Source organism: Nuphar pumila, chromosome 4 (assembly GCF_984573655.1).
Source record: "Nuphar pumila chromosome 4, dmNupPumi1.hap1.1, whole genome shotgun sequence".
Lineage (NCBI taxonomy): Eukaryota > Viridiplantae > Streptophyta > Magnoliopsida > Nymphaeales > Nymphaeaceae > Nuphar > Nuphar pumila.
In genome coordinates this window covers 142,827,866-142,936,791 of record NC_143252.1, presented here as the reverse complement: position 1 = coordinate 142,936,791, position 108,926 = coordinate 142,827,866, and the positions used below count along the sequence as shown (strand labels likewise).

At 37.9% G+C, this 108,926-nt stretch overlaps 3 protein-coding genes across 5 annotated transcripts; 1 reads left to right on the top strand and 2 right to left on the bottom strand.

The window, feature by feature from the left end:
- The first annotated feature begins 16,282 nt into the window (after positions 1 to 16,282).
- LOC149841423 (bZIP transcription factor TRAB1-like) lies at positions 16,283 to 21,464 on the top strand. The gene is made up of 4 exons (XM_090003824.1): positions 16,283 to 17,560; positions 18,335 to 18,406; positions 18,539 to 18,568; positions 20,907 to 21,464. The coding sequence occupies exons 1-4, from the start codon at positions 16,283 to 16,285 to the stop codon at positions 20,979 to 20,981; spliced, it is 1,455 nt and encodes a 484-aa protein (XP_089859950.1). The 3' UTR covers positions 20,982 to 21,464.
- A 1,323-nt stretch (positions 21,465 to 22,787) lies between these two features.
- LOC149841422 (THO complex subunit 5A-like) lies at positions 22,788 to 48,223 on the bottom strand. Its single transcript, XM_090003823.1, is given in 9 exon segments — positions 22,788 to 23,261; positions 23,383 to 23,544; positions 23,628 to 24,018; positions 24,020 to 24,208; positions 24,579 to 24,838; positions 24,953 to 25,290; positions 25,360 to 25,696; positions 47,007 to 47,294; positions 48,004 to 48,223. Coding segments are annotated over 9 exon segments (2,430 nt in total). The 5' UTR covers positions 48,208 to 48,223; the 3' UTR covers positions 22,788 to 23,000.
- Positions 48,224 to 64,854: 16,631 nt separating this feature from the next.
- On the bottom strand, positions 64,855 to 83,937 carry LOC149841421 (uncharacterized). 3 transcript variants are annotated; one of them, XR_016431441.1, is made up of 7 exons: positions 83,221 to 83,937; positions 82,914 to 83,129; positions 82,653 to 82,834; positions 75,398 to 75,533; positions 74,006 to 74,095; positions 65,596 to 65,691; positions 65,398 to 65,514 (listed from the first exon to the last, which is right to left on the bottom strand). XR_016431441.1 is itself a non-coding variant. In XM_090003822.1 (5 exons), the coding sequence occupies exons 1-5, from the start codon at positions 76,795 to 76,797 to the stop codon at positions 64,878 to 64,880; spliced, it is 639 nt and encodes a 212-aa protein (XP_089859948.1). In that variant the 5' UTR covers positions 76,798 to 76,819; the 3' UTR covers positions 64,855 to 64,877. The 3 variants fall into 3 exon arrangements, 1 of the variants encoding a protein (XP_089859948.1); XM_090003822.1 differs by lacking the exons at positions 74,006 to 74,095; positions 82,653 to 82,834; positions 82,914 to 83,129; positions 83,221 to 83,937 and adding exons at positions 64,855 to 64,883; positions 76,514 to 76,819 and having other exon boundaries at positions 65,391 to 65,514; positions 65,603 to 65,691; XR_016431442.1 differs by lacking the exons at positions 65,398 to 65,514; positions 65,596 to 65,691; positions 74,006 to 74,095; positions 75,398 to 75,533; positions 82,653 to 82,834 and having other exon boundaries at positions 83,089 to 83,129; positions 83,226 to 83,937.
- Positions 83,938 to 108,926: the final 24,989 nt, after the last annotated feature.

Below are 108,926 nucleotides of genomic sequence, written 5' to 3'. Positions count from 1 at the left end.
TATGAGGGAGGGGTTTGGCCCCTCCCCCGTTCCTTCTTTGTTTTCAATCAGTCGACAGAGGGTGGAGCCCCCTGTCCTTGGTTCTTTCAGTCGGTAGAAGGCGGAGCCCCTTCACCCCCTGTCTACTTTGTTTCTCCAGCCGGCAGGGGCTCTGCCTCCCTGTTGTTGTCTTTTTTTGTCGGGTGGAAAGGGAGAAGCCCCTACCTAAGTGGTTCTTCTACCGATAGAGGGAGGGGGCTCTACCCCTTGTCGTGTTCTCCTTTCGTCAGGCAGGGTGGGGCAAAACTCCCTGCCTGTGTCTTTGTCTTTGGTCGACAGTCTTTGTCTTTGGTCGACAGTCTTTGTCATTGAAGGTGCGTAGCAGATCAAAATACGCGATGTTTAATGCTAAGCATCACAAGCGGCTTAAAATGTCATGCAAAAAGAAAGAAGAAAAATGCAAATGCATGCAAATCGGGTAAATACCCATGGTGAATAAGTGATGCAAGCACATCACATGTTATTTACTTTCTTGGATGCAACACTTTTCTGCTCACATACTCACTTAGTTGTGGATATCTAGTATTGTTTTGTTGGAGTTTGGAGATCATATTGAGAATGATTTGAATGTATGGGAATAGAAGTGCTCTTATTTATGTAGTTCGGATTTCATGCTAGGCATGGTAGTAGTTAGTGGGATATTAGAGTGTGTTTGTTACAGGTGCATGTTTGACATTGTTGTGATATAAATTATTTGAATGTATTGCAATGTTTGACATGACTATCCATGCTTGCATGAAGTTATTTTTTATTTGATTATGCATTTCATGTGAAATTGTATAATGAAAATATGCTTAAAATGAATGTATCGTGTTTATGAATGTGATTTCATCTTTCTAAATATCCTTTTGATGTATGTAAATATGATGTGATGGTGTAACACACGAAAATATTGATTTATCAATGCATGCATAATAGTTCATGGAATTACATATCATGTTGCATTAGATGCATACTTAGCATGTACATGCACAATTCATGCATAGTTATAAAACTGATTCATGTCCATGTTGCATTAGATGCATACTTAGCATGTACATGCACAGTTCATGCATAGTTATAAAACTGATTCATGTAGGACCTTTAAATCTTTATATTTCATGCATATGTCATGTTCATGCTAAGATCAAGAGTTATGTAACTGATCCAAATAACATTTTTATTTATTAGAATATGGTTCATGGAGGTCACTGTGGTCGAGCACCTAGTGGTCGAGGACCAAGTGGAGGTCGTGGGACAACATTAGGTAGATGTCTTTGTGTTATATTTAAATATAGGCATTCATTATGTTTTTGCTTATATATTGATATAAAAATTGTTACTTGTTAATCATCTTTATAGGATCACAGCTCAGTGATAGTCAGTCTCAGCATTCATCTTCATGTAATGCTTCGATAGGTATATCATTTAAATAATTATATACTTGATTAGTTTAAATATACATTGTGTGAATTTCTAACTCATTGTTATGTAGATAATGTTTCGCCTGCACATGACCCACCTACACCAGCTACTTATACACATCACGAGACAATGTCGGATGCAGGGTCTTCTTAGTCTGACACACGATGACTCATTCAAATAGTGTATATCGATAGTCGATTGTTAATGTGTACCAATTCATGTGCAGCGCGAGGTTCGAGCTACAAGAAGTAATACGAGAAATTAGAAAGTCACTAGTTCAGCATCTTCAAAGATTTATCGCTCAATGAAAAGATTACCTGAAGGAGGTGTTAGACAGATTATGGTCTTCATTCATGGTATACAATCGTTTATAATAGCTAATATGTTTTATATTTAATTTTTTATTATAGTCATGTATACTAACTTTTTGAAATTATTTGTAGGCTTCTAATCGCTTCACGACTGCGAAGGAGGAGCAGAACTCGAGGCTAGTGTGGCAGAAGGTGGTTGTCAGTCGATTTATTGACATGCTGCACAATATGAAGATTGTAGTAATAAAAGCAGCTGGTGGGATAGATGATCCACTACAGTGGAAGGGTCATAACCCTTCTACTATCAGGTCAGATTATTGGGATGCAATGTGATACAAGTGGGCAGGCCATGAATTTTGAAACCGCTCAACAAAGGCTGCACAAAACCGAGTGAAGATGCCTGATGTCCATCTACACACAGGTGGTTCTAGGACTTTTGGGAGCCACAAGAAGAAAATGGTAACTCATCAATATATATATATATATATATATATATATATATATTGTCAAAATTATAAGTATTTCTGTATACTTTTTAATTGTTTTTTTAATCATTTAACCTTGTAAGAAGCCAAAAAAGGAGGCATTGTACCTTACAAGAATGTGTTTGTTGAAACACATAAACGTAAAAGCATGGGAGAGTTCATATCAGAGAAGGCGAGAGCGATAACGGTATGTATTTATTGTATTAATAAATATTGTAATATACAAGTTACCATGAATTACATTATCATAAATGTCATAATTCTTAATTATTAATTCATACTGTAATCATTACTTTGTAGGAGACATACGAGCAGCAGATGGTAGAGCAATATGGCGACGACTCCACTCAACATCCGCCTTTTGATCCTAGAGCATGGATGACTTCAACCGGTGAACCCAAAAAGGGTCGTGTGTTCGAGTTTGAGAGTAATATGAACACGACACCAGTCATTGCCTTATGCAATTAGGGCTCTCAGAGTTCTTCCGTCAGTATCAACTCCCACCGTCCTATTGACCCTGCTATTTCTTGGGATGATGTCCGCAAGCTTCTTCAGGACACAATGCGTGACTTTTTACATGAAGTCATTCACAACCTTATCCATAATGAGTTGTGCAACTTTTTTGGGGACAGAAGAACTTCGTTTGTATTCAACATGAGCTCTGGTGCCCGTCAGGTATAAAGTTTCATGTCGTTAGATTTCAAGCTAATACATGCATGATTGAATACATATATATATATGATTGAATCACTATTAATTTTTTGACACCTTTAGAACACATATATGCATGATTAAATCACTATACAATTTTTATGACAGCCTTAGAACACATATATGCATGATTGAATCACTATGAACTTTTTTGACAACCTTATAACACATATATGCATGATTGAATCACTATAACATTTTTATGACACCCTTAGAATACATATAAGCATGATTTCATCACTATGAAAATTTTTTGACAACCTTAGAACACATATAAGCATGATTTCATCACTATAAAATTTTTTGACTGCCTTATAACACATATATGCATGATTGAATCACTATATAAGTTTTTTGACAACCTTAGAACACATATAAGCATGATTTCATCACTGTAAAATTTTTTGACTGCCTTATAACACATATATGCATGATTTCATCACTATGAAATTTTTTGACAACCTTAGAACACATATAAGCATGATTTCATCACTATAAAATTTTTTGACTGCCTTATAACACATATATGTATGATTTCATCACTATATAATTTTTATGACAGTCTTAGAACACATATATGAATGATTGAATCACTATGAATTTTTTTGACAACCTTACAACACATATATGCATGATTGAATCACTATAAAATTTTTATGACACCCTTAGAACACATATAAGCATGATTTCATCACTATGAATTTTTTTTGACACACTTAAAACACATATAAGCATGATTTTATCACTATGAAATTTTTTGACTGCCTTATAACACATATATGCATGATTGAATCACTATGAAAGTTTTTTGACAACCTTAGAACACATATAAGCATGATTTCATTACTATAAAATTTTTTGACTGCCTTATAACACATATATGCATGATTTCATCACTATAAATTTTTTGACTGCCTTATAACACATATGTGTTTGATTTCATCACTATGAAATTTTTTGACAACCTTAGAACACATATAAGCATGATTTCATCACTATGAATTTTTTTTGACAACCTTATAACACATATAAGCATGATTTGAGCACTATAAAAAAATTTTGACAACCTTAGAATACATATAAGCATGATTTTATCACTATGAAATTTTTTGACTGCCTTATAACACATATATGCATGATTTCATCACTATAAAATTTTTTGAACAACCTTAGAACACATATAAGCAGATTTCATCACTACGAAATTCTTTGACTGCCTTATAACACATATATGCATGATTGAATCACTATGAAAGTTTTTCACATATATTTTATATTTTGCATAAATATATTTGTGAAATTCCACTTACAACTTACCACTAAATTTATAAATATCATAGTTGTTTGCATATACTTCTCGAAATCACATAAATTTATTTGTGAAACTACTCTCACCTCTTACCACCAAATTGACAAATATCTTACTTATTCACATATATGACATAATATCGCACAAATTTATAACATTGTTCTATTTCATGAAACTCTACTACATTCGCATATACTACATATTCTCGCATAACATAATTTGTGAATCACCTTATATCGTAAATATTGTACTTAACTATTTGCGAAATCATGACACATGCAATATTGCTTATTTATTGAGAAATATTTTCTTGAATCATATATAAACCCGTTGTGGTCTTCAACCTGATTATTTTTGTATAATCTAGGGTTTTTTTGTCTTTTATACCCAACCAGTGGTCCCCAACCTGCTTTCTTTTCTGCAACTATTTTCATCAAATATTTTCAACAACTATTTATGACGACTATTTTTTGCTACTATTCGTCGAAGGCATTTCATCGTTGAACCATCGATGACGTATTTTTTAATAAGCATAGTGTTCCATTTTATTTAACGATCGAATCAAACATTGTTACATTTTGTTTAACGTCTAAATCAAACATTGTTTCATTTTTTTAACGGCTGAATCAAACACTATTTACTTTTATTATTTTTTTTAAGAAAAAATATGTTGTTTATATTTTACAATGCTTGTTTAATATTTCTTATATTGTTATTGTAGGAAAATTTGAATATGTATATTAATACAATATGACCAACAAGAAGAAGATTGTGTAGAAGGGGAACACACCCACATCATCTAAAATTTCTCAAGCACAACAACAAAAGCCAGCGAAGAACAATGAACTAGGTCATTCTGATAATTTGGAAGCACGACTTAGTGTGCATAAGTGGGTAGAGAGGGATCCACATCCATGGCCAAAAATATGGGTGACATGTTTTTCACAAAAAAATGCACCATCGATAATTGCATACAACTTCGTTCAAACAGTGAGCTAAAAAAAACCATGAATTATCGTATAGTGAACAGCTACAAATTTCAAAGTGGCCCGTATCTAAGGCAAAATATGCAGAAAGAGTTAAGCAGTTTGTAGGCACAATCTTGTCTTCAATCCTGAAAGCATCTAAGGAAAGAGAGGGTGACTCAGTGGTTGGCTATGAGGTTGTTACTAACCTCAATGCCCAAAAAATGAAGTTGGAGATACGACCATCTATAGTGGCAGTGATGAGAGGGCAGAAGAAGTACCTGACCAAGGGGCTAAGGTTAATGTGAACCCCCATCAGAAAGTAGATGTAAGTGAGGGTCATGTGGTTGGGTAAGATGCGAACACCACTCAAGAGTTTGATGTTATAACACTCGCTTTTAGAGAAAGAAAAAAAATCAGATCTGAGTTGGATCTAGATCCATACCCAAAACCCCCGTGCTCTTCTATTTAAGCACGGGGGGAGGCTCTCCTTTTACACAAAAGGATTCCCCCATCGTTTCTCTCTCCTTAACCCCCTGATATCCTCTCCTCTCTCCCTTTTTTTTTTCGACCACCTATCGTCGACGACCACTCATCAAAGACACCCCCCCACCCCACCCCCCCAGGTGTGTGTCTCCATTTCTCCTCCCTTCTCTCCCTGCACTCTCTCTCCCTCTCTATTTTCTCTGTGAAGGGCACCGGTAGGAGGGTGTTGACCTCCTGCCTTGCCCTCCCTCTTTCCTCTTGGTTTTCTCTGTAAAGGACGTCAGCTTGGTCTGTCCTCCCTGTGAGGGTGCCGACAGGAGGTTATCGAACTCATGCCTTCCTTCTCTCTGTCTCTCTCGATTTTCCTTGTGAGGGTGACGACAGGAGGTCACCGACCTCCCGCCTCACACTCTCTCTTTGTGCCATTTTGCAAGGGAGGGATACTGCCCCTCTCTGCTCCCTTGTCCTCTTTGTTCCTTTTAGCAGGGGAGGGGCGCCCTCTCCCTGCTCTCCTTCTCGTTTAGCAAGGAAGGGGTGCAACCCCCCTCCTTGCTCACTCTCTCGCTCTCTCTGTTTTTGTTTAGCAGGTGAGGGGTACCACCCCTCCCTGCTCATTTTTTTTCTTTCTCTAAAAGCAAGTGTTACATATGTTGCTCTGACGAAGAGGTCAAAGCAGAGAAGACGATTCAGTGCTCATAGACAGGTAAAAATTCACTGCAATTGATTAATTTTATTGATTAAATTGAGATATATATTGCTACTATACAAGAATATAATTGATTAGATTGTCATGTATATGTGCAAATTATAAAAAATCATTATAATTGATTGATTTTATTGATTAAATTGAGATATATATTGTTATTACTACTATACATGAATGCAATTGATTAGTTTGTCATATACGTGTGCAAAATATAAAAATTTATTGTAATTGACTGATTTCTTTTATTAAATTGATATATATATATATTGCTATTATACATAAATGTAATTGATTAGTTTGTCATGTTCGTGTGCAAAATTTAAAAATTCATTGTAATTGACTAATTTCATTGATTAAATTAAGATATATATTGTTATTGCTACTATATATGAATGCAATTGATTAGTTTGTCATGTACGTGTACAAAATATAAAAATTTATTATAATTGACTATTTTTATTATATATATATATATATTGCTACTATACATGAATGCAATTGATTAGTTTGTCATGTATGTATGCAAAATATAGAAATTCATTGAAATTGACTGATTTGAGTAAAATTAATTTAGATTGCAGGATTCTCAACCAATTGATTTAGTAGAGTCAACATCCTGCACAAACCGATTCTACTAGAACCAAGCACACCAATGGTTTTTAACACTAACATGAGAAGCAAAAGAATTGTTGGATCGAATAAATTTTTGCTTGGAGATCACACCATGAAACATCATTCACCCTCCCTTAGAGGCCGTTATGTAGTTTTGAAATTCGGCAACCAACATACTCTGGTTCAGAGATCTTGAGATGACCATCACGTTGGAGGACGTGGCATGAATAGGCGAATTGAAGTGTCATGGGGAGCTAGTTAGTTGATAGTGGTAGGGTAATTTTAAGTAGTTGTATGATATTTATTTGCAAGAAGATAATGATGTATTTAAAGTAGATAAGATCACGTTTTCATGGTTTAGGAGCAATTATGATATCAATAAGGCGAGGAGGATGAAGACAAAACTACCATGTATTGGAAGGAAGGACGGTAGTAGGATGGATAAGACGGTGAGAGCATTCTTGTTATACTTTTTTGGCTCATAGTTATTCATTGATATTGGTGGAAAGTCGGTTCATGCATCATATGTCAAACTGTTAGAAGACCTGAATCACATTGATCAATATGTATGAAGACCAGTCGCACTTGCATATATGTATGAAAGTTTGAGTAGCACGAGGAGCAAAAGAAATAACCTTGTCAGGATGTTGTTGTTGTTGGAGGTATTTATTCTTTCATTATACTTAAACTTTTGATTTATAGTTATTCTTATACTTACATGCAGTATTTTGATAGATATTATATATTAACCCTTGTTAATCATTGTTATATAGGTTGGATATGGGAGCACATATCTATTGAAAGACCTCAAATGAGTGATGTTGCTTATGAATTTTCATGTGCCACACAATATGGAGTTGGTCATGCAATGAAGAGGAACGTGATTAAAGATTAGTGGGTCTTCGCATGTTTCGTGCTAATTGTGTTGCATCACTTTGTAGACTAACTAGGCAAACATAAGTATTGTTATTGATATTTTGTATATTTTTTAAATAAATGCATATTTGTAGGCCTAACCATAAAGAAAATATAGGTAAACTGGTGCTCCTATGAAGGCACGTTGGAAGACGAGGAGAATGCCGATGTAGTTGTGGGGGTGAAAGACATCACCAGAAAGGACATTTGGATGCACAACATGAATGAAGTTGAGCACCAAATGGCTAGCCGAGTCATTCAGCAGCTTGAGTTTGTTTATCAACCAACCAGTCACTCTTGTCCAGTTAGCAAATTTTTATCGCATGTCACGAAGGATCGGACGAAGGATTACCCTCTGGTATTCCTCTCCAAACTTCAAGACTGGCATGAGGGCATTAAAGACATGGACTTGTCATAGATGAAACGTGCCACCAATGAAAATTTTGTAGTTGCTCAATATATTACATGTTCTTCAATGACAAAGATCAGGGAGAGAAGCAGAAAAAGATTGTAAGTGGATCAAAGGGAGAGTTGACTCTTGAACTTGAAGAAATTTGCATGCTAAAGAATATGGTATGAACTCAAAAAGATATAATATGTACTTAAGTTGGCGTTCTGGAGAACACAAATAAGATCATCGAAGAGCTACGATCGCAACAATCACATCATCATCAACCATAGAAATTCATTTGATTATTGTTTTTTTTATTTTTTTGTATATATTCGAACATCAATATTGTAACTCATTGATTTGTATATAATGTCATTTGAATGTTTCTATGAATGAATTTTTATATAAAGTCATATGTTTGTCATTCATTTATATATAATATCATTTAAATGTTTCTATGAATGAATTTTTATATAAAGTCATTTGTTTTTCAATCATTTATATATAATTTCATTGATTGAATGTTTAAATGATTTGAATATAAAACTAAGTTCACTCTTGAATGTTTAAATGATTTGAATATAAAACTAAAACCATTATTGAATGTTTAAACTGAAACAATTGTTAAATGTTTAAATAATTTGAATGTTCAAATTGAAAGTCATTGTTAAATGATTTGTATACAACATCATTGTTTATATATTTATATATATTTAAATAATTTGAATGTTTAAATAATTTGAATGTCTATTTGCTTACATCCATTGTTATTTGGGTTGTTATATGCGAAAATTCACAGCGTGTTTATATATATGATTCAAGAAATTCACAAAAATAAGAAATTTTGCATATTTATCATAATTTCGTAAATATGTAAGTACGATGTGTGTGATATCTGGAGATTCACATATAACTTCACGTGAGAGCATTCAATATACGTGAAAAAGTAAGCTATTCGCAAAATTAATGACAAATATATTTATGTAAAATATGAAATATATATGAAATAGTTGAATATTTATGATTTTGGTGGTTTCAGTTTTACCAAGATTTCGTAAATAAATTTATGCAAGTTCATAAGGTCTAAATTCGCATAAAAAAACCTATGATTCTGGATTTAAGTGGGTGTTGGACATATTCGATGGGCGATACAATTTTATCGCAAAAAATGCATAAAATCACAATTGTGAAGGGTAAAAGTATCTTAACGATGTTGGATATTTGCAATGTTGGATATCGAAAGAATATCGAAAATTGCAGGATTTTTAGGGAATCACATCAAATTACTCATACAGTACAATTTTTTTTTTTGCCATGAGGTCACTTGGGATAAATGAAAAGCTTGCTTTTTCGTATGAAATTGAGCTTTCTTGATATTAAAAAATATATATAGAACTTACTTTTAAAAATTATAATTTTATTGTAAAACCTACGTATGTAATGAGTATTCTGAAAAAAGTTGTAAACATGTATTTATTTACTTAAGGATGCATTTGGAAGAAAGAAATGGTAGAGAAAGTGCAAGTCATAAAAGAAAAGTGGCAACCTTATTTGTTCCAAATGATAGAAAAAAATTTAAAAGAAAAAAAATCATTTTACCCTCATTTTGACAACTTTTCATCTTAGAAATAGAGAATTTTTTCCTATTAAAAGTTTTCAGTTTTAGGAGTAGCCCTTGCCCTAATCAAAGCACTCTAACATTTTTCCAACCTGATTTTCTCGTCAAAGAGACAAAAAAATATGTTTTATGAAAAAAGTCTCATATAAAAACTCCTCATAAGCAAAATTTCCTTTTGTTATGAGATTTTTTCTCACTTTTAAATTTTAACTATGCACTAAAAGCAAAACTGCAAAATAGTGAATGTGTTGGCCCTTAGAATTCCTGTGTAACTGCCCAAACTTCTTCAGCATTGTCTTTCACATTTCTCTCAACCAAACGCTGCTTATGAGTTATGGCTATCAAAGGCAGGGCTAATGTGTAGGGGTGTCAACCAGTTGGGTTTGGTTCGGACCCGATGAAATCAGACCCAAACCTCATTTGAGATGATGGTACAGGGTTTGGACCCAAGTCTAGTCCGACTCACTATACAAGAAACTATAACTGAATCTTATAAGGATTACATGAACCAGACCAAGATCATACCCAGTAAAATATTTTTTTTATCATTTTTACATTGAAAATTGCAGATCTTAATCGAAACTTAGGTCCAGCTTGGGTCTAGTATAAAATTTCACAAGCCATACCTGACTCCATATATTTATGGGACCCTTAGAGTCCGACCCCGGATTCTAATAGGGCCTGACCTTATAGGGTTTGGTACGGTTCAAACCTTACCCATTAACACCCCTACTAAAAGGTGACATTTATTGAGTAATGACCTGGCCTTTAATATATTGAAGCAGTGGTGTAAGGGAGCACATGAGGTGAGGTAGGCATGTATTATGAGATGAAGGCACTAGCAATTTTTGTGGCAAAAACAAAAAGGAGTGTGCCTGTCATTTAGTTTAACAATTACTTCATTCACTTACGCATCTAAATGAGGTTGACATGCCATTTGGCATCATTTAATTATCTGCAGCTGAACCATAGCCGTTGGCTTTTTCTACCAAAAGACTTTAATGAGCCCGTGACAGCAGCAATCCAGACTAATAAAAGAAGTTGGGAAATTTTCATTTAAGCATAATTTTTTGTTTTTAAATTAAAAAAAATAAGACTGCATCTTCTGAATTTCAGCGATAAATCTAGGTTCAAGAGATCCATTTGGATTTAACTTTTTAGTTTAGGTTTTATTTGAGTTTTTATTTAGATTTAGGTCTTAATTATGTAATGGATTTATCTCAGACCCAAATTAGGATTAGAGTTTCTTATGTCCCCGATAAATGCTCATTCTTGGGATTTTCTAGTTCAGATTGATTGTGATCTTCATTTTCTTTTTCCCAAACCCTAACTCGTTTTTTTTTTTTTATTGATTTTTCTTTACAATTGTTATTTCCATTTATGTAATTGAAATTTTAATTTTCTTTAACATAATTTTCAAGTTTTCGCATCCTCGGATTGAGGGTGCATCATAAGTAAAGGGGTGTCAACGGATCAAGATTGGTTCAGACCCAAGTGGAACCAGACATGGCCCTGATTTTTGGGTAATGGTATCGGGTCTGAAGCCGGGTATAATCAGACCCATCATAAGAGAAACCATACCCCCAGACCCAATAAGAACTACATGAACCAGACCCAGGCCATACTGGATAAAATAATATTTTTTATAATTTTTACATTTACAAATTATGGGTCTTGATCAGAACTCAGGTTGAGCCCGAGTCTAGTATAAATTTTCACAAATTATACCCGGCTCCATGTATTAATCGGATCTTCGGGTCTGGACCTGGGTCTTAATTGGGTCTTCTTATTTATCAACATGACCGGACCCTAACAAACATTATTTTTTTGTTTTGTTTTTTTTAGTTCTTTATATAGCTTTTTTGAGTTGAAAAATACTCTTTTTTCCTCGGAGAAAAGAGAAGGATAGGTATTTTAATTGTTTATATTCTAATTGCCTCAATTTAACTAAGATTCAGCTAATGTTCTACTGCATGAGTAGATCTCTTTTTTATAGTTTTCAGAAAAACAAAGACCCATATCAAAAAAAAAATTAAAAATGTGATGACCATTTATAAGATTAAGAGCAAAAGGTTGGCCTCTCAATAGGGTCAACCAATAAGTTATCCTTTTGTTGTCACCATTTTTTCTACTCATTCACTGTCACATCTACTTTTTAAGTTAATTGATTTTGGCTCCACCACCTCATGCTAAATATTGAAAAGAAAAATCGTAATAATGTGCGCTTGTTTCCACAGGAAATGAGATGCAAAAGAAATTGATTGCATGACTTAAGGAGAATAATGCTTCACTGCCATATGTACACTTTGATCTAACTTTTAAAAGTCTTGCTTTTGTCTTTAATGTTAATACCCTGCATCTGCATCTCCCACACACTGCACAAATGGACAATAGACAGTTGTGTGCTTGGCTTTCAGCCACTCCTCCCAATTAAATACCAAATAATGCATACTGTAATGCTAGCTTCTAAATATTCAAGTTTGTGAATTTGTCGACAGTTCGACTGTTAGCATACGTACACGCATGGGCACCTTTGTTTTGTTTTGGTGCCCATACTCTTTGGGCCTGGTGTCAGTCAGTTTTTTTTTTTTTTGGACCAATAGCATCAGTTAAGACACATAGTTTGGTCCCCGTGATCATGCATACATTAATACAGTTTTGTTTTTTCATGAATATACACATCATCATCATGAAGGCTTTTTCCAACTTTTTTAACCATTTTCCACAAGTAGATAGGTCAGGCTTTCCATTACTAGGAGTAAAGATCCCAAAATACCATCTTCTTGGTTATTCCTCATTATTTGCTATAGCATATTGGTTTTGGCTTCCTCGTCTGAGTGCCCACATCGATTGCCATCTTTTTTTTATATTTATACTTAGAAACAGCTCCAAGATCAGATACTTAGTCGCGCTGGTTCTTCCTGTCTTACTTACTATCAGTATCCTGGCGGTGTAAAACTCTATGAGCTTGCCTCTTGCCCTTCTATTGTCGTGATTCTGCTTGGGCAATGGGTGATGCCTAGGGATACACAACTGGCCTGGGCTCTCTTCGAGCTCAACTCATCTAGTAAATGAGCCAAGCTTATACAAAGCTTTGAGGCTTGGCCAAGCAAATGAGTCGAGCTTGATTGCCCTACTAAGCTCGATAGGTTCAATAAGGCTCGGCTTCATTTCTCGAGCCTCGTGCCAATCTCATCTCTCTCTCTCTCTCTCTCTCTCTCTCTCTCTCTCTCTCTCTCTCTCTCTCTCTCTCTCTCTCTCTCTCTCTCCATGAGCCAAACCTGAACATTAGTGGTTCAGTTTTGGGTCGAGCCTGTACACCAGTTTACTTGAGCAAGCCGAGCTTAAACATGCCAAGCTCAACTTGTGTGCATCCCTTGTGACGCCCATGAGATTTGAATAGACTGCCTGACTAGTGGCCTAAGCCCCATCCCACTAAGACAAATTCCTTTGGGGCAATTGCTATTCTCTTGCTTTTTATTATGTCATTGACATGCTCTAGCTTTGTTTATGTTTAGGGGCCTATGTTTCGCAGTCAAATGCCAAATCTTGGAATAGGATATCTCAACTCCAGGATTCAAGAGCCTTGGGATTTGCCAACATCAGCTACTGTTTGGGAGCTTGTATTTGGCAAGTGGGGGGAGTTGGCATCTTCTTGCCAACTATCAGCTTCCAAATGACCAATATAAAGTAAAAGAGAATTGAGAAGGAAATAACAAGAGAGATGGTGAAGTGCTCATGTTGGAGTTGCCAACTACAATGGTTCTAATGGGGGATGCGCTTGCCTCGCAGGAGTACTTAGTGCCCATTACCTTGTGTTGGAACGTTGCAAGTTCGAACCCCAAATGTATGGTTGTATAACTGGTAAGGGTCTTAACCACAGCTTTCTCTCGAGAAAAACCTACAATCCATAAAGGTTAAAATTTTGATTTGGAAGATGAAAGGTATTTGGAGCTGCCAAATCCCATCCCATCTCCTGAGGTTTGTTATATCCAACCTCCTAAACACGGACGGGAGTTGGGGATCGCATGAATTCCCTCCTACACACACCAACTACAAGCTTCCAAACGGATAATTAAGTGCAGGACTGCATTTGAGTTGCCTAGTTTGCCTCTGTGTCACTTATCTGATTGCTTTAATAAGGCGGGCAAATGCTGTAAAAACCTTGACTACATTTTTATTTTTATTGAGGTTTATACCATAAGGAGGGTGTTATGAAAGAAGAACAAGAACAATTTGTTGCATCAGACTAACCTGTGCTATGTATTCTCGAGAAAAGGAACTTAAAAGCCACTAAATAGATTGTCATGTACTTGGTTGTAGGGGGTTTGCTTTGGTTATGATGCCCCACATGCTGCTGTCCCCACCTTGTCTTCTTCACCACATCACCTGAAAAGCAAAACGACAAAAAAGAAATAATAAATATACAAAGTTTGCCATCTACAATTTTCAAGGCACTTATTTAATTTTTGTGAAGATGCCCCTCCTTCACACTTTAATATCAACAATTGCCACTATATATATATATACACACGTTTATGTGTGTTTATTTTGGTACAAATTAGCATTCTAGATTTAATATGACTTGACTCTTGTATTACGTTTTTTAACAAAAAAATATTTTTTATGAGGAAGAAAAAATTGATGCTTTTGGATCATAAAAAAAGCTACGTCAGATTCCAGCAATCCAATTATTACTTTCCACTAAACAAAACATAGATCGCATCTATGGTATTTGATGTGAAAGAAAACACTCAAACAAAGAAGTTTCACCCCATTTGCTATGTGACATGTCCTTTTGACATGCAAAGGACTGTAACAAATGTTTACGATATATATTATTATAAAAAATAGAAAAACATTAAAAATAAAACAGTGTGATCTAAGAATTGCAAAATATAAGAATTTTTTTTTAAAAATTAAATGTTCAGTTTTTTATAGGTGTTTGAAAATACCTAAATAATTTCACAATTTTTTCAAAATATCACATATAGATGAACTAGAGTTTAGATCTCTTATCCCAAAGTCCCAGCCACCCCCAAAATTCAAAAAACCGAAAAAGATTGGTAATTGTGAAAACGAACATGGATATGGAGGCAAAAGACAAGGAAAAGACAAGCTTTCCAGTAATTTACTTGGGCGGTGTAAAGTGAGGCATGTCCACGAGAGTGACATAGACGGTTTAAGAAAGTGGACACTATGCCAGAAGTGATTGGTTGCCCATCACATCAAAGCATCAGAACCATCTGGTTGGTACACGTTAGGCTGGCCGGCTGGGTATCCATAATTAGTTGTCGGTTTGTGGATCAATGGGAGATCTTATAAAGTGGGGGAGCACACCCCAATCTCTCTCTCTCTCTTAGTGTGCTCTTTGAGGGAGTTGAGGACTTCTTTGGTTGTTCTCCTTGCTCGTTTGACTTCTCTCTCTCTCTCTCTCTCTCAGTGTGCTCTTTGAGGGAGTTGAGGACTTTGGTTGTTCTTGCTCGTTTGACTTAAACATCTCTCTCTCAGTGTGCTCCTTGAAAGAGTTGAGGAATTCTTTGGTTGTTCTCCTTGCTCGTTTGACTTAAACATCTCTCTCTCTCTCTCTCTCAGAGTGAAGGAATTCTGAGATTTGCTTCTTGCTCGTTTAGATTGGAGTTCTGTTAGTGGATATTGGACTACTTCGAGTGGAGGAAAATGGTGAACTGAATCAGTACTGGTGTTTCTTTTTCTCTCATTTTGGGTTTTCAGGATTGATGGGTGCTCAGTTTTGCTGGATCAATGGTGGAGTGTTGAAGTGTTTTGAGTCGTGTTAGGCTTTTCTCTTAGTTGCTGGTTTGGGATTTCGGGATTTTTTGAGAATTATTTCGTTTTTCTTTTTGGGGGTTTTCTCTTTTTCTGCTTGGTTCAGTTCTGTGTTTGTTAGGTGCTGGGATTGGAAGGGATCGTTATTGGTGATTGGAGATTGCAACAATAGAGGTTCGACTATATTGCGTGCAATTAGGATTCGCTTTATTTGGTGTTTTTTTCTTCTCGGCGAAGATTGAAGATGGTCTTGTGAGCAAAGTAGATACAGTGGGTTGGTGATAAAGTTGGGTTCTTTACAATTCTTGGTATGGTGTTTGAAGCTACAATCGATCTTTGTGTATGTTTTAAGTTGGGGACTTGATCTATGTCTAATTGAGGAGCAAATGTTGTGCTTGATCTCGTTCCATAAAGTATAATCTTGGTTATCCGATGTGCTAGGAGAATTCAGTATTGTTTGGATTAAATAAGGATCTACGTAGCGTTCTTGGAAGCTTAGATTTGTTCAAAAATACAGAAAAGATCAGAGCTGCTATTTCTAACATGGATTCCAATTTGAACTTCAAGAATGTGCTCTCGCAGGCAGGGGATGAGAATGGTTCTCGATCCGGAGATGCCAGGACATGGACTTATCCTTTGGTCCACCAATCGTCAATTTATTCTCTGACTCTGGATGAGTTTCAGAGTGGCCTTGGGAAGGATTTCGGATCAATGAATATGGATGAGTTTTTGAAGAATTTGTGGTTTGCAGAAGAGACTCAGGGGCCCAGTGCTCCACCGGATACAACGGAAGCAAATTCAGGGAATTTAGCCAGGCAATTCAGTTTGCAGAGGCAAGGTTCCCTGACACTGCCCCGGACGTTGAGCTTGAAGACAGTGGATGAAGTTTTCAGGGACATGATCAAAGGAAGCACAGAGCAGGCCAGCAATGTTAGCTCTTCGTTGCCACAGAGGCAGCCGACTCTTGGAGAGATGACTTTGGAGGAGTTTCTGGTCAGGGCAGGGGTTGTGAGGGAAGATACCCAATCCATTGGTATGGCCAGCAATGGACTTTTCTGTGGTAATTATGGGAGCCACACAGTTGGGAATGGCAACGCCCAAGTTCGGTCTGATGTTGGCCTAGTTCTCGGGTCTGGCCAGCCAAATCAGACTAATGGGAATTTATCAAGCATGCCATATCAAGAAATTATTGATCCATCTGCTAATAACGTTGTCACTCTTGAAGGAATAAGATCTCAGCCACAGAAACAGCCTCAGCTGCAGCAGCCAGTTTCATGGCTCAATAACCAGTTCCCTCTAGTTCAACAGTCCAAACAGCAAGAACATCAGATATTTCAGAAGCAACCCCCAATTGCTTATGCATCACCAGTTCAAGTAGCCAACAATGCTGACTTGAAGAGTCCAAGTATAGGAAGTGGTCTGTCATTGTCTCACATGGGTGGTGTTGCAGGAAATGGTACTCAAGTTGGATCTGCGGGGCTTTTTGGGATTGCGGATTCAAAAGCAGGCATTGGAGTGGTTTCTCCTGCATCCAATGGCTTCATGAGAGGTGGTATTCAAGGGGGAGTTGGAATGAGTGTGACTAGACTAGGAGCTTCAACAATTGCAATAAAAACTGCATCTCATGCAAACCCACTCTCTTCTGATATCTTGAATAAAAGTGATGGTGATAATTCCTCAGTATCCCCAGTTCCTTATGCCTTTAACGGAGATCTAAGGAGAAGAAGAGGTGGCGGACCACTGGAGAGAGTTGTTGAGAGGAGACAGAGGCGTATGATAAAGAACAGAGAATCAGCAGCAAGATCACGAGCTCGCAAGCAGGTAATTTCTAAACAAGTTTACATGTTTTCTTACTTACTCTGAACTTTATGTGCTTTTGGTAGTTATGGCGTTATGTCCTCTTTCTGTTCTATTTCTGGTTTGTTTTCTTCTCTGTCTTGTTTGTGTGATGTTTTAGTGATTTTTGCCTTTTCTGAGATTATGAAAACTTTGTGTTGGCTATGTCATCTAATACAGTCAGATACACCTTGTTTTCAATGAAGGTGTTTCTAGTTACATTACCTTTCAAGTTCTACTGTTATATTGGTTAGTCTTGAAAACATGAATTACTGGTCAGTCGTTGCCCTTTTTATTATCATACAGAGTCGAGGCTTCTAGCTTGTTAATAATGAAATCAAATCTAGGGATCACCGCATGTGATGTTATGAGAACCTCCAAAATTATGATACTAAAAGAAGCATTTGTAGTGTTGTAAACCTAAATTTGATAAAACATATGGTAAGGAAAAGAAGCAACGTCTGGGTGTTTTTCTTGCTCAGAAGGATTGGAAACTGAGTGTGACTTGATTGGATTAACCTTCTTATTTTCTCTGAAATGCTTACTGTTTTCTGTTTCATCTTGTCAATGCACATTTGGATTGTGCTGTATACATCTACCATCCATGCATGTTTAATTGAAGATATAAACTTATTTACCAAAATTTGGTTTAATGATGTTGCTGCTCTTTAATCTATGCATTGAAATACTCCACATGATTTTATTTCATATGTTGCTGGATATCATTTGTCATTCTTATTAAAACTAAACTTCTTGTAGGCTTATACCATGGAATTGGAAGATGAAGTAGCAAAACTCAAAGAAGAGAACACGAAATTGCAGAAGCAGCAGGTACCTTTTCTGCATGTTTTGGAACTAAAGCAAAATAGATAAAGCAATCAATTTTGGTATTTATCCAAATTTGCAATTTAGAGTTTCCAACTTGTGCTCAAGCTTTAAGTAACAAAAAGTTACTTGTTGCAGGCAGAAATAACAGAAATGGAAACGGCTCAGGTATGACTAGAGAGTGGATTATGTAAATAATTACTGTTACCATTGTTGCTCTCTTTTAGCTTGCTGTTTCAAGGTTCCTCTTTAAAGTGTGTAATAATTAAATGTGGCTAGTCTATAAGCAAGTTTCAAATGTCTGTTTTGCAACAGTTCGTCAGAAAATCAGCGGATAATATTAGTTGCTTTTGTTTTTATTTGTGATCTTTAGTATATCTTTCAGTAATATCTTTTGCCCTTAATCTGACAGTACAGTGCCTAGCTGCACTGTTTTCTTTTAAGATCATTTAAGAACATCTGTATAATTGGTGTTGGGAACTTCTGGTTATAATGCTGAGTGATGAGAAGGCTGGCTACCTTGTGCACATTTGCTGGAAATTCTTGTAGGCCTAGCTATTTTGATCATGAATATGTCCAATTCACTGGATTCTGTGTCAATTTGACATGGATATGGGTATGGGATGCAATGTGAAAGTACTTGGGCACTTCATGTTCTTATACTAGGAGATCAGAATGAAAATACATGGGTGCATAATAATATATACACAGATAGTATAGTTATCCATCCCATTTCATATATATATATATATATTGAATATTTTTCTGCGTTATTTAGAAGATTTTCTAGGGATATGGAGTTGGATGGGTTGCCCACCCTTCTTAGCATCTGAAGGGATCTAGACATCTGAATATAAAATACTCTATGGAGGTTTCTGGAATTAAGATGTTGGAGGTGAGATCAGATCTCTGTTCCTGGATAATAAAAATCACATTTTTCTAACCTTCCTACAACTACGTATCGAACATGCCAAGGCCTTTCTAAGGAAAGCAATTGACTTTGAAAATTAGAAAGGAAAACCCCAGATTAACAGAAGGATAATTGAGGTATAGTTGAACTAAACATCTGAAAAATGGTGGAACATTGAAAGTTTTATGTTGATTTTCATGGCATTTTCCTGTTATCTGATCACAGGAAAAGGCCAAAAGGCTGTGTGTGTGTGTGTGTGTGTGTGGGGGGGGGGGGGGGGGGGGGGGGGCTTGAGGCATTAAAATTGGACATAATGTCCACGGTAAGTGACAGGCTATGTCACATGGGTGCGGGTGCGGGGATGCGGCACTTTAAAAAACCTTGGGTGCGGCGGGGCAAAAATGTAAAAAATATATATATATATATATATATATATATATATATATATATATATATATATATATATATATAAAATTTTGAAGTTTTAATAGTTAACATTGCATGCAATATATCAAATTAACGATTCTACAATTTTATTCTACATCACAAAAACTAACACCGCAATTAAATCAACCTAAATATCAATCAAATAAGTAAAGCAGAAAAGAACCTGCGCTCCCTGTTGGCAGGGGAGGGGCCGAGCCCCTCCCTACGCTCTCTGTGTGCAGGGGAGGGGTCGAGCCCCCTCCTTGTCTTCCCTCTTTGTGCAGAGGAGGGGCCTAGCCCCCTCCCTACACCCTCTGTTGGTAGGGGAGGGGCTGAGCCCCCTCCCTGCGCTCTCTATGTGCAGGGGAGGGGCCGAGCCCCCTCCCTGTCCTCCCTCTTTGTGCAAGGGAGGGGTCGAGCCCCCTCCCTACACTCTCTGTTGGCAAGGGAAGGGCCGAGCCCCCTCCCTGTGCCCTCTTTGTGCAGGGGAGGGGTCGAGCCCCCTCCCTGCGCTCCCTATTGGCAGGGGAGGGGCCGAGCCCCCTCCCTGCACTCTCTGTTGGCAGGGGAGGGGCTGAGCCTCCTCCCTGCGCCCTCTTTGTGCAGGGGAGGGGTCGAAGAGGAGAGCAGAGGAAGTCGGGGGCATACCTGGAGCGGTCGGCGGAGAGGAGGAGGTGGCGTTGGGCTCCCCTGAGAGACGTCGGGAGGAGAGGAGGCGAGCAAGAGAGCAGAGGAGCGCGGGAGAGGAGAGGATTAGGGCAAAAAAAATTTGCCCTAATCCTCTCTTCGCAGCCCGTTTCATCGGGCAAAAACAATTTTAAGTCCAAAAAATTGGACCAAAATGACCCTGGTGTTGACCACACCCAAGGTCGGGTTGACTGCATCGGGTGCCGCACCCGCGTTGTGTCGCGTCGACGCAGGTGCGGCACCCGGTTTGCCGAGTCCCTGTGACATAGGTGACAGGGCATCTTTATATGTAAATGCCTAGTTGAAAACTTCAAATTGCCAGTCTAATATTCACTCCTAATTTGTCTTTACATATAGGGACCTGTGGTGTTCAATCTTGTGTAATCAATGATGCTGCTTCTAAGAATTCATACTATTTCCTAGTGTTTTTTTTACCTTCTATCTCTGGTGGTTACTAACAAGTCCATGTGTGCTCCTTCACAGGTTATAGAGAAGCTGAACCAGCAGACAGCACAAAAAAAAAGATGCTTGAGGAGGACACGCACGGGCCCCTGGTAAATGTACTATAGGAGTGAATAACATTGTTGTAAGTTAGGAAGGGAGCTGTAAATATGATTAGAGAGGAGTTGGAAACAGGTAGCCTATAAATTAAGAATAGGGAGAAGTTCTGTTATGTTAACTTCAGTATTCTTTTTTTTTTCTCTTTTGTTCTTGATGCCCTTCAGTTGTTTTTGTCATCAGAGATGGAGAAGCCAAACTAGTGCATCAAAGTAGCTGGTTTTGTTGACTGTCTGTATGCATTTGTCTGCATAATCACGGTTGAAGATCACAGGGAACCGTGAATTCTTGTAAACTATTGTTGAGTGTTTTTTGCTATTTTCTGTTGTCATTCATGAGAGGATATTCTCACTATTGCTCATGGCTCATCATCTTCTAAGCTATTTGCAAAGTTAAACTGGTCTAACCAGATTCTCAAGCATGATAAACATATTCAAATTGGATTTCCAGTTCATCATGTGAAGCAAGCATGCACCCTTGTGCTAGCCTCTCTCTCTCTCTCTCTGTATGTGTACGTGTGTGTGTGTGCGCATGTTCACGTGCCTGCATCCCAGTGGAATCAAAGGCATGACAACGTATTCCTAAACCTTACAAAAGTAGGATCCAAAGAATTTATTCTCACGACTTTCTTCCAAGTCTTTACCATGTGTTCTTGTAATGAAATTATAATTTTTTGTAGACATTTATAAATTATAACTCTTTGTTTTTTCCCAAGTGTGGTACTTGGCAGTTGCAAATTTTCAACTTGTAAAGGGTTGCCGTTTTACATAAGCAACAGTTCATTTGCAAGCTCTCTCTCTCTCTCTCTCTCTCTCTCCAAGCCTCTCTTCATATGGAGCAGATCCAGTGATTGGGCCCAGAGTAATTTGGTACTACCAACGCACAGAAACATAGAAACTTGCTGTGCTTGTAGCAATTTTCTGTGTTTTGGGCACAAATACTTTATAAATTAATCAGGTCGATCGCCTAAACAAGACTCCTCTCCATAACGCCTTTTATACCTCTCAATGATATAAAGTATAAATAACGAATCCAAGATAATGTTTTTTTTTAATTCAAAGAGAAGCATTTATGATAAAAAGGTTTAAATCATAGTTACCGGAAGCTTCTCGTTACATGGGGAAGCTCACGAAAGTAGAAAACTTCATGCTTCCCTAAAAGGAAGGGAAGCTTTGGGGAAACCCACTTTTGAAATATGGAAAACTCTATTATCTTTAGTGAGAAGCTCGTTTCCTCTTCGTTTCTCAAATCGATCGTCTTTCGCTCTCTCAACATTTCCCTCCCGTTTGTTATTTCTCACTCGCTTCCTCTTCACTTCATACGTTTTTCATATTAAAAATAATATTTTTTTATTACAAGCTTGTATGTTGGTTTTATACTCGTGTTAAAGTCATTTCTAATTTACTTTAGCTTGTGCTTCATATTACTTTGTGTGTTTCATTTTCATGCACTTACATAATCGCTTCACAATCTCTTCTCACTTTCCCGCTTCATACTACTTTTTAACACACCTTCCCCATTTCCACTTCCTGCATCCCTTGTATCCATTTTCACTAAATGATAACTATGGTTTAAATGCCTTTTCACTGAAACCACCAGAAACAATACAAAGGCATGACTATTCTATTTCAATGTTCTGCTTGTTCACATCTCTTCACTCACATTTAGTAGGTTTAAAATCCATGGCTACTGCAACAAATCAGATTAGCTAACATATTCAGAAGCTTAAAGCCTATGACTGGTGAATGTCCATCCTGCAATGCACATAAAACATCTAGCAAAGCTAATGCACGAGAATGGCTGACCCACAGAAGCACCAAGAGCAGACATCAAATTCACAAACAGAAGATACCCCTAGAACTCTCCCAAGCCTTGTGAAATACCTGGATACAGAATTATGGGGGCACACAATCAGGATAATACAGCTCAAGAGAATTAGGACAAATACTTCAGCATGTGAAGCTCATCCCCCAGCTAGCAGGATAAGAAAATAACAGAAGTATGTGTCAAGTCTGAGAACTAGCAAGGATAGCCAGCAACACATCCTCTGTCCTTCCAGAAAACCATCCTCCGCCGGTCTCTTCCTCTGAAGTACCTCGATAGGATCACACCATCAGCAGGTTTACATAATCCAACATCTACTACAGAAGTACCCTTCCCGACCAGCAATGGTGACTGATCCATCAAAAAATCAAACAGCATTGCGAGGCAATTTACTTGGTGTGCCAGAATGTGATTTTGGTGATCCTCAGGCAGCATCTTTAGAATGTGCAGATTGACCTGTGTGATCAGGATTACTAGATGAAAACCAAAAGCTAATCCCTCTAGCAGAAGTAAATCACAAAATAACAGAAAAACAAAAAAAAAAAGCTTGGGCACCACAGATTTCATTGTTGCTCACCTCAGCCTCAAGAGCTTTAAGTTCATTAAACCATTCAAAGGCGAAGTTTTCACTTGACAAGGGATGAGCTTGAGATGCACCAGGATCACATCCAGGTTTAGCATCAAACGGATTCAAAGAGAAAAGTGGGGGCCTGAGAGGATACTCCATACTGATCTTGACCTGGAAAATGAATAAGTTGAGATCACCACAATCACAGAGAACCAATAGAAAGAAACAGAAACTGGGAAAGTAAGTATAGGTACCTTAGCTTCCAAATTTATGTTTTTTTCATCATTGGCTACACCCCTAGTCAAGACCAGACGGAACTCTCTCACAGCATAGTCCTTCCATAATTTCTTGACAACCTTAGAGCTGGTTGCTGCCATTTCCATTTCAGGTTCATTGTACGTAGGTTCATCATCCTCACTCCCACTTTCAAATGAAAGTTCTGAATGACCACCCATTTCTCTTATTTTCCAGCTGTTTGGGGTAATGTTTTTCGAGATTAAACTCAGGTATTTAGCATGATCATCATTAGAACTCTTAGAGGGTGGAGGCTTGTTAACATCCGGAACAGTTGAAGACTGTGTAACAGATGGCAGCTCCCCATCTTCCCTAGCATTCTCAACTTCATCCTTCAGAAGCTGGGCATGCATCTACACCAAGATCAAAGGGTTTTGGAGCTTCAACTTCACCATCGGCAGAAATAGAAGAAACCTGATCAATAATGGTTCCTACAGGTGACCAACTTTCCAAATGGCATACAGAATTATGTAAAGCCCATGGGACATTTCTGTATTTCAATTCTCGCAATCTAAGTTTCTGCAATGAGTCAAGATGCTCCCTGTATGCCATCCAAACTTTCAACTTAAGCTACCAGCATTAAAAGTTTGACAGATAAGCATGGACGCCAAACAGAATGTAAAACTCAAATGGTGGTCCCAGCAAAGGAGAGGAAGGAAGAAACGCCCTAATGTTGAAAACAGAAACATCATGGAGGATTTAGAATGCTCATGCAACAAGAGAGCTCAAAAGAAAAAAGGCTTGTCTTTAACCAATCAAGAACAGCAAATGGTAAGATGGACATGAACATATTAAGAATCATCCCATGAGATAAAGCAAACATATCTTCATGTAAAAAGTACATGGATCAACACACGCTAGAGACCTTAACTTCTAGCAACAATCTCAGAAATCACAAAGCAGTGACTCGCGCAAGAGCCAATTGAGACTTCATGCGAGAGCGGATCCTCTCTAAAATAGTTTGCACTCGATGCTGCTGACGATACTGAGAAAGACCGGACAGAATGGCTGCATTTTTTGAATGATCGTCACTAGAAGTTATAGAATCAATAAGCAGAGGTGACACCTCAGGCAGAAAATCTATTCCAGCTAGGTGCTGTGTCCACTTAAATGGGCGTGATGCTTTCTTTTGATTTAGTATGATGGATTTATCAGCAACAAGCTTGGCAGCCTGCAAAACAAATTCAAGAATTACCAGCAAGTAATTGACAAAGTAAACTATGCATTTTTTCCCCTTCATAGGAACACAAAGAGTTAACAGGAAGACATGCACAAAATCAAGTACCTGATGTGGAAGCTCGATACCAGTATCATCTGGAAATAGATTGCACAATATGTTATCCTCACGACCTTCTTGTGACCCCTCAATTCCAACAAAAACAACATTCAACTTTTGCAAGTATTCAAACCTCAGTGTTACAAGCTTTCCAGGTTTCGCATCTGAAACCTCATCATCAAAAATATGAAGAATAACATGAAGTGGATGACATAGATGAATTCCAGTACTGTCTAGATTGTCCTTGGGATGGACTTTTTTGGGTCTCTTTCTCCTTCTCTGGCCATCATCATCCTCTTCACCTGCATCATCCTCCAACCTGATATCCTCTGTATTTCCACCACTACCTGAGACACAAAGAGAAAATCAGAATGCTAGCATACCTAGTTGAAATTCTGTGTATACAAGACATATACCAGTATCTTTGTTCGCCTGTCGACGTGCAATAACTTGAGCATCCTTCAGGCTTCCTACAATCTCCAAGTCAATGTTGTCTCCAAAGGCCTCCTTTTGTGCCAAGAACTGTGAATAAACCACATACAAAGGAGGTGGAAGCAACTCAGCCGAATGGTGCTGCTTTAGTTTCTTGGTGTGAGAAATGCCTAGCTGTTGTTGCACTGGCAATGATGCTTTCTTGAGAGATTTCAAATGTGAAGGAAGACTTGTAAGGAACTTCTTGCGGGTTGCAATGACCTCTTGAAGACTCTTCTTGCGACGTTCAAGTTCCTCACGCTGTTTGCAGAGCCCCTTTCGCTAATACACAGCCCAGACAACAAAAACAGAAAATTCAGTTTTACAGCTATTATGTGCTTTTCCTCAGAATATACTCCTGTGGAACTGAGAAAACATATCTGATGTTATGTTCATAACCCATATTATTTACAGAAGACATAGAGTCTACAAAGCTCAGGTGAAGCAGGTTAGTGATCGAGCTAAAGCATTACAGTAACAATAATGCTAGTGATTTAGATTCACAATTTGCTAAAGAAACTACAAAATAAATTCTTGCAAAAACTAACAAAGGATTTGTGACAACGCCCTAGACCTACGTCCTTAGTTGTCAAAAGCACTAGTCGACGCACAAGCGGAAGACCCCTAAAAGGACTAGGCAGGACTAGTCCGCCTAGGTAGGACCAAAAACATAAAACATGAAGAAAATCAGAAATATTACAATAAATAGTTAAATTTAGGAACATATGCTTGTAACTATTAATGAAGTATAAGTATGCAATTCAATGAAACATATCGCAAAATTGCATAACTTTGAGCATAAAACATATATAAAGGAAAAGTGGTAGCTGCCTACCACTTTTCAAGCCTACTGCAAGTGAATGTGTGTTTTCGACACTTGGATCAAGATTTTTCGATAAAAAAACATGATATTTTAAGCCTTGAATACTTAAGAAAAATCTTAGACTTTGTATGTTGGAATAGAACAATCCAAGAATTGATTCTTACAAAATTAAGCATAAACATGGAAACCTTCAAAAGCCTGGTAGGCTCGCGGTAGGCCAAAAAAGTGGTAGGCAGCTCTCTCTCTCTCTCTCTCTCTCTCTCTCTCTCTCTCTCTCTCTCTCTCTCTATATATATATATATATATATATATATATATATATATATATATATGAAAAACACAGGCATACATGTAAAGAACAAAAATAAAACAAAAGGAAAAAAAAGAAAAGGGGGAAAAGAAATAAAAAGAATAAGAGGAGGTAGCAGAGGACTGGAGGGGTGAAAGGAAAAGAAAGAAGAAGAAAATAAGAAATAAAAAAAGGGAAAGGAGAAGGAAAAAACGAAAGAAAGATGAAGAAAAAGGAAAGGGCATGCAGCGTGAGGAAGAAAAAAAAAAGACAACTGCGTCCCGAAGGCCTAGGCGGTGCCCTGAGCCTAGCCTGCCTAGGCGCTGCTTTTGACAACTTCCTGCACAAATGGGAGTATGTTAAAGAATGTCATATTACATGTATTTGTGCTACCCTCGTATATGTGTACATATGTTATTGTTGAGGGGCATTTATATAACATATCATTAGAGGCTATAGTCAACTAGTTTTGTTCTCTTGTGTAACTAAGGGGGGTCAACCCCCTTTATGTTGTAACCTCTCATTCTTTTGAAGTTAATGAAACCCTATTGCTTTGTGTTCTTCTCTATTGCCTCTCTCTTTTCTTCTGCTGCAACAAACATGGTATTAGAGCCATGTTCTTGCTCGTGAGGAGGCTGAGAGCTTAATTCTGGAGAAGGAGCACAGCCATCATCGACTGTTCATTGCTGACATCAGCAGTGGCTGTAAGGTCAACCAGTTTTTCATCATATGAGGTAGGGTTTCACTCAATCTTGATTTTAGAAGCATTTCCAATAAAGATTTGTGGCCATTGGAGATATATCAGATTTTTGGTGGATTTTTGAAGAATTTCTGGATATTGACGTCTGCAGTGACTAGATTTGCATATTTGGCATATTCTGATTTTGTAAATGGTTGTTATTGTTAAATAATATGTAATCTCCTAGTCTAACTAGGAAATATTTCTTTCTTTTTAGTCTAACTAGAATAGAACTAGAATAGGATTTTTCTTTTTTGTTTTTTCACTTTTTTAGCCTTTTTTACTAAGTCAACATTTGACTAGTCAAAAAGTGAGAGTCATTGGGAGCTCAACGACTCTCCGTTTCCCCTCTCTCAAAGTGTTATAAATAAGGGGTCTTCCCCCTCCTACAATGTATGATTTCAAGGGGTATTTTCCCATTCAAATAATGATATTTTTTCTCTTGTTTTTGTATACCTTTTTTTTTGGGTATTGTGTAGGAACCTTTGTGGTTAATGTGAATGATTTTTTTTGGTATTTTGGTTGAAGCTACTTGAAGCTTTGTTTGGTGATGATCTAAGAACTCATTTTCTTACATGGTATCGTTATCAAGCTAAGTTTATTTTCAGTGCATCGGGAAACATGCCATTCAAATTTTGGAAAAAAAGTGAAATTCTTTTCAAAATCGTGATCGTGTGAAGAGCTTGGAAGAAGACTCGTACTCATTATTGGTGGTGGAGAAATTACTATCCTCTCTTTTCTCTCTTCTTTTCTATCTCTCTCTTTCTCGCTTTATTCTTTTTCTATCCAAACCTTTTAAAATGGATGACAATAATAATGTCACCATTAAACCCATCAAACTTAATGATTCTAACTATGTTACATGGGTTTCAATAACGAAGCACCTCATATGGGGAAAGGGGTCGTGGGGATTAGTTGATGGAACCGATTTGGAACCTAAACTAATTCTTACAAAGGTAGAAAGAGAGAAAGACTCTTACAAAGGTTGAGAAAAACAAAGTCATTACCACTTACGAAAAAAGTAAAAAGAATGGAGAATGGGACATGCCAAGATTATGTCTTGGCTTATAAGTAGTGTCGACGTCAAAAAATGTTCAAGTCTTGCAAAATTTGAACATGCTAATGATGCATGGGATTATCTTAGGAGAATGTATTCTCTTAAAGACATTGCACATATGTACAATTTGCACGATAATATTAGAAATATGGTTCAAAGAGACAAGAGTATTAGAGAATACTACAATAGCTTATCCGAATTATGAAAAGAGTTGGCCCTTCTTGAACCAAAGTGGCATTATTCTCAAGATATAGAACTCCGTCAAAACTAAATAAATACGGAGCATTTCTTTCAATTTATTAGTGGGTTAAGATCGGAATTTGAATCAACAAAATACATTATTCTTCATCGATGAAAGGTTTCTTCCATAGAAGACACAATAGAAGAATTAAGTATGGAAGAGAATAGGCTTAAAAAGAGAATTTTCAAGAGTAATGATGACTTGGTCCTAGCCGTATCTAGACCAAGAAATCATGTTCGTACATACAAACCTCTTACACTATAGGAGGACAAATGATGAGAGGCAAGAGAATGAAAGGAAAGTCATTTGTTATTATTGCCGAGAACCAAGACATGTAAAGACTTATTGCCCAAAATTGAAGAAACCCTATGAGAAAAAGGTTGCTTTTGTCGAATCTCCATAATAATCAAGTGACACATCCATGGAAAGCATGTCCTTAACGCAATTAGTGAAAGCACTTCAACCACTACTCAAAGGAGCATCTTCATCTACTGAAGTCGCAGTCTCCTCCGTCGGCATTTTCGATCCCGGTAAATCTCTTTGGCTTCTTGACTCAAGTGCTTCTTTTCATATGATCTCAAACATAGATATGTTATTCGAATGTCATAACTCAAATGGGTAGAATGTTTTTATCGCTGATGGAACATCTCTTGAAATCAAAGAAATAAAAAAATTTAAAAATATTTCTCAAAACATAAAAAAAATATTTCACAAATTAGATATATTCATAAATTTAATTTAAATCTTCTATCTGTCTCCCAATTATCTGACCATGGGTATAATGTTTTATTTTCCTCTCATGGTTGTCGAGTGCAGGATCACCAGTCAGAAAAGCTGATTGGGAAAGGCGATAGAGAATGAGGCTTGTATTTATGAATTTTTTGAAAATACCCAAAAACACATTATGTTGTAATATTTAGAAAATGGACTTGGATCTATGGCACAAGAGACTAGGTCATCCTAGTGCATCCAAGATCTGATTCTTTCCAAAGATGATTTTTTTTTTATTTTGAAACATTTACATGTGAAAAATGTATTCTTGGAAAAATGAAGAAATTAACTTTTCAAAAAAAAACTTTTGTCTCTTCTCGACCACTTGAATTAGTACATTCGGATGTATGGGGATCCACACCTGTTATCTCAAAAGATGGTTTCATATATTATGTAATTTTTGTAGATGACTTAACAAGACATACTTGGATTTATTTTCTTAAACATAAATCTGAAGTTTTCTCACAATTTCAAATATTTTATAATCTAGTCAAAAATCAATTTAAAAATGACATTTCAATCCTTCGCACCGACTCAGGGAGAGAGTTTTTATCAAAAAAGTTTAAAGATTATTTGAACCTATATGGTATTACACATCAAAGATCATGTTCTTACACTCCTCAGCAAAACGGTTTAACAAAAAGAAAACATAGCCATATTATAGAAACAACTAGAATTTTACTCATTACACATCAAGTATCAAAAACTTTTTAGGTCGATGCGATTTATCTTATTAACAGGATGTCAGCCTCTCCACTAAACAATATCTCTCATGTTGAAAAACTTTTCAAGCAAATTCCATATTATTCTAGATTAAGGGGTTTTTGGTGTAAATGTTTTGTTTTTAATGATAAAAATGACAAACTCTCTCCTTGTGCTATTCATTGTATCTTCTTAGGATATTCAAGTCGTCAAAAATGCTATAGATATTTTGACATTAAAACTAAAAAGTTACATGTATCGAGGAATGTATCCTTCTTAAAAAAGGAAAGCTTTTTTTAAAGTGAGAACTCTAAAGAAATAGATGAGTATTCTTTTCTGTTGGACTTAGTTCCAAAGATTAATGAAGGTGATACTGATGAAAGTCAACAAGATCAAAATGACGTGATAAGCACAGAACCATTTAGTGCTCATCAAGATTATATTCAATATTCTAGGCGGGGTAATCTAGAAAAACCATGCGCTCTAAAAAAATATACTAAAGAACAAGAACAAATATCAACTAAAAAGTCATCTAGAGTGTCTAAAGTTTCTGAAAAAATTGTGTCCAATGAGTCTTTTTCACGGAAGTATCAAGCTTATATTGCCCTGATACACTCCTACGTAGAGCCTTCTAACTATGCAGCAGCAAAGGAACAGTCTGAATGGGTCGAAGCAATGACAGCAGAATTAAAAGCCTTGGAAAAGGCAAATACCTAGCTATCCAAGAAATTCCACCAGGCAAAAAGCCTATAGGTTGTCGACTATGTCACAGGGATTCGGCTAGCAGGGTGCCGCACCCGCGTCGACGCGGGTGCGGGTGCGGGTGCGGCACCGGGTGCGGTCAACCCGATCCTGGGTGCGTTGACCGCACCCAGGATCATTTAGGTCCTTTTTTTTTTTAAATTTGCCCTATGAAATGGGCTGCGAATTTTTTTTAAAAAAAATTCTGCTGACAACAGCTGTCTGTCAAGGTTGACAGTTGATGTCTGTCAGGGCTGACAGCTGCTGTCTGTCAGGGCTGCGAATTTTGTTTTAAAAAAATTTTGCTGACAGCAGCTGTCAGCAGAAAAACCTGGGGGGAAACAGCGATTTTTTTTTTTTAAAAAAAAGTCTGCTGATAGCAGCTGTCTGTCAGCTGCTGACAGCAGCTGTCTGTCAGCTGACTTCAACTGCTGTCTATCAGCTGCTGTCAGCAGAAAAATCTGGGAGGAAACAGCGCCCCCCTTTATATATATATATATATATATATATATATATATATATATATATATATATATATATATATATATATATATATATATATATATATATATATATTACATTTTTGCCCCTGCCGCACCCCCGCACTCGGGTTTTTTGAAAGTGCCGAATCCCCGCGCCCGCACCCATGTGACATAGGTTGTCGATGAATGTACAAAGTTAAAACCAAAAGTGACACCAGAGATTTAAAGCCCGATTAGTTGCCAAAGGTTATTACCAAGAGTATGGAATATAATATGAAGAGACCTTTGCTCCAATCGCTAGAATTACCACAATTAAGATCTTAACAACCCTTGTCTCTGTAAAGAAATGGCATATATATCAAATGGATGTTAAAAATGCATTTCTCAATAGAAGCTTAGCCGAAGAAGTGTATATGAAACCACCACCTGACATTAATATTCTCAAAGAGAAAGCTCTTCGTTTAAATAAGGCTTTACATGGGCTTAAGCAAGCCCCAAAAGCTGGATGTGATAAATTTAGTCAAGTTATACTTGATTTTGGTTCTCAATCTTGTCCTACTGACATAGCTTTGTTTGTTAAGAATTTTGATGCAGGTATTATTATTATTATTCTCTATATAGACGACATGATCATCACTGAAAGTGATAAACAAGGAGTTAACATTAAAAAAATTCTCAAAACACACTTTAAAACGAGTGATTTGGGATTTTTAAAATTCTTTCTTGACATAGAAGTTGCTTATTCCTTTAGAGGTTATTTGCTAACTCAATCTAAATTTGCTTTAGATATTGTTGACAGGTCTGGTATCTCAAATGGAAGACAGGTCGACACTTCCGAAGTTGTAAATATCAAAATGAAGATTGACGATGGAGAACCACTTAAAAATCCAACACCTTAAAGACAACTTGTCGGAGCACTGTCTTATCTTTTCATTATAATACATGACATTGTGCAGGTAGTTTACACAGCAAGCCAATTTCAACATGCTCCTACTACTGTCCATATGGGAGCTATTTTATGTATTATTAGATATATTAAAACTTTAATTTTTTGAGGATTTTTCTTATTTGCTTCTTCCTCCATAGATCTAACCACTTGTGCTGATGCAGATTGAAGAAGGGATCCCAATGATCGACACTAAACTACTGATGTTTGTGTGTTTTTAGGTGAGTCATTGATTTCTTGGAGGTGCAAGAAGCAACAAAGCCTCTCTCTCATCAACTGAAGCCGAGTACAAAGCTACAGCGACAACCACTACGAAAATAGTTTGGCTAAGGCGCTTGCTTCATGAGTGTTGAGTGTACAGGAGTTTCACGACTATGCTGCGACAACAAAAGCTTTATTTACATTGCCAACAACCGGACATTTCACGAACGAACCAAACATATTGATATGGATTGTCACTATGTACGAGAGAAATTTCTACATGGCGCCATTGATCTTCCCTATGTCTCCTCAGAATATCAACTGGCAGATTTCTTTAACAAACCACTCATTGCCCCTCGCTTTCACTTTCTCGTAGACAAACTTTTGATTATTCAATCGTAAGTTTGAGGGGGAGTGTTAAATAATATGTAATCTCTTAGTCTAACTAGAAAATATTTCTTTCTTTTTGGTCTAACTAGAATAGAACTAGAATAGGATTTTTTTTTTACTTTTTTAGCCTTTTTGACCAAGTCAACATTTGACTAGTCAAAAAGTGAGAGAGTCGTTGGGAGCGGCTTCCCCTTTCCCCTCTCAAAGTGTTATAAATAAGGTGTCTTCCCCTTCCTACAATGTATGATTTCAAGGGGTATTTTCCCATTCAATTAAAGATATTTTTTCTCTTGTTTTGGTATACAATTTTTCGGGTATTGTGTATGAACCTTTTTGGTTCATGTGAATGATCTTTTTTGGTATTTTGGTTGAAGCTACTTGAAGCTTTGTTTGGTGATGATTCTTTTCTCCGTGAAGAATGTTTTGGAAGCAGGCTGGATTTGAGTTTTAGCAGTCTAGTGAAGATTTGGTGAAGTTTTTGGGTATCTAATAGAGGCATATTTTCAGTCTATATAGGTTATCGGGTAGACTGATTTTGTGGGTTTCTGCCTCAGTTTGATTCTGATTACTGTTTGTGCTGCTCTTGGGTTGTTTTCAAGCATATTTGGTGATTCGATAGTGCTGTTTTTCACAACATTGAGGTTAGTGTTATTGGCTGGTCTGATTTTTGTTGAAGATTCATTTCATATCATACTTGTGTATTGTTGATTGGACTGTTAGTGTTCTCTCCATATTTGGTGTGCTCGCTTTTGTTGGTATAGTTGTTGTTTTGTGCAGCTTTTTTGTCATTGTAGTTTGAGGGTTGTGGTAGTATGGAGAAGGGCCCGTAAAGTTAGATGAGACCAACTATTTATTTTGATCTGATTTTATGATAGCACTTATTTGATGAAAAGGGCTTGGGATGGTACCTTGATGGTACTAGTGTAAGGCCTAAGGAGGGTGATCCTAATCATGATAAATTGATGAGGGAGTGAAAGATGACTAATGCAAAATTAAAATCTTGGATTCTTTGGTATGTGGAGCAGAAAATAGCATTGAACATTTCAACGTTTCAAGAATCCAAGGATGCATGGGCCTACTTGAAGCAAGTATATATGCAAGAAAATTGGGAAGACATTATCAACTAATGCAGGAAATAAGTCTGTTCAGGACTTTTATTTGAAAATGCAACTGTGGGATTCTCTTGCTTTGATTGAAAATGACAAGAAATATGACAAATGCAAGAACTGCAAGGCATGTATGGAGGTTGAAAATCAATCCAAAGAAACTGTTAGGTTGATAGAATTTCTCATAGGTCTAAGTTCTGAATATGATAATGTGAGAAGTGTCAATATTCACAAGAAATTTCTGCCTCCAATTACTTCGGATCTCTCTAAGATTATTGCAGAGGCCAAAATGAAATCTCTTCAGTCTTACCCAGCTGGAGATACTGTAATGGTGGTTACCAAGCAGGTAGATGGATATGGTGGGGGCAGGAGTGGAGCACCTAAATTTGACATGAGTGGAGTTAGGTGCCATTACTGTAAGGAGTTGGATCACATAAAAAAGGCCTGTCCAACATTAAGAAAGAAGAACGTGAGAATGGAAGAGAATGAAATTGTATCTAGCACAGTGAACAGTGATAAGAATCCAAGAAAGAAAAGAATATACGTGTCTTCTTCTGCTTTGGATGTACAACCATTTGCTCACTCCAGGCTAGACCAACTACAACAAATCCAGAAGCTTTTCTCCTTGCCCACTTCTTCAATCGTTGCTTCTCCCTCAGGTATAGGGGTGGACATCGAGCCCGCCCGATTACAGGCCCGACAAACCCAGATGCTCCAAGGAGCCGCCGAGAGCCCGACCCAATTATCATCGGGTCGAGTTTTCACTTTTCACAGCGATTTCCATGACCTGACAATAAGCCCAAAAAATCTGATAATCCCGAACGAACCCGATATGAGAGAGAGAGAGAGAGATTCTAGCTGCCATTTTATTCACCATCACCATCTCTTCTCGCAATCGATCCACCAGCCACCACCCACACTACCCACCTTCCCGCGATCAACCCACCCCTTGCACAGCTCCATTGTGTACTGTACACACACACACACAGACAGAGAGAGAGAGAGCTCACAACCTCCACTCCTCTATTGTGAAGAGTGAACCCACAACCTCCATTGCTCTACCGTGGAGAGAGAGAGAAATTCTTGCTGCCATTTTATTCACCACCATTGTCCCTTCCTGCAGTGGATCCACTGGCCACCACCCCCACTACCCACCTTCCCGCGGTCGACCCCACCCCTTGCACAGCTCCAATGCATACCATGCAGAGAGAGAGAGACCATGACCTCCACTGCTCTACCATAAAGAGAGAGCCCACGACCTCCATTGCACTACCGTGAAGAGAGAGGAACAATGAAGGTAACAAAAAAAAACTAAAAAAATGAGAGGGAAGGGGAGACACCCAACATGTTGTAGTTGTCATGTCAATCATGACAGTTGTCGATCAGGTCAGGCCCATGGTTGTACGTAGTGTACTGTATTGTACGATGTGGTACGATACGTATCGTTAGTTTTGTGTTTTGTGATACGATACACACTTGTATCGCAATACGACTGTATCGTATCTGTATCGAGTGTATCGCACGATACACCCATGTATCGTACAGTATCGATACAGTGTTGGTGCACTTAAAAAGGCCAAAAGTCGTATTTTTTTCGTTTTGGGTTTAAAATGCCTCTTGAGGGCGAGTTCTCCATATGTCTAGAGTCCGTTAGAAGGAAACTCATGCACCCTAAGTTCCGTAAGATTGATTTGGGGGCTAATTCGTATACGAGAGAGGGATTTTGTGATTTTATCAAGACTGAATTTCCACCATTTTTTCACTCAAGTGGGTGAAGGTACAAAATCTCTATTATTTTCTTCTTATTGAGTGTTTTTGGGGAAATGCATGTTTGGTGCTTCTTGTTTTTTGCTTCCTATTAAGTTTTTCAATTGGTTTTGTTGTATTTTACATCATTCGATGTCATCTTCACGTTCATGTCATATCAGAGAAGATCCTTCATGGCAATACTGTAGAAACATTGATGATGTACCAAGACTAGGGTTACCGTTGAATTTGAGATGTTTGTTTTGTGGTGCTATTATTAGAGGTGGGTTGCATAGATTTAAGCAACATATTGTAGGTCAAGATCAAAATGTGAGTCCATGTGATTCTCCATCTATTCCTGCAACTTTTTGTGATAATGTTATTGATGAAATAAAAGAAATTTGAAGAAGAAGAATTTTGCTAAAATGCAAAGATGAAAGATTTCCAACCATTGTTCCACATTTTGAAGATAATAATGATAATGACCCACTTGCCAAAAAATTTTGCCCAACATAAAAATATCATCGAGAGACAGTTGGATGAAGAACTGAGGAAATACTATCCTGATGTTTGACAAATATGCTCTAGAAGATAGTTTAGTTTCAGGATCTTTATAGTTTAGAACTTTAGAACTTTAGAGATGAAGATTGGCATGTAAAACATTGGTTAAATGTAATGTTTTTAATTATCATGAACTCTTGTTGGTTAAGTGTAATGTTTTTAGTTATCATGAACTCTTATTAGTTAAATGTAAAGTTTTAATTGTGTTTAAAATTTAAATTATGTAGTTTTTTATTTACACTGTCAGTTATCAATTGCATGGTTTGTTATTAATTTAAATTATGTAGTTTCCTTTATATGTAAATTTATGGTTGTATTTTATGCAATTCATTATTGTTTTATGTGATATGATTTTTTTATAATTTATGCTAATTTTTTCTAGATTTTTTGGAATACTTTGCCCCTGACGAATACAGGTAACGGTACGATACTTACAATCTTTTTGCCCCTTTTCTTTGAAATTTGAATGAGGACTCCATTTAAGGGTATTGATTTTAAAGTCTTTTGAGTTTTTTTTTAATGGGATAGTAAGGGCCCGAGTCGAGCCAGGACCCCTACCCAAGCCCAACCCGATAAGTTGTTAAGTTGGGCCATGCCTAATGTTATTAGGGTGAGCTCCTTAAATTTGGGCCTGAGACGGGCCGGGTACCCGAAGCCCGACGGGCCGGGTACCCGAAGCCCGACGGGCCGGGCAGACCAACCCGATGTCTAGCCCTACTTGGGTACCTCTGGTTATGCCGTTGCAGGTATTCCTAGTATTAGTTTAGGTTGGTTAATAGATTCAAGAGTGTAATGTCATATGATTGCTAACGAGTCTATATTAACCAATTGTAAACCATGTTGTTGTGCATTTCGCACCGCAGATAGCTTTCTCATGAATGTCTCCAAAGTATGTTTTGTTAATTTTGATTCAAATCCTAACAAAAATTTGAATATGCCCAAGGCTTTTGTAGTTTCTTCACTTGCTATGAACTTGATTTTTGCTGGCCAAATTACTCAGTACAATTGTAATGTTGTCTCTACTCTTGACCATTGCTTTGTGTAGGGTCGATCGTCAAGGAGGACGATTGGGATTGGGCATAGACGAGGCCACCTATATTTTCTTAGCCAGTTGGACCAGAAATCTAAGGATGTAGCCAAGCATGATGTTGGTGCGGCAATTTTGGAGTCTTTTATTTTGTGGCACCAGCGGTTGGGTCATGTATCTAGTTCTAGGCTGAAGTACATTTTAAGTAATAGTTATACATATAGTGTCTCAGATGATGTCAAGTGTTGTGAGAGTTGTAGATTATCAAAAGGTCATGCTCAAGATTGTCAAGCTAAGAAGCGAAAACGAGAAACAATACAGGAAGCGAAAACGATAACTAACGAATAAAAAAGATATTTATATAAGAATTGAATGGGAATTGAAATGGAATGTCAATAAAAACTAAAATAAAAAAATAACTATTCTTAAATTTCATGAATTTTTAGTGTAAAAATTAATTTTTATCAAAATCTAAAAATTATGACTATCAATTTAGAAAAAGCACATAAAAAGTGAGTGAAAAGCATTAGAGAAAGCACATAAAAAACATAAAAAGAAGTGCAAGAGAACATGTAAGGAGCATGGACGAAGTGTGTGGAAAGCATAGGAGAAACTTAGGAGAATCAAGATTTCCATCAAGTTTCAGAAGCGAGGAGTATTGCGATTTCGAAGTAGGTTTCCGAGAAGTGCGCTTTTCACCCATCTAAGAAGCTTCTGAAAACTTTGGTCATGCTCTTCCTTTCCGTCTTAGAGTAGTGTCCTTTTGAGATTGTTTACTTTGATATTTAGGGTCCATCTCTTATGATGTCAAAAAGAGGATTCATGTATTTTGTGATATTTATTGATGATTTTATTAAATATACATGGATACATTTTATGAAATATCAAAGTGAATTGTTTGATATTTTTAAGAAATTGTGTGTATATTAAGACATAATTAGCAACTAAAGTAAAAACACTTTGCTCGGATTCAAGGGGAGAATATGTGGGGCTCAATATGTAGCAACATAATTAGCAACTATATATATACATATATATATATATATAATGATTTTTTTTTTAGTTTTTTGCCCTAAAATGGACAAAAATGAACTCTATCAAAGTTGACTGAGTCCAAAATGTGGACGGATTCAGCCCCGGTGCGTTGACCAAGTCTGACACTTGGTTGACCGTGTCTGCTCTGTGTTCGAAGCCGCACCCGTGTCGGGGCTTGTCGACGCGGGTGCGTCGACCCTCTAGCCGAGTCTGTGTGACATAGACCCGCACCCATGCAAGTGCGACACTTGGACACGACTTCCTTTGTGTCAGGTGAAGTCAACCACACTGAGGTTCATTTCTGTCTAAAAGTAAATTCAGTTAACCCTAACCAAGTCCAGTTTTATCTATATTATATATAAATACATAAATGCACACATACATGCATTGTTAACTTAAAATTGTTAAAAATTATATATACATACCCTCCCCGCACCCTTGCACAAAAGTGTTTTTAAAGTGCCGCATCGCCGCATTCGCACCCGCATCCGCACCCACACCTATGTGACACGGGCAGAAAGACTATAAATGCTTTGATCGTTTAGGTAAGAGAGTGTGAACCTCTAGACATGTATGTTGTATTAGTCTACATTTTCCTTCTATGTACCTTTTCGAGAAGATTCAGAGAGAGAGAAGGAGAAATATCAGATCACCTACAATAGAATGTAATGAAATATGCGGAAAAGCAAAGAGTGCACAAAGCACTTACAACATCTACTAATGAACAAACAAAGAGGGGCTAATACCCAAACCCACAAGAGACAACACCACATAAAAATATAAATGCCTCTTATTGAAAGAGAGAGAGCTCTCAAGAGTGAAAAATACAAGAGGGGAGCACCCCTATTTATACACAAGAGAAGGAGAGGGAGAGGGCCAAGAGGCCTTAAAAGGAGAGCCACCTAGGGGGCTCCCCATGTAGTCGTTGGGAGCCCCCAACGGTCACTAATGTGATCGTTGGAGGCCCCATCGACTACATGGTGGGGCCCCTTTTGAGTGAGCAAAAAACAAAAAATAAAAAATACATTTTACAAAAAATAAAGAGAAAAATAAACTAAGAAAAACAAGTACCCCTATCGGGTACTTGTGAAATGACAGAAATACCCCTATCGGGTATTATATATATATATATATATATATATATATGAATTACATATATTTTAACACCCTCCCTCAAGCTTTACGGGGATATAACCGAAAGCTTGTTAAGGAGAAACAAAAACCGAGGAGCCGCAAGAGCCTTAGTGAAGAAGTCTGCCAACTGGTACTCTGATGTGACATAAGGTAGTGCTATAGTTCCTCTTAGGTATTCATCCCGAACGTAATGGCAGTCCATCTCAATATGTTTAGTACGCTCATGGAAGGTGTGATTGCTTGCAATATAGATTGCGCTTTTGTTGTCACAACACATCTTCGAAGGAGTAGAGATGACAATGCCCATATCACTGAGGAGGCTTCTTAGCCACACAAGTTCCATGGTTGTAGTGGCCATAGCACGATATTCTGCTTCCGTCGAGGACAATGATACTTTGTGTTGCTTCTTGCATCTCCACGAAATCATAGAGTCACCTAAGAAAACACAAAAACCGGTAGTTGAGACACGGTCATTGGGATTTCCTCCCCAATCTGCATCAGTATAAGCAATTAAATCAAGTGACGAGGCAGAAGAAAGAAAAACTCCCTTAATTATGGTATTTTTGATATATCTGACAATCCTTAAGACTGCACTCATGTGCACGGTTGTAGGTGCATGTTGAAACTGACTGACAGAGTGGACAGCATGAGCAATGTCTGGCCGTGTGATGGATAGGTAGGTTAGAGACCCAACAAGTTGCCGATAGGGAGTAGGATCCTCGAGAGGTGTTCCATCTTCCAACCTTAATTTTGCATTGATGACTTCTGGGGTTTCTGTCTTCTTGTCATCGGAGACACCCGATTTGGAACAGATGTCAGCAGCAAGTTTCATCTGAGAGAGAATGTACCCTCGAGGAGAGTACGTCACTTCAATTCCTAAAAAATATCTTAAGAAACCAAGGTCAGACATATCAAAATTTTCTTTCAAAACCTTTTTAATATCATTAATGCCTTGCTCATCACTTCCTGTGATGATCATATCATCAACATAAAGTAGTAAAATAACTACAGAAGACCCTGCACTTTTCACAAACAAAGCAGTGTCAGTATAACATGAACGAAAATTCAAACTTGTCATTACATTACTAAATCTATCATGCCAAGCCTTTGGAGCTTGTTTTAAACCATATAATGCCTTTTTAAGTTTAAGAATTTTATTTTTACCAATACATACTCCTGGTGGGGGATCCATGTAAACTTCTTCATTTAATTCGCCATTTAGAAATGCATTCTTAACATCAAGTTGATAGATAGGCCATTTCTTTACAGACGCAATAGCAATAAGAGTCCTAACACTAGTCATTCTAGCAACAGGTGCGAAGGTTTCTTTATAATCTATACCATATTCCTGAGCACATCCTTTAGCAACTAATCGTGCTTTATAACGTTCTAATGAACCATCACTCTTGGTTTTAATTTTGAAGACCCATCTACATCCTATTGATTTCTTTCCAGTGGGTAACGAAGTTATTTCCCAAGTTTTTGCTTTTTCAAGGGCACTAAGCTCTAAGTTCATGGCTTCAACCCATTGGGGAATATTTTTGGCCTCATTATAGTGTGAAGGTTCATGAAATGAATGTAATGCAATTAGACATGCTCTATATCTAGGAGTTAGGGACTCATAGGAAACAAACCTATTTGGAGGATTGGAGATCCGACTGGATCTCCTTAAAGATGTTTCTTCAATGTCGGATCCTTGAGAGTATTTTTCTAAGGCACTTATTTGAGTTTGTTGACCACGCCTAACATATGTTTGGATTGGTCTATTATTCTCATCTACAGCATTATCAAGAGGGATTTCCTCTAGTTCATTCAAAGACTCATTAGAGATTTCCTCTTCTTGAGGAGTCTCATCTTCTTGAGATAGAAGATCAAATAAAAAAGTATATTCACTTTCGTCAATATCTTTAGTTTTCACAAAACCATTTTCATTTTCCAAAAATGTTACATCTTTGGATACATAGAGTTTGTTATTTTTCAAGTCAAAACATCTAAAACCCTTTTGATTTTCTCCATAACCCAAGAAAACACATTCAATAGCTTTAGGAGATAATTTGTCCCGTTTATGAGTAAGGACAAAACATTTACATCCAAAAACTCTTAATCTATTGAAGTCAGGTGTTCTTTCAAATAGATTTTCGTATGGAGATGTATTTTGTAAGGATGAAGATATCATTCTATTTATTAAATAAGTTGAGGTTAAGGCCGCTTCGGCCCAAAAATTCTTTGGAATTTCTTTGGAAATAAGGAGTGTCCTAGTGGTTTCCATGATATGTCTATGCTTTCTTTCGGCCAAGCCGTTTTGTTGAGGAGTCCTAGGACACGATCTTTGATGACAAATCTCATTTACTTCTAAATAGTTTTGAAATTCATTTGATAAATATTCTCCACCCGAATCGGATCTAAGAGTAGAGATATTACTTGAAAATTGATTTTTAACTATCATATGGAATTTTTTAAAAAACTCAAAGACTTCGGATTTTAAATTGAGAAAGTAGATCCATACATACCTAGTATAGTCATCGATGAAAGTGACATAATAGGAGTACCCTCCTTTAGACATGACGGGGGAAGGACCCCAAACGTCCGAATGGACTAACTCAAAAGGTCTTTTGGATACAAAAGTCCGGTTTGGAAAAGGAGTAGATTTCATTTTGCCAAAAATACAATTCTTGCAAACAAAATGTTTCTCATTACAAAATTTCTTTCCAAATGGAAAGGAGTACATTTTTGAGAAACTTGGATGTCCAAGTCTTTGATGCCAAATATCAATATTTTTATCTTGGACATGGTTACAAAAAGAGTTAATGGGGAGTTTCAAGTTGCTCATGTAATAGAGATCTCCCCTTCTATGGCCTTGCCCAATCAGCTTCCCGGACCGGAGATCCTGTATAGAGCAATCCTTAGTTGAGAAGGAGATTTTACATCCATGATCGCATATTTGAGCAACAGAGAGGAGATTTAAATTAAGTTGAGGTACAACTCTCACGTTTGGCACAAAGAAGTCTTTTGAAAAGTTTAAGGTTCCAAGACTTTTAACTTGTAAAGATGTACCATCGGCAGTTGAAACATAGGAGTTTTTAAAATTATTACATAAATCGGAAAGCTCATTTTCAAGGGGGGTCATATGGAAGGAAGCTCCAGAGTCAAGGATCCAAGACGACATACCTGGAGGAGATGAGGAAGCTACGGCGGCACCCGAAGTTGATGGAATCTTGAGTAGAGTTTGTAGTGCCTCCGATAGTTGAGCAAGAGAAAAAGAGTCCGTTCCTTTGATTGCTTCCTCTTTCTTTTGAGTAGCTTCTTCAACGGAAGCAACTTTATTTTTTGGTGCTTCATTCAACTTAGGGCAATTAGGTCTTATATGACCCGGTTCTTGACAATGATGGCAAATGGCTTTTCTATAGTTGTCATTATAGTTATTTTGTCTTCCAAAATGTGGAGGTTTGTAGGTTTTCATATGGTTGCCGGGTTTGGATACGGCCAAGACATCATTTCCTCCTTTAATCATGCCAAGACGGGTTTCTTCTTGGCATATTTCGGCAATGGCATCTTCCAAGGGAAGAGGCTTTGATCTATGTAGGAGGGAGGATCTAACTTGTTCATATTCGGGCCTAAGCCCATGTAAAAATTGGAAAAAATGTTCTTTTTCCATTTGTTCTCTCCTTAATTCCACATCTATACTAGAAACCCATTTTGGTTCTAGTAAGGATAGCTCATCCCATAGAGGGCCAAGAGTGCTAAAATAATCCCTAACACTCATTTCTCCTTGCTTGATAGTCCGGATTTTTTCTTGAAGAAAGAATTGACGAGCAAGGTCTTTTTGTGTAAACATACCTTTCATGAAGAACCATGCTTCATTTGCCATCCTAAATTTGGCAATGTTGGCGCAAATCTTGAGCTCCACATTATTCATGAACCAAGCAAGAATCTTGGCATGCTTACTCTCCCAATCTTCTATTTTAGATTGGTGATCTTCAATGGCCTTTATGCGGGCATCTCCTTCAAGAGCTTTTTCTTGATCGCCTTCCATCTTAGTTAGTTGGAGTTGTGGTTCCGGAATGGTGCCCATAACGTATCCCCAAAGCTTTTTCCCTTTGAGGTTGTTTTCCATGGCGGCGGCCCACATCATGTAGTTGGAACCATTGAGCTTGAAGGAGAGATCAATCTTTTGTTCTCCTTCCATAACAACCACTTACAAGAGAATATCAAGGAGAGAGAAACAAAAAACAAATATAGCTACACCACTAGCTATATTAAAAAGAAGAGCATACACAAGGCTCTGATACCATGTAATGAAATATGCGAAAAAGCAAAGAGTGCACAAAGCACTTACAACATCTATTAATGAACAAACAAAGAGGGGCTAATACCCAAACCCACAAGAGACAACACCACATAAAAATATAAATGTCTCTTATTGAAAGAGAGAGAGCTCTCAAGAGTGAAAAATACAAGAGGGGAGCACCCCTATTTATACACAAGAGAAGGAGAGGGAGAGGGCCAAGAGGCCTTAAAAGGAGAGCCACCTAGGGGGCTCCCCATGTAGTCGTTGGGAGCCCCCAACGGTCACTAATGTGACCGTTGGAGGCCCCATCGACTACATGGTGGGGCCCCTTTTGAGTGAGCAAAAAACAAAAAATAAAAAATACATTTTACAAAAAATAAAGAGAAAAATAAACTAAGAAAAACAAGTACCCCTATCGGGTACTTGTGAAATGACAGAAATACCCCTATCGGGTATTATATATATATATATATATATAAATATATATATATATGAATTACATATATTTTAACATAGAAGACTATTAAATACACCTTCTCAGTATTTCCTTGAGTAGCATGATCAGGAAGGTGAATCTCAGCCAGAGCAAAGACCCAATGTTCCACACGTCGATCAAGCACATGTACCTTGTTCCATTCCTCAAGTACGAAGAAGTTCTCGACCTTTTATTCCTCCTACTCGTTTTATCTCTTATGAATCCTTTTATGCTACTAAGATGGTTTAATAGAAAGATACAAGGTTTGACTTGTGACAAAGGGATATAGTCAGCAGTATGGAATAGATTTTGCTGAGACATTTGCTCTAATTGCACATAAGACTATCACTACCACCTTGTTAGCAATGGCAGCTGTCAAGAGGTGGGACTTGTGACAATGAAATTTGAAGAATGTGTTCCTAAATGGTGAATTAGAAAAAGTATACATGGAGTTGCCTCATGGAGTGGTTGATAAAGAGGGTAGAGTGTGTAAGTTGAAGAGAGCTTTGTATGGGTTGAAGCAAGCTTCAAGAGTTTGGTTTGACAAATTTAGTATTGTGATTATAAAGTTTAGATTCAAGCAAAACTTTCATGATCTTGCACTATTTGTTGCATCCTCTAATCAAGGACAAGGTATACTTCTACTATACGTGGATGATAATATGGGACTTGTGATAATGAAATTTGAAGAATGTGTTCCTAAATGGTGAATTAGAAAAAGTATACATGGAGTTGCCTCATGGAGTGGTTGATAAAGAGGGTAGAGTGTATAAGTTGAAGAGAGTTTTGTATGGGTTGAAGCAAGCTTCAAGAGTTTGGTTTGACAAATTTAGTATTGTGATTATAAAGTTGAGATTCAAGCAAAGCTTTCATGATCTTGCACTATTTGTTGCATCCTCTAATCAAGGACAATGTATACTTCTACTATATATGGATGATAATATGATAAGGAGACGACAAGGTTATGATTGAGAATGTGAAATCTCAGTTGGCAAAAAACTTTGAAATGAAAGACTTAGGCAAGCTAAAGTATTTCCTAGGACTAGAAGTTGTGTACTCTCATAGAGGCTACTTTTTAACTCAACACAAGCATGCAACTGATTTGATTAGCAAAGCAAGACTAGTTGAAGATAAGAAACATGTGGATACTCATATGGAAGTCAATTGTATGTTAAAACATTATGATGGGGAGCTTCTTAATGAACCTACATTGTATAGGCAATTGGTAGGGAGTTTGATTTACTTGACCATCTTAAGGTCGGATATCACTTTTGATGTGCATGTTGCGAGTTGGTTCATGAGTGCTCCCAAATCTTCTCACTTGGCAACTGTGTTGAGGATTATTAGATACATCAAAACACCATGCACTATGCACTATTCTTTTTTGCTTCCTTTGTGTTAGCTAAAAGCATATTGTGATACAAAATCTGGAGAAGTATCTCAGGATCAACATTCCACTATTGAGTTTTGTATATTTTTGGTGGACTCCTTGATATCATGGAAGAGGCAACTGTGTTGAGGATTATTAGATACATCAAAACACCATGCACTATGCACTATTCTTTTTTGCTTCCTTTGTGTTAGAGCTAAAAGCATATTGTGATACAGAATCTGGAGAAGTGTCTCAGGATCAACATTCTACTATTGGGTTTTGTATATTTTTGGTGGACTCCTTGATATCATGGAAGAGCAAAAGGCAGACAGAGTTGTTTTGTCCACAGCAAAAACAGAGTATTGTGCCATGGCCTAGGTCACAACATAGATTATATGGTTGAGATGGTTATTGCAGGATATGGGTGTCACTGTTCAAGGCGCCACTACCTTGGATTATGACAATCAGAGTGTTATTCATATAGCTAAAAATCCAAAGTTTCATGAGAGCCCTAAGCACACTGAGATAGATTGTCACTTTACTCGTCGGGCCTACTTGGAAAGGATTATAGGGCTTTGTCTTACATTTGGACAGCTACTCGGATAGCATATTGTTTCACCAAGTATTTACCCCTGAAGGCATTCCAATCATTTCTTTTCAAACTTGGAATGATTGTGTTATCATCATGCCAAGTTTGAGGGGGGGTGTTAAAGAATGTCATATTACATGTATTTGTTCAAATGTCATATCTGTGTACATATGCTTAGTATTGACGGGCATTTATGTAACTTATCATTAGAGGCTATAGTCAACTAGTTTTGTCCTCTTGTGTAACTAAGGGGGTCAACCCCCTCTATGTTGTAACCTCTCATTCTTTTGAAGCTAATGAAACCCTATTGCTTTGTGTTCTTCTCCATTGCCTCTCTCTTTTATTCTGCTGCAACAAACAAGTTATTTTCTAAAAAAATCCTCACAATGGGAGACGAGATACTTAGGAATCTGGAAATTAATGCAGAAATAAATCCATCCATGAAGAAGGGAATTGAGGAAATCCTCTGACATTCATAAACGTATAACCAGATGATGTAGAAGCTTCAAATCAAACACCTATATCCAATCAACTCGATAGAGTAGTTCATTGTGGATTGAATTCACCTCAATTCTCAAAACAGTAGCTGGTTTTCCAATAGCACTTATAAAAATTTGAAACCTTATCAACGTTGTTCATTCACTAGCAATAGCAGGATTGTTTATGCATTAAAGTCTTACATGAAGGACCAGCAGGAAATAGGCACATGCACAAGTCTAGAACAATAGAATAAATTGGGAACACTGAAATACAAATTAAGATATAGCAAACGCAAATGCAGAAATACCACCTGACCAACTTGAAGCTAAGACAATGTTGAAGATATTGATAGCATCTGATATTTTTAGCAATTAAAAAGAAGTGGCAGAGATAATACCTGAAAAAGCTCAAAATCCAGCCTCCTTAGCATCAATTCATGTGCATTTCCATTTGATTGGTTCCCCTTAATTTCCTCAGCTGCATTTCTGTAAAATTCCTCTTCAGACACCAAAGTTATATCCGGATGCTTTGACTTGAAATCTTTGCAAGCTTTGATGGCTTTCATGTAATGATTTTTCTCATACATGAAATTGTGCAGTTGTAAAGTGGCAAAGTCCACCGGTGCCTTTGCGCTTTCTGTTTCTGATTTCACACGGTCCTCTTCGAGAAGAATTGTGCGATTCGCCTAAAAGAACAAACAAAAATACAGCACACATTCTAAGCAGCCTAACGGCATGGGATTTTGACAATGCATTCCTTTTCACATGCATTGAGTTAAACAGAAGCAAATCTACAGAAACATGCAAAAACATTCATTATATGGAGCAAGACATTCCGTGCTCTCGACATAATCAAACGGAAACAGCAGGAAGCACACTAGTAACTAATCCCAACCCCCTCGTCCATACTTCTTTGCCCCCCAAATCTCCACTGGAACGTGAACCAGAAAGTACACGGCCCCTAGCGAGCATTCTTTCATTGCCCAATACCAAAAGAAGAGCGTGTCATTCATTTTTCTTGTCGCAATATTTGCTACGACATTTTACCGTAAATCTTTTCCAACTTCTCCGCATTCTTCAAGTAACTTATGTCTTTCCCAGAACCCTCTTTCTCCTTGTCGTTCAACCTCCTTCCACGATCCCTTCCATCCCCATTTCCCCCTTCAACTCCATCAAACAAAACTACGCACCAACTAAAATTTTCATAAATCAGCAATAAATGAACCATAACCAATCAGAAAAAAAATACCCTAGATATCATCCGATAAAGCTCAAGCTCTACTCAAACTCAAAACCCTAGAAATCAAGCAAAGAGACGAAAGAAAAGGGAAAAAAACAAACCCTAGAAAGAGAAAAACAAAGGGAGGAAGAAAAAAAAAACTAGATTGGGGGTACCTGGCGAAGATTGATGAAGTGGAGGGAGATCTGAGTGACGAGCTCTCTGAGCTCGGATTTGGGGCGGCCTTCCTTCTTGATGAAGATCATCCTGGCGACGATCTCCTCCATCGATATCCTCGTATCCTCCAACAGTTCGTACGCGTTCCTCTTTCTCTCCTCCTCTTCCGCCATCGCCACCACCACCAGCTCTCCCTCCTCCATCCCTTCTAACTCGCGCTCTCTCAACTCTCAAACAGGCTGGGCTTATTTATTGTGGTCGCGAGCGGTCCGGTGCGGATCGAGCCCAGGTCCGTCCAAGCCCGGTTGAGTCCTGATCTGAAACGGGTCGGAGTTTGTCACAATGATTCGGGGACTGAGGACGCGGGATTCCGTAGGTTCGAAAATCTTTTCAAAAACGGAACACGAGGTAGAACTTTTTTAATTTTAAATCAATAAAAACTACTTTTAAATATTTTAACATTAAAAATGGTTTTTTATTGAAATAAAATTAATATATAATAAATTATTATTTAATCATTATTAAAATAATGTTGAATGTGTCAGTGTCTGAGTCAGCGTGACCAACCGTGTCCGCTCATGCCACCATGGCGTATCCCTGTGACATAAGTTGGAGTTGGTCCCTCTCTCGGGTCTAATTGTTCCTGACAAATCCATATGATCCTTGGCTTAGGTAAGGAATGTAAACAACTAATGATGGCTAAACAGATTTGAATTCAGATTGGAAAAGCTTATACCAGCTTTTTTACATGTAAATGGATTCAGATATCCATCAAAACTAAGATATTTTTAAGATAGGATAGCAAAAAAAATAAAAACCATATCTGGGTCCGATTATAATGGGTTATAGTTTTGGCTTATCAAATGCAACTAAAAGGCCCAAGGGGTTGGCATAGTGGGGTGGGGCCTTAGCTGCTAGACCCCTCTGCGCAGCCAATGCACAGCGTAGGCTTAGGGGACAACGTCTTCGTGCCAAATGCAGTTTCTTCGAGTTATAAATTCAAAAAAAAATGCAACTAAACATAATCAAATTTGGTCGGGCATCTCATCGGATAAAATCTGATTCATTGAAATCCCCAAGGTTAGGAATTTGAATGGTTTGAAACTTGGTCGACATTGAAAAGATATCGTGGAACCTGAGTCCATTTGTAGTTGGACAGACAGCCAGGTCTAGAAATGATGGCACAATGAGTTGTAGATCTGAACACTATGAAATATCCAAATTCAATGAAGACCCGAAACCCAATTTTGATTGGGATACCTGACTCTAGGGCTGTCAAGACCTTCACCAGATCTAGGTGAATCTGGACCTAGATCCAATTACGAGGCATTGGTATCGGATCTAGACCTGAGTCTAGCTGGATCATATATTGTGGTACCGGTCGATGATAGCAGTAGTGATTTTGTAATTAGCAAATACGGACGATATTTTGAAAATATGGTGATACGATATTTTCAAAAGCCTACATACTCTGAAAAAACATGACATGTTGAGAAATATTACCTATTTTAAAAGTATCAAGTTTTTTTATCATGATATTAATGGGATAGAAACAACTTTGTATTTTATAATTTAATAAAATAAAGAGATCTAGTTGAGTAAGAAAAGATCAACTTAATTAAAAAAGGTTTATTTAATATTATTAAAGATAACAAAAAAGGTTTAAAAGCTGGAAAACTATAAAAAGAGAAATGTTTTGTCCTAATTTGAAAAGCTTGATACCTGTTTCGGTGATTCACAAAATGCAAGACAAGGGGAAAAGTTATTCAAACTTTTATTTTATTTCTTTTTACCTTTTATCAATTTTTTTATATGGAGGAACCCTCACCGATAACCGGGTCATTTAATGGGCCCGCCTCCCTACGAGGTAAAACTGTAGGTTGAGGACACGACCACCCAGCCTTTCATGCCCCAACCGTGATAAAGCAACATCAGGCCTCATACGCCAGCGAGATTTGATTCCAGTTTGAGAGCCTGATCATAGGCTAGGCAGAAGCAACAACTAATAAATGTAAAAGATTTGTCCAAAAAAAAGTAATCATTTTTTTTTTAAATGAGAGATTTACCTAATGGATCGCCCCAACAGAACGATATTTCAAAAGGGGATATTTAAAACCTTTTTTTATAGGTTCTTTTTTTAATATTTGAAACAATATTTTAGGAATTGTTCTTTCAACGATTTTCTTGAAAAACTGCCGAATCAGTTTTCTTTTTATTTTTTATTTTTTATGATAATCATAACATTTAGCAACAACTTGATTGTGTAGGGATTAAATGCATATTTTAGAAATTGATTAGATCCTATGAGTCATCATCTACTTTATTTTTATATTCTCATCCATATTTCTTTTTTATTGAATTTATGATACATTTAAATTTTTTAAAATAAAATTTTTCAAAAGGAATCTTACTCTTCTTACCTTCCTTTTTTTTTTTAACTTCGACCGAGGGAAGTTGCCCCTCGCATCTCGCAGTCAAGGATTGATTCTCATGAGTGCCACCCCTATGCTCAAGCCAACGCATAGCATAGGCCCAGGGATCCTAGCCTCAAAGTTTTATATTACTGGCACGATGATCGTAGGTATGCCAGGCTAAGCTAGTGCCACCAAGACTGCGAGATGCGATTTTTTTGGGTTATAAATTAAAAGAAAAAGATCAGGAAAAGTTGAAATGAAAAATAATTGTAGTATATGGGTAATTTGACGTGTTTCCTCAAAAATCATATATTTACATCATGTTCAAAATCGTAAATAGCCAACATTAGAATGTCTCTTTTACTCTTAGCATACACACAACTGATAAAATTTGCACAATATATCGCTCCGCTCATAGAGTGTTGCATACGCACACCTAAAATGTGGTTTGCACATTTTCTTTTGCGAACTTCACGAAGTTCACATAAAATTATATGTGAACCGGTGTGACAAATATCGCGAGACTTATGAAAATCTCGCGATAATATCACAGGAAATTGCCTGAAAGTTTAAAACGGCAATTTCTCGTGAGATTTTCAAAATCTCGCAAGATTTATGAAAAAACATAAATATCGCTAATTAAATGTGATATTTACATTTTAAATGGCTATTTATAACAAAAAAAACATGTATTTTTATTTTTAAATCATTTTTATCAATATTTTTTTATAAAAAATCAATTTTAATTAATTTTTAATTATCAAGATTTTGTAAAAAATGCGAGATATATGAAAAAAATTCAATTTCTTGCAAGTTTTTAAAAAATGAGAATTTTCCATTTAAAACGTGTTTATCACTATGATGTGAACTTTTTGTTAAATTTAAACAAAATGAGAAATTTTACAAAACAGCTATCTTTGTTGTTTGCATATTTAGGAAGAACAGTCTATCTTCTAGATAATGTTTCTCCCTAACTGCTGATCATATAAAGATGATCTTGATGACGGTGAAAAACTAAAGTCTTATTCTGTCACTTTTTTTGCAAAATTTCAGTAAAATAATATAGACAAAACATACACAATCCTAAAAATACATAGCAAAACTCATAAATGAAAACATTAAAAGAGGTTTTTGGTTCTGAATCAAAACATAAAAATTATAGGTCTGCCTTAACTTTCCATCAACTATATATGTAATTCTTCTGCACCTGCAAATAAAATTTGTCACATCTGAAATTAACTGATAGTCTATGTGGCCATAAACCGCATAGATCGGTCTCATCCACGAACAAGGGCCCGTTCGTGGATGAACCTGGACCTTTTTCTAAAACCGTTTTTCAAAAAGCATCCTTATCAAAATCCTTGGTCCACCGAGATCCTCTCCCAGCTGCCGCAACTGCTCGCCGAGCCTGAGGGAATCCAAGAGAAAAAGCAGCCTATAAAGAGGCGTGCTCGGCATACAAAAAATACAGACTTGAAATTGAAGCTCTCTTGAAGCAAACCTCAGAAAAGCCTTTCATCTTTACGTTTTCTTCTTCTGTTGTGTTTTTCCTCTTTGTTAATCTTGCAGGCTGCGATTGAGAGATTCCTCCCTCATCAAGGACCAACAGTGGTATCAGAGCCAGGCTAGGTCCCAAATCACAGCCTGCAGCCTGAAGCAGTTGATCTCTCCTCCGGTTCCCACACATCAGTGTCTGCAAAACCAAGCAAGATTTTTTCCTTTTGGGTTAAAAGGATTTTTTTTTAAAAGGGTTGTGTGTGCGAAATAGCACACCAAAGCTTATCTGAAAACTGCTCAAGTCCCTGTTAGGACCTCGACATACAGAGGCCATTCTTTGCAAATAAGCTTGTATATGTTTCATTCTATGTCACGCTGGTGCGGGTGCGGGTGCGGGCGCAGGTGCGGGTGCGGGGGTGCGGCAAGGGCAAAAATGTAATATATATATATATATATATATATATATATATATATATATATATATATATATATATATATATATATATATATATATATATAAGGGGGTCGGGGAATAGGCGGGTTTTTTTTCAAATTTTGCAGTTGTCAGCAGCTGACAGACAGCTGTTGCAGCTGACAGAACAGCTGCTGCAGCTGACAGACTGTCAGCATATTTTTTTTTTTAAAAAGAAATCGAAGCCCATTTGGCTAATTTTTTTTTTAAAAAAAATGGACCTTAATGATCCTGGGTGCGGTCAACACACCCAAGATTGGGTTGACCGCACCCGGTGCCCCACCCGCGTCGAGTCGCGTCGACGCGGGTGCGGCACCCTCCTAGCCGAATCCCTGTGATATAGGTTTCATTTGAAATTCGAAAACTAACATACTTACCTGCAAACTTAGCTGAATGTTAGACATAAAATATATATACATATATATTCTGTCGGCATAATATATTCAGGTCGACGCTGTTTTTTTAGCATCACCTTGAAATCCTACCCTTTTTTGTTCCTCTCTAAACGACCGGTTGGAAGACAACCACCGGCGTATCTGTCAATAAAACACCACCAAAGACCGACTGAAAGACAACCATCGGCATCCTGAGCCTTAACCCAAAACCGGGAAGCTCGTTAAAAAGAAAAAAAATAATAAATCACAACACAGAGAAACCCAGACAGACGGAAAACAACGTTTTTACCGAAGGCCTCTAGGGTTGGGGCTCAGAACCTAGTAGCTTGCAATCGGATCTACAAACCCAAACCTCCTTTGAGCAGGAGTGTCGCCGGAAAAATCTTTGGCAGACCAGTACCTCTGAGAAACCGAGAGAAGAAAGAGGGAAAAACATCAAAACGCTCAAAAAATAGTAGCCTGCATCCGGATCTACAAACCCAAGCCTCCAGTAAGTCAGAGTGTCACCGAGATTGGCCGGAAAGACCACCGGCAGCGCTGCCGCCCTGAAGTCGGTCGAGAGAGGAGAGAGAACCAACAAAAGAAAACTAAAAAAAACTCAAAAAGGGTTTTTTACACCCTGAAACTTTCAGATATTTTTAAAAAACGGGTTAAAGTTTAAAAACTTTTATCCCGCAGTCTTTTCTTTTCAGAAATTGCAAAAAACGGTTTGCGTATTTTGGAATTTCATAAACTATTTTAATTTTTACAAAATTTACTTTTGAGTACCCAGGTCTTTCTGAAAATCACAGAAAGAGGTTTGTTCGAAAAAAAAAAAAAAAAAAAAAAAAGGAGGCATTTTTGTTTATCACTAAAGATGGTGCATTCTTTATTTTTAAGGTTCTGAATTTGTGAATTAACTCACTCTTTATTTTTGTGTCTCCTTTTTCTTTTGCCTGAATTTGCTGAACTTGTCAAAACCAGTCTTAAGAAAATAGTCAGTCGAGTGTGCGCTTCTGAACTAGTCAAAACTGACAAATTGAGTGGAACAAACTTTGCCACCTGGAAAAGGCATATACCCTTACCTTAGAAGGTCTAGAGTACGTCCTAAATGCCCATGTATCTAAGCTTGAAGAATCCCCAGCTAAGGACGAAAAAGACAAATATGAAAAGTTTTTTAAGGATGACTTAATGGCTAGGACTATCATGCTTACCTACATGGATGACGACCTAATTAGGGTGTTTGAAGATTACACCTCAGCAAAAGATATGATGGAAGCAATTGCTGTAAAATGACACATCTGAGGTTCACATCCAGCTACTGTTAGAGCAATATAACTCATATAGAATAAAAGAAAATGAGAGTGTAGTGGACCATGTCAATAGGATGTTAGTCATGGCAAAAGACCTAGCCATAGCCGGGAATGTTATTTCAGACCGTATGCAAGTATCCACTATCCTGAACAACCTTCCACCTTCCTGGAAGATGGTAACTACTGCCCTTAGGTTAAACTCCAAAAATCCTAACCTAACTGAGTTGCCCCTGCAGTTAGCTATAGAACAAGAACACATGAACAAAGAGAAAAAATATGAGTTGTTGATTGCTCAAGAGACACCAACTAGTAGTTGAGTACCTTTTAAAACCAATAACTTTAAGAAAAAAGGTAATGGCAAGTTCAACAAAAGGCAGGGCTCAGGTTTTTGCAAACCCCAAAGGAACAACGGCTCCCAAGTCAAGTGCTTCAAGTGTGAAAAATTGGGTCACATCCAGAGAAACGCAGAACCAAGATTTCAAACACCAAGACTTATGGGAATAATCAATACAACAACGACAACCATAAGAAAAGTGACAACAAAGAGGTTGTTTGTGTTGTGTCAGAATGCCACTTTGCGAATGAGGAGCTTTCAAGGTGGTGGGTAGACTCAAGAGCTACTTGTCACATAGCCAAGACTACCGATGGGGATGTGGATCTAAAAGAGCCGAAACCTGGTGAACATAAAGTCTATATGGGAAACAACTCCTATTGCGATGTACTATGAATTGGATCCTATAGATTGAACATTGGTGGAACAAGTGTCTTGTTTAATGATGTTCTGTATGTACCTTCTATGAGAAGGAATCTAGTATCTGTGTCAGCCCTCACTGGAAAAGGGTTTGAGGTCAGGTTTGTCCCTGACAAAGTCATTGTGGGTTTGAGGGCAAGTATGTAAAAGAACACAGCATGTTCAAATTATGTGACAATAAAGAAACTTTTTATGTCAATATTGATTGTGCCTTTAGTGTTGATATAAGTACATGGCATAAAAGATTAGGTCACATAAGTACTAAAAAGATGAAGAAAATGGCCCAATAAGGCATTATTCCTGCTTTTGATGAGTCTCACTTTGAAAAATGTGAGTCTTGTATATATGGAAAGATGGCAAGAAAACTCTTTTCATCAAATGTTGTGCGAGCTGATGAACTATTAGAAATAATTCATACAGACATTTGTGGACCATTCAGGGTCCAAACTCACAGTGGTATGTTATATTGTATAACATTCATTGATGATTTCTCGAGGTATGGATACTTATATCTTATCAGACAAAAATCTGAAGCACTCGAGAAATTCAAAATATATAAAAGTGAAGTTGAAAGACAACTTGGAAGAAACATAAAGAAAATAAGGTCAGATAGAGGCGGTGAATACACCTCTAATGAATTATGTGAGTTTTGTAAAGATCTTGGCATTGACAGGCAAAGAACCATGCCAAAGAACACCTCAACAAAATGGTGTTGCATAAAGATGTAACAAAACACTCTTGAACATGGTCAGATCCATGTTGGCAGGTGCACAGTTACCCAAAGTATTTTGGGGAGAAGTTGTGAGTACAGCTATGTATACAATGAACTGTGTGCCCTGCAAAGTTGTCTCAACCACACCTTATGAAAGATGGACTGGTATGAAACGAGACTTAGCCCATCTCAAAAGATAGGGATCTGTAGTACATGCTAAGATTCTAGATCCTACTATGGATAAACTGGATAATAGATAGATCTGCTATATGCATTTTTATTGGTTATCCTAAATGATCAAAAGGCTATAGGTCATATCATCAAAGGTTGAGATTGATCGAGAGTAGAGACGTAGAGTTCCTTGAAGAACTAAATAATGAATCCAGTGATCAAGGTGATGACTTGTTTGATTTACTGGATGATGATGAGCAGTTAGGCAATGAACCAACTGCAGAACAGAACAGTTTGGTAATGAACCAACTGTGGAACAGTCAGGCAATGAACCTATTGATTCTGATCCCTCTACTTCTCAAAGATTGAGTGGTCATAAAAGGTCTAGAGCTCCTCCATCTTATTTAGATGATTATTATGTATTTTTGTCTGAAGAGCTATGTTATTCAGTGGACCTGGATGAAATAACTGATAACTTGACATATTCTGATGCAATAAAATCACATGAAGCATCAGAATGGAAGAAAGCTATGGATGAGAAAATAGAATCTATTGAAAAGAAGGCCTGGGAATTGACCGATCTTCCTGAAGGGAGAAAACCTGTTGGATGCAAGTGGGTTATAAAGAAAAAAGACAAATATGATGGAACAATGAAAAAATTTAAGGCTAGACTGGTGGCTAAAGGTTTCTCCCAAAAAGAGGGAATTGATTACACTAAAACCTATTCACCAATGGCCAAGTTTGCATCCATAAGGATAATTTTATCCATAGCGGCTTTCTTCGATCTTGATGTATGATAGATGGATGTAAAAACTGAAAAAAACCATTTATATGGTTCAGCCAGAGGGTTATGTCACAGATAGTGACAAAGCATACAAGTTGAAAAAATCCTTGTACAGACTTAAACAGTCACCAAGACAGCGGTATTTGGCTTTTCATAATGCAATAACCTATGTCACACGGACTCGGCTAAGGAGGCGCCGCACCCGAGTCGACACGCCCCGACACGGGTGCGGCTTCGAACTCAACTCGGATTCGATCAACGCCGAGTCGGACTCAGTCAACGAATCGAGGCCGAGTCCGTCCACTTTTTGGACTCGGTCAACTTTGACCGAGTCTATTTTTGTCCATTTTTTAGGACAAAAAATGTATAAAAACTAAAAAAATTATCTTTTATATATTTTTTTAAAAATATATATACTTTTAGAAAGAAAGAATGTGCTCTACACAATCTTTACCCAGACTGCACAGACTGTGCTCTGCACAGTCTTTACCAAGACTGTGTCTTTACCAGACTGTGTTGAGCACAGTCTTTACCAAGACTGCCTTTACCAGACTGTGCTACAGTCTTTACCAGACTATGTTCAGTACAGTCTTGGTCTTAGATATATTTTTTAAAATATATATATAGATATATTTTTTAAATATATATATATATACCCGTGTCCCCGTGTCCAAGTTTTTTGAAATTGAGTCGCACCCGCACCCATGTGACAGGCAATAACCAAAATTGGGTATGTAGCCAATCAGTTAGATCATTGTGTTTATGTTTGGAAAAGTGAGAGTCACTTTTGCATTCCGCCGTTATACGTAAATGATATATTATTAATCGAGAATAATAATGAAATGATAGTCAATTTAAAAAGTTGGTTGTATACTAACTTTGAAATGAAAGATATGGGTCAAGCCTCATATATTCTAGGCATTAAAATTACCCGAGACAGAAAATCAAGAATTCTCAACTTAAATGAAGAAAGATACATTGACCATATCTTAAAGAAATATAGAATGCATGACTCAAAACCCACTGGTGCTCCTATTGCTAAAGGAGTAAATCTGAGTAAAAGTGACCGCCCATCAGAAGGCCAACAAAAACTGGATGTGCCATATGCTCAAGCTGTAGGAAGCTTAATGTATCTTATGTTGTGTACAAGACCGGATATAAACTTTGTTGTTAGTCTTGTACGTAGATACCAAAGTAATCCTGGTTGGCCTCACTAAAAATCAGTAAAAAAGAATATTCTGATACTTAAAAGGTTTCAAAGGCTTACAATTAAGTTTTCAAGCTGACAACCTTGATTTAATTGGATATTTTGATGCTGACTTTGCAGGATGCAAAGATGACAGCAAATCTACCTCTGGCTACATCTTCCTCTTTGAAGGAGGAGTTGTTGCATGGTCCTGTAAGAAACAGGGTTGTGTGGCTAGGTCCATAAGTGATTTAAAGTTAAATCTAGAAGTTGAACCTGTACAATTATTTTGTGATAATCAGGCTACCATTTCCTTAATGAAAAGTGGAGCTGATAGCTAAAAGAGCAAGCATATAATGGTAAAATACCATTACATACATGACATGATTGGGCAAAATGAGATAATTGTTGATTATCTACCGACATCAGATATGATAGTTGATCCTCTTACAAAAGGAATCCATGAGGATCTATTTTCAAAACATGTTGCTTATATGGGTTTAAGATATTTATGATTATGATGAAAATCCTTAAAAAGGAAAAACCATAATCTCCAAGGAAAAACCCACAAAAGTGGGAGCAAGCCCAACAGCTTTATGGCCAAGTGGGAGTTGATAGTCTATGTGGCCATAAACCGCATAGATCGGTCTCATCCACGAACAAGGGCCCGTTCGTGGATGAACCTGGACCTTTTTCTAAAACTGTTTTTCTAAAAGCATCCTTATCAAAATCCTTGGTCCATCGAGATCCTCTCCCAGCTGGCACAACTGCTCGTCGAGCCTGAGGGAATCCAAGAAAGAAAGCAGCCTATAAAGAGGCATGCTCGGCATACAAAAAATACGGACTTGAAATTAAAGCTCTCTTGAAGCAAACCTCAGAAAAGCCTTTCATCTTTTCTTTTTCTTTTTCCGCTGTGTTTTTTCTCTTTGCTGATCTTGCAATCTGCGATTGAGAGATTCCTCCTTCATCAAGGACCAACATTAACATGCATCCAAACTCGCCAGAACTTAAAGCAATTCAAGAATCAAATAGATAAAGAACACAGAATCTTACACAATTCAGCAAGCATGTGTAGGTAAGAAACAGTTTTAGTTTAAGATAGTGACTAAACATATTTAGACAAATACACCCATAGGTTCTTAGGTCAGATCAGTTGGAATCTGACTTCTCATACTTAGAGGCGAGTGGGGATTTCCCAAGTTATAGCCAGATTCAAAATGAAATCTGATGGAATCCAGCCCCTCAGATACTTAAAAACATTTCAAGATGAGAGGGCCCAATTACATCAGACATGGGCTTCAATTGTTGGATTCAGTTGTTGCATATCAACCTGAGATGAACGGCATCAAAGGTAGACGAGGGACTTTTCTGTCATACAGACCTGGATCTATCTATATCTGATCCAAGTCCAATAAATTTACAGGCTGTCACCTGGGTACGGGTGTGGGTGTGGCAATTCCAATGGCTAATATATATATATATATATATATATATATATATATATATATATATATATCACATAAATACAAAACAAATTAAAAAATAACTGAATATAATCTAAATATATATGCTATATCTAAAATACATATTATATACTAAAAATACGAAGTTATTGTTGCAGGCAAGGTGAGAAGCGCAAAGCACAAGGTAGAGAGAGAGAGAGAGAGAGAGAGAGAGAGAGACGGATGGAGAATAATAGAACTTCTTCTTCAATTAGGGCTAATCTCTATATTAAATAGAGAGAGTCCAAGGAACAAAATTACACCCAGGTCCCTCATTAAAGAATAAGATTCAAATAACCTCTAGTTTAGAAAAACTTATTTACTAAAAACCTTTTACTAAAAACATCTTAGTCTCAACACTCCCCCTCAAGCTGGAGCATAGATATCAATCATGCTCAGCTTGTCACAACACTTTGAGAAATTTGGTCTCGCCAGGGCTTTGGTAAAAACATCAGCTACTTGATCTTCGGAAGATACATGATCTGTGCAGATATACCCAGCCTGAACCAAGTCGCGAACATAGTGACAGTCAACTTCAATATGTTTAGTCCTTTCATGAAACACTGGATTGTTGGCAATATATGTAGCAGCCCTATTGTCACACATCATCAATATAGGTAGGGATACTTTCTCCTGAAGCTCGGTCAAGACTGACTTTACACACATAATCTCAGCTGCAGTCTGGGCCATTGCTCGGTATTCAGATTCAGCACTCGACCTGGCTACAACGGTTTGTTTCTTACTCCTCCAGGTAACAAGATTTCCTCCCACAAACACACAAAATCTAGATGTTGACTTCCTATCTTCAACAGATCCTGCATAATCTGCGTCAGTTTAAGCAACAACGTCCAAAGATGGATTTCGTTTAAACAACAGACCTTTACCAGGAGATGCATTTAAGTACCGAATAACCATCATAGCTGCATCCCAGTGAACTTTTGTAGGTTTGTCCATGAACTGACTGATTTTACTCACAGCTAATGAAATGTCAGGTCTAGTAACAGTCACATATAGTAACTTACCCACCAAGGATCTAAAGTTGGCACTGTCTACATACTCAGACTTTTCATCGAACATGTGAGTTTTGGGATCCATTGGAATATTAGCTGGCTTGGCTCCTAGCATTCCAGTCTCTTTTAATAAGTCCAACACATACTTTCTTTGAGACAACACTAAGCCCTATTTGTTTCTTGCAACTTCGATACCCAGAAAATATCGAAGGTGACCAAGAACTTTAGTAACAAAGTGTTTCTGAAGATGATCTTTTGTGGCAGAAATATCTTGGGCATTGCTCCCTGTTAATATGATGTCATCGACATATACCACCATAACAACAATTTCAGCACTGGTTTTCTTGATGAACAAGGAGTGATCTGAAGCTGACCTGACAAAGCCAAAACTAGACATTACCTCAAATAATTTGTGAAACCATGCCCTTGGACTCTACTTCAGGCCATAAATAGCCTTCTTCAACTTGCACACCTTCTTACACTCCCCTGAACCTCGAAGCCTGGGGGTTGTTGCATGTAGACAGTTTCATGCAAATCCCCATACAAGAAGGCATTCTTGACATCCAACTGAAACAAGGGTCATCCATGGTGCACAGCAACAGAAAGAACAAGACGAATCGTGCCAAGTCGAGCAACTGGGGAGAAAGTTTCAAAAAAGTCAACAGCATAAGTATGAGTATACCCTTTTGCAACCAACCGTGCTTTGTACCGTTCAATTGACCCATCCGAGTTATATTTAATGGTATATACCCATTTGCAGCCGACAATATCTGCATCAGTTGGAGGATCCACCAAATCCCAAGTATCCCTGAAACATAGGGCATACATCTCATCCTTCATAGCCTGCATCCATTTGGGGTCGAATAGAGCCTGACTTTGATGAAGCGGAACAGAGGAGGCAGACAAAGCCGAGATAAACTTCCTCATAGAAGCCCCAAGATTAACTTCAGAAACAAACTGAGAAATGGGATGAAGGGTGCACTATCTTTTCCCTTTTCGCAGAGCAATAGGAAGATCCTCATCAATAGCAGAAACTTCAGTATGCTCAGTGATACTTGCCTCAGGAGAAGAAGATAATGGGGGCATGAAGGTAGGTGGTAACCTGTGAGTATACACTATAGGAGGGTTTCTGTATCGAGACTCCCCAGAGGATGGAGCCACAGGCTTTGGAGTGAACGACTCTAAAGGAAAAGGGGGAATTGGCAGAGGAAAAACATCACCCTGACTCTCTTGTAACCTTGGAGTAGTACTCGAAAAATAAGGACTAGACTCAAAGAAGGTAACATCCGCACTGACATACTCTTTATGAGATATAGGGTCATAGCAACGATATCCTTTTTGGTTTTTAAGATACCCAAGGAAAACACATTTAATAGACTGCGCAGCAAGTTTATCTCGATCAGGACCCAGCTTATGCACAAAACACACACATCCAAAAACTTCAGGGGGGATAGGAAAGAGAGGAGCCTCTGGATGGAGAATTTGAATTGGGATCTGGTCTTCTGCAAAACTGGACGGCATGCGATTTATAAGAAACTCGGTTGTCAAAACCGCATCGCCCCAGTATGTAGCAGGCATATTGGATTGAATCATAAGGCACCGAGCAACATTAAGGATTTGTCTATGTTTCCTCTCAGCCACCCCATTTTGCTGGGAGGTATGGGGACATGTAAATTGAGGTTGAATCCCATTACCAGAGTAGAATTGAAGTAAGTCTTTGGATTTGAACTCAAGAGCATTATCGGTGCGAACAATTTTAACACATATGTCAAATTGAGTTTTTATCTCTGCAATTAAAGATTTAAGAATGACAGAACCTTGAGACCGATCTTTTAACAGGAACACCCACGATAGTCTCGAGAAGTCATCAACAATAACTAGATAATAACGACATTGAGACCTATTCGGAATCCTACTCGGACCCCACACATCTACATGAAGAAGATTAAACAATCCTTGACTTGATGGATTCTGACTGGAGGGAAAAGAGCTTCAACAATGTTTTCCCAATTGACATGTTTCACACTGAAAAGAAACTGAGGGAGGAATATGAGGAATGACACGACGAAGTTTTGTCACTGGAAGGTGACCCAAACGATGATGCCACATTGGAGGACTTAAGGATGATGTAACAGCAGAGTGGGCCGAAACCTCTGGTTGGTGAAGGTAATACAGACCACCTTCCTCATAGCCACCACCAATCCTTCTCCCCGTCAGCAAGTCCTGAAAGGTGCATCCCATAGGATCAAAAATCACTCTACAATTCAACTCTTTTGTCATTCGACTAACTGATAATAAATTCTGTGGAAACGAAGGAGCATGAAGAACATGTGACAATTGAAGAGTAGGGGTAATAGACATGTTTCTCTGCCCTACAATTGGGGAAGAGCTACCATCAGCAAGACGTACCCCTTTCTGACCTGTCACAGGTTTTAAACTCAAAAAATTGCTCGAGTTTCCGCACAAGTGACCAGAGGCTCCAGAATCAATGACCCACCTACCACCTTGAGCAGATAGGTCATCACCTGCCGAGCACACAACCTCCGCAACAAAAGACTTTGAATTGGATGATAGTAAAGCAAGGAGCTTGTCATATTCAGCCCTGCTAAGAGTTACACAATCATTGGAGGAATCTGCATCTGATTTAATCACTTGAGCCATAATATAAACTAATGGGCTTGATTCACAAAATGCAGGAACAACCACACACGCATACCCACAATCAACAAGCCTGACTGTATCAAGTTTTGACTTCACCAATGAAATCTGAAAAACACGACCTTCGACTGTTCAGATCCAAACTCCAAATATAATTTTAAAGAAACTTGACCAAAACCTTTCACCTCAACCAAGGATGACTATAGGCTGTAAATCAAGATCACACATCCAACACGACTTAGAGTGTGTTATCATCACACATTCGCCACTACTACAACCAGTAGCAGCACCCAACACACGACTTAGAGTGTGATACCACAGTGCCCAACACAGAATCCCACTTGAAAAGACACGATTCCCACAAACAGAATTTTTTTTTTCAACACATCAGGGAATCACGCGACATCTGCTCCCAGCCATATACATAATGCCTGATGAATCAAAAAGATCACTACACAGCACCCAGCTGCTTGCTAAATAGAATCTGAGCACAGCCAACAATAACATAAAAAAAAAATTTAACTCACGACATCTGCTCCCAGCCATATACCTCATGACAGCAAAAAAAAAATCAATTTCGCGACTTCTGCACAACACTTGTACTTATCAACATAGATAAAGGTATTCACGACAGCTGCGTATTTATCAACCAGCCAAAAGGAATTCACGACGGCAACTCCCAGCAATATAAACCACGACAGCCAAAAATAATATCAGTTTCACGACTCCCAGCAATATAAATCACGACAACCAAGAGAGAAATAGGTTTCACGACAGCTGCGTATTTATCAACATAAATAAAGGAATTCACGACAGCATCTCCGAGCAATATAAATCACGACAGCCAAGAGAGAAATCAGTTTCACGACAGTTGCGTATTTATCAACATAAATAAAGTAATTCACGACAGCATCTCCCAGCAATATAAATCTCGACAGCCAAGAGAGAGATCAGTTTCACGACTTTTGCTCAGAACTCTTACTTATCAACATGTATATAGATATCCACCATAAACAATAGATCTGATTACAGATCTGAGTCATGACATTTGTCAGATCTCAGATCTGTTATCAGATATGTATTACTTAATTCAAAACACAAACCGATCACACCTTTTTCCGTAATCACTCGAACTTGGCGCAAGGCACGAGCTCACGCTCCCAAGGACGATGGCTTTGATACCATGTTGCAGGCAAGGTGAGAAGCGCAGAGCACAAGGTAGAGAGAGAGAGAAAGAGGAAGAGAGAGAGACGGCTGGAGAATAATAGAACTTCTTCTTCAATTAGGGCTAATCTCTGTATTAAATAGAGAGAGTCCAAGGAACAAAATTACACCCAGGTCCCTCATTAAAGAATAAGATTCAAATAACCTCTAGTTTTGAAAAACTTATTTACTAAAAACATCTTAGTCTCAACAGTTATAAACTGAAAATACAATTATAAATTAAATACAAACTTGTATGTAGAGAGGGTAAAATGATGGGTCTGGGTGTCGACACGGGGATACACGTGTCGACAAGGGTACAGAGGATAAAGTGGAGTATCTGGGTACCATAGTTTACAGCCTTACGCATGCAAAAACATGATTAAAAATTAAGCTTCAAATGTAATCCAGTTATAGGATTCAAGCATCCCACCAAAACAAATATAAAAACCACCAATCTTATTATTTTCTAACTTCTAATATTTTTATTCTTCTTTGTATTTGATGATACAATAAGTATGTTGCAACAAAAGCGTATCTCAGATCCTCATAATACAATTTTTAACACATCGAGAAAAACAAAACATTTTCAATTCATCATGATGTGAAATGTAATACTTGTATCATAGTTATTTTGTGCTATCCTCTTATCCATTTCTTGAGGGGCACTTTTGTATTTCTGCTATAGGGGGCCCAAGTCAATCATTCTTGTTCTCTAGTGTAACCATGAAGTGACGCCCCTTTATGGTGTATTCTCTTCTCCTTTTTGGCTTAATGAAGTTTCTTCTTCGCCTCTTCTTGTGCTCTCTTCTTCCTCTTATGCACGCTAACCCTAATACATGAGACTTTCTCAAACAAGAAAATCCAGAAAATGAGATTTGTGGCTACACATCATCTGTGTGTGTGTGTGTGTGTGTGTGTGGGGGGGGGGGGGGGGGGGGGGGGGTGCAGGTTAAAATATTTGCAACAATTAGCCTTTTTCCTTTTTGTGTTTTTGTTAAACCTAATCTCATATATGTGATCTGTGCACTCCCTTTACTAGGAATCGGCTTTTGGATCACCAGAATCTAATGTGTATAGGTTTTCCCGGTGATCCAAAAATCGACAGCCATAAATGTGCCAATTTTTCCTGACTCAAAAAACCATTTTTTTCATCGAAGAAAAATGATCCAAGGGTTGATTCACGCTAAATCGACCTTGTTGAACACATCTACGAGGTTAGATTGAGTCAAAACGACTTGAATCATGAGATTCCAACTAGATTGTAAGTAAGAAATGATTGTAGCATATATATAGGGGGGGGGGGGGGGGGGGGAGGGAGAGAGAGAAGATATAGTACCTCTAAAGTCCATGGAGGATTGATTAACAATGATAGTTCCGCCAACTGATTTAGGTCCACATTTCGTGGTAGGAACATGACAATCCTGGAAGCAATCATCCTTGCAATGTTGAAGAGAAAATATCTGGTGATATAAATGTCAGGATGATTAGAAAAAAAATTTAAGTCCATCCAATCTAAGAAACAGATATGCTAGAATTCAGACCTGTCACGGGGGCTTCAGCATGGTTCTGATGTCGTATGTTTCAACCTTAGAATAGTCAGGACCTCCCCATGGAGGAGACAAGAAAACAACATCTGCCTGCATATATTAAGAAGACACAAAGTTATGTATATAAAAAGCACCTAAAAGCTTCATGTTATCCTAGAAATCAACCCATACATTGTAATAACCTAAATTTTTAGGCTTTTATTTAAAAATATTGTGGTATATATTTCATAATAATGTGATTTGGGCCCGGGATCCAAGTCGCGGATCCGGGACCCATAAAGGGGTCTTTATATATGTATTTATCTCGTAAAACATATATGTACTTACATAAGTGCAAAAAATTTTAATTAGGCAATTTATTCAAGAGATAACTACGTATGTAATGTATATATGGGCTTGGGATCCACATTTCGGATCCAATACCCAGATAGGATCCATATGGATATAGGTAAAATACCCTATATATTCGTATACATGATTAAATATATATAAAAATATATATTATATGAGTATTTTTAGGGGATCCACGATTGGATCCATTTGGATCCAATCCGTGGATCCATACCAAGTGGGAGGCAAGGGTCCGGTCGGGTTTGGATCCTGAGCCGCAGGTCGCAGACCCGGACCCGGCTCTCTCGTTAAAAGAAAAAAAAATTTAATTTAAAAGCAAGAAGCTCTTGGACCCGGGTCGGACCCGACCCGAATCCGTAACCTGATAGGGTTTTTAAAACCCTATATCGGGCTGCAGTTGTTTTAAAAGAGGGATTTTATGTTAAGGGGCATATGAAGGCACGATAAAATGAAAACCCCTGCAAAGGGATATCGCAAAGGGGGAAGAGGGCTGGAGCGCGCCACTGGGAGGGCAGTGTGCTCCTGCCTCTTCAAATGGGGGTCTCGCCCCTCTTCCTCCCCACCTCTGCTCTCTTCTTTCTTCCTCTCTCTCTCTCTCGTCTCCCTCTGCGCAAGCCATCGACGCTGCCCTGGAGTTCGTTGGAGTCTCTCTCGTCGGCACCCTTGCAATGTGTGACTGGATCGACACCGCCGGCCCTGCCGAGCCCTTCACCTCCTCTCGTTGTAGCAGCAACCACCTCGCCGGAAAAAGGTAGGGGTTACTGTTTCTTTTCTTGTTTTGGTGTGTCTGGTGTCCAAGCATTGATGGGGTTACGGTCAGGCTCTAAATCGATTGAAAGAAAAGGAGGTTTTCGAATAATGAAAGGGGGATTTTGGGGTTTATTAAATCTATATGGGTTCGGGGTTTTCAGATTTATGCTACGGGGTGGAGTTTAATGGCTATCGGGAACCCCAAATTGGCAGAATGGGGATTTTGGCTACTATGAAAACCCAAATGATATTGGGGTTTTTGAAAAACGACGAGGGGTTCCGATTCATGAGTTTTCAGATTTATGCTAATAGGGTTGTACTCCTCTTAACCCCAAATACCCGAGTTGGGGGTTTCTGATTTTCGGACAGTGGTGTTAGGAACAAACCACATTGGGGGTTTGTGTTGCCGTGAATCCCCAAACCAAAATTTAGGGGTATCAGCTGCTATGAACCCAAATAAAGAAAAAAAAATGTCTACAGGATTTTCAATAGACTGTTTACATAATACGTCCAATGAAAAACAAAAATTTATATTAGTTTCTGTGTACATCAGTTTCAATTGAAAAAAAAAATGACACTTGGTCTCTGCATGTTATTTTCACTTTTTACTTCCTGTGCGAGTCACAAAATAGAAATTTGTGTTGTTGGGGTTCACATGGGCAAATTCTTTCGCAAGTAGATACTAAGACAAAAATCATGGACTGAGTGTTTGAGCAGAATACACTTCGGTGAAGTCCACGAGCAAGGCTTACGTTTTTGCATTTTACCTTAACTCTGAAAATGTTTGTATTTGGCATCCATGTATAAGTGGTTCTATATCTCAAATCCATACCTGCCTGAGAGTGTATTTCTTTTCCTATTTAATCCATCATTGAAATGGTCGACAACACTTAGAATATGATAAATGATAGATTCTGTTTTTTTTTATTGCTATGATCTATGGAATCAAAATCTGCATATTCTGATGAGTCTGTCCTAGAGTTTTCTTTTCATAAAGACATGCCTTAGCAGACGGGTTTTGTTTCTTCTTTCATATTATATCTGCTATGCGGACTCACTACACCCGATATGCTCAAAGGCCATAACCTCTAACTGATAGTAGGATTTTGGTGATTTTTGGTAGGGATAGAAATAAATGGGTACTTCATAAGTTAGTCATGATTTGGAAAATTTCATTTTTGTGTTGAATGTGTGGGGATTTTGATTGACAAATTTTTCTATGACATAAACATTCTAGAATTTTAACTCCGCCTGTGTATAACTGTTTAGTTATACACTGCCGGTCCCAAGCCCGGATAAAGGAGGAGGGTTGCGGTAGGCCTGTGACAGCCAGCATAAAAACTGTGATATCCTATGAAAATGAACCAATATGAGAATTTCGTTGGGGCGTTCCCTACCGAGCGACGTGTTGTACTCTCTAGGCCCGGAGGCAGTGATAAATGGGCAAGGGTTGCTAGGTCGTCGCCTAGAAGCGACGCGTCACACCGGCGCCCGAGTGTGGTGTCAAATAGGCAAGGGTTCCCTCACTTTGTTGGACGGGTGGGGGTAAAGAAATTAGTCCAAGACCATAAAATTAGGTTAGCCACTTGGAACATAGGGTCTTTAACTGGTAAGTTGGTAGAGTTAGTAGATGTTATGTGTAGGAGAAAGATTGATATTTTATGTCTTCAAGAGACCAAATGGGTAGGTGAGAAAGCTAAAGTGATAGAACCTTGGGGATATAAGATTTGGTATACATGAATAAATAGGAATAGGAATGGAGTAGGGATTGTTATGAGTCCAGTTTATAGATAATGTAGTTGAGGTCCGTAGGAAGGATGATAGAATTTTACTTATTAAATTAGTATTAGGTACGGATATTATTAATATTATTAGTGTTTATGCACCTCAAGTAGGTTTAGATGATTCCATTAAGCATCAATTTTGGGAAGATTTAGATGGAGTAGTACAAGGGATATCTTATGGAGAAAAGCTTTTCATCGGCGGTGACCTTAATGGACATGTAGGCATTAGTAGGGATGGATTTGAGAGTATCCATGGAGGCTATGGTATAGGAGAAAGAAATGAAAGTGGAGAAAGGATTTTAGATTTTTGTTTGTTCTATGATATGATCTTAGCAAACACTTGGTTTAGGAAGAGGGAGTCTCACCTAGTAACATTTAAAAGTAGGGTTAATACGAGTCAGATAGATTTTTTCCTACTTACAAAGAGAGATAGGGGTTGTTGCATCGATTGTAAGGTTATACCGGAAGAAAGTGTAGCTACACAACATAGAGTCTTAATTTTAGATCTTAGAATTAGACAACGCCGCCAAAGGGATAGACATAGGATAGATCCTAGAATTAAGTGGTGGTCACTGAAAGGAGCTAAACAAGGAATGTTTGTAGAGCAGGTAGTTAAGGAAGTTGATTGGTGTCTCGAGGAGGATTCAGAATCAATGTGGAATAAGATAGCGGGTGGCATGAGAAAAGTGGCTAAGGAGGTATTGGGTGAGTCTAAAGGCGGTGCACCACTAGGTAAGGATACATCATGGTGGAACGAGGATGTCAAATTAGCTATTAAGGTTAAAAGAGAGTGTTATAGAAATCTAAGTAAGAGTCATGATAATGAGAATTTGGAGAAGTATATGATAGCAAAGAAGGAAGCTAAAAAAGTTGTTCGAAACGGGAGGGCTAAGGTATATAAAGAGGTTTATGACAAGTTGGATACCAAAGAAGGCGAGAAGGATATTTATAGGCTTGCAAAGATGAGAGATAGGAAATCGAGGGATTTGGGTATGGTTAGATGTATCAAAGATGAAACGCAAAGGGTTTTAGTCAAAGATGAGGAGATTAAGGAGAGATGGAAAGATTATTTTGAAAAGCTATTTAATGATAGTCATGCTCAAGATCTTGGAGACTTCTCCATTCCTTTTCATGAGATAAATCGTGACTTCATGCGCAAGATTCAAAAGAAAAAAATTGCAGAGGGTTTGAAGAAAATGAAATCAAGAAGGGCAGTTGGCCCAGATGGTATACCTATCGAGGCTTGGAAATGCTTGGCAGAGAAAGGTTTAGAATGGTTGACAAATCTTTTTAACTTGATTTGGCGAACAAATAAGATGCCTAATGAGTGGAGGAAGAGTACTTTGGTGCCTTTATATAAGAATAAGGGTGATATACAAGATTGCACAAACTATCGTGGTATAAAACTCATGAGTCATACTATGAAACTTTGGGAGAGGGTGATTGAGTCTAGGTTGAGAAAGGTTGTCACGATATCGGAGAATCAATTTGGTTTTATGCCTGGAAGATCAACTATGGAAGCTATACATCTTCTTAGACAACTTATTAAAAGATATAGAGAGAGGAACAAAGATTTGCATATGATTTTTATTGATTTAGAGAAGGCATACGATAGAGTACCTAGGGACGTTCTCTGGTGGACAATGATGAAGAAAGGTGTTTCTCTCAAGTACATTAGTATAATTAAAGATATATATGAAGGAGTAGTAACCAATGTCCGCACTTGTGGAGGGGTGACAACCAATTTTCCGATAACGGTTGGGTTACATCAAGGATCTGCATTAAGCCCTTTCCTATTTGCTATAGTGATGGATGAGCTTACGAGATCAATTCAAGAAAATGTGCCGCGATGTATGTTGTTTGCTGATGATATTGTTTTGATTGATGAGTCTAGAGTTGGGGTTAATGCTAAGTTAGAATTATGGAGACAGACATTGGAAGCTAGAGGTTTTAAGTTGAATAAGAGTAAGACTGAATATATGGAATGTCGGTTTAGTAAGCAACGAAGTAGTGATGGGAGTGTAGTGAAGCTTGGTGAGCAAGAAATACCGGTGAATGATTATTTCAAATATTTGGGATCCATCATTCAAAAGTATGGAGAAATTGATGGAGATGTAAATCATAGGATAAAGGTTGGGTGGATGAAATGGAAAAGTGCAACTGGAGTGTTGTGCGATCGTAGAATGCCATTGCGGTTGAAGGAAAAGTTTTATAGGACGACTATTAGACCCGCTTTACTATATGGTACGGAATGTTGGGCTGCCAAGAGACATCATATTCAAAAAATGAGTGTAGCTGAGATGCGGATGCTTAGATGGAAGTGTGGAAATACAATAAAAGATAAGATTCGGAACGAGGAGATACGTAAGAAGGTAGGTGTTGCACCCATTGAAAATAAGATGCGAGAGAATCGTTTACGGTGGTTTGGACATATTCAGCGAAGGCCTAATGATGCTCCAGTTAGAAGGTTGGAGAAATGGGAAAATAGATTAGTTAAAAGAGGTCGGGGTAGGCCTAGGAAGACTTGGATGGAGATGATCCGAAAGGATATGAATGCTTTGAACCTCACCGAGGACATGACATTGGATAGAAATGATTGGAGAAAAAGGATTCATGTGGAAGACCCAAAATGAATTTCTTTTTTGGTTCATATCGCTGACCCCAATTGTTTTGGGATGAAGGCGTAGTTGTTGTTGTTTGTTTGTATAAACATTCTAGAATTTTGATTGAACCACTACAACCGTGAATGGCTTAAGATATACAATGTCAGATGCCTAACTAGAATTAAAAGATTTAATGCAAATGACAGAATTGCATGTGTAATGAAAATCAGCAAATTACTATGCTTGTTTTACAAAAAAAAAAACTTAAATGGTAAATGAGCAAGTTAATTACTGCTATTCCCTCCCGCTGAGTGGGTGCCTAGGAAATCTTGCCTAATGGGCAATATTCATTGAATACCCGATGCGGGTACTTGGGTCGTTAACTTGGGTGCAAGGGAAATAAAGCTATCGAGAAACTTTCGGTTTTTGGCACAGGTCAGTGTCTAAGCATGTATAGGACATACATAAGTTAATTCAATGTTAACAAATTTATGTTGATAACTCTAGCGGTTATTATATACATACATTTGAGCTTGTGAATATTTAATGGCACGTATTAGCATGCTTTATAGTTTGTATCATGTGAGGCATTTGGTGCATGTTAACATATTATTGCAAAGTTGGTTTTGGAAAGTGTATACATGAAATCAATGCGTGAAATCAATGTGTGTTTAGCATGTCAAATCATGCATAAATGTTCTCATGTACTTGTGAATTATGGACGAATGCATGTGTGTTAAGTAGTTACATGAAAGCACTTGCACATGAATGGTGAACACTTGCATATGACTGTGGAAGCTCACGCACATTGTTAAAATGGTATGGATGAATGTGCATTTGGAATCATGTTGGTATTATTGCATATGTTGCAAGTTGTTATGATTTTTGCATATGATGCATCGATGATCTAAATGAATCATCGTTGGGCCTGAAGAGCCTTGGGCTTTGGGTTGCTCTTTCTTCAATTGTTTAAATGCATCGCAAAAATCACATTTTATCTTTATTGCACTGTTCTATGTGTTTCCACGGACGAGAGTCACGTGATGTTTCTCGCAAGAGAGGATGCGGGTTTTCACTTTACTTTTGCATATGGTGTTGCAAACTTAAAGAATGGACTTAAATAAAAATATAATAAATAAGAACAGTGTAATATACATTCTGGGATATCTCATCTGGAGTATGAGAATCTTAGATATGCGGTTTGGGGAAAACCGTGAGGATACAAAAACTCTGTGTGTGTTGTTGCCCCTGAACCCGATATTGAGGTTCTTCTCCTGGTCACGGTTTTAGGGAGAGTCCGCCACTTTTCCTGGGGGTGGTGTGTTTTGACACAGCTGTTGTTGTTTTGGTATACCAATAGAGTGGTGTCAGTGGATGCTATTTTTCCTAGTGTATCCGACTTTGGATGTTGTTTTCCAAGGTTCCGATGGATGGTGATGTTTCCTGATATCGGTCGAGGGCTAAGTTTGGAACCCGGTAATAAAATACAAATTGTGTGTTAAGTTACCCCGGGAACCTTACTTGACCTCGGGGATTGTACCCGTTTGGTGTATCCGCGGGTAACGATAATTAAAAAAAAAAGGAACTTAAATTATATGCATTTAATAGGGCATGCATATGGAAAGATGGAACTTAAATGAAAGATAACAAAAGAAATCATGCATTTCACATAATCATGCATTTTCCTATTATACATTAGAACATGTATATGTTATCTGTTTCCTTAATTGTTACATGTTTGGTGGATGCATGATGTTTAACTGTCAATGCATGTTAAATGTCTTGTTGTACTAAAATGATGCATCATGGTATGGTTTAATGTTTTTTTATGCATAATGGATGTACCTTGTGGTATGAATGCGTACCTGAATTATGAATTGTCATAATTGCATTTCTCTGAATCATTGTATGAATTTGTATCTGTGATTATGGGATATTCAAATGATTGCTTTTGATGAAACTTGTCAGATTGCTTCTCATAAATTATTGACTGTTGTAGAATAGTTCTTTACTTATTCTTGTATGGGTTGAAAATCACATTCGGCACCCACACCATATACTTGACACATAATACACCTGCAAGAAAAATTACAGTAATTCCTACTTAGACAGTTGTAGTCTGATTCCTATAAATTTCAGGTGAAGAATCGGAGTTAGGAACGGCTGCGGGATGAGGCTTCGATCGAGATTTTGGATTTACTGTTCCAAGAATAGTGTGAGGACTCTGATCTTAATTTTCATTGATCTTGAAATGAAAAGAATGTTTTGGTCTTGCTCCACCTGTAATGTTCTGGAATGCTTAGCCCTATGGTATGATTCGTTTCCGCTGTATTAAAAAAAATCCTCAAAAAAATCTGGGTTAAGTTTTCGGGGCGTTACATACATAAAGGTCATTCCAGTACGTAATTGAAATGAATAACACGATAAACAACAGATGGCTGCTACTTTTATGGCCCCTCAAAGCAACTTCAAGGCATTATCTATTCAAAGTATTGTCTTTTATACATCTAACCCACTTCAAAAGTATTGTTTTTATCCATCTTGAGCAACCCTTGGCTTGGTTTGGTTCTGTTTGATACTTAAATAGATACACCACAAATATAAAAGACTACATAATATTTTACTTATTAAGATACACCACAAGTATAAAAGACTACATAATATTTTACTTATTAACCCTGCAGGCCAGAGAGGAAAACAAATTCCTATACCATGATGGTTTCCTAATCCCCCTTTTCTTTAGTCAATACAACCAGTTTTAACTTTTGCCAAAGGAGGAAAACAACCAATGATCAAACGGAAATGATGAAGACCAACAGAAAACCCAACATTGTTTCTATAAAGAATGACCACAAAAGTAGGGAAAATGCTGAAAATTGCTTCTCACAGGAAGAACGAAGCAGAGAGGGCAAATACCAGCCAAAGTGCCACCAGAAACCACCAATGCTTATGGAAAATTCACCCTTGTGCTGCCCAGAATTTCTTGTGTCAAAAGAATAAAAAAAGCTGGAAAATCAACACATGAAGCACAATTAGGATGAGAAATGGCTGAAACAAAAGGTGAAACTGGGAGAGAGAAACACCAAAATTGTTAAGTTTAAGATAAACTCTCAGAAAACTGATGGAAGGTGAAGTCACAGGATATATTTTTGGTGGTGGGACGCAGGCATGAGCAATGAGCTAAGCTTCTTATAAGGTCAGGCTTCGCTGAAGCATGCCCACTTTAATAAACAAGCTGAGCTCCACCTCAAATTTAGGCTCGATAAAAGCTAAGTCCATGTGAAGTTACTCAAGATACATTACATGCACACGCATACACACGTAGACACACCCACACAATGTGCGTACAAGCACATGCCAGCACGTGTATACACATGCCCACATTACTTTGGAAAAAAGAAAGCTCATGCTGTGTGGTGACCTGTTTTTGCAAACTAGAGGTGATGTGTTCAAATCCCAACTCTTTCTCCAATAAACTTGAAGAATTTTTTCAATTTAATGAGCTCCATTTGCCAAGTCAAGCCCCTTCAATATTGATCTTTTAAGGCTTGGAAATCAATGGCTCAGAATTTTTGTAATTATTCAAACATCCAAAAAATCACATTTTTTCATTGAAAATACATTATCCAACAATTGATTCCTAGCAAACGGACAACGCTGAATGCGTCTGCAGCGTTGGATTGGCAAAAAAAATGTCGTAAATGCCTAGTTCACACTCTGGTTCACATATTTCCAGTTAACATACTCTCTCTCTCTCTCTCTCTCTCTCTCTCTCTCTCTCTCTCTCTCTCTCTCTCTCTATATATATATATATATATATATATATATATATATATATATATATGAAACACATGTTCAAGCTCCAATTAAGCTTTAGCCAAGATTAAACAACCCAGGCTCAGGTCAGTCATGCACAACGCTACCTAGCTCAAAAGAAAAAGTTTGGAGCTTCAGCATAATTCCTGTACAAACAGGCTGAGCAGAAGCAGTGAAGCTCAGCTTCACTCACATTGTTTACGACCCTAACAATCTAATGAATCTAGTGCAAGGAAGTTAACACTCTGATAAGTGCCAAACAGAAAGGGAAACCTTGTTGATGTCAGCAAAACTTAAATATTTAGAGGTATTGTGCACGCCCGCAAGCGAATGACAGCCCTCCAGCTAAGGGGTAATTTATTGAGAATGAAGTTCCATGACAAACTAATCAATGTCAATCACAAGCAAGCAATTCACAATTAAATGCACCTTGCACTTTTCAGTATCTGCGTGAAGGATTACAAAGAAAAACAGGGGGAGAATAATGCATACCTTCAAGAATGGGGCAAGACAAAAGAAATCAGCCTTTATGAAGTCTATCTTGTATGCAACCCCATATATATTAGCATTATGTAGTGCATAATCAATCTTCTGGGGATCAATATCTATTCCAATAACATGATGGCTCCTACAATGGCAACCACACAGGATCAATATATCAATCAAAGTAGTTAAAAATGTAACATAAATCAGTTCAAGGCAATTGTCAGGAAAAGTTAACGATGAAGGAAAATTTAAAAAAAAATGATCTAGCTTGTCAAGGCCACCTATTATTGTGCGAAAAAGAAGTCCTCATATGATACAAAAACTGAGATACTGCTCTATATTTTCCAACAGCAGAATCTCAAATATATTACTATAGCCACCTTCTTTTTCCTTATCCCAATAACTATTCCTTCATAAGGATTCCTTATAATATACCCTATCAACAGGATTGATCTAAATAATATTTAAAACTATGACATGTATCCATCCTGTCTTCAATTATCTCATCTTTATCTGTTATTACTAAACCTGTTTTATTTTCAATTATCTGAAGCAAACCCATTTTCAATTATTCTGTCATGAAGTATTTTCTATTTTCATCTCTCTAGTCTTACTTTTTCTTCATTCAGTAAAATTCATCTTAATCCTAGTTTCACCTTTTTATTCCTTTAATTACTTCATTCCATGAGTTCCATCTTTTTTACTTAATGAAGCTTTCCTTTAATTTACTTCATTCAACCTTTTTTACATCAGATCAGAAAGTACCTGGAGGCATCAGGTCAAGCAACATGGAGTAACTTGAGTGCACAAAAAATTACTTCCCTAAAGCCAAGCCCAAATGATAATATTATAAGTGTATGGAGGTGCAAGAGAGATGCGAGGCAAAATGGCAACAGAAATACAGCATCAATGGTGGCCACATTAAATTATGCATGAAAAAAATTGGAGATAAGATCAAGCAACAGACTTGTATTAGGGAATTGGACACAGAGATTCCACGTCCAAGGAATAGAAATGCCAAGGTATTCAAAAGTCTAAAATAAAACTAATGAACAATAACAAGCATGAAATTACATTTAGAATAAAAAAAGGAAAAAACAAAGAGGATTCCAATAGAATAACACACACTTTTTGGCAAATTGAATGGCATTGACACCAACTCCAGTAAAGCAGTCAATTATGGTGCCACAACGATAACGACAGCGAGAGGCATGTTGTGTTGCAAGAGGCTCTGGGGTGACAGAGAACCAGCCTTCCTCATCTAGCATTATGCCTTCATCAAATCTAGAGAAGAGCAAGTATCGTTGGCACCAATATTTGGCAATATCTAGAGGGTAACCTTCCATTGTCCCCAAAAGTCGTACCTCCGTAGAAACATACTGTGCAATTAGGATGCATAAATTCATTCCCTACCTTAGTGACTCCGACTTGAAACTCAAACCAATACACATAAGCATACTTCGGTTAGCAGAAGACTCATTTGCAAAATTAACATGTCTGAATGTAAAAACCATGAAAAAAAATCTTTTTCGGACATGGGCCGGACTCGACCCGGACCCGATAACCCCTTTAGGGTTATAACACCCGACGCAGGGGGCGAGGATTTTTAAAACCCTCTTCCTCCCCCGCGCCGCTCTCCCCCTCCCCCCTCGACTGAAAAGAAAGGAAACCCCTTTGGGGTTTCCCGAATTGCACCCCCTATGCCTTTAAGAGCACGCAAGGGTGAGGGAGGAGCCCTCACCCCAGCGCTCTTCCCTCTCCTCCACCTCTCGACTCCTCGTGTGTCGCTCCCAGTGTGTGACCGAACCCCTGACGCCAATGACCTCGCGTCCGACGCCTCTCAGGGAAGCCGACGCCGCCCCCTCCCTCGTGTTCTGATCAACGCCGGCCGACGCCACCGCCCCGCCTCTCCCCAGGTATTCTTCTTAGTCTTCCTCTTTTTCGGGTTGCCGGAGGGCCGGCAGGAGGCCGACTGCCCATGTCGTGCCTTCTCCTTCTCCCCTCTCTCTCCCTTTCTGTTTTCGGCTGGCAGAGGTTTGCCCCATGCCGCCTCCCTGTTTCCGATAGGCAGGGGCTTGCCCCCTGCTGCCTCTCTGTTTTCGGTAGGCAGGGGTGATGCCCATGTTGCCCTTCTGTTCCGGCAGGCAGGGGCGATGCCCCTGCCGCCTCTGAATCTATGGCAGGCAGGGGGTTCGCCCCTGCCTTCTTTCTGAGTCTATGTCAGGCAAGGGGATCGCCCCAGCCTCCTTCCTGAGTTTATGTCAAGCAGAGGCTCACCTCCCTACCGCACCTCCCCCCCCCCCCTCTTTGTCTCTGAGCTATCAGAAGGCTGGCAACCCCTGCCATGCTCTTCCTCCCACTTCATCGTTTTTGTTAGGCAGGGGCCTCGGCCCCTGCAATTCGAGTCCCATCTGCAGGGGCCGAGGCCCCTGCTTTTCGTCTTGTTCAGGCAAGGCAAAGGCCCCCTGCCATTCGATGTCTGACAGGCAGGGGCCTCGGCTCCTGCCGTCCGCTATACTGTCAGGCAGAAGTCGAGGCCTCTGCCATTTGAAGTCTGTCAGGCAGGGGCCTTGGCCCCTGCCGTTCGTTTAGTTTTGTCAGGCAGAGGCCTCAACCCCTGCTATTCGAGGTTTGTCAGGCAGGGGCCTTGGGTCCCTGTCATTCATTATTCTCCGATAAGCAGGGGCCTTCGCCACTCGTCAGATTCGGTATGACAGGGGTCGTGGCCCCTGCCGCTCATACTCTCTGGCGACAGAGCAGGCCCTGCAACTGCCCCCTTCTTAGGGTTACCAGTAGTATGGCGGGCAGGGGCTACGCCTCTGTCCCTTCACTAATTATTGATAGGTGGACAGGGGGTGTACCTCTGTCCCTTTCTGTTCTTTAGTATGGCTACAACCTTATAAGTTTTCACACTTTCACAAATTTACACGATGGATCACGCTCGTGCCCCGCATCCTATGTCCTACATCGCCTACAGTCGTACGCATGTGCGACGACGCAACCTCCCGAGGTAGGAAAAAGAGAGGAAGAAAGGAGGAAGAAGAAGAGAAAGAGGGTTCCTCTTCTCCAACAGCCCTTGTTCCACCATCATTCTTCTCTATTTTTCGATTTTTATCAAAGGTACGAGTCTTCTCTTTTGATTTCAAGTGAGAAATCGAATGCCGGTTCGATTCCATGTAATATTTTGGTTGGGAAATCCATGGGAAAAACGTGTAGAGTATGTGTTCTTAAAGATCCCATGGATCGTCCTCCATGGCTGTGTTTTTTTGTAAACTTTATCCTTTTTATGAAATAGAAATTATGTACTAGTATAACAAAATTTGTATTCTTCATGGGAGGGGTTCTTTTAGGAGCCCTTTACCAGTTATCGATTTCCAACGGAGGGTTTTGATATGGGCTGTGTAAAAGCATGAAAGTATGCATTTGAAATCATGTTGTATACATATGTTTTTTATAGAAAATATGTGTGTAATGGTGTACTTATTGAAACCATTGAATATATATGTATTGTTGAATAGGTATACACATATAGGCTTAATGTTCATGTTAGATTCTTTTGAACACGCACATGATTTGATTTGTTTATGAACATACGTGAACGTGAGCATGTTCGAATCTACCTGTTTGGGTCTTCAAATTTTTTTTGGGGTATTCAGTTATGCTTTTTAAATTTATTTCAAGACTTGTTAATTAAACTAAAGCTGGCTTGTTGTGTATAAAAGAGTGGGGTTTGGTTTCATATGCTCGGAAATTGATACTACATGCATTAGCAATATACTATCTCAAGTGTTTCCAAGTGCTCGTGTACACTTAAAAAGAACGTGCCTAGTCATGTGATTATTTTCCAGATTTTTGCTAAGTATGGTGGACTTAATATGATGAATGAAGCTCTTCTTATGCTTTAGTTTGAATTTAGCATGTTGGTATGAATGCATGTCTTTTAACGTGTTATTGCAAAGTTTGTTTTGGTACAGGTGCATACATGATATGAATGGGTGTAACCATGAAATTCAATTTATGGATCCGGGTTATGTTCACGTGTGTGGATGTTAACACATGTTATGAATGAAAAGCTATGTCACATGGGTGCGGGTGCGGGTGCGGGTGCGGGTGCGGGTGCGGGTGCGGGTGCGGGGATTCGGCACTTCTAAAAAACCCGAGTGCGGGGGTGCGGCAGGGGCAAAAATGTAATATATATATATATATAAAAGGGGGTCGGGGAATAGGCGGCTTTTTTCAAATTTTGCAGTTGTCAGCAGCTGACAGAACAGCTGCTGCAGCTGACAGAACAGCTGACAGACAGCTGTTGTCAGCAGCTGACAGACTGTCAATATATTTTTTTTAAAAAAAAAATTCGAAGCCCATTTGGGCAAATTTTTTTTTTTAAATGGACCTTAATGATCCTGGGTGCGGTCAACGCACCCAGGATCGGGTTGACCGCACCCGCACCCGCGTCGAGTCGCGTCGACGCGGGTGCGGCACCCTCCTAGCCGAATCCCTGTGACATAGATGAAAAGTTTCATATGCCTACATTTATAGGACATGTTTAATTACCGTGCATTTATGGATTAGTTTCAAGTGCATGTGCATACATGAAATCTATGTGTGTTTAGCATGTACAATCCTATACAAGTGTTCTCATGTACTTGTGAATCACGAATGAATGCATGCATGTTAAGTGATTACAAGAAAGCAATTGCATATAGATGGTGAACATATGCATATGATTGTGGTAGTTCATGCACATTGTTAAATTGGTATGAATGAATGTGCATTTGGAATCACGTTGGTATCATTGCATAAATTGCATATTGTTATGATTTTTGCATACGATGCATCGATGATCGAAATGAATCATCATGAGCCTTATAGGCCTCGAGCGTTGGTTTGCTCTTTTTTTACGTATTTTAAATGCATCACAAAAATCACATTTATTTTGATTGCACTATATTGCATTGTTCTATGTGTTTTCACAGGCGGGAGACTCGTAATGGTTCTCGCATGGGTATATGCGAGTTTTTGCATGCTGAATTGCAAAACTCACTAATTGGCTTTTAATAAGAAGATAATGAATAAGAACATATACGTTCTGGGATCTCTCATCGGAAGAATGAGAATCTTAGATATTCGGTTTTGGGGGACCACGAGGATACAAAAACTCTATGTGCTTTACTTTGACCATTGAACCCGATATTGAAGTTCTTTCTTCTGACCACGGTTTCAGGAAGAGTCAGTCATTTTACCTGGGGGCGGTGTGTTCAACACAGATGTTGTTTTGGTATACCAAGAAAGTGACATTTGTGGGCGTGGAGGGTCCCTGGTGTCCCGACATTAGATGTGAAGGTCTAATATTTTGAAGGTGCTTCGGTTCAGGGCTAAGTTTGAAACCCAGTAAATAAAATATAACTTGTGTGCTAAGTTACCTTGGGAACCCTACTTAACCTCAAAAAAATTTACCCGTTTGGTGTATCCGTGGGCAACGGTAATTAAAAAGATAAATTTAAATTGTATGCATTTAATAGGGCATGCATAAGAAAAGAAAAACTTTAAAGAAAGATAATAAAGTGTTCATGCATTGCACATAAATCATGCATAATCCTACTATGCATTAGAACATGCATATTTTACCTGTACCCTTAATTATTTCATGTTGATGGATGCTTGATGTTTAATTTCTAATGCATGTTAAATGTCCTGCTTACTTAAATTGTGATTCTTGTTATTGATTAATGTTCCTTTATGCTTAATAAATACTCCATGTTGCATGAATGCTTAATTGAATTATGTAATTGTCATAATTGCATTTCTCTGAATTATTGCATGAAATCGTATCTGTGTTCTTTATGCTCATTTATTTCATTCGAGAGATTCATACGCAAAATTCTTCAAATTTCTGACACCCTCTATTTGTGGTTTTTCGCGGCCGCAGGTAAGAAGTGAAGCGACTGGCTTCTGGTAGAGTTACAGGTGACACGCACTTGCTAGACAGATCATAGATAGACAGTGTAACTCTTCTTTTATTTCTTTTTTGTTTCATTTAATTGTTATTGCACTCTGAATTCTTCATTTATGCAATTGTCTCTAGACTTATCACTTATTATTTCAATAAAAGTTTGGTTTGATATAGATGATAATTGTACGCTCTATTATGATTGGTTGTTTTATCCAATTGAGAGTCAAACTGTAAATGCCTCAGGTCTCTGAGATTGTTTCCGCACTTGCTTTAAAAAAAATCCGCACTTTTTAATAGGCATGAGTTGGGGTCGTTACACAGAACATCCAAACTGTTGCTAATAGAATTTCAATGACATAAAAAGAAGAAAGCAGATGGAACACATCTTACAGTATGTTTAAATATAGGAGTGGGATGTGAAGGGAAGCAATAGGCAACAAGCAGATCTGTGCAAGCTCCAGTTTGGCTTGGAAAAGGTTAGTTCCTGTTTTTTATTTAATAAACCGGTCTAGATTGAAAATGTAGCACTTGTGCCGCAGCAATTATTGCATTGCATTAGTAACACAGATTCAATTATCATTGACAATCCCTTCACTTCATAATAACATAAAAAGTTCTTATGTAAATTTTTAATTTTTTTTTTGTTTGGCTTGACCTAGGCCAAGCTGAGCTCAAGCTTTGCTTGACTTCAGCTGAGCCTTGAACATGGTTATTCAAGCTCAGCTCCATCTCAATGTGTGCTCAAGCCTGATAAAGGAAGTACCATGTGAAGCTTGAACAGCAGAGCTAGGAACTATAATGATAAATTTGTTAGGTTGTACGCTAGGGTGTAACAGGTTCCCGTCATGATTTTTCCCAGACATCTTTCAGCATCCATGCATTTTACAGAAGATATATGAGACATAATATGACAAGAAACAGTTCCAAAGATAATTAACTTAATATCAAATTGACTATCCTTAACACAAAAATACAAACTTTAATTGCTTATATGAATATTTGTGGTCTGTTGCAGGACATTGTAATGCAACATTAAAGTTTAGATGTTATTCAATAACAGGCTGTTTTGAAGAGGGAGAAAAAAGCAATACATCTTCCATTAGACCATTTGGGCATAATTCCTTTTGTCATATTGATGTTTGGTTTCTCTTAATAAAATATTTTATGATTAAAAATTTTAACTCAAAACCTAAAATAGATTCTAAAAAAATCCCATCAGACTCTTTGTCAAAACTTACAAATCACAGTTTCACAGCAGGAAAGAGATATATGACAGAAAAACACAGTTTGAGAAACATTAGAAAGAACCTGTTCTCTCCCAATCTGATGGTAACTTTTTGTGTGGTTGAGCTCGTGCTTTCTTCTTTGTTTTAGCATTACTAGGAATATCACATGCATTCAGTTCATCTGTTATAGTCCTCAAAGACTTCTGTTCGATGCCACTTCCACAGATCTCTTCAAAACCAACATTAGTTGATATAGCTTGTGAACTGCCAAAAGGAAAGGCATTAGAAAGAATGAAAATGAAATCCACCACAGAAGATGGAATAGGCATCAAAAGCTTCTCACCATTCACTACTAACAGAAATCAACAGAGAACCACAGGGATGTGAAAGTAAGCTCCTATCACAGTTTTCCATGATCTTCTGACAAGAATTATCTCCATTGGGTTCGCCTGAGGGTTCACAGCTAAGATGCTCATTTGCTTTAGAGTGTATAAAGGTCAGTTGAAGATCACTTCTCCAAATTTCTCCAGGATTAATTTTACTGGTAACAGTAGGAGAACTGCCATGAATGCAAACTTGTGAAGAAATGAATACAAGATGAGCAACAAGAGTAATGCCAACCAGATGACAACAGTAAAAGGTCACATCACCTTACCTACAAATGTTGACATCTACAATTGAAGAAATACCAGAAGTAATCCCCTCAAGTGCCTCCATTTGCTAACAGCTATCAACTGCTTCCAGCATAAGCAGATTTGAATTGCATTTGTCACATTGTAAAGGTCCAGAACCTGCAATATAATCAGACATGATTTCTGAAAACGTCTCATTTATGCCATGTGTTTCACCTTGACAATATTTATCTACACCCACGGTATCTGAGCCATGACAAGCATTTCCAAAGCCCAGGTTTCCTCCAGTTGCATCAGCTGCATCAGCTGCATCAGCAACCACATGGCTCAGTTCAGCTGCGGCATCAGAAAATACTAGATGCTCCATGCAAGAAGGAGGGTGCAATGTTGTCTCGAGTGTTTCCACATTATAGAAGTAGTTTCTCCCATAAAAAGGATCCCAGACTGCCTTCCAGCAACCACCAGAACTAGACACGATCAAGTTATCAGACTCAATGTGGGGATCATTGCAGCTTCGAAATGATTCAAGCAAGTCGGAATTCTCTTGTTCTTCACCCTCAGGTTTATTGTGGACCCCACTGACTTCCATGCTGCGGTTTGTAAACCATGAATCCTCCAGATTATCATCTTTGGCCAGTTCCCCCTCCATTTCATCCTGAGACATTCCAGGGCCACTAGGCATTGCACTCTCTATTGAATAGTCAGGCCCTCGGTCATCAGTTAGAGTCGACAAATTGTCACTGCACTCGGCTGCACGCTTATCGACATGTCAGGACAAACACTTCCATTTAGTATGTCCCTATCTAGACCATCATATATTTCACTAACTTTAACAGAAGTGGGAAATCTGACAGATTCAGACAACCTGCCTTTGCGAGAAAATGCACTCCAGCACAATCTAGCTTGATGTGACAAGAACCCTCAATGCGGTTCTCTGTATCAACACGATCCAGGTCTGTGTCTTGACTATTTGTACAACAAATTGGGGAACCAACAACTGTTTCATTTCCAGTAGAAACTTCCGATACTCCATTCCAGGATTCTCCACGATCACTGCACTCGTATTTTGACTTCTGACACTTTCTTCTTCCTTTCATTGCCTTGATGTTTCTCTGAAATTATATTAAAGAGCCAAAGACACAGGGTAAAGAAATTTCGAGCAGCCAAAGCACCCATCAATTTAAAGAAAAAGAATACTAGAATATCCCAACAATGTCATCAGAGCGTGATAAATTCATCCTCAACCCATAACGTAAAAACTACCATAAAAAAAAAGAAAGCCGACAAACAAAAGAAATGGATAAGGATTACTGGATTAGGCGTGCCTGATTGTTTGATGGGAAGGTTGTCGGCAGACCCAGCACAACCATTTGCTTACACAGTTCCGTGTCCTCCAAAGATAATGCAATATCTGCGCAGTTAAGGACTTCTCAGCAAAAGCAACCATATTTCCAAAGCGAGGACGTGTTTGGATTGCATGGAATTCCCATTCCAGAATTGAAATGCCATGTCAATTGAGCTCCAATGTTCAGATCGACCCATTGGAAAATTCAGTAAACAATTGCCCCATGTCTGAAACTCCGGACCAAATAGGTCGGAGTTCAATGCACCTAAGACTTTGTAAAGGAACCCTAATCCATACAACCGATATCTGAATTCGGTAACTCAACTGCCTGGGAATCCCAACTTCAACAAATTTCAGATTCAAAGCATCGAAACACACCCTAACGGGGGCAGTTCAGACTTCAGATGCGCCACTTTGGGGGATCATTCGAAAATTTGCATCATAATCCGAAAGAAACAGAAGAATACCAACACCCTGATACCAATTGATCATTCATAAATAACATATGATTAAAATAATCTACAAATGACAAGCCAAGCATATGGCCACAAGCATACAACATCAAATCAAAGCTCTCTTTAAGTTCACTGCAACAAATTCACATCGACGCATCGGATTCATCGCAAAAATGTGTTCAACGTCATCGTCCTAAGAACTAAAGTAAGCAAAACCTAAAATCCGGAAGCAGAGAAAGAAAAGAAAGAGTCATAGAGCGATCGGGAAGAAGAGCTCCAAACCTGCAACAGGCTCGCGGCTCGGACTCGCGGTCGAACTGGATTCCGGAAGCGTTTCCTCCCGAACTTCGATGAAATCTTCATCGTCGTCCCTGCACGAGAACGGGGGTTAGTGCAAGCGAAACCCTAGCTCGTCCGGGTTCTGCTGGTTGCCCTACTTTTTTCACACAGGAGGAAGGGAGAGAGAGCTCACTAGAGGAAGACTTGGGTGACCTTGAACGGTGACTCGATCGGAGAGGGGCGGGCGCTCAGATCAACGGCCATGGGTGCGCGACCACGAGCAAGCAGAGAGCGCTCGCTCGCTCGCTCTTCCCTTTGCGGAAGTTTCCCTCCTTTCCACTTCGCGGGCAGTAGCGTTCAATAGAAACAAATATGCGGGAAGAAGAACTATAAAGCGTGCTGCGATTGGGCCGGTTTTCGGAACGGGTTTTATCAGACGCGTTTTTTAAACGGATCTAAAATTTGAACCCGACCCAACCTGATTTGAATAGGTCTAATGAAAGTAGGGTTGGACTCGGCCGGATTTCGTCAGATCCGAATCTAAATCCAACATGTAAACATAAACAGTAGATACAAATTTAATTCCGGATCCGAATCGGATCCCAGGAGGTAAGGTTGAATCCGAATCTGACATACATGTGGTAAAAATGGATTATGAAAAAAATAGAACAAAAAAGTAAGAGGTTTTTTTTTAAAGGCAGGGGTTAGGCAGAACCTTACCAGAACAATAGCCGCTCAATGTGGCAGAGGGATTCGATCCTATGACTTCAGCTTGATACAGGACCCCGCTAACCACATGGGATACCATCTCGGTGGTAGAACAAAAGTAAGTTAGTTACAGGTGAAAAATGCAATTGGGGTGGATTTTGATTCGGATCAATTTGATCCCCGACTTAAAATGTTGATCCGAATCCAACCCCTATGAAAGTAATCCAGTTAAACATACCCGAATCCGATCCCAATGTACATTAAGATCTTACTTAAAAGATCCTTATCCAAAAATCGTTACACTCGGAATGGATATTCGACCATATCTGATCCGTTTGCATCCCTAAATAAAAGTGTAGACCTATATCGGTTAATGGGTTTTGAAATAAATTATCCTGATATAAATGGATTGGCTTTAAACCAACTCATCGCTAAATCAGGTTTAGAATTTGTATTCAGACACATCCCAATTTTATCTGGATTTTGGGTTCGGATCTATGGGTGTCTGAAATTGTAGTCAAGCCGAGCATGAGCCTAGCCTGAGCTCACTTGTTGAAAAACCATGTAGTCTGCTTAACTCTGCCTTACCTGCCATACCTTCCAACCACCGAACCGACACTTTGTAATGATAAGCGTGGTTGTATGTTTGGGTAAGTGTTTCGCTTTTTAGACCCAAGGGGTTTGGCGTAGTGGGATAGGGCCATACCGTTTGATGGGCAGTCTTGGTTCAAATCTCATGGGCGTCACTCTCTGCCTAAGCGCCGAAGCTTGGCGATTCCTTGGGTCAAGGGATAAGATCTTAGAGTTTTACGCTGATATAGGCACTCCATAAGAAACGCAAGTTGAGCCAGCGTGGCTAGGTCTCTGAGCCTAGAGCAGTTTTTTCGAGTAAAACAAAAAAAAATGTTTTGCTTTTTAAGAGGGAGGCTGTGCACTGGGTCCCCCTCTTTAATAGGGGGTCTCTGCACTTATCTATGTGTTTTGCGCCGAACACTAGATCTGCTTTGAATCTCATGTACTTAAATGCTATTTTCATGAGTTCATAGAGGACAAATCATGTGTATTGACAAAAAACAAAAGTTGTGTTTTGAAATTTATAACTCTTTAAGATTTTTAACTTTTAAAACATATGTAAAAATTAAAAAAAAAATTATATCTTTTAAAATAAATAGTGAAAATGATTTTAACTTTGTTTTAAAAACTTTGGTGAGTTACATTTTAGGAACCACATTATAAATCAAGGTATAACTAAATTCAAACATGCATTATATATAAAGTATTTTACAAAAAAGTTTGAGATACTTAAATAATTAGGATTCAAAAATAAAAATAAAAATCCTAAAGTTTTTTAAGGATCTTGAAAATCTTGATTCTTCGATGCCGCTAATGTCCAATATCCAATATCCAATATCGTGCAAGACAACTTGTACATGGACCTGTATTTTCCCATAACATGGTGTTAAACCTGTGACAATCTAGTAAGTAAATACAAATTTCAAGAAACTTAAAATATCAAAATATATTCAAGAATCATTATTTAACTCTGCTTGTGCAATTCAGATTCAGACTATATCAAGCTTATCATTTAATGATAGGTATCATACTGCAAAAATAAGCACAAAGATGCACTAATATAATTTCAGCAAATGACAATTCATGTATTCAGCATGATGCAAATAATCACTCATGCATTTAATAACAATGACATTATTCACCTTTTTTGTAAGTAGTTATTTAAATATTAGAGTTTTTGTTTCAATATTTATTAAACCTACGGGTACTCACAGGCCACTAGTTATCGTACAATCGAGATCATATAGGGGTTTATTATGCCATGTGTATTTTAATTATCTCAAATGACAAGTGTACAGATCCCAAGAAGAACGGTTTGCAACAAGAAAAATTCCCTTAAGGGCAACTAAAACGTTGATTTGGATGCATCCTGAACTTCTACAAAAATTGAGGTGGTCACTTACCTCGGTCTCCAAAACCTGCGAGTGACTGGAGACCCATGAGAATCTTTTGCTTCTAAAAATATTTCTACATGTCACTTGAGGTTTGTATCACCTACCCTCTTTAAGGTAAGCCAAAACTGTACTAGGCAATGTGTTTTCATTAGGTTTTTTAACTCATTCAATGTTGTTGTGTACCTACAGGCACTTCGCCTATGAAGGCAAAAAGATACTTTAAGTTTATGGGTAAGTATGATTCATTTAATAACTTATACTTAAGAAAATTTATAGTAAATGACACTTTTCAACAATAATCGCATGATACACATTTATCAAAATGCTCCATGATAACAAATGTTGCTCGAATCTTGAATATAGCCTAGCTAAAAAAATTCATTTCATAAACAATAATTTCAATCATTTTAATTTAAAGCCTGCTGGGTTTCATTGAAACCTAATCTCATTATTGAACAACAATCTTTATAACAAACAGTCGAGGCATACTAACCTGAATTGATGAATACAAACAGGATTTAATGTATGTAAACATGGTTCAAAGCATGTGAACATGGATCAGGGTATGCAACTGTTCATGCTAATATAAATTCACATCTACAGTTTTCATGCAAATATCCATAATATGTTTAACATTTAAAATTACAAGTTTTTTGTATAATAACTTATTTTGATTTTTACGTAGTAACCGATATATCGAGGCATGTCAAAATAATCACTGTTGGTAGTTCTTCAATTTATTCTGGTGTGAATTTTAATAAATTCGATTATATTTTTCTACAAAATTTTGGGTAGTACTTGCCCTATACAAACTAAAGAAAATCCTTTTAAGAACCTCAATTATATTTATATAAAAACTCTAAAAGTTATTTTTAAATGACTTTAAATTTTTATCAAAATTTTTATAGAATTTCCTCTATAATGACTTGAATATTCGAAAAAAGTCCTGAACTTGATTTCAAGTTATAAAAATTTTGACATGACTTTTCGTCACAAAATTTTTAATAAGGGTTTTTATAAAAAACAATTTGAATGTCTAAAAAGGGTTTTTGAATTTTTTTTGTAGAATTCCTGTAACACCCTAATGTTTTTCTTAAAATCATAGATTTTTTTTATACTTTTAAATTCTTTTATAAAATTACAACAAAATAATCAAATGAGACTAAAACTTGGTGCGTTACTTATCGTTTATATTCACATTCACACGTGCATTTGAACTTAGAAATTAAACATTCATGTATGAAATAAATGTGCATATATGTCCAACATTAATAATAAAAGTTTAATTATTGAATCAAATCAAATATCAGAGTTTTTGAGCAACTAAAATGCTCTTATTCTAGAACTTCAGAGGTTTGAAAAAAGCATGACTCGGTCCCTGTTGCAACCTCCTGCCATCGCACGTGAGCTCACTCACTTCCTGAAAAATATTAAAATTTTATAGTCAGACAAAACTTGTCGCATTAGGGAAGAACTATACTAAATATGTAATATAAAATTCATAAGCAGTAATTGCTTTAGATTTCCATGCATTTAACAAATCAAATACCATAAAGTTCAACATGTATTGCAAATATCTCAATTGAGCATGCAATTGAAAAAGTTAACATTTATCCATTATTCGTTCAAACTTAAACAAGTAAAAAAATATGAACAATTAAAAATACATGTACTTATCAATGTAGAAGTCATTCATATACATGAACAAATTCTTATATTTAATCATATTTTTTTTTCTTATATGATGCATGTCATGTCTTTTTAATGCACACATACTTAGGTTCCTCTTCTTAGCCCAGTGGATACAAACACAGGCATATGCCTGAATTTGGGTCATGATGCAGGCGTATTTTCATACATGGGTAGCTTTGGCTTGGCCGGACACCTTTTACCAGTACTGGGTGAAGGATGACAAGTGTGAGAGAAACTCCCAACACTAACAACGTGATGCAACAAACTTTCACTCATGAGTTTCTTCTCCATACGTTGCAGTCTATTGCAGAGGGTTTGCCCTATCTTTGTGGTTGGGGAGGAGCCACTTTTCGTGCTCAAAGATATATTCTCATGAAGTCATTTGTATTGCTTGTCTTTTTCTTATAAGCCCTTACTTTAGTGTTATAGGCTTCACTTATTTAAATTAAATGTCTTACATGCAACACCATATTAAAATCCATCAAAAATGGTTTGGCCATTTCGGGACCAATGGATGCAAGTTTAAAATATTGCATTTGATAATATACTTATATTTCTCACTTTGCAAACATGTGCACATATACATAAACAATATGATAAACTTTTATAAGTTTGCATACATAATATCAAATAAAATTAAGCATCCACACGTGTCATATTGTGCAAACTCGGATCTCTGTTAACCCATTTTTTGAAAAATCCATAAAAAATCATATGAACCGAATTACACTCAACTAATTTTATTGTGAATGATCCTATGCCTCATAAAAATTGCCTAAAAATAGAATTGAAAATTTTGTTATAATAAAATCAGGAAAATTCTGAGACTAAACTATGTTTAAGAAAAATACAAGACAATCATGTCATTTATAAAAAATTATTCCTATTTAAAAAATTTCTCCAGGCCTACAGAGAAATCTTTTCACAAAACCCTTTTTATAGGATCGTCTTATACAAGTTCGCTTTCACCCAAACTTTTCTTAATTTATTTTGATCAGTCTTAGTTGGGTCTTTAGAATTATAAAAAATATAGGTCGGAACAGTCCTGCAAACATGACTATAAACCTATGCTATATTGCAATGGACGTTTTGGCCTCAATACTAGTCCAAACAAAGCGAAACAAGATTTTAAATTCAAGTCGTTGATGTGTAGACCACTCTAGTATATTTTTTTAATTTATTGGCTTAATTTTTATGCATATATATATATATATATAACAGGTCAGAATAAAAAATAAGGATAAGAGAACCAAAATTCAAATTCATGCAAGATCCATCAAGCAAGAACAAGATTCAAGGTAAAAACTCATACAATCATGATTTTTGATATTCTAAACACTGTGACATCATCATATAATACATATTTGATCAAATTCATGCTAATATTGTTAAAACAATAACATACATTATCCAAGAATCACAAAACCTTCAAAAAATATTTCAAATATGATTACATATATACAATAATCATATAAAACCCTAAACAATCATAAAAACATAGATTCTTTAGACAATAACATGTTGTTTAATCATTCTAAATATGAAATAATATACCCTACATGCTCAAGATCAACTCTCTTTATCAAAAACATCAAACCTTAAAAGCATTTTCCCCAAAAAATTATTTAAAATGATTTTTCGCATACAAGAATATGGATTCATGCATATAACAAATTTTTAAAACTTATAAAACCTATATTTCATTAATAAAACCTAATATTAACCTATTAAATATGCTGGAACAAATAAGATTTAACAAATAACAAGAAAGAACATTTTCCTAAATTTGCGAAAAAGTCCAACTTTGTTCGACTATTACAGAAATTGCAACAAAAATATTATTCAGTGGTCAAAGCTGAATTTTTTATATTTTGTATAAAATTTTGTTAGTTTCCAATACCATAAACTGTTGATAAAAATTCATATGTATGAGGGAGTTATGAACATTTGGGTGTAGACCTAAACTTTTTTATTCCGGCTGTTACAAATTTGTGCTCAATTCATGAACATGGCATAAAATTTCATAATAGATATAATTTTTTTTTATTTTTCTAATGTAATAAACCGTTCATTAAAACTTTTTCAGATGAGGAAGATACGAGCGATTTACCGGTCGGGTGTTAGGCCAAAAATACGTAATTACCAAAAGATTTTCTGAGAAACCCAGTAATACAAAATATGTATTTTCCTATGAAAATGACCCTAGAAATCATTTCAATTTTTACAACACATTAGTATGAATATAATCTATTGATTAAAATCAAAATATATAGAAAAATAACTGGGTAACGTGCGTGTTTTACAGTTTTATTTTCTAATGAATCGATTTTGAGAGAAAATGATTTTTAGATCGTAAGCAAAACCCACGTGTTGGAAGCATGGTTTAGGGTCTGTACTTATAAAGAATCAAAGGAATTCATACCAACAAATTTTGTTTGACGCGTAGAGTATAAAACTCACTATCTTTTTTATAAAAAAATAGTTTTACAGGTCTAGAGCACTCTTCTAGCACAAATCGACATCCAATACGAGCGACGGCTTCGCCATGACCTCTTTACGCTCTTCACACGATTGTGGATGCCTCCCTTGCTGAGCCAAGGGTGAAAACACTAAGGGTTTGATGTGAGAAAAGAGAGAGAAAAAAATATTTCTTGGAGAGTGAAAAAAAATCTAGAAAAAAAAACAAAAACAAAAAGAGGGCAAATAAGGGGGCATGAACCCCTCCTCTATTTTATACTATTAGGGTTGAATCAAGGGCTAAAGTTAATCTTAGCACTTAATCTTCGATCTAGGTTAGTTTTCATAAACTTCTACTTTTCTTTCTTCTTTCTTTCCTTCTTGGTCCAGACCTTTCTTCAAATTGGACTCACTCGGGGGTGACACACCCCCCCCCCCCTCCTTCATAGAATCTTGTTTTGGAAAACAAGGCAAGATTTGACTAAAATTTGGTGGGTTTTATTTTAACTCTTGAATTTTAAGTTTTTTTTTTTTTAAGTTTAAGTTGAAGTATCACGTAGGATAGGACGTCCCACCTATGGACTCCTAGCAGATTATATAATTTAACTAATTTGTAAGCTTCATTCCACTAAACGAAATGACTAATTAATTCAAACTAAATGCATATTCGAATGTAGAATTATATGAAATGTCATTAGACTTAAGTGTGAATAGATTTCACCCATAGATTTTTGAACTTTCATTTATTTAAAATATTCATTTTAAATATCCCTTAAAAGGTTGATTTGAATTTTTAAAAATAATTCCTGAAAAATTTGAAACTCCATAGGATTGATGAGATCCTTAGGCATGCAGGGGTATTGTCTTTATACTTAGATTTTTTTTTAAAATCCTACAAGCCCTATAACACAATGCCTAGCAAAATTTAAAATTTTTGATTTACCATTCAATAAAGAAAAGAGAGAAAATTCAAGAAAATTCCTCAAAAAATTGCGGGCATTACAATTCCTTTTATAGAAATTCAAATTTTCTGAAATATTTACAAATTTTTTGACATAACTACTACTGAAATAATTCAAATTTTTTGAAATGTTTATAAATTTTTTGCCAGAACTCTGGTTATAATAATTGAATTTTTTTAAAAATGTTATAAAATGTTTACCAAGACTACTACTATAATAGTTCTAGATTTAAAAAATATTTATAAAAAATTTGACAGAACTACTGTTATAATAGTTCTAATGTTAAAAACATTTCTAAAAAATTTAACAGAACCTCTCATGTTTAGAGGTGAAATTGGATTAAATTTTGACAAAATTGCCTTAATTTTAAATAAAAAAAATCTTAAGGGTTAAGGAAAGGAACAAAAGGTCCCACGAGCACATGTGAGGGTCAAGATGAGAAATACGAGTACTTACCTTATTTGTAAAAATTTAGGCAGTGCTTTCTCGATAAAAAATTAAATATTCTGCCAAATTGAGCAGAACTTCCGTTACCTGAGCTCAAGAAGTCGATTTTGACCCGTCAACACTCCTTCGAAGAAACAAAGACCATTATTGGATAAAGTCAAGGGGCTTGAAGGGTTTTAGTGAAAGAAATAAAAAATTTAACAGAGGTTTGTGTTCAAATTTATAAAGCGAAGGGGTTGAGGATAGAGAGCGAAGGGGGAGATTTAGCAGAGAGAGAGAGTAAATAGTGTGGAGAGAGAAAAGGGGTGAAGGACTGTTTATAGCCTCCTAAGGAGGTGCCCCCCTGTGGGGCCCACACCCTCCTGCAGGGCATTTTTCTGAGAAGGGAGGGGGTGACTCACCCTCTCTCTTACCAAGTGTCAGCAAGAGAGAGAGGGAGAGTGATACACTCTTCCTAAAATTTCGACACCTAGAGAACATGATTCTTTCATGGTTTTTAAGAACATGGTTTTCAGAAAATCATATGCTATCATTTAAATAATAAAATATTAAATCATATTTTAATACATAAATTTTATACTTGAATTGCCTTTATTTAAATCTCTTATAACGAAATTACCACTTGAGTATATAAAATTACTATTTTACCCTTCAACGGTTTAGAAATTTACTTGAACTTCCCGCTAGGGTGGCAAATTACAATTTTAACTCTGATAATTTTATTAATTTCTTGAAAATACTCATGATATACAAATTATATTTTTACCCCTTTATGATTGAATAATTTACCTAAATATGCCACTTGAGTGATAAATTACTATTTTGCCTTTGATAATTTAATTATTTAAGAGTATGTCCCTTAATTGTGGATTTTGAAAACTTTACGTTTGGAAGCATTAAAGGTTCAAATCAATGTTTAGATGCAATAATTACTCAAATCAAGATTTTTAGACTTGGATTCATATCGATTCATAAAAACTTTATTTTCAGAATTTATTTAACATTGAGAATTTTCGGATGTTACAAAATCACCACCTTCCATCACTTGAATCACTACCCTTTGTCATAAAATGATGACATCAGCACTTTTGATGAACCCCATTGTCTGCACAATGAGAGTTGGCGATTAAAGTGATGGACGGTAATGATGTAAAAACACAAAAAAAGTGAGTTTTGTGAAATCATTTGATCCATTCTCGCTCATACAAGGCGAGTCAAGCTAAATTCCTTGTGCTTGTATCTTACTCTATGAGCTTGCGGCTCCACCTGCAAGTGCAATCACACTGTACAAATACAATTTGCCACTGTACCTGAAGGCCTGTAGAGTGGGGCTCAACAGCAGGTGAAGGGTGATCATATATATAGCAGTACAGTACATTTGTTCAATCAAGAAATTTTTGACAGCAGATCAGGTGCAATCACATTGCACATTTTGAGTGTGCTGCTGCGCTCCCACCATCTGCCGTTGAGTCCCACAACTGACAAGCTGTCAGTTAAAAGATGGAAGGCGACCACATGCAGCGGCACACTCGAAGTGTGCAATGTGATTGCATGAAATTTTAATGCATGTACCGTCAACTTTTGAACTACTGTCCAAACCAACTCAGCTTGAAACACGAACAGACTGTAAATTATGTCGATGCACACAAACACACTATGTAAATTATGTCTTCCGAGTCAGATTTACACAAAAAAACTAGAAAAATTAAGGCAAAAATGAAACGATTTGGTAGGTCCTTTGTACATATAATATTGATTGTAGCAAATCCTTTTCCCATAAAAATGTCAACCCAACACACAATTCAGGTTGACTTGAACCTAACTTGAATAATATACAGATGCATACGAGCATGATCTTTGTCAGAATGCTCGACCTAACTTGACCCGGCTCTACTAATTTATATGAATTTCAAGTAAAAACAATTTGCCCCAATGGGGGTTGGCTTAGTAGGGCGGAGCCTCGGCTGCTAGACGGGCAGTCAAGGTTGATTATGGGTCTGATATCGAACCTATCGACAGTGAGTCTGATGACAACTCTACGTCTGAAGGTGAGCATGGGACGCCCAGAGTTTGTCTGGAAATTGATTGGAAATGGATGAGGACCAGGTCCAGAGCAGTGGACATGGGTCCCATAATTGAATAGGCATCACTTGCCCGTTGGCTCATTGTTTTCTTCTTTTCAAATTCAAAAGGGATCGGTGCGAACCAAGATCGGTTTTTGGGCCCATGTGAAGTACGATTACGTTGTATCCAACATAAAGCTCACCAACCGATCCATTATTATATGATAAATTCTTAACTTTTTCACATACTATCAAACTGTTTCTTTATACGGTGGTGATATTACCGTCCAAAGCTCTCAAATCAAATAGATCTGGATCTGAGTGGCCTTGGGGACCCTACCTGACCCACAAGAACAAGCTGTTGTACCCACTAAGCAAGTAAGGGTACTGTCCTATATGTTTGAACCCTAGTCCAGTAGAGATGGCAGTGGACCAGGGTTGGGGCGGGGGACAAGGTCTACACCCCCTGCCCCGTTTCAAAATCCTGCCTTCCATCCCCGCCTTCATCTCACATGGGTTTTGATTTTAACCTCCATCCCCGTTTCATGTCCACCATCTTTGGTCCAAACGAGACAAGGGGACTGCTTTTCCTTAATCCATTGCCATCCTTAAAGAAGGATTGGGGACGGGGGTGGGGCGAAGCAAGGCTGAGATCGGGATGGGAATGGGGGGCGTGGTGGGGGAAAGCGTAAGTCCATCCCTAGTCCAAACGGGGTGAGGCGGGGCGGGACCCCGTTTTCCCTGGGTTCACTGCCATCCCTATAGTCCAGGTGCAACCACCCATTGACAGCATTTATGGTTATATCGACTCCCGGCGTTAACTTTACCCCTGAAAATATGGTTGTCATAAGAGCAGATTCAAATTGACTCCTGGTTATTCAATATCCGAATCCAATTTCATAATCCATGTCTGGAGTTCACCACGCATAACCCGTCCAAAGACCTGTAGTTCTTTCCATCCAAAATGAGTCTTAATCACGTTGGACGTGGATTAATATCAATATAAAAGAAAATGGTGTGTTGATCCAAGTGGAGTTTTAGAATATGGGAATCTATCCTAAACGAGTAAGCTTATCAAACCTAGAAGTCGGGTCTACAACAGTACGAACAAGGCAGCAGGAGCCAGATCCGATCCATTTTCAAAACCAACCCAGTACCTGCATTAAATGCACCGTCTGGACTGTGGTTCTCCCAGGCCACGAGGGCGAGGTCTGCAAACTGAGATGTTGATGGGTAGGAGTTAATCCCCACCGTCAGTACGGCCAGGGTGCTCGCTGCCCACCTGCAATGGGTCCTTTTCGTGAGGGCCAAAATCGTTTTGGAGAATGAGAATGGACACGAACACCTCATGAGCCTAGTTTGTTACAGGGCTGTACAACAAGACGACCTAAATCGGGCTCGGTTCATATAAATAAATGAGCCAAGCTTGAACAAGGGCTCAGGCTTGGCTTTGTGAAAATATATGAGCACAGCTTGAACAAACAATGAAATTCGATTAGGCTTAATTAGCCAGATTAATTTAGGAATACAGCTAGGTTACTATATGCATATATTCTGTTGACAAAACATAAAAAAAAACAGGGGTATCAACTTTAGGGATGGCAGTGGCAGTGGACCCGGGGGAAACAGGGCCCCACCCCACCTCGCCCTCTTTGAACCAGGGATGTTGGCGGGGATGAAGGTTAAAATCAAAACCCATGCAGGGATGGAGGCGGGGGATGGACTTATGCTTTCTCTCGCTCCAAGCCTCCACCCCATCCCCAATCCTTCTAAGGATGATAAATGGATAGAGGAGAAACGAGCCCCGCCCTGCCTCACTCTATTTTGGATCAGGGATGGAGGTCATGAAACGAGAATGGAGGTTAAAATCCAAACCCGTGCGAGGATGGAGGTTCGGATTTTGAGATTGGGTTGGGGTGGAGACCTTGTCCCCCCGATCCAATGCCATCCCTAATCAACTTAATGGGTTGTCTATAGAGGAGTGTCAGTGGCGGAGCCAGGGGTGGGCATGGGTGGGCATGGGTGGGCAGTCGCCCACCCCAGAATTTGAAACCAAAAAAAAAAAATACTGTGCCTCCAGCGATATTTCGTAAAGAAACAAAGAATATGATTTTAACTCTTGTATGCTAATGCCTACCGCTATGTGTGTTTTAATTTGTTTGGTGTGTGATATATGTTTACTTTTAATCCAGCAATCTGTTCGAGGATCAATAATGCATGCTTGGAATTGAAAAATTGTAAGTGTTGGACCTGACCTGTTCTAGATATTATTATCCGTGGTGTGTTGTCATTTAGATGTAGTTTGTTTTAGGTGGCGAGCACTCATCTAGGACAACGATCAACAAGTGGTGCTGACACGTTTATGTCTTCCCGTGGCAGCGGTATCACGTACACTCTAAGCTTCCACCTAATCTGGACCAGCGTCTGTCACTCCCCGAGTTCGAATCTGCATTCAACCGCGTTATGGATTGTGCGTTTTAAGCTTTAGAAACTGCTTTTGGAAAGCAGCGTAATGTTCTGGTTCCTTGATGTTTATTTGAGCTGAATGTATGCAAGACTGATCTCAAATGATTTGAGTATATTGTGATAAATATTGTTGTTTTTTTTTACATTGATAACCAATCTATTTCAATATAATTCAAAGGCTTATTTAAGTTTTATCACTTCACGAACGACTGTGCCTCCAACGAATTTTTTTTGGCTCCGCCATTGATCCCAATAAATGGATTGTCCTTCAAGACCATAGCATTGTCCCCGAGACCCGAAGTCTGCCCACCCAACGAAAAACTCCTGGCTTCGCCACTTAGGAGTGTTGAATTTAAATTTCAGCATTCTCTCTATTGGCTTTAAAAAAAAAAATTTAAGTAGAGATATTCAGCTGGAGCTTGACCCCAGCATATCTCAAACAATGGCTCTTCAAACTTGAAAATGGGACCTCCAAAACAACTCAAGACCAACATAGAGTATCTCTTGTAGCAAGGTCAAAACTGAGTGTACTTATTAATGGGCAGGCGAGAGTCGATGATAGTTTTTTTTTTCTTGGCTTGATAAAAAAAAGGAGTCATAGTTGAGATTGACAATTTAAACCAGGGCTGCCAACAGGTCGGGTTTGGTTCAGACCCAGGTGGAATCAGATTTGGACTAGATTTTTGGGTATGATAACAGGTCTGGATTCAGATCTAATCAGATCTATTATAAGAGAAACCATAGTCGGACCCAATAAAAACTACATGAACCAGACCCGGACCATACCTGGTAAAATAATAATTTTCTATCATTTTTTTTACATTAAAATTTGCAGGTTTTAATCAAAACTCGGGTCAGGTATAAAATTTCACAAACTATACCCAGGTCCAAATATTATGGTATCGCCAATATTGAACGTTGGCCCTTTTCTTGCCTAATTAATCATGATTGAGTAGTGATTACATAATCCCAAGAGCTCTTATAATACTCCTCTCTACTTACTGCCAAGTGCCAACCTCCCTGTTGTAAGTGATGTATGACTCCATTATTTAAACAATGGAACTCATATTCTACGTTGCAAGCATGTGATTTGTAGCTCTTGGTTGTGGTGCCTTTTTTTTTTTTATTTCCTTTTGATAAAGAAGAAACTATCAGTATGATTTGGGCATCTTATTATGAAGCTAGAGGTGTCACGTTGACCATGGTCCTGTTTTGATGTTCTAGGGATAAGACTTCACGACGAATAGTTTTTATCCTGTTTTTTTTTTTATTCGACAGAAAAAGCTGGGGTTACTACCAGTTACACAATCATACCATTGAGATTCGAACTTGCGAGGTCCTAACACAAGCTGACTTACACTAATTGTTCATGCCTGAGCTTTTGCCTTGCAACAAGGCATTCCCATCTCCGTTATCAATCTCACTATGTTCTTCAACTTTAACACCTTGAGATGACCCACATAGCCAATAATCCAAAGCCCTTCCTAATGACTTATATTTTTATGATCAAGCTCGGGATCAAGACCCCCTTTCTTTGTGGTAGTCAATCCCTTCTTGTGGCTATACAACAAGGCGACTATTCAACCACCTATACAAGTGGGGTTCGAACTTGCAACGTCTCATCCTATGGTGACATGCTAGTCGAACCCTGACAGCCTGTGTGATAGCCAAAGCCCACTCCAATGACAGATGGCAGTGGACCGGGGCGGGGGACATGGTCTTCACCCCCCCCCCCCCTTCTCAAAATCTGAACCTCCATCCTTGCACGGGGATGAATTTTAACCTCCACCCCCGCCTCTATCCCTGTTTCATGTCCTTCATCCCGGTCCAAATGGGGGCAAGGCGGCTCAGTCTATGTCATCCTTTAGAAGGATGGGAGATGGGGCAGGGTGGGGCAGGGCGGGAGAAAGTGTAAATTCATCCCCGCACGGGGATGGATTTAAACCTTCATCCCCACCTCCATCTCCGTTTTATGCCCTTCATCTCCGGTCCAAACGGGGCGAGGCCCCATTTTCCCCCGATCGACTGTCATCCCTAACTCCAACTACGCTATCCCTTTTGGGGTTGTTTGCAAACAATTGACAAGTCATTGATAACCAACAACGGGAGACCTCCCCCCTCCCCCCCCGGAGTCACCTTGTGTTGGGACGTTGCAAGTTTGACCAGAAATGACCGTGTATGCCATTTGATATTAAGTGCAAAGGTATAATTAAAAACCCAAAACATAGTTGGCATGAGGATTTTGCATTAAGATTTAAGACTGGTAAGCTTGTTGATTGGTGAAAGCAAACTCGTTCATTGTTATTTAATGATAGTGACACTGCAAAAGTAGGTGAAATTCCAGAGTCACTTATGGACATGTTGCTTGGTGAGCATCTAGTGGAAAAGCCAAATCTTTTATTAGTTTATGCAACAAGAGTAGCAAATATTTTAATAGTTTTGCATTAAGAGTAGCAAATACTTTATTAGTTCTTCATGGATAGTACATTAACATATGTAATAATTAACTCCCTGTTAACAGATCAAGAATGACACATACTTACAGTTTATGGATAAGGATCCTGTGTAATTCGGATCTGGAAGAAAATGAGGGTATCTGGGCAGGCTCAGTAATTAAACATCACCTGGATCCAAATCCCCATCAACTTATCGACCTAGGCCTGTGCCCAATTGGGTCTGGCTGATATTTCCTCATATCCATTTTCTGTTCCACTTTAGGAATGTAAGCAGTTTGGTTTTGGTTCGGATGTAACTAATACCAAATCGGGCTAATCGGATATTGGCTAATCAGAATTGGATTCAGATGAGAAAAAACTAATACTGAATTCGAAAAAAACACATATAATCAGATTCAGATATCCATCGGAATCAGATATCTTTTGGATTTGGTCATGAAATACTAAACCAACTCCAAATCAGGTTGTGAATCAGATTCAGTTTTCTTATACTATATCTGATCAATTGGATTCAGAATCATATTGGATATTGGGTACATTAAAAAAAGATAAAACCAAATCAGGATCCGATTAGTTTAAAATCCAATATTTACACTTAATCAGGTTGAAAGTTTAGTCGGTTTTTAATCGGATTCAGATTTGGGTTTCAATGCAAAACTCAATACCGAACCCAAATCTGTTTTTTAACTGGATCCATATTTGGCTGTTGAATCCAACTAATCTGATTCAGATTAAGGTTGAATGTCGGGTTACATCCAACCCGTTGAAATCAATCCAGCACTAACCAATTAAAAAATGTATCCATCGCAACATTACCTATCAGCAATATACATCATGCATGAGTTGGAAGTGAACACGAGAAGAACATGGTGAAAAAAATGAAGTCTCACACACACATATATATATATACTGTCTTCATTCTCACAACTGGAGCAAAGATTTCATTAAAGTCTAGTTTAATTTTTTTTTAGAGTAGCCTTTTGCTACGAGTTAAGATTTATGCTTTCGAATTGAGCCATCTTCATTATATTTTGTTTTAAAAATTTATTTTAAGCTAATGTCATCTTTTTTTTTTTTTTGGGCTATCCACCAACTCTCATGTATCATTCTTCTCTATTGGAGAGATTTTCTCATTCATAACAGTTTTCCAAATTTCATCTTGAACAACTTCTTTATATTTTTGAGAAAATAATGCAAAATTACACGAAGCATAGATGTTTGCAAGTAATCTAACCTTTTTCAGAGATGACCCAAATTCTTATTATATATATGAAAAATGAAAACCTATCAAATTGGCACAGTGCTAAATAAAGCATGCTGTTAGAATTTAGTGTTTTTTTTAAATTCTGACCATATAATACGATCTATATGTTTGTTTTTATAATTATCACATTTTGGATTATTTAATTTCAATGCATAGATAGGTTTTTATGAAGTTTAAAAAATAAATGACCTACAATTTTTTAAAAATTTGAAGCGCCAAATACAATTTCCACCCAAATTGCATGACTCAAGTATTAATTTCTAATAAATCAATCGTGCAAAAACATTGAAAATCCATTAACATGTTTCATTTAGTACCTTTCCTATTTTATAGGTTTCAATTTCTCATATATATATATATTAATAATGATAGGGTGCTTTGAAGTACCTACTTTCACCTAATAGAAACTTCAATTTTTTTTTTAAATTTTGTGTTTTTTTAGACAAGACTTATAGGTATGATTTACAATTATTATTAAGTGAAAAACAAGTTTTGGATCATGTGATTATGACATACATATAGTTTTTTTAAGATCTTTAAAATCAATGGCTCATACTAAAATTTTATGACTTAAATTTTTTTATTCTTATGTCCAAAAAACATGATGATTTTTCTAATAATCTATGTAAGCTATGATGGAGAAGATCAAACATAAAACTATTATTTAGGTGGAAGTAGGTACTTTATATATATATATATATATATATATATATATATATATATATATATATATATATATATATATAAAGAAAGAAAGAGAGTGAGTGAGTTGGTTAATTACTTAAGGTTACACATTTCGGTTTCGGTGGGTGAGGGTATGGTATATGGTCACCAAATAAAAAATCTAGCCATCTTGTCATTATACCAAAAAAGAGAATAAGTTGAAGATGGGTTTCAGAGAGGGAGAAAGAAAGTCTGTAATGCGGGCAGTCTGTCTTACTAATTAAATAGGGAGCGAACGGGACTCACACAGACACAGCTGGAGCTCTTGTCTCCAGTCTAGGGATGGCAGTGGATCGGGGCGGGGGACAAGGTCTCCACCCCTGCCCTGTTTCAAAATCTGAACCTTCATCCCCGCACCAGGATGGATTTTAACCTCCACCCCCCCGCCTCCATCCCCGTTTCATGTCCTCCATCCCCGGTCCAAACGGGGGTGAGGCGGGGCTCCGTTTTCCCTTAGTCTATAGTCATTCTTTAAAGGATTGAGGACGGGATGGGGCAGGGCGGGGAAAGGCAAAGATTGAGATGGGGACGGGACTGGGCAGGGCGGGAGAAAGCGTAAGACCATCCCCGCCTCCATCCTCGCACGGGGATAGATTTTAACCTTCATCCCCGCCTCCATCCCCATTTCATGCCCTTCATCCCCTGTCCAAACGGAGCGTGGCAGGGCGGGGCCCGGTATCCCCCGGTCCACTGCCATCCCTACTCCAGTCAATAATAAGCATGCAGCTTGGCGGGCCCACGTGCTGGGAATCCTTCCCTCGGGAAGGCTTCTATCTATGCAGCAGCAGACAATCATAAACAAGTCCCTTCCCTGCATATGTTTATGCATATAGCCTTTTATGCCCTTTTTCTTTCTATAGTATTACCATGATATCATCTGTCACTTCAGAATGACCAATCCATCCCTCAAAGTTTAAAACCTTGACCACCAGTCGAACAAGAGTGCAGCCATTGCTGGTTGACCAATCTAACTTATTAGTTCTATCGAATCTTTGATCTCATAAAAATCCATTTAAATGCATCTCACTAAAATATTATGATTGATATGTATTATTTTAATAGTGCCAACACGTGTCACATTACGATTGACATGTATTTTTTATTATTTTCTGACCAATACGGAACGATTCGTATCAGTATCAGACGATGCACCCAACAATTCAGGGCTGATACTGATAACATTGGATCAGACCCTCAGATATGAGATATAATATAATCAAACAGCCATCTAAGGTAGCGTTTAATTGTGCAGACAAGACTATGAAAGCTTTCTAATAAAACTGGACATACACACAATGTAATTCAACCTATTATGGGTCTTGGAACCTAGTTTTGAATTTTAGATGTTTAAGTATAGTTACCAGAAGATTCTTGCTACATAGAAAAACACTCTTAAGAAGCATAAAACCCATTACTTTCTTGAAAGGAGGAGAAGCTTTGGGAAACCTTTTGTTTTTAATATGAAAAACTCTATTCCTTTTAGTGAGGAGTTCACTTTGTCCTTGATTCTCAAAGCAATCTTTTTTAGCTTTCTTAATGTTTTCCTCTTGCTTTTTATTACTTCTCACCCGCTTCAGCATCACTTCCTATGCTTTTCATATTAAAAAAATTAGTAAATTATAACTTCTTTTAATAACAAGCTTGTATGCTGGTTTTATATCATTTTATATGGTGTTCACATACTTTCTTATTTTCTTTTTTCTCTGGCTTCATACTACTTTTTCACATTCACTTCTTTCATGCGTTGTTTCTCTTATCCATTTCTTTTTCTAGTAACTAAGGGTGCACACAAGCCATACTCGAGTTGAGCTTGAAAGGTTGTGTACAAACTTGGCTAGAGTTCAAGTTAGCTTGGCTCAGCTTAAGCTGCATTAATTTACATAAAAAAAAATTAATTGTATAGAAGGCGACATTTTAACTCATTATATATATATATATATATATAACAAAAGCATTACCCACCTAGCTAAAGGTGAGCAAAAATTCTACATATCCTAAAAGTAGTTCCCATATGTCTCTATTAGCCAAGCTTAATAGGGCTAATCCTAATCAAGCTCAACTCGTTTACTTGGATGAGTCCTTGTCGGGTTTAAATGAGCCGAGCTCGGCTCATTGTAAAGCCCTACTACTAACCATGAACTCGTCAAAGAAGTTCAAGTTTATCTTTGAGAGGCCCCAAAGAGGGTTGCCTTAGTGGGGTGAGGCTTTGGTTGCTTGATGGGCAATCAAGGTTCGATACCCATGAGCGTCACCCTTCTGTGCAAGCCAATGGATAGCACAGGCCCGGGGGCAGGGGTCTTCTTAGCCTTGAAGTTTTTAGGAGTCCGGCACAACGACCGTAGGTATGGCAGGCTGAGCCAGACCAGGTTTCGGTGCCGGGTGCGATTTCTTCTTCAGGTTATAAATTAAAAAAAAAGTTCATCCAGAGGGACTTTTCTGTCATTTTAAGATACAAGTGACATAAATGTCAATTTTCGAAAAGATGTGGTATAAAGTCCCCGCGTTTTGTTCCTCCTGCCAACCACCGTCTCCGTCTTCCTGGAGCTCGAGGGGGAACTGGTAAGTCACAATGCTAGGGTTTGCGGACGGCAGATCGGTGATCGGACCTGATACGAAGAGCCGAGATGATAGTCCCGACTCGGTCATCACCCAGGGAGCCAACTTCAGCGTATTCTCCTCCGCAACGGCAAGCATGGGCCGCTCATCCTTCGAATCCGACGGTGAGGATCGCGAGTCCCCGGTTTCCGATCTTTCCAAGGTACATTCTTCCGGTTCTCTCCTGCCTTCTCGCATAATAACGATTTATTGATCGTCTGTTGCTTTCCTCTCTCTATATCTCTTGCAAATAGAGAGTGTTTAAAGATCCTTTTGCGCGAAATCTTTAAATTTCGGGTTTTTGGAGTGTAGAGACGTAGATTTCGATCTTTCTTGTTTTTGCTGCGATTTCTTCTCAAAGAGTAGAAATTAAAGACCGTCGGATCTTCGCGCATGTGAAAGATCTCGTTTTTACTCTGTTCTTTCTTCAGTTTTGTAGCTTAACGACCTTCAAATGCCGCCTTTCTTTGTTTTGAATCTGAAGGCTGAAGCAGTGAATGTATGAGAGTCCTTGACTGCTGTTTTTTCATGTAGTATAGAGCTTTAGAATTCTTTCCTTTTTTTTTGGGTGGAGAAGATATGAAAGGGATTTAGATCTTTAATTACATTTTCTTCATACTCGGGGGAAAATAGATGATTTATCATATTTTGCTTTTGAATGTTAAATTTCGTTGTTTTTTAGGCCGAAATGTGAAATGATCTTAAAAAGAGACGCGATTTCCTTTTTTTCCCCTTGGTTTAAAGATGCTTATCGGATTTTTTTTTTGTTCAGAATTTCTGGAAAAAAACCCTCTTTTGAGAAATTTTGTTAAAAGCTTCATCTTTTTTCTTGGATTCTTGAGCAAAAAATATATAATTTTTAATCAGGTTCACCACTAGAGATTAGAGAAGATCGTTGTTCCATTTTTCAAGTCTCTTTTCTTTTCGCTCAAAATTAACCCCCTTCTACTTCGAGTAAACATCTACAGTCTTTGAGGTCGAACGGACTTAACTTCCTTGCAAGAGTCCGAGAGTAAGAAGTATCTTAAAATGGTTAAATTTCGTTTTATTTTTGCGGAATCAAGTCCATGAAACGATTATGATAGTTTTTCCTGTATTAGCGAACTCTTTTTTCGGTACCAGAAACTTTTTAAAGTCCGAACACTTTAACTTCTTCGGGTAAATATCTCTCTTTCATATCGTTTTCGTAATTAATTCTTCGCTATTCACTTGTGCCTTCTACCTAAAATGATATAAATGCCTCAAATTTAGTATATTTTTAATGCTCATGTCCGATAAAACCGCGTTTCATTGCCTTCACAGGATCTTTTAAAGCCTCTAAACAGGGGATTAAGTTTGCTACAGTCGATTGTATTTACAATCGATTTAGCAAACGCTGTTTCTTTAGTTTTTATTTTATTTTTTGTCACATTTAACACGGTAGATGTGATCTACATGTTTTATTCAGTGGGAACCAGCTTTCCTGTCGCCGGAATCCGAGCTCATGACAGTTTTTTTGGGCTATCCAAAAATCAACAGCTACGAAAGCTTCAAATTTTTTATTTATAAGAATGTGTTTTTTTCATAAAAAAAATGATTCAAGGGCCGATTCCTACTAATTCTAACATGTTGAACACATTTATGAAGTTAGATGGAGTCAAAACAACTCTCGTCATGAGATTCTACAAGGATAATCCATTGTAACAAATATAAATCCTCTAAACAGTCGCCTTTTTCCCATTCATCTTTAACGAACGAGTAGAATGCGAAATATACGATCAATTCCCCCGCAATGAAATCAATAAAACCATAGGCTCAGAGGGCACAGTTTAGAGTTTTCCCATTAACTAACGAATTCAATGTTAGGACAAGAATGAAAACGAAGGGGGGACCAAAGAAAAACAGTCAAATATAAATACATTGTGGGCGTGGAGAAAAGGTGAGCATACAAAAAAAAGAAAAGGAGAAAAGCAGAGGCGTGAGGACAAGAGGATCTTTTTTTTGTGTGGTAGCTCATGTGCAGTATTTGTGTTAGTGAGCTTTCAATCTGTCACATTTAGAGAAGAAAAATTCAGAGAAGTCTTTTGTTTTGATGCAGCATTCGGCAGGACGTGATTACAAAGACCCTTCACGTGCTCTAAATGTGGAGCCGAACAGAGTTTTGGTAGCAAAAAGCAGCCCCAAAGATGCTCGAAAGAAGAAGGCGAAAAGAGGTAATCACTACCACCCTCGGTAACCAAACAGGGCCATCTGTGTGTGCGTATGTGATGTGGGCGTTGGGTGCGCGTCCTTTCCTCTTTTTTCCTGACCCTACTTATTGCTTACGATTTATGCCATCTTTTTGAATCGTACTCAACACGTTTCCTTTCCTTTCCATACTGTCTTCTTCTTCTTTTTTTAAAGGCAAGCTGGGGTTAGGTAGACCCCACCAGTTACACAACATACCATTTGGTTTTGAACTTGCAACGTCCCAACACATGGTGACGTGCACTAACAGCTCCTACCAAACAAGCGGAGCCCCCATTGGTAAAATGTTTTCTTCTTTATTTTAACTTTTCCTTTGTAATTCTTCTCTGCAGAGGTTGTAGATCCCACCAAGTATTCGTTCTCTAACGCTCTCGTAGGTAATCCTCCTCCCCTGCTATATCTAGTAAACAAGCAGAACTAATCGAACGGGCATGTTCGGGCTCGGCTCGTTTATCAGTAGATTGAGCTCTTAAGTCAGCTCATGTTTTTTGTTTAGCTGAGCCAAACTTGAGCTCAACTCACTATTGAATGAGACTAGCCGAACACAAACTGGCCTGTACAAAAAAATTCAGGCTATAATTATAATTATAATTATAATTTTATATATACACCTTGTGTTTAGGCTTGACTTGTTTAAGCTAAATGAGCTGCTCATGGCTTGGCTTGCCAGCTATACAAACTGATCATGAACGAGTTTGTGACAAGCCGGGTCATGGGTTCCCCTGTTTCTTCTTTTTAGGAAAAGAATCGGAAAGTACGGGTTCCGAGATGATTGAAGACTCAGGTTGTGGCAATGACCGGTGTTGGAATATTTTGTCTAACTAGAAATGGCCTGAGTCAAGGTTTGAGCATGTAGTCAGTCAAGACTTGGTTCTTGTTTGGCCGGTTACCTGTTGTCTCTTGTGACTGTGTTGCTAGGGTACAATTGAGATGAGCTCCGGCTACTGGTGTCACACTATATATTTTAGGCTTAAACTTCGGCAATGTTTGGATGATAGAGTAAAACCATGTTTTTGAGAAACCATATTTTGCCTCAAAACCAGGCTTTTGGTATGTAGAAGTGTTTGGCTGAAGGAAAACCTGGTTTGACAAGAGGTTTCCTGAGTAACTTCTTAGCTTGACAAAAACAGGTTTTCTTCTGCATAATTTTGACAAGCCTGGTCCAACATGACTCCCGCCTTTACTGCTCAAGCTCATGGTGCCCCATCGGTGCTCGAGCTGGCTCATTTACAAACAAATTACAATTTTAAAACTAAAAATAATAGAATTTACTCCCTAAAGCTATTGGTTGAAGCTCAAATTGATTCTTTTACAAAAATAACTGCAACAGGATTTACTCCTTATTGCTTGTAAGCCAAACGCTTCAACCATCTTATAAAAGATATTTATATTTATTACTGATTAACGAGCCATACCAACCGAACACCCATTTGTTCATTTTCAGCTTGCCGAGCTTATTTCACGATTTTGATTGGACTCAAACCGAGCCACGAGTGGCTCGTCTGTTTTTGCAGCCCCTTGACTTCATCTAGAATGGCGTATAGGGAATCTCAATATGTCAATAAAAATGGATATCCATGTCACATATGCCCATCCATCATCCATAGGCACTCTTGTCT

Bases quoted from the DNA above. Each gene is read 5' to 3' on its own strand.
- LOC149841423 (XM_090003824.1), top strand. From the start codon at position 16,283: ATGGATTCCAATTTGAACTTCAAGAATGTGCTCTCGCAGGCAGGGGAT. The intron at 17,561-18,334 runs GTAATTTCTAAA...AACTTCTTGTAG, and splicing joins GATCACGAGCTCGCAAGCAG to GCTTATACCATGGAATTGGA. The intron at 18,569-20,906 runs GTATGACTAGAG...GCTCCTTCACAG, and splicing joins CAGAAATGGAAACGGCTCAG to GTTATAGAGAAGCTGAACCA.
- LOC149841421 (XM_090003822.1), bottom strand. From the start codon at position 76,797: ATGAATTTATGCATCCTAATTGCACAGTATGTTTCTACGGAGGTACGA. The intron at 75,534-76,513 runs GTTATTCTATTG...TTGCCATTGTAG, and splicing joins CAATTTGCCAAAAAGTGTGT to GAGCCATCATGTTATTGGAA. The intron at 65,692-75,397 runs GTATGCATTATT...TAATATATGCAG, and splicing joins GTCTTGCCCCATTCTTGAAG to GCAGATGTTGTTTTCTTGTC.